Here is a 144,179-nt window from a genome sequence, read left to right as displayed (position 1 = left end):
TTTAGAATGCAATTTTTATCAAATCTTGAAATAGACACTTAAAATGGATTACGTGTATCCCCCTACAGTGCCTTTTTCTCTCTCTTAATTGCTAAGGAGGTGAGATCATTAAGTCACTAGGGAGCCTGTTCCAAGGTGATTAGGACAGATGACAAACCCCAAATCTGTTGTTAATCTCACGTTTCTGTAACTTCATAGAAGGCTGAGGTAATTAAAGTCAATGGATAATGATGAATGAATGGCTGCTCCAGATCTACATGCTTTTCAGAGTGTAGTTTATGTATCAAAGGCAGGAATCCAACAGTTTTTCCCACTAACCAGACCCATGGTCTGTCTGGGGCACTCTGCTGCTGAGTCTGGGAGCAGCAAAAGGTACAAGAAATTCTACAGGCGGAAATTATGGTCAAGGACATCAAATCTTCTGATACACTGGTCTGTTTCTGTCCATTTTCACTTTTGCGAAGGGAGGATGGGGTTTGGTAGAGCTGCAGAGAAACGAAACTGAAATGTTCTCTTCTGGGGATCAGAACACATCAGCTATGTCTGGGGTTTTCTTTTTGATGTAATGCTTGGAATGGGTTTTTCTTAGGAGATAATCAGGAATGGGTCATTATTGTACTGAAATAATTACACAGAATGAGCTATGACAATGGCGTGTATATTCCTAGTAGGACACTGAAAAACTCTCTGTAGGTGTCTTATTTGGCAGGCCTGAGCTCATAACACAACAGTCCAGAAGGCCCAGGCAGAGTAGCCACATGCAGTGGTCCCACAGAGCCTCTTCTCAGCACTGAGCACCTTCTCTTGCCTTGCACTGCTTCTCCCCATGGCTCAGAGTACTGCTGTCCCCACTGCCACTTCTGAGTGTGAAAATCAGGCACCCCCAGTCTCTGCAGCTGCGCGCTACACGTTAGCAGCAGCTCTGCTATCTCGTCCTCATTCGGTACATCCAGCAAGTGCAGTGCAGTAGGTGACTGCTGTTTGGGCACAGTGACAGTCTGCTCATCGGGAGGGTGGTCCTGCAGGAGGGCACAACAGTGTTTCACACACCAGGATTTTGAAAAGCTGAGCAGCCTACGGACGGGTTCAGACACATAGAAACTTTTAACTTTCGACACACTGAGGAAATGTGGCATGGTGCCAAGTTTCACAAGACAAGTAGTCAAGCTAATGAAAATGATCTGGCTGTTCCCACCAAGCATTGTGTTTTCCAGAGTATCATCCATCATATGCTGTGACAGCGGGATTTTATTGCCAGAGGCTTGAGTGGAATCTTCAGTGAGGTTTCAGTTTTGTTTCTGGGGAATGAGCTTTCCGGGGCTGGGGGCTAGGAAATTTGGCAGGATTACCCTCAAAGTTTGTGGGAATCATTGTTGAGGCTGAAGGGATGTTCATGGACTGAAGATGTACCTCTTCATTGAGCCAAGGACCCAGAGGAGAGAGGCACACCACTGCTGCAGGGCCAGAGTGTCTCAGTGGTGAACATCTGCTTTTGCAGCAGAAAAAGGAAAGTCCGTCCCTGGGCTTCCTGGCAGTAGCTGCAGTTGTCATAAGCACTAGAGACCACACATCCCCGTGGAAAGCTGCTGTGAAGAGAGAGCAGTGAGTGGCACAGTGTTGTGGTTTAACCCCAGACAGCAACTAAGAACCAGGCAGCCTCTCCCTCACACTCCTCGCCCAGAGGGATGAGGGGAGAATCAGAACAAAAGTAAAACTCATGGGTTCAGATAGCAACACTTTAATAACTAAAATAAAAGATATTATAATATTATATATTATTATACATTATATATATGAATAATTGTAATGAAAAGTAATATACTTTAAAAAGAGAGATATTTTAAAAGAAGGAAAAACTCCCAAGTGATGCCCAATGCAATTCATAGAATCATAGAATGGCAGGGATTGGAAGGGACCTTTAGAGATCATCTAGTCCAACCCCCTTGCTAAAGCAGGTCCACCTAGATCAGGTTGCATAGGAACATGTCCAGGTGGGGCTTGAAGACCTCCAAGGAAGGAGGACTCCACAACCCCTCTGGGCAGCCTGTGCCAGGGCTCCATCACCCTCACACTGAAATAGTTTTTTCTTATGCTTAAGTGGAACTTTTTGTGTTCCAGCTTCATCCCATTACCCCTTGTCCTGTTACTAGCTACAATAGAAAAAAAGGGATGTCCCAACCTCCTGAAACCCACCCTTTAGATATTTATAACTGTTAATAAGATCTCCCATTTTAAATGTTAATAAGATCTCCAATTGCTCACCATCTGAGCAATCCACCCTTCCCTGCCAGGTCCCTCCAGTTTATATTCTGGGTTTGAGTTCTACAGTATGGAATAGCCCTGTGGCTAGTTGGGGTCAGCTGTCCTGGCCATGCATTGCCTGCAAGGGTGTAACCTTCCATGTGCCACTGTGCTGCCATCTGTGCTGGGTGCTGAGGCTCGGGCTCATCTCACACGCCAGTCTGAAAATAGCTGAACCTGAAGAGAGTTGTGTGTTGCAGATTAAACTTCTGGCATTTTTCCACCCATCTCTCTCACATCAGTTAACAGAAAAAATTTACTTTTCCACCAATTCTTCTCTGTCAACACTTTTTGGAAACAAAAGTGGTTTTGGTAGTGATATTACCCCATTCACTTTTTCTCTAAAAACAACACAGAATCCCAAATTAATGAAATGATAATCAGCATTACAAAAAATGATGGTGGGTTTGCTAAACTCTCGCTGTGTAATTAGGCATGACGAGTCTTTTGTGTTGCTTATCTGTCTTCCACTGGAAAAGAAGCACCATGGTAGGAAGCAGTGAGACAGGGAGTTGATCAAGTTTCCCATCTGCTGGATTTGCAGAGGTAGTTTTTTCAAGGGGTGACTTGAACACCCTCAAAGAGTGCAGACACTCTGCCTGACACACGGAAGTGAGAGACGGCAAGGAAAGGGTTGGTGGTGATTTAGCACCACCGAGTGGACAAAAAAGAGGGGGGGAAAAAAGTTCATTTTTGAAATTGGATGTGTGAACATCCTGGGCAGACCCCAGACAGGCAATGGTCTCACCACGAGGCTGGAGCCCTGAGCACTGTCCTACCTCACCCATGTCCTTCTCACTAATATGTATCTAACCAGCTTTCATACACCTTGTCACCAACTCAGGCTCTTTTGTTACAGCTGGTCCCACAGTCTGGAAAGTCACTACAGAAAACATTAGGTCTGAAAATACAAACATAATATTTGTAATAAATATAACTATCATAAAACCAAACAAAATCTGTGATTCATAATACACCATTTCAGTTGTCTCAGATATAACTCACCTTTCTCAGTATTTTCTGCCAGTTCTGTGCCTCCTTTGATATCAGTCCCCTGTTAGGTGTATGAGTGGGTTGTTCCCTAAATCACAGGATAAAAAAAACCCCAACAAACCTTAATGTAATGTTTCAAAGCATTTCTTATACCCCAGCTGTTCTGTGGGGCTTTTGGACAGTAGCTCTTGTGGGTGGCTGGCTTCGGATGTCTTTTAATGCTCTTCACAGAGGATATCTATCTGAAGACATGTAGCAGATGTAGCTACGTAAGAACTGCTTTTCCCTGGCACTAGATAAGATAGTTTGTTGAATTAGATAAAAATGCACTCACCCTGCCCCCATATTCTCTATTCTTTACTGGCACACTTCTGTCTAAATCCTTGGCCAGCTCTGTCTCCTGTCTGTTCTTGGTATTACGCTATGGATTCAGGCTGTCTCTTTACTGAAGTACTTACTGTTGGCTGAGATAAGCCAGGGAGAGAATGAAAGCACTGGCCACTTTGGCTTTCTCAGCAGCTTGGCAGCAGGACTGCCACGATGGCTGTGCTATGGAAAGAGTCTCAGTGTCCTCCTGCACCGAGCTGCTGGAAAGCAGGCAGAGATGGCTCCTTGCCAAGAGGGCATCTGCGTGCTGGTGTGGGAGATAAGGAGAGGCAACACTCCTGAAGCTCAATTCTTGTGAAAGGTTAAGGCTTGGCGGGCTGGTGAGTGTCCTTTGGGATACCTGCCCGCACTGCTGCCCGCAGAGCTCTCCTGGAGCCAGCACAGGGCAGCCATGCACCCTTTCTGCAGTTCCCACAGTTAGCAGTACGCTTGCTGCTTGCTAGTCACACACAGTGTGCTTCCCCTAGAAGCATCTGAGAGACAGCTGACATCTCGTGTCCTCTCAGCTTTGATTGAAGCAGAAAAAAAGAAATCTCCTTCAGGCATTCAAAGGCTACAAACTCCAGCTATTGCTAACCTTTGTCATGTACCTTTATCCCACTCATGCACCTCTGAAGGCTGAGGGAAACTTAGAGCCAGGTCTGGCAGTAGATTTCTCAGGCGTTTGTGAGACATCAGAGCACCTAAGTCCAAAACAATGCAGCCAAAGACAACTAATCATGGGCCTAAAGAAACCAAGAAGGAGCCTGACTGCTGTTTTGCTTGTTAAGCTGTTTTGAATGAGGAAAATCCACCTCTTACCTACCTAATGTGCCACTCTCTCACACTGGAGAAGGCACTCACGTCTCTAGCCTCATCACTTTATACTCCTTGACTGCTTGATAGTCCCAGCATTTACAGCAAGATCGACAAATTGTGGTGTTATTCCGAGTTATAGGTAATTCAGACGTGTTGGTTGTAGTCATTTAACCCTTCATAGCAAGGAGGGAATTCACAACAGGGCCTCCATATTCTGGGCATATGAGCTGTGCAGTAGGCTGCTAGATGAAATGGGCCAGATGCCTGGGCTGCGTCACTTTCTTCAGCTAATGTCATTGATCTGCAGTCACAAGAACTTCTTGCTTGCTCATGAGCACTGTGCGACTCATGGCCCTGGAGACCTGAACACATGAGGATACAGAAATTACTCAAAATCAGCAGGGATATGGGATGAATGTGTTAGATTTCATGCAACATGCCCTGTCATGACAAGCTCAACCACCTTCTCTCTTCTATAATACGCTTGAGCCTTTCTTCTGGGAAGGAAATGAATTGCAAAGACAGCTGAGCTCAAGGGGAGCCTCTGAGCTATGGATCCTAAGTAAAGCAAGGCAATGAAAGCCCTGAAAGGCAAAATTTTAGTCTGCACTTGTCCCTAGAACTTCCTGATAGTTCATTCCAAGTAACTTCCCATGAAACAGATTAGTATCAGGTGGCTGTTGCTCTACATCTTGGTATTTTGGGTCCCTTTGAGATCGTCTGAGTCTTCCTAAATATAAGTATGGAGGGAAGGTGGGTGTTTAATGCAGGGTCCAGCTTCCATTTCACATGGGAAGCACCTTAGAGTCCAGCTTTGCAGCATTCAATTTGTAAGCACATAAATCACCTTTTACGTCTGGTTCTCAACATCTGGGAGATCTATTACTGAGCTTGTTTAGAATGTATATCTGATCTCAGTTCTGGTTGGAGCAGAGCATCTGCATTTTGTCTCTCCTCGTGCTGCATTGCCCAGCTGTTTGCCTACCAGCTTTCTGAGTAAACAAACCTTCTCCTGCCCAACTCATTCAGCAGTTTCACAAGCCAGCATCAGTGACCTTGCAATTCCCAGGCCTCCCTTGGAACAAGGCTGATTAAAGGAGAGCCTGTACTACCCCACAGCTGTCCCGGTATCTCACAGTAATGGCAAAAGGGATACAGAAACCTAGGGCCACGTATGCATTTGAATACAATGAAGATATTGTTCCAGCTCTCTCAGCCATGTCAATGACATTAAGGAAACCAGAGAGCCTGTGCTCTGACTTTCACAGTAGGAGTACAAAGGCTTTAGGAGCACAGATGCAGTATGTTGCTGTGGTCCCTCTTGTGGTCCCACAGGGCTAGCTCAAGCCCCTTGGCTATCTTACCTACTGCAGCACTTGTCAGAGGTGTAGCCATGTGGTTTATTTCCCAGATGGACTTCGATGGAAATGCAGCTCAGAGAGCTAAACTCAGCCAGCCCAGCACCACACACCATTTCCCTGCCCCTTCCCTGCCTCTGGGGACCCTGACCCCTCCTGACCCCCTCTGGGCTCTGATCCTCCCCAGGAGACACCAAAGAGCAATTCTCCTCCTGAACTTGTTTCTCACAAGCACCATTCAATGATAGAGTAACAGAAAACAGACGTGGAAAGGCACCAGGACGAGGCCCAGCTGACAGCTGCCCACGCCACATGGGCCCCACATCACCCTTCCACACCACAGCACTCTAATCCGTGGTGCCAGCTACCACACCACCTGCTTACACACACCTTCAGAAGACATTGAATGAAGAAACCACAAACATAAAGCATATAAAGAGAGTTTTGAATCATAAACGTCATCAATAAAGAAAACTGAATTTCCTGCCATTCTGATCATTCTGTCTTAGTCACCTTTCCAATGGCATCTGCACCCAGAGTGGGATCCAACAGCTGTGCAAAGGCAACCTCCTCCTCAATGCAGGATGCTCCCTTTGCTCCAAGTTAGTGGTAAAACAGATTTCACTAACAGAAAACCTAGATAATTGCGTCAATTAGTAGACTGCAAACTAGTTTAACAGCACTTTATGTAAATGAGCCTGCTATTGAAATCTAATAGATTATTTTAAAAACAACTGTTCCTTTTTAACACCTTCAGCTGGTTGAACAGTTCTCATCCCAGAGAGAAGCTTTCCTGTTGGGTAACAGAGAAGTCTATTAGTATGAATAGTGATTAAACTGTTGGTGTTACCTAGCAGTTGGGTAACTCCACATGACAGGGATTCATCACCATTAAGAAGGTTCCAGGAACTTAGGTGCTCACAAGTTACACCCATAGTTAACCTGAAAGCATTACAGATGCAAAACTTGGGGGCCCCTAGCTGGGAGAGCGGTGTGCAAAGTACCTAGAGCTACCATGAAATTGTGCCTGGGTATTGCTTTTTCAAGAAGATTGTGGTCTGATTGAGTAAACATCAACCCAGGGAAGTCCCACAGCCTGTGTTATGCAAGACATCTGATTAGATAACAAACTGGGATTTACAGCTGTGAAACCACTGAATCCTTCCAACAACTGACTGGGCAGAATTTTAACCCAGTGTGAATCCAAGCAAGAGCTGACTGAGCAAGTTACTGTGTGGTTGGTGAGCAAGACACTCTCCAAAGTATGCCACTTGTATCTACTAGCTTATTTTTAAACTTATATCTGAAGGGTGTATAAATGGCATTCAAACAGTGTCCCCACATGACGGTTATAGACTATCAGCTTTTTTTAATTGGCTTTATCTGAAGCTCATTCCTATGCTAAATTGATAGTTAATAGTTCTGGGCTTGCTTCTCATATGGAGATTTTTTGCAACATCAGCAGTTTTAAAAAATCATTAAAAAATAGGCAGTGAGTGAAATTAATCACAGAATCACAGAATCTTAAGGGCTGGAAGGGACCTTGAAAAATCATCCAGTCCAACCCCGCTGCCAGAGCAAGACCACCTCGAGTAGGTCACACAGGAACTCATCCAGGTGGGTTTTGCATCTATTCATATTTCAGATTTGGAGAACAGACAAGATATTACTAAAGGTATCTTTTTAAGATGGGGCTAAACTAATGTGAGATGTTCATGGCTTTTCACTCCTGATTTTTTGCTTTCTTTTAGTTTAAATAGTGTTTCCTAATCAGAAAATAGTTTTACACAAATTGCCCAGTGGAAGTCAGTGTCACAAATGCTTATGTATTCAGGATCACATATATTTGTAGATTTGTTTCCTTTTTAAAGCAAACCCCAAATATTCTCAGCTGAGTTGAGCAAAACCACTTCAGAGATGAACATGAGCAGAACAAGGAGAAAAGGAAGAGCAAAAGACAAGGGTAGTACTTATGTACTACCAGATATGTACTTAACTGAAAGCTGACATTAGAGACATGAAAGAAGAATATGAAAATGCTGTTCCAAGTGGCAGAGGAGGAAGAATATGACTGTAAGAAGTAATGAAGGGCATCACAGAATCACAGAATGGTTTCACCTAGAAAAGACCTTTAAAATCATAAGAGTCCAACCACTAACCTCACACTGCCAAGCCCATCACTAAATCATGTTCCTCAGCACCTCAGCTACATGTTTTTTAAATATCTCCAGGGATGGTGGCTCCATCATGTCCCTGGGCAGCCTGTGCCAGTGTCTAACAACCCTCTCAGTAAAAAAGTTCTTCCTAATGTTCTATCTAAATCACAACTTGAGGCCATTTCCCCTTGCCCTATCATTCATTACTTCTGAGAAGAGACCAATGCTCATCTAGCTACAATCTCCTTTCAGGCAGTTGTAGAGTGATGATGTCTCCCCTCAGGCTCCTCTTCTCCCAGATAAACTGGTCCCTCAGCTGCTCCTCATCAGACTTGTGCTCCAGACCCTTCACCAGCTTTGTTGCCCATATCTGGACATGCTCCAGCACTTCAATGTCTTTCTTGTACTGAGGGGCCCAGAACTGAACACAGCACTTGAGGTGTGGCCTCAACAGTGCCAAAGCTACAAAGTACGATGAGAAATAGACACTCCAAGGTATGCATCCAATTCTTCAGGTTACATAAAATTACCTTTACCATTTATGCACTTCCCTCCTCTTCTGGGTGATGTACATTGCAGATAGAGTTGGCAGCATTGATTGTAATCGTCACCGCTTGACAATTCTCATTATAAGCTCCTGCTTTCAGTCCATGGTAAGTTTGTTACATGTTACTCATACAGGTTGAAATGTCTTTTGCCAAGACTCTGCCTCAGGCTGATTCTTTTCACCTCCATTTTCTTTTAGGAGGAGGAAAGGGGAGGGTAGTTTCAGTAAAAATGGTCCTGTGGTTTTCTGGGCAAGATTAGGCAAACATTTTTATTTGAGCAAGAGCTTGAAATTTGGCAAAAAAGTGGGGAGGTCACCCTGATGTCAGAAGACATAGCCAAGTAGTAAATGTGCTTTTTAAAAGTCTCAGCTCACATATTTTAGCAGAGGCTTGTCAACTTGGCAGATGAATGTGCAGAGGATTGTGTCAGCATGGGGCATTCTGTGCCCCCTGCCAGCTTCCAGGCTCTGTCAGGGCTGTCCCCGCAGGCCGGCGAGCTGGCTGCTGCCTGCACCCAGTGTGGCCACCGCCTGAGCAGAGGTGGACGCTGGCCTCTGGGCACCCTGGGGCTGTGCTGGGTGGCTGGAGGCCGAGGGTGGGTGTGAGCAGAGGCTGAGGCATCAAGGTAAAAGGGCACAATTACAAACCAGTGAGAATAAAACTGTGGTGACTTAAGGAACTGTAAGTACTATCGCTCCAGCCTAGCAAGAGCCCAGGAGCTGAAGAGGTGTGACTGATGGGATGAGAGGAGCAGAGTGGTCAGGAGGAGGAGGAAAGAGAACAGAAGGGAGCAGGAAGAAAAAAATCTTGGTAATATTTACCATGTCCTTTCCAAGAGGCCAGTGCAGAGCTCAGGTCACCTCCTTCCACTTTTAACAGCAGAAATCCAGAAATCTACTGGCACATGTGATTTTTCCTGATGTCATCTTGAACATCTTCTCCAGGTGCCTCCTCCTTTCCACGTGAGGGGAGTTGCACACAGAGACCGTATCAGTGAAGAAACACAATGCTTTCTTGTCTTTTCTAGATACAGTAGACCCAGTCCCAAGGGTTGAGGTTCCTCCCAGCTGACCTTAGACACCTGCATCCAGCCAAGTGAGTGTCAGTTTCTTCTTCAGCGAATGGAGATAACTGGACGCTTTTAGGGCACTGTTGATATGCTTTAGATATATTTATATATCTAAATATATATAATTTAGATATTTTTCTATTACTTATACAACATATAGTTATAAATATATAATTTTATGTATCACTTATATAATTTAGATATAATTTAGACATTTCCTCTGCCCCAAAACCAATGTTATCTCTGTAATCATTGTAAGTGGAGAAAAGGATTAGCTCAGTTTACATATGCCCCTTGTTGACTTACAAATGTTGTTGTGATGATTGTACCGCAAACAACGTTGCATATTTGTCCTTATTTCTTTATTCATACCCAGTAATGATCTTTATTTTCCTTCAAACCAGCATTTCAGGTTTCCAAGGGAGTGTCCTGTGTCATGAGCTTGCCCAGTGAGAGGTGGCTCGGCAGCAGCAGCCTTGGCTGGTTGCTGCCATCAGCATACAACAATGCCGTGCCGTGCTGTGCCATACCACACCACATCACGGCATGGAAATGCATGGTGTAGAAAAGGGTGAACAGGGTGGTGTTATTGAAAAGGAGGAATAAGGGAAAGATCCCTTCCATCCTTGTTCCTAGAACAAGAAATGGATCCACTTCCATCCTTGTTCCTAGAAAACTCTATTCTCAGCTAGGCATTGTTTAGAATATATTTAAGTGATAACTTTTGTAAGGTCAGTATGTTCCAGTGCGATCAGCATGACCAGAATGGATTGAAAGTTATAGAGACTGGAGAATGGAAGAGATACCAACATCATACACTGGAGAAATCCAGAGCAGGCTCATGTCTGGAAATCTCTGGGTAGTTTTTGTTATTGAAATTGATAGTGTAGATATGGAAAAGACCCAAGAAGGGCTACAGGGGCATGGAGGTTTGAGACCAATTTCACACAAGGAGTACTTAAGCTACAGTTTTTCATCTCAAAAGCGGGAGAAAAAGATTAAATATAAATAGGAAGTGAACAGGAAACTACTCTTCAATAGTTTCTTCTGTTACAAAAATCAGATGACATCAAATGAAATCAGCAGGGACCAGGTTCAAGACAAGATGCAATAGCCATTTGCACAACAGTTAATTAGGCAAAGAACACTGTAGCTCTTTCTCACATGATGTAATAAGTACTGAAATGCTTACCATCTGTCAAAAGAGCATTCAGGGCTCTATACCACACTCACAGAATGCAGTCTGTGACATATCTCTGTACTCTGGACTTCAAACGGAGGCATATACATGTGTGTCTTCCTGGGCTTCTGGCCTCTCTGTTGCTGGCTAATGGCTGGCAGTGAGGCACATGCCTTGGCAGAGTTTTGCTCTAGGAAGTGGAGATGTTCCTAGGGGGAAAAAAAAAAGTTTTAAAATATGAAACCAAGTTCAGAAAGAAAACCACAGTGTGCAAAGATACAGATAAACATATGGAAGATCTTTTTTTCCAGTTGATCTTGAACAGTTGTTTTTGAAGTTTTACAACAGAAAAACTAAAAATGATTCTTTTTAATTGTGCACTGACACAAAAAGCAGCAGCATCTTTTAAAAATTCATCCTGGCTCCAAGCTGCCCTCACATAGTATATGCTGGTTGCACAGTCACTGAATATTTTCATTATGTGCTTCTGTAGGGAAGATCACTTGTAGCCATATTTGTTTGAAGACTATATTACAACGAATAAGCATAAATAATGTATATTAGAAGGCAGGGTAGGATTGCCTGGCAGCCTTCAATCTGTCATTCCCCTGACTGCTAACTTGGCAATTTTAACACAGCTCTTTGTGTGGGAAAATTATAAACTAAACAATCCTGAGGTAAGGCTTTCATTGCCTGTATGGTGCTGAATGTATTTATTTTTCAATTCCATTCAGGTCCCAAGTGCTGTCAGAGTGCCAAGGTTTCAGTCAATATGATTTTTCGTACTGTAAACTTTGTTTAGTTTAAAATGGAGCTGTCACATCTCTTGTGATGACTGAGGCAATGGTTTTTACAAAGACACCAAAAGCTTTTGAAACTGTTCAAGGTCTTCTGAAAATTTCCACAGGGAGACGAGGCAGTTGAGGTGCACCGAGTCCCAACAGCAGCTGCCTCGCTGGAGGCTGACACAGGACGTTATCATCTCCCGAGCCTTTTTCTTGCCGTCTGATTGTTTCATAGGTGACATGGTGCCCAACAAGGCCTGCAACAATCATGTCTCAGAGCCAAGAGCCTGAAGGCTCCTGGGCAAAAGCAAGGGCTCTGTAGGTTCCCCTTGGAATTCACCTTCAAGCATCATCAAGTATGGTAACCATTTATGCCGTGTTGGCATCAGCTCATTCTAAGGGAGGAATATTACTCCTTAATGCACATTATCCACCTTCCAAGGTGCTTTCCAAGGCTTTTCCCCCCCTTTGTATATGGGCAGGCTGAGTTGGGAAGGGAGCTGTAAATGCTCTCCATCAGTTCATTCCTTCCTTTTTCTTCATATTCAAGTGAATAGGGGGAGCGAAGAGGGAAACTGAGCTCACTTCTGGGGATACTGCAGTTGAAGATCCAGTTTAAGCTGCCAGAATGATTTCTTCTTTGATTGGATATTAGAAAAAGGATATCTCCACTGAGAGGATTGTTAAGCATTGGAATGGGCTGCCCAGGGAGGTGGTGGGGTCTCTATCCTTGGAGATATTTAAAAGACACGTAGATGAGGTGCTGAGGGACACAGTTTAGTGATGGGCTTGGCAGTGTGAGGTTAGTGGTTGGACTCGATGATCTTAAAAGTCTTTTCCAACCAAACAATCCTATGATTCTATACTACTGCAGAGCAAGACACAATTACCAAGGATCTGGATAATCTATCATTTAAAAAGATCATTGATTAACCTAGAAGGCTGATGCTTTTCTTTATGTCACTACAAATGATGCATACTTTTGCTGCCTCAACATTGGTGGCTTGAAAGTTCTAATACATAGAAAAAATAAAGCTAAAGTAACTACATAATATTTATAAATATGCTCCAGGAACAAAATAAAAATAGCTTAAGATGCTAGAATTGTTCCAAAGCAAACACAACCTAAAAATAATTTAGCTAAATTTAAATTTAACAGAAATAAAATATATTAAGATCCAAGAAATGTTAAGCTAAAATAATTGCACTTTGCTCTGATTCTTTAAAAAGTTATTTCAGGATCATAAACATTATTCACATTCATACATGAGCTGGGATCTATTTGATGCCTTATGTATATATTTTATTCTGTTTGAGATTCTGGCCTTCACAAATGTTTGACACTGGGCATTTGTGACACAATTAAACACTTCTAAATGGACATTCCCAATTGACTGCTATGGCTAGATTATTTTTTAGGAGACAAAGGATTGAGGACAAAGGAAATTCTTCAGTTTAAGACATAATCAGTTCAAAAGTTGAGCACTGATCTGTGTAAGCGAATTTTGCTTGAATAATGATTTGTTAAAACAAAACCAAGAAACATATACTGTTATTTATGCCACACTTGGTAAAAAAAAATCTTTCAAGCACGCAGTTAAATGAAATCCTTGGTGAGAATCTGTTTTTCAAATATTTCAAGAAAATATTCAGGTTGTATATTTTGGGTCTATACTAAGGCATTACCTTTTCAGAACTGGTTGCTATCAACGCTCCTCTGAAAAGCCTCGAAGCTTCTGAATTGTTGTTGAGGTCATCCTATTCACCTGAGGGTCCATGGTTTGGTGGATGCATTAGCTAACATTGCTATGTATGATGCATTTCCTTTTTCTCTTTGATATGAGAGCTGGTGGAAGCTCCTTCTCTTTAAAAATCGGTTGTCACATATTTTCTCCTTTCCCAGGAGACAGTTGTTATTTATCACACTTTTACATAATGGTGGGTTGAGGGAGACACTCTCCTTGGAAGAAGAGGGAAGATTGCTGTTTCAGATAGGACTGGCTGCATCCATTTCAAATTACTTTGGTTTGGGAAAAGTAACAGAGTTGAGTCAGAAGAAAAAATGGAAAGGGGAAAAAAGTACCCCAAAAAACCACCCCAAACCAAAAAAAACTGGTTACAGTTTGTGTACTTTTATTTATTAGGAAGGAGAATAAAAGATGAAGTCCTGGCTTTTTCTGTCCATCAGTGAGTAACTGAGGTTATCCCCGCTGGTAATGCAGCAAAATTCACCCCGAGTCTGGTGTTTATGAACTCTCTGCCCCAGACAGCCGTGAACTTAAAAGCTGCTGTTTAAACAATGCCACAAAATAACAAAAATCAGCTTTAGCTGGAGAGCAGCTGCCCTCAGCTCCTCTCACCAGCACTGGGGTCTTAAGGACCCTCTTACCAGCAGGAGTTAGTTGGTTCCAAACCTGTCAAGACAAATCTCCCAGAACACACTTCTTTCCAGATCTTCTGGAAGTTATATGGGTATATTTTTTTTAAAAAGTCTCTTGTCCAGATAGAGCACTGTCACAACAGATCAGCCTTTTGGGAGGATGCCTGTTGTTAATGGGTTGACTGGGTTAATCATACTGGCACAGGATCTTTCAGAGGAGTGGGTTTCTGAGGTCTTTCTTAGGCAAGGATGCTGGGGCAGGAGATCACAGGCTTCTCCCCTATGTTTTGGATGTCTCTGCTGAGAGGAGTACAATGCACAGAGAGCTGTTTGGAGGGCCTGGCACCCTGGCAGGAGCATGGATGATTCAAAGCAGATCAATGTTGTAGCATTAGAGTTTCTTTTCAGTTCCTCCCAGATCTTTTCCCCCTACAATCCTATAATTCTGTCATCTTTTCATGCAAAGGTGGAATTTATACTGCAAAGGGAAGGTTATAAACATGGAAGCATTCATCAAGCAAAACTGGATTCAGTTTGTTGGAGGTCCCATACGCAGATCTGTGATTTACTTTAGGCTGAAAGCAACGTTTAGAGTTCCCTGTCATGGCTCTTAATTATGTTGTGCAGAGCTCCAAGCTTATTTGAAATTGTCGTAGGCAAGTATAATTTGTGTGTTTAGGATCAGGGTGATTCACACAGCCACACAGCAACCCGTGGCCTGCACTGGCAGGGGGACAACTGGAGGTCTGCTGAGAGGGAGCTCTGCTGGTATCAACTTCAGCTATTCTTTTACATTATGTAAAGCCAAAAGCAGGGAGCAATTTGAAAGTAATAGATGTAAATGAGTTACTGTTAAAAATCAGGGGAAAATCATTCAGCTAGGTGGAGAAACCCCTTTTAGAGGATGCACCTCAGCTGTGCTTCAAAAAAAAAGTACTTTTTTTTTCCCAATACAAAAATAGAATAGGATCTAAACCAAAAATTGCATTACCAATTCGCAATTTGTGGCATGGCAACAGATATCCAAAAGGACCCTGGATTAGCTGGCTCTATGTTTGCTTTTATCTATTCACATTTTGGAAGGATGCACTTAATCCACTGTTCCTGAAGTTTTAGCTATGGCCATGAACAGTTGACAATTGAACTGCACACTGGGAATGGGATTTACATACATTTCTGGCCATCACACCATGCACTAAGGAATCATGGCAAAGGCAACATCATGATTTTTTTTTCATAAGTGATGTAGAGACTCCACATAACACTGAATGGATGAATCAAGCAACTTTCAGCAAAAACCTTTAAGGTACCTTTACAGGACTAGTAATGTTCATGGGAAGTAACAGACGAATGACTGTGCTCTCACTGAAATAATTGTACAGGGCACAACTGCATGCTTACTTACACCAGCAGCAGGCCAAGTGCACCCTGACTCCCAGGGAAGTCTTTCTGTGACAGGTTTTTGCAGTTTCAGGAAGTATTTGGGTAGTTCTTAGCCCTAGGGGTTTTTGTGGATGCCTTTCAAGAATGTTAGCTTGCAAAGGGAAAGAAACTTGGAAATTAGGTTTTGAGCAAGTTATCTTCATCGTGGTGAATTAACCAAACCCATTTCCCAGGTGAGGTATGTGAAGGGAGGAGCTTTGCCAGAGCTCTGTGCTCTGTTACAACTCAGGGTTTGGCTTGGGGTACCCCCACCCATCCACTCACAAGTGACTACTTCACCAGTCAGAAGTATCCAATTACTGGGTTTGCTATGTTGCTTTTCCACACAAAGCAAACTAGAAAAGCCTGCTTGTATAAAATTACTAATATTTTTAATCTCTTGTTTGCCATATCAAGGAATCAAGAGAATCAGTGCATTTTGCAGACCAGGCATCTTGACTGCTGGCATCAGGTGCAGGCTGGGTATCACACAGTTAATGACCTCAGCAAGACGTGTGTTGTCTTTTGTGCAAGACGGAAGCACACACAGGCGTGCTAAGGAGTTCATGCTAACTGGACTCAAATACTACTGGAAGGGAACAATGTGTTCCCATCCTTTTATCCAAAAATAGAAGAGAGACAATACTTCTTCAGGCATTTGCCAAAACGATAAGGGAGCTGAAGAGAAACCACTCCCAGCTCCAAAGCTCGAGGTTAAGCTCACCGAAACACTGCTTCACTTACTCCAGTGCTGACACTGCTGATTCCAAACTCCTGAAAGTCCCATCCCTTCGATGCAGGGCAGAGGAAAGCAGTAATACAACCTTATCTGCATTTTAAAAGAAAATCATTTGAAGGGGGGAAAAAATTGTTAGTGAACTTCTGAGGGAAATGACAAACTCTTTGATGGTATCACCCAAACTGGCATGCCCGGGCTTGAAACCCCACCTCTCGCATGTTGTGTGCTGTACATTTGATTCACTACAGTACATCTTCAGGGAGGGGCTGCCTCCCAAAAGCTTCAAGCTGCATTGCTTCCTGTCTCCTTAATCAGCTGTGCAACAGGGTAAATTTAGAAACGAAAGGCAGCGCAGCAGTGCTAGCAAATGGGTTTAGTGCACATTAAAACCTGTTTTGGAAAAGTCAGAACTGGTTGTGCACGTCTGCAGCTCAGGGAGAACTGGCAGGCTCTGAGCAAAATAATAAATGACTTGCATACATTGAGCACCTTTCATCCTGACAGAGCCTGAAGTATTTTACATAACAGGAGTTATCACCGACCCACCCTGAAACGGGCACCTGCGGAGGGCACAGGCGTTTTAAAGAGGCAAACAACAACCATCTCCTCGATTCAAACACATTGAAGGAATTTAGGTGGGCATATGAATTAGCCAGGTTGGAACTTAGCCAGGAAAACAGTGTATGAAATAGTGCTGGCTTGGCAATATATACAGTGAATTATTTGATGACCCTGAGCCAAACACAGAGCATTTCATCCTGATTTACTGAAATGGCTCCAGAGTCCCAAACAGGTTTATATTCCAAAGAAGCATCATGAAGCTTATTTATTTAAGGGTAGAATTGCAAACAGCAGAAAGTCAACTACAAGGAAGACCTTCCTCAGTAGGAAAAAGAAAGAAAAAGATATTGTAAAGAGAAAGTTTTGAGGTGAAGGGGGTGGAAAATATGCCATTCCCTTAAGGGAAATATATACCGGTAAACAAATGATGTATAAGTCTGCAGGCCATCATTTTTACCACACTGCTCTGCATCAGAGAATGTGCAAAAGATTGTTCCATTAAAAAAAGACCACACACTTCTGCTGGATTTCTTCCCTCTCTTACCCAGTTTGATGCTTTTGTTTTTGCCAAGACTGGTATCTGGGCTTAGCTTCAAGCTCATCAGCAGTTCCCTTGGAGTTTCAGCCAAAAATACATCTTTTCCACAAAGGCTGGATGATTTTCAGGATGATTTTACTTCTCCGCAGGAGGTTTTTCTCCTACTAAGTAGGAGCTGTGCTCAATCTATTGTATCTTGGCCACACTCAAACTCAATGAGCTGGGTTAATTCACAGACAAATTAAACACATGCATTACATTTAGTAAGAAGACAGATAGCACTAAAGTGCCCTTTGCCACAGTGGAAACATTTTGTCCAGTTTATTAAAGCAGTTGAGCTTATTTAAAGCATGTAAATATTTTCAACAGGTGAAAAGAGCAGGTACTAAGGGACTTTTTAATCAGAGAAAGAAGCAATGTTTGCAAACCAAGACTGGACAAAGGTACACAGTAAATTAGGTTTTTCTCCATTTTTCCACTGTCAGTGTGACTGCCCATTGCAAGGAATTGCCAGACAAAGCAGTAGAGTCAAAACTGCACCTGAGGTGCTTACCTCAGCTGACAACAAATTACAGGAGCAAGAGGGGTTGCTAGATGAACCAAATATGGAAAGGGACTGCTAATCTGAAAGTCTAAAGAACCTGCATTTTCTAACCTACCGTGTGTACTCTAGAAGAGGCCCCAGTTCTTTGAGATGAGGCCCAGGAGTGGACCTAAGAGGTCAGCTAGACCTCCATGTCACCCCAGGGCTGGGTCAGCTCTGTCCTGTTTCTGAGATGCTTGGCTAACTTGTTCTTTGAATCCTCCCATGACAGAGCTACTACAGGGTCTTCAGGCATCCCAACTAGGCACCTAGAAGAATAAAAGGTTTCCTAACCTTGTTTACCCTCACTGCAACATAAGGTGAGACTTCTCCTCCTGTGCTCCATGGATAATAGATTCATAGTAGCAGCTGCTTTTTACTTTAAGATCACTTTTAACTATTTAATTAGCTTTCCTCTAGATAAACGGCCTGACTACTGTAATCTTCCTCTTTCACATTTGCCTCATCATCACTCCCTTCCTCTGGACTATCTTCACGTCTTTCATCAAGTGTTGTTCCCAAAGGGCTATCCAACACTTGAGCTGCTCACTGATACAAACTGGCACAGAACTGCCTTATGTCTGTCATATGTGCATTTGTGCATCTCCCGAGAGCACACACATTTATCTAACAGCAAAAAAACCCTGACAGATAAATCCATTGTGATGTTCTCCTGAGTCACAAAAGCAATTTTATCTACTGAGTTACCAGGTCCTAATCTTCAATTCCTGTAGCTGATTACTTCTGAGAACATACTTGTGCATCTGTCTTTATGGGTTTGCCTCCATTTTTCTCCAAACACTTCACTATCTGATCTCACAGCACACCCAGAGCCCCTCCACATTTTGTGTGAGTATTTCTAAATACAAAATTTCTACACACAGAAATAAATGCAAATGTTTTAATACATAAAAATACATAAAATGCAACTGTCCCTGCTGAGATCTGAGTATTTGAATAACGAGGAAAGCATATTGTACTTTTTTACAGATGACACAATGGAAAAAGGGGAAAAAAAAAAGCAAAGCCTAAGCAAGTGGCCACTGGAGTCAGTGCTAGAAGCAGAGCACTCACTTTGCCTATTAAGGGATATAAAAATCTCCTCTTTGTTCCAGTAGCAGACTAGGTCCTATGCAAGCACAGCACGTGGTCCAAAAGGCCGATTCAAAACCTAAGGTCAAAGTCTTCTGACTTCAAAAGCACCCTGAATCAGCCTCAAATGCCTGGACGTCAGCTTGTCATCTTGTATTCCAGTGCTACTGTTCTCCCAAAGAAATACCTAGCAACAAAAGCCATAGCACAGAAATAGTTACACTCAAGTGCAGAATAAATCCACATGTTGATACATTTTAAAACAGTCTAGGCCCACCCACGGAGGCAGCTTAAATCTTCAAAAACAAAAGAAACCCCAGCAACAGTCATGGGATCTTGGGGATGGGGAAATAATCCCAAAACATCTTAATCTCTATTTAAAAAGAATAACTCCAGCAAGTAGCATGGTATATGCTGTATGAGTGGAACGTAGCACTCAGTTGTATTTAGCATGCATCGGAGGTTTAATCCCTGCCACAAGTAAACATTTTGCTCCATAACATACCAGTTCTCTCTCCTCTTAGACACACATACATGTCTTTCTCTGTGTATGCACAGACATGACTCTAAGTACAGCATGTGGCATATACCAAGACACACGGTGTGGATTATGCATTAAACTTGAAGGCAAAATTCAGTGTAAACAAATCTCACCTGAAGCCAAGTTCCCTTCTGCCCCAGTTTACAAGCAACAGATGCATTCTCACAGGGGACTAGGTAACCCAGCCTCTCCTAGCCCACCTCTTTGGTTTTGGAGGATTGGGTTTTTTTGTGTTCACAGTGCCTTTAATTCCCCAAAAGCTAAACTTACATATGGCGTGTTACGACTACTCAGGACTGGTTCCTTGAGAGGCAGCGCAGCTGAATAACATGTCCATGCACATTCTCTCTCATCATTCATCTTGGTTTCCTGATTTAAATGCTCCTATATCACACCTAAAAACCTGAAGATTTAAAACCAAGTAACTACCACACAGACTTTATAACTGTGATGGCACTTTTATTGGGTTTTTTTTCCTTGTGAGCCTAGAACAAGTATAATGCTCATGAGAATCTGAGTTGTCTTTCGGCAGGAAATCAGTGTTTATATATAGTTCGTCTATATATAGACATGCACAGATGCATGCAGCATTACTCTATGTGTATGTATGTACAATGACACAAGATTTTTCCCCCATCAGACATTAATCAGTGTATTTTTACACCTAAAAGACTATGTTGGCTTCCCAGAAAGGCCAGATAAAGCTCAACAGAAAAGCTGTACCTAAAATTTAGCTAAAAACCTAAGGACTTAGGCACAGAAGTGTTCAGAGAAGGAAGAAATAGTACACATTAATCTGTCAGCGCTAACTGTGCATTTTTGTTTTCCACCAAACACAACAAAATTAGAGTGGTTAGCAGCAGCTCATCCTTCTTAATGAGTGTCCACACGCCAGCAAAAACTATCATGTGATATGCACTAACACATGACCTTTCTGTATCACAACTGTGGGTTTAAGATAGTAGAATCAGACTCATACTTTACACTACATTGCCTATATTCATTGCCACATGGTACCACTCATTAAAAGACCCTCAGAACAGTATGGTTTGAGAATGAATAAGTAGGAAGCACTTCACGCTTCACCCTCAAAGCCTTTTGCAAGCCTTAACATTTTAGTGCTCCCAGGACACAAGTAAAACCACGGCACACCGCTTTGCTGGGAAATGGTAAAATGCCTGGCATAAGGGCTAAACAGAAAGTCTGATGTGCCACTAACAGGAGGGAGTTCTCTCTATCCTGAGCAACGTGTACCCAGGAGTCCTGTATCTGACTGTGCTTCAAAAAATCCCTCTCTCCTTTGTTTCAGTTGTCACCAATGCACTCACTTCAATAATGTGGTCATCTGGTAGGCGTTAGTGACATTACAAATGAAATACACGTGAATGTGAAGGCAGTTGCCACAAAGAGACAAGCCCATCAGATGTCTGTACTTTGTCAGAAGTGAGACACTTCCAAGAGCAGCTCAGGAACCCTGGCCTCGTGCAGCAGCACAGGTCTGCTTCCTTTCTGTTTCCACGGACCTCACCAGACTTTGCTACTTTGTTTTCAAGTAAATCCCACAAATCAACACAGAAAACTTCACCAGCAGAGATCACAGGCGAAAAGCACGTGAGCCTTCCTGCAGTCACGGATTTTCGTGTCAAAGCAGCTTCTCTTCTGAGCCACGGCTAGTGCAGAGATGAAAGGAGCTTGGATACCAGTATTACTGTTTGGGTGACAGATTTTCTACCGTTCTTGCCAATAAGCTGCAAAGAGAAGTTTCCATTTCTCAGTGATGTACTGCTGCTTATCAGATTAACTCTCAGAGGGATCTATATCCATATAAAGACTATCAGATCCTGTTTACAGGAACTAAGACCTTTAAGAGGAGAGTCATGTCCACTGAAATACAAAACTTAGGAATTAAAGGTGGTGCATATAAACCTAAAATCCAGGCTTTAAAGCAGTTGTTTAAAGCCCCTGTGGGCAGAGATGAAGGTGGTGGCAGTGGGGAGTAGTAAGTCCACCAGTTGCCACTTCTTGTGGCACTGACAACCTTCTCAGCAGCAGCCCGAATCTCTCTTGTATGGGAAGCACAGGGCTGCCTTGCAGGCTTTACTATTGCTACCAGCCAGGAGGCCTTTCACCGTTACTGCCATTTGTTGTGAGATGCCACCACCCAAATCATCCAAGATCCCAGGAGCAGAGGTCTGGGATTTTGTTACACACACACATAACCAGTCTCTCTTTTCAGCTGTAGTCTTTGAAAGTCCAGAATTACAGCTGAACCTCCGAGAGGCCTCCTCAGCACCCTTTAGCAGCGGCTGATGGGTATGAAAGGATTATATCGCTTGGTGAAGTCTGAAAAGGGTTCCTTGTCAGTCAGGAGAGCTGAAACAATTGTATTTGCATAACTAACAATGAAACTATGAGCGGAAGGCTGAATAAAACTGTCAGCTTTAAAAAGATCAGTTGGCACCAGGCTGAGGTGCTGGTTAGGAGTCCTCCAGCAGGCACAGTGGCACTGGCATGGGGAAGACTCCATGCCCTTGCTGGCTGCAGAAATCCAATTAATGAAACAGGAAAGCTGAACTTATCCAGTGTCTGGGAAGTCAAACCAAAGCAGGAACTCACTATCATTCAAAAAACTCATGCTTGCCCTGTAACAGGAGTTGGGCAGCATGTTTGGAGTCAGACTGCAATTCCTGTGTAATATGACAGACTTTGAAAGGGCTGACAGCTAAATTCTGGCACTCCTTTGGAGACACACAGCACCTAGCACTACAGTCCCAGTCTTCAGGGGTTAGGCAAGTAAAATTTGCAAATGGTAAATATGAGAAATAGTTTCAAACATGCTAGAGTAGCTCAGAAATAATGTGTATGAGAGAAGGAGAAAGAGCATTTCAGGTGACACCTAAAACTTTGACGGACTTCTATTTTATTGTTGTGTAACATCAAAGAAAAAGCCTCTTGGGGTTCCCCTTGCCATTTAAAAAAAAAAATCACTTGCTAACAAAACAGGAAAATTCAATGAAGCTCCTTTGCCTCTCATGTTCTCATACAAGCCAGTTTAATACAGAAAGTACCATAATCAGAGTGACCAACTTCTTTCTCATACAGAGAAAATAATATCAGTAACAGCCCACATTCAGTTACATCAGCATTCAGTTACAATCTCTGCATTAAAGAGAGGAGCATGTCAGGAAAAGTAAAATTCATGACTTTTCCACAAAAAACATCAGGCAGCTTTGTCAGATGGGTTGTTATTTATTTGTTTCTTACTCAACATGCTCCAACCTTTCTTCTTTAGAGGAAAAGCATCCTGGCTTTTTTGCTTAAGAGACATGAAGTACCGGACAGGCAGTCAGTACAAAGCTCTGCCCCACAGCCTGAAGACAACGTGGTTCTTTGGTCAGCATTGGTTTTATCATTTCATGGCACCCAAGGTTTCTGATGCTGTACAGACATCTCCCTATTTTGATAATGTCTGAATTTAGTGGGCGCCAATAACTATTGCTAGCAATAGTGAATTGTGACGACAAGGGGAAAGAAGCACATCTCTCCCCGTCAACAGGAGTCTCTAAACCATGGATGCTGACACTGTAATTAAAATTGATGGCCCCACTTCTGTCCAAATGAACCTCCAGAACAGGAGGTGCTACAGAGATCATAGTCCCATCTCAAATAATTCTTTTGCTAACAATTCTAGCTGATAAATAGCCTTTTTTTTTTTGTTGACAACTTGCACATTAGCATAGGGAGGACTCAAAGCTTCCTGGGAAGCATACTATTCCTGGCTTACTGAAACCAATACTTTTTATTTTTAACCAAGTGTTTAAAATATATCAAAACCAATTGCCAAGCAAGCCTGAAACACTTGGACCAGATATCCTGCTTTGCTATAATACAGTCTATTTAGGGCTGTCTCGGAAAGTCACTCATCCTTCAACTGATGTATGTCACCACCTTATAAATGGGAGACAGTGATATCAACAAATAAAATTGGAGCCTTGTCACACCTGCAACTCGCTTTCTCCTCCCAGGTGTGGTGTGATGTTAGGTTTAAATATAAAGGATCTCAGCAACTAAACCTAGCTGTGGACTCATGAGTAGAAGACAAACTCATGCAACAATTGAGCACTGCGTCTTTAACCACAAAAACACACAACTGCACTGAAATTCACATGGTTGAGGCACTTCAGTGCTGAACAGTGGTAACTCCGGAACTACTAAAATGAAAATAGTGTGTGCCTTCAGCCATCACGAATTGCATTCCATCAGAAGAACAACTTTCAGAATAAAGTAAGGTCTTCAGGCACTTTCAAAGTATGCCATTACACATTTCACAATTCACAAGTCAAAACTTGGAAATGAAAGTAGTGTGTCTTTATTGATAGTCTGCCACAAATTATGGTATAAACTTAGAGTTAGCCGAAAATGTACCTGCTATATGGGAAGATCCTGAACATTGTAAGTGTATCTGCAAAAAGTAGATGCTTTCTTACAGTTACTAACAGATGTTCTGCTACCATCTCTCACTCCAGTGCCATATGCAATTAAAGTATTGTACACAAACCGCATGAGGCTCAGCAGAGTCACTGTCTCTTCATCATTGCAAACACACAGAGATGCACACGTTAACGTTAGCCTTTACTGACTTCAACAGGACTCCTTTGTCTCTCGGGTGAGCTTGTACACAGTGTTTGCAGGACTCGAGTTTGTGACTACAAAAGCAGTGACAAGGGGGATGAGAACAGACATACTACAATAGGAATTCCAACAATTCAATGCATCCATCTTACTGAAGGAAATCAGTATCTTTACATACTATTGAATGTTAAAAACAAACAGAGATGTTTAAGCACAAAGTATATATTTATACCAAATAAAACAACTGAAAAAGTATTACATAAAGAAAAATAATGTAACAGAACGTACTTAAGTACCTAACTTACAGTCATGCTCATATCTAAAAGTAACATTGGTAACTAATATATATAATTTTTGACAAGGGTGCATTTAAGAGTTCTCTAACATACAACATTCTAAATGTGGAGAGTATTTTTGCCAAGATACAGAAAACAAATTATTTTACACAGGCACACCTGTTAATTTGTATAAAAACATGCTTGTAAGTGAAAAGGTCACTTTAGTACTAATTTACCAGAGGTGTGAAAGCTATGTAGTGTTAACCATGCTGAAACCGCCTCTTCTCCTTTTGCATTGGTGAGCGCCAACACTGACTGGTACAAGGTTTGATCCGTGTGGTTTACTGACACTGCAGCCTGTGCCCAGGCAGTGGCCCTGCTGGGGCCTTCAGCAGCACAGTCTGTACAGCCCCATCTGCCTGCATGTAGTGTATTCAGAACCAAAAGCTATTACAATTATTACAATGATTTCTGTTTCAATATATACATCAGTATAAAATACTACCCAAAACACTTGCGCATTTCAAACAATTTTAACCACTTCATCAAACATTTGCAAGTTCATGTTGATTGCCAACAGTATAGCATCTCTATGGTATGTTTCCTACTAAATGAGAGAACGGAAATGTATTAAAATCAATTAAGTATCACAAAACATAATCCATGTTAGAGCAGTTCAAGGATTCCCAGTTTGTCAGTATCTACCCTAAGCAGTGCTACTCAAACACAGAATAAGCCATTTAGTGTTTCTACAATGAGAAGGAAACATTCAAATATTAAAGCTGTAACAAACACACAAAAGCAAGGAAAGAAAATTTGTTCTGTACTCATCCCTGTTGTAGTGAGGCACAGCGTGTCAGGAGCCTGCACCCAGTGCATCCCGTGTGCATACCTGGCTACAACTGTGGAAGAAACTGAAATGGAATCAACTCTGGATTTCCTTGCTGTTGTGGTTTTATGTCACACCATTCAAGTTATAACAACTTAGTGTCTTTTTTTTTTTTTTTCCCCTGAAGGGAAGAAGAGAGGAGAATTCATAATGAAACTGTAAAAATGCTACTAAAATCCCTACCTTGGACACAATATACTGCTTTAGGAGCTACTGTGTCATTGCACAATATAAGTGGCCTATTAATCGCTGAATTATTGGTGTAGCAGAATATATCTGTCATTGTGGATATGTTTGGGAAATTGGTGCTTTCAAACCTGCCTGTATCCCATAACAAGCCACAAACAATTTAATGTATTCCAAACACTAACAGCCTTGCCTAAAGTAGTAAATGTACATTTATAGTGGCAAATTTCAAATCTCTGCCTCTGCTGCTTCAGTTTTTACAATTAGACTTGGTTCACAGTTTTCCTTCTTTATGTTATCCTAAAACAGGACAATTTCTGAAGCATAAAAGAATCCAAATGACGATAATAATATGGGTGTTTGTTTTGTTTCGCTGATTAATTTCCAGCTTGAAAGATAATCAATGTCCTTAAAAACCCCCAAACAAAACAAAACAAAAAAACCCAACCCAAAATGTCTCTCCCCAGGAGAAGTCTCCGCTCGCTGAGATTTTTTTTCAAAACTGAGTTTCATGCCTACAGTATCTTTATAGTCATGTTATACACCCATGGAAATAAAGGCTCACGTTGAGAATGGTGACAGGCCCTTAATTATAGAGGTGTTAACTGGTGACACTACTTTTCATCATAAAAAAACCCCAAACCCCCACAGAACTTCATAGCTTATACTGAAAGTTTGATTCATGCTCGTTTTGTTCATTTAAAAATACTCTTTGGAAACTGTGTCAACTCCTGCAAACAACTTAAGTGATACATCTTTTCCCATTAAAATAAAGATAATTCATATTCACCTCTACCCCATGCTAAGCTCTACTACTAATATACACTTCATTACCTGCTCATGTCACCATCTAACACATATCTTTACATTCTTCTACATATAGTGTCCAGGGCTTATTTTTCACCAAGCAGAATTTGATACCTATTCCACTTAAAGAGTTTTTCGTAAGGATTTGGTTTTTTTTGGTGTTCTAGTCTTTTCATTGCAACTCGAGAGCAACAGTAATAGATCGGACTTTTTTCGTGGTAACGTAAGAGTTTTTTTCCCATTAAGAATTTTAAAATCTAAACTCACTTAGATATCAAAACTGAAAACCAGAAGAGAGATTACATGCAACTGTCATTTTAAAATGGTTTCTGCTACTTTACACCACATTTAGAAATCATACGTATGACCCTTGGGAGTTTAACTTTTACATTGCTGCAATCAGATTCTAATTTAAAAAAATCTTGCAAATAAACATGAAAAATAAGCCACTGGTCATGAATTCTAATGATTACATTCAAAGCTAGCCTTTAAAAAAAATAAAAAAGTTACAGGCTAAACGTACTGGTTTATGTACTCACTAGCTTATCAGGCTACAATAGGCATGTTTTAAGTATAAAAAAGCAGACAATTCAGATTTAAATAAGACTATGTGAAATCAGAAAAAACCCCTTAGATTTCACTATTAAAAAAAAAAAACAAGAACACCTATAATTACTTCCCATCCTACAGCTACAGTTAAACCAACTAACAAAAATAATCAAACTATTTTTGACAAACAACAGTAAGGCTAGAATATGTGGCAACAATCAAAAGTTCATATACGTTTCTATGTAAAATGACTCATGATTTACTATAACATAAAATATGAACAAGAGCACTTTGTGACTACTGAATGCCACTTAATGCCAAAAAGTCTTCAGCCCTCCTTTAAGTCGTATCTCCAAATCAGTATTGATTTCTTTTGACCAGATACATCATTTTCGGCTTGTCACCCCAGTATGTCATGTTTTACCACTTGCCACAGGCAGCAGGAGACAACTAGCTGAGCAAACTACAAGCAGTGACATGCAGAAATTAACTCTCAAATCTGAGTACTTAGATAAAATGATATGCAAGCGCACACTAGGACAAAAGGAATGGCATTCGTCATCCAAATAGGCTCATCATCCCTCCCCACCCCCCTCAAACAGTAGTTGCAACAGCAATAGAAAAAGATCAAGAAGATGTCTGTTCTTCAGAGTCAACTGTGGAAAAAAGTCAGCAATATATAACAGCAGCGATGGACAAGGAAGAGCAAAATGAAAGATTCTTGTTGAATATTTGTTCATTTACTTTTTCTGAACATTAGCCCAAGTGTGCAACACTGGCTTGTTCTGAACTTCAGATACAGATGTCTTAATCTCCTTAGATCCTTCACAGATTTAGAATTCAGTCTCCCTGAGGCCCCTATAACCAAGTAAGAAAACTCTCTTTATCTAGCTTGGTGGCTGCCAAGACAGATTCCATGTCATTAAGGATGTCAGAGCTCAAAGCCTCTTGCAGACTTGGCATCAGTTCTTCTCCTTCTATATTCATCCCATCTCCTTCCAGTGTCCCAAGGTCCACATTTGTCCCTGGAATGGCTTCAAGGTAGTCTGGGAAACGGTTCTGATGGGATGGTATGTTACTTTGGCTGATACTGTCACCTGGTTAGAACACAAAGCAAGATGGATATTAAATACACTGGAAGTACCAAACCGAGAGTTTATCAGGACAACTGGTTACAGGTTAATCCTGTATCTCTTGCATCACACAAGCAACATGATTCATAGAAATCCATCACAAAACTCGAAGATGACTGACTGCATGCAGACGTACAGACGATATGCCCTGGCCTCAACCTCTTCACCTACTGACCCAAATCTCTACAGATCTTTGATGTCATTTAGCATATTTTAATTCTTATGCTTAAAGGAAAAAAAGACAATGTTGAGTCAAGTGTTGTTTTGGAGCACTATTAGCAACACTGAATGAGGTACTATTCTTAGTTCTCAGTAAACAATATTACTTAAAAAAGCCAATGGACACTCAAATTCCATATAACAGGAATGATACTATTCGTGAGATAATCCTTCATCCTTCCAACAGAGATGATTACACTTAATTGTATTACAGAAATAGAAGGTGGTAGAAAAACAATGCAAAAAGTATCACAGCTTCTCAGCTCCTTGTTTTCACTGCAAACAGACACAAGTATATTTGGAAGACGTGCATTAAAGATGTAGACAAAACCAGACCTGTATCCATCTCATCAACACTGTTCAGGAAGTCGTCGGGGGTTCTGGGTACACTATAACTGCTCATGCTCAGTCCACTGTCTGTGCTTTCATCTCTGGAGTGATATGTCCCACTGTAACAGAAGGGAGCAAAAAAGAAGAATGAGGGTAGAGGACTGAAAAAAATAAAATAAATGCTTTTGAACCAATTTGAGGGCTTTGAAAGCATTGCTGTCACAAGAAATACTCTATTCTAATCAATAACTGAAACCTTTGTCTGTGTCAGGCACCTGGCTTTTATTTTATGCAGACTTATTCTAATTAAAACCATATTATTTAGATTCATTTTAACTTGATGAGAGCTTATTTAAGCAGCTTTAAAAAGCTGCCTACCTGTGTTGTGCATAGTTTTAAACTTTTCCCACCCACTCACAGCTAAAAACCATTGGAAGCACATCACAGATAGTGATTATAGAAATAATAATGGTGTACCATTTCACACTCCCGTAAGGATTAAAAAAATATTTCTAACTACTAATATCCTCATGCTGTTACAAAATTGGAACTCCTTTAGCCATTCTTCAATCGCTTCCCACTGTTGCATTACTACTAGTTCAGTCATACGTGTTGCAGCAAGCGAGGGCCCCAATATAAACCAAATACTGGTACAGACACTATCCTGCAAGCAAACCTCCTTCAGAATGGTCTTGATGACAGAACATTTAATAAAGCAGTGATGGCACAGGGCCTTACGTGCACTTGCTTTCTTACTGCCACCTTGCTGCCAGGGGAATGAGCAAGGCCAAGAGACAGGCAGGGTGGGAAGAAAGCATGTTAAGTGTATGGAGTTTACCTATCAAGAGTTTCATAGTGGGGGGCCTGCAAGGGTAGCCTCTGTGAGAAGACCCCAGGAGCTGACTCTGTCTGATACAGCTGGTTCCAGCTGACTCAAAAATGGTTCTGCTGTGGCTGACAGCTGAGCCCATCAGTGACAGTGGTGGTACCTTTGTGCTAATGTATTTAAGAAAAGAGAAAAACCACTGAGTAGCAGCTGAGAGAGAGTGAGAATATGTGAGAGAAACAGCCCTGTAGACACCCAGGTCAGTGTTGAAGTAGATGAGGAAGGTGCTCCAGGCACCACAGCAGAGGTTCCCCTGCAGCCTGTGGTACAGCCCGTGGCGAGGCCCTTCCTCTGCAGCCACAGAGGCCACAGGGGAGAAGAGACCCATCTGCAGTCTAGGGAGGACCATGTCAGAGCAGATATCCACCTGCAGCCCGTGGAGAACTTCATGGATATACCCTAAAAGAAACTACAGCCCACAGAGAGCCTGGGAGGGAGCAGGCTCCTGGAAGGAACTGAAGCCTGCATAAGCATCTGTAGAAATATACCACTACCTCCTTCGCCCTACATCTCCTAATATCTGAGCTTCACAAAATATTTTCAAAATGTGTATTCTTTCAGGGTGTGGTAGCATTCACTGAGAATTCTTACTGATTTTCCAGCTTGAATATTAAATGATCAACTTGACTTACTGTTCAAATTATCATTTGAAGACATATTGAACTTCATAATGTCCTCATGAAATAAATAGTGTATGCCTTTTTCTTAAGTATGAAGAACCAAGCAGATGATGGTTCAACGGCTACTCAACATCAGATGAAAGTAGAATGCCATCAGTCATGAATATATATCTATATATATATATATATATATTAGATTCCACAATGACATGTTTTTACATACAAGAAAGAAACATAACATTTCTTTAGAGTTAAATCATAAATATTTCTCCTTTTTTAGACTGAATCAAAAATAGTATCACCACACGCTTGACAACAATCTTAGTAATTAAGCTATTTAAGACTTCTGTGAAAAAAATGCTGGTTTACTTTGTGGGAGAAAATATTGAAACCAGAACTGAGACTACACTGAACTAAATCATTTTAGTTAAGAAGGCTTTTTGGCTGCTGCTCTCACACTTGGAATGTCCAGCCGTTCTCTTCAGATCACTCCTTAATACACATTTCCTCTTTCTTCAATAAGGATTTCTTCATTTAGTCACCACACCACCCAAAATCACGGTATGCAACTGAATTGCATTACCCAAAATAGAGTGGATGCTTCTTCAACTAATACTTGTTAAAATATGTGTATACGAAAGAAGAAATCCCAATTTAGGAGTTAAACAGAGAATTACTGTCACTGGTAATATAAATCTAACCGACAAAAATATATAAACAGAGTTGCAAGCGAAGAGGTGAAACAGTCTAATGAAGACTGCTTTGCTGGATATCCCATTCAGAAAATCAAAAATACCACAATGACAGTAAGAGCTGAAGACAGCAGGCAGAAGACTATGTAAATGAAAACAATACTGTACATTTTCTCAAACTGCTTCAATCTAGCAATTATTTTCTGAGGTTTTTTGGATGTTCTGCTTAGGCAGGCAATGGAAAGTATTAAAATTATCTCTATTTTGGATAACCAACTTTGGTACTTTAACATTAGGTGGATTACTTCACCAGAAACTTTACACAGCCATTTCTTAAACATAAAGGGTACGAAGGTGTTCTTTAGGGTGAAACTATTGGACCGCTGTACCTAACTCTGAGGTAGCAACGCATCCATAAATGTCCTTTTTAAAGGACACTTCCCTCACCCATACACTAGAATTAAGTGCAGTGATGTATTAAAAAAAAATCACAGAAGGGGACAGTGCTTAAACCAAAATGGAAAATTAACAAATTCTGAACTCAAATAAGATACAGATTTTCAATATTTTGCTTGGCATAAGGATTTAAAAAGCCAAGACAAACATATTTGCAACAAGGCAAGTAGTATCTTTTTGAATTTTACAGTAAAAAGTCCTTCCAAATCTTCAACCTGCCCCCAAAAAATTCAAGCAACATGAATTAGTCCTTGCTAGCTTTTTTCTGCTTCTAAGTAATGGTAAGGATCCATCATTTTATATTTCATATGTATAGACTCACAACAGATAAATAGCATTAGTCTATTGCCACAGTCTTTTGAAACTTGAAGATGATTTCTTTGAGGTCAGAAAAAAAGGTTTTGTAGATGTGAAGATTCTATATAATTTAAGAACAAATTTCAAAATACACCTGGACTCACTCAAGCTACTATATTACTATAACACATCAGGTCATCATCTACCTACAGAGGCCTCTCCTAGGAGAGCAGGTCAGTTTTCAGATTTCTTGTTGTTTTTATTCCTTGGGACAACCTGACAGCTCTCTATGAGAGTAGAACTGGCTGGCTAGATGAGGGGAGAGCAGTAGATCTTATCTACCTTGACTTCAGGAAGGCTTTTGACACCATCCTCATTTACATCCTCATCAAAAAGCTCAGGCAGTGACAGGACTAGGGATAATGGACAAAAGCTGGAACACAAAAAGTTCCTCCTAAACTAAAGAAAAACTTCTTTCCTGTGAGGGTGAGGAAGCCCTGTCACAGGCTGCCCAGGAAGGTTGTGGAGTCTCCTTCTCTGGAGGTTTTAAAAAGCCACCTGGATGAGTTCCTGTATGACCTACTCTAGGTGGTCCTGCTCTGGCATCATGGTTGGACTAGATAATCTTTAGAAATCTTTTCCAACCACTGCCATTCTATGATTCTATGACAAGGCCAGCACAGTTAAGGCTCACAGTAGATCCCAGAAGCGATTTAATGGAGGAAGATCCCTTCTGGTAACAGAAAATGAAGTTTTCTAATGAAATTTGTCCGTGTAGGAAATAAATCTTCCTGAAATCTACCCAAAACCTGGAAATACCACCTGTGTCCTTAGTGAGTTTAATAATGAAACAGTACTACTTTCTTCTCCATGTGCAAGGCTTTTCCAACCCCCACCCCCTGACCTTGGTTTTCTCCAATACTTACTAAGCAGTGTGTATTTGGAGACAAACTTTTCTCCCTGCTTTCATAGTAGCACACTCAACATGAGCACTCACAACACTTCACACAGTAGGAGAAAAAGCTTAGGAGCATATGAATGACAACAGACTCCACTGGCAAGATGGAAGGTATGTTCTTGCACCATCTCCACTGAGTTTTACTAATTCTGAGAATTACAGGGAGGGTGGAGTATATGAAATACTGAAGAATCTAAGTGTGAGATACCAACAATGTTCAGTTATTCAAAAGAAGGGACTTATACCTGCAACATAAGTTTACAAGGATTTTAACAGTTTTCAATATCTGAAATTACAGTATGTACTGAAGATCACCCTATTCCAAAATCATGCCAGCTCTAACGTGACATGTGCTTCTTACCTTACAAGCAGGTTTGAAACTGTATTGGTGGCAAAAGGCACGGAAGTTAAGATTTATATTGAAAGAATCAAGATTAATTTTATGGGTTTTTCCAAGAGTATGATAACAGACTATTAAAGAAAAGGATAAGCATGTTGTTACACTTCATGAGCACTTAACAGTAAGCATCCTAACATTACGCTAAAATTTCAAGGTGATGCAGGTAAGCAGTGAAGAACTCTGACAGAATACATAATTCTTCTATGGTAGAGGGTGCTGAGTTGATAGCAGTTTAGAACACTGACAAAATATAGTCCAATGAAGGACTACAAAATTAACTACTTCAGCTTAAGATCAACTACTTTATGCTGCTGAAATGATAGTAAAAATATAACCTCTGTTATAAAAGTTTATGTGGCCTGGAGATTTGACTGTTTCACCATTTTAATCTTTTCTTTCCAGCACGCTAAGTAACACAGATATGACTTATCTCAAGCTGAAGCTGTTTCTCCAAAGCTGTAATGGTTAGTATGAAGTTTTGCAAGCCATAATTAGAAGAGTATTTCCAACAAAACAAACACTGCAACTCAGAGGAATTAAGGAAAAAGTTATATGAAAAAAGTCTAGTCTACACTGTAAAAATTCTAAATCTTGAATTAAAAGACTCATTTCAAAACAATACAGTATTTAAAATTAAACATGCCACTATTTGCAGACCTAACATTAACAGAGTAAAAATACTGCTAAATTAAATACCTGAAGTAGATGGGAGGGGTGAATGGAGAAATCTTAAAATGAGCCTTGAGGTGTAGGCATAAATGTGCCTCACAGTTCATTTGATCTCACAGCAAGCTATTCACAAATTTTTCTGAGTCAGTAATTTGAAATGACTGTTAGTCAACAGATTATGCAGAGGCAAACATGTTATGACTTTGAATAAAAAAACCTTCCTACAAGTCTGAACAGACTACTTCCTCCCACAGGAGACAGCTTTTAATCCTCAACTTTTACTAGACTTGCCATTTAAGGAAAGATTCATTTACAGCTGTGGCTTTTGGCACAGACAGATGTTCAAAATAAACTATTACATGTACCAAACAGAATTTTAAATCCATTTTTCCCCCTGTAGTAGCTACTCCAACAAACCTGTTAAGAAAGGGATCAGAACTATTTGTAGTCATTGTTCTCAGTTCCTGAGACATTCCAGGAGATGACACAGGATTTTGAGATCCACCGTCTTGTTCCATTGTTGGAAGCTGGCTACGGAGAGCCAATTCCTATAATAGGGAAGAGGGAGAAAGAAAGATCACGTTAGGCACTTGAATGCACTTTTCAGATACACAAACACATGTCATTACAGGTGATTGATGCGTTTCCTGTTTCCAGTTAAAAGATTTAAATGAAATTAGGATTCTGAAGACAAGGCAAGATTTTTTACTGGCTTCAATGATAATGAAAGTTCCACCAGTCAGGCTCAGTATTGCAGAGACTTCACTGTAAAAAGAACTGTTAACACCCTCTGAGCCCTCCTAGCTCTGCTGATGATCACTTTACCCATTTCTTTTATTAAATTCTGATTTAGTTCCCAGTTTCCTTTTTACCTTGCTTGTTTCATTCAGCAAATCTTGAAGTCCTTCCTTAGAAGTTCCCATTCACTCCTCTGGCTTGAAGCACGCGTTTTGAAATTTCTGACTGATCCAGTCAGTGATTTGCCCCATACATAAATCTTAAAGCTCTCCAAATCCCTAGCAATTTCTAAATAAAAAACTGAGACACTGAGCTTCTGAAGTTACCTACCGAGATTACAAATCTATTTTTATGCATCTGATTGTGCACCAGCTTAAATCAATCCATCCATAAAACTTGTAATTACTATTTAAGGAAAATAAGTTTTAACATAAAATACATAAAATTAAAGGCAGACAGAGATAATCAGCATTTCATGTACTTTGCAGTGCCCCTTCTCTCACTTTTTAAACACATAATCCATGAGTTGCACATGAGAAAAATACAATAATTTTATTCAAGCAACTCTCCTAAAACATCACCAATGGCTCATTAAGTCTGTGCTTTGTTAATGCAGAGACTGGTAAAGAAATCTATTTACTATCTTCTTACCATTATTAGCATGTTATTTCCAGGCTGTGCCTGGGAAGCTAATCTCGGGAAAATCAGACTTGTCATTCTTGACAATACTCACTGTTTCTCATTTGTAAAATGAGAAGTCTTAATCCATTATCAATTATGAGCCTCAGGAATACTGTAGACTTTTAATATATAAAAATAACCTTTATCCAATTCTTCTTCAAAGTGATTTCTTTTTTTTAAATATCCAAAGTGATTTTATTTTCCAGAAGATTGCACCAAATATTGAATGCTTCCTTACCACCAGTTTCTTTCCTAGTGTGCATATGCTTCACTCCCATTCTTGTGGGTTATTTTTCTACATATTCCTTTAACACCAAGTTTTATGACTTCTACTAAGTTTTCTTACTCCAGTTGATTAGACCTTTGCACAAAGTGTTCAAACATATAATTTTGTGTGCTTATCATATGCACTTACCTACTCTAAGGAAATCCAGCCCTCCACTTACCACCTCTTACTTGGCCACTGTTTCAATAAACAGCAATAATACTCCTCCTCCTCATTTTCAATCACAGGATGGTAGCCACCCTTTTAATCATTTCTATAGGCTTATTCATATCCATCCACCTCCTTATGGGATAAAACCAAGTGCAAAGACTATACAGTGAGGTTTTAACTTCACAGAAAAGTTTTCAAACTTCTGTCCGTCACATCAGCCTTGATACAAAAAGGTTGATACAACCCACTAAAACAAAACCGAAAAAGGGTTTCTCAAATGGTGATCTGAAGAAGGTGGGTGACCAGCCATCCCAGAGATGGTTTAAGATCAGTTGGCTCAGATCACAGTCTTTAAGCCCTTCCTCTTGAGACTAGAATTCTTCCAAATGTGGCCTGAACCTTCCCTTCTCTGAGAAGCTGCCTTCATGTGATGTAGCTACATTTAACTAATTCTGTCTTTGTATTTGTCCAATGAAGGTGGAAGGGGGGAAAAAAAAAAATCACTTGATTTTGGATTTTGCACCACTACTTGTATAATCTTTTCAGCCTTGGGTCCACACCTGGAATACAGCACACCTTCCTTGCCACTCTGACAGCAGAGCTGTCTCTATCAGGAAGCGCTACAACCACCTGGCTGTGGTGCCAGCAGCTAAATTACACACCACTGCCCCAAAAAGTGATGTCAAAGTTAAACCAACACTGAGCCATTTCTGTATATAAAGCCCTAAAGTGACATTATATCTCGCTGTGTGGTAAGTCTGGTCTTTCCAATCATCACTACCTCCTGATGGGATAGTTCAAACAATTTTTTGGTTTTTTTTAAAATAAAAATAGAGATAAGAAAAATCCATACAGGTCCCCTTTTCAAGAACTACTGACACCAGGAAAGGAAAAAATACCAATTTCTCTTCTGCACCTTAAGAAAAAAAGTCAGGACAAAGGAATAAGCAATTTGGAAAAATGGGAAAGTTACTTTTGTATTTTCTAAATCCTTAGAGGAAAGGTGAGACTGAAGTTTCATCAATATATGAACTTAAATATTATAGTAAAAATAAATGTAGCTCAGATACTAGCCAGCTAAAAAAAGAAGAATCATAGAATCATAGAATGGTAGGGTTGGAAGGGACCTTTAGAGATCATCTAGTCCAACCCCCCTGCAGAAGCAAGTTCACCTAGATTTCACTGAAGGCCTACTAAGAAGAGATGTATTAAACCAGGGGAGAGAGCTGTATTTTGTCTATTCTTTGGCACATATAGTAAAATAATTATTTTTAATATTAGCACTACTTTTATCCTTGTTCAAACAATATTACTAAAACTGCAAAACTGCAACTACTTTTAACTACTTGCAAGTAGCATTGCTGCCTGCCACTTATTCAGGAGGCAAAATTACAGCACTTCCCTCTAGAAAGAATGTTATTCCATTACTCATTCAAGTAATAAATTTATGTCAATCTGGGACTCTGAAACCAAAAAAGACGAGCTAGTCAGAAACAAATACAGAACAATTTTTAATCATTCCAAAAGATAAGCAAAGTTTTCTTGCAAGCCTTAAAGAGCATATAAAGACTGTTCTAAGAGGTGCATGTAATGGAAGCTAAGGCTGTGCTGCTTAAAGAACAGTCCCTTCAAAACTGATTTCCAGTTAAAAAAATGGTTGTTTCCTGTACTTGGAAAAAAAAAAGTATGGGAGTGTACAAGCCTCTCCCAGCTCCAACCAGAGCAATGTGAACTCTAGGCTTTTAGTTCATGCTTTAAAATATAGCCTTTATTAGAAGTATTTAAAGTCTGGAGGCAAAAATAAAGCCATGACAAAATCCTGGCTTAGATTTCTTTAACGTGATCTCATCCTATTTTTGTAAGTATGTCAAACTTTTTTTTTAAGTACCTCTGGGAAAATAAGAGCTTAACATTCCTATTGTTAACACAGAAGCTGAATTTTTGTTACTACATAAAGACAAGAATGATCCATCATCTTCTTACGCAAAGTAATTCTAAAGGTCAGCACTAATTTATCTGTCTGACCTTACCTATCTGTTTTTTAAATGGCATACAGATTAAGTTTTGTGTGAACTTTCAGGTCATTCACGCCATGTCCAAATAAATTTTATAAAGTTATTCTTTGCAGAGCATTTTTATTTTTACCTTCATTGCTCTTCTCAGGAAAGGTAAAAGTCTCTCCTGTGAAATTAATGTATCATATTCTTACTGTATGAAACATATGATATGCTACACAAATTGATATATCCTTACAATTGGGTGTGGGGTTTTTGTAAGTTGACTTCATTAGTGCCAATTGAAACATTTCTTCCCTCAAACACTGCTCAACTACTGAATGATACACAGGCTTTACTGGGATGGGAGAGAAGTGTTAAGGGAAAGAGAAGACCACACACTTATGGGCAGACTTACAACAGCAGTTACTTCTTCAGATCAGGTATTTACGTTCTTGTTTGAGGGCCACAAAGTTACAGCATATGTACAAAAGAAACAGGGAAAACATATGGACAAATGAAGACAAATGAATTCAACAATGAGGAGTTATGCAATTAGTGAAAAGTAAATGTGAAACATAAATCATTCAATGTTGCCATCATGAAAACCAGTAAAATTAATTTAAGAGGTGATATTGATAAAGTGATAATTAATTGAATTGTATACTCTTGGCAAAGAACTCAGGGCCACGCAGAGTGCTGCAAAGGCAGATAAGGCAGCGTAAATTGTACTAGACATTAGCAAATAAAAGTCTGGCTTCTTGTCTGGTGCTGCAGTTCTCCTTTGCTGTGCCATTGCTTCGTACTCCTCTTGCTATCTGCCTGCCCACAGCTGCAGTGCTGCACCCATCCCGCTGAGGTGTCTCAGAGCACCAGGAAGGCAGGTATGTCAGCAGGAGTCAGCAATCACAAAGGCCTTGCAGAGCTGGATGGCCATCCTCTAACAATTTTTGAATGCTTCTAGCAAAAACTGTTATTTATGGCCATCTTCTACTCAGGTCAACATGATTCATATTTTCTGCTGACCAACTGCTTTAGCAGTACTTCTGTGATTAAGTCTTGCAACTCCAAGGCCACACCTGTGACTCCAGGAAATCCACCTTAGTGAGCTACAACTCCAGAACAGACACAATGTTTTCTGAAGCTATTAGAGGCATAAAAACCAGACAAAGACGGTGAATGCCAATCTAATTTACTCTATAGACTTTTAGATTAGGTGTTTATCCGTAAAGATCTACATTCACAAGCGAGCAGTAGTACTATTTTGTTAATCTGTAAATCTTAGGTGCTGCAGGTGAAATTAGAGCTTCTGAATTTTCAGGTTACTCATATAATACAAGTATCATTCTTACTGTTTGAAATCCTGGCTACCCATACTCAGCACTTCCCACTTAAACTAACAAACAGAGTGTGAATTCTACAGCTCTTGCCACGCAAACGAACAAAGTTTCACTTAGATCTATGGTTTTCAATAAGGAATGATACTAGATCACTTCAGCAGCTGAAGAAATTTTAGAACTCTTAATTCCCAAGATGTCTGAACAGCAGCAATGTTCCTTTTGCAGTAAAAGTAGTTGAATACCACATTTTGTATATTTTTATGACAGCCAACATACCCTCCCCTAGTCCAGCCACACAGGACTCTCTTTCAATAGCATTTGCCTATTTATGTCCAATCATGCTTGCATTTTCTAGGAAGTCTTTAAAGTAGTACCTTAGCAAGCTGCTCATCAGAAATACCAAAGACTTAAACAATAATTTGGTCAAGGAACATCTCCATAATTTCTACAGGACATTGGATCATAAGTTGAAAGTTCTGATCCTTTGACAAACTCTCTTTTGTATTGAAGAGCAGAATTTGTTGGTTTGGGCAGAGGAAGATGTATGCTTTCAGCTCTTAATCACTATGGGTCACAACCCAGGGGCAACTGCAAAGTGATTTTTTACTGATAGTTACAGATGGACTTTGATTGCATATTCTTACTGTCTCTTTCATCTGGAACTAGCATTTGTATGGCCATACATTAAGAAAACATACAGTCAGAAAATCAACCTATCTGAAAAAGAGTTTTTCTGATAGATCAGGTGTCTGAACTGTCTTGCAGTGTAGCCACAACAATGCTTCAGCTACTAGATTACCAAAAAAACAGTATTAGACACATCCTGTTCTGCTGCCTTATTATTAAGGCAACCTCTGGCAGACAGATGAGTTTAACGTCTTAAACTGCTACAGTTCAGTTTGCCAGAACGTGTCTACCAGACCTCTCAGTCAGAAGTCATTTTATTAAGAAGTAAATATTTTACTTTAAAAATAACACACAACTGGGCAGCTGCAGTCTTCAGACCCAGTTTAGGATGGCTCTAGACAGCTAGTTAAGTCTTCTGAGTCGTGGCCCTGCATAGGCACTCTGCCTTACCTGTAAGTCTCATTGTACTCTATAAAAAAAAGCTCTGTGCAACTGAAAGATTATCCAAACTAAGCATTAGCTACCAAAGATACAAATGCTTTCCTAGAAATAGATGCCTGTAATAAATAAAGGCAACATGCTAAGATTTGTTATTACATGCTGAATGTACTAATCCAGAGTAAAGAAGACAGTTCATTAATTAGATCTTTTGAAGGTAATCTTGTCAATAACAACAGGCTATTACTTAATAAAGTAAAATATTTCTGCTAACAGTAATGTATCAACAGCTCAATGGAAACTGAGATAAATGCATACAAAATTGATTTCTGCCTACTTGTAATCTTCAAGTACAATCTAGTACATGGCACTCAGCTCCCTCATCTGCATGGCAGTTCTCCAGTAATATTTTGTTATTGCATTTGGAGAGTAAGAAATCAGTAACAATTTCATTCATTGTGCAAACCAATCATCTAAGAGAAAACTTTAATCGGGAGGAGGTTGGACTAGATGATCTCTAAAGGTCCCTTCCAACTCTACCATTCTATGATTCCATTCTATGAGGGACAAAGCAAAAATTAGTATTCGCAAAACGAGTCATCAAGCGAGTAAAACACAACAAAAGAAGGGATACAATATTTACTTTCACTGAAATGATAAACTTCAGGTATTACTTGTGACTATTGGTTTAAAAAAAGTGCAATCAGAAGCAAAAATTTTAGATGAGGAAAATAATTTTGATGGAAAGACTCTTCACTGCAACTAGCCCTCCTTAAGACTTGTCACATAATGGATCTCTTCAGAATAAGACATATCACACTCCATTTTCTTATCTAATATCAAGCAATAAGGCAAATTAAAGCTGAGGGACAGAATACAGCTATGAATTCGCTGCATTTATTTTCTTCCTGCATCTTGTAAACATAATTTTCAATTTTTTTTCCATATACCAGTGGTAATTTCTTCATTGTCCAAAAAAACCATGTTCTAAGACCAAATAGCAGGCTTCAGTACCTTACCTTTTTTAAAACAACAACTAAACAAAAAAAACAACCAAAACCCAACACCAATCTTGCCTCAGTACAAACACACTTGATGAAACCAAGACAAGTAATTTATCTTGTCAGTCTAGGTCAGCCTGAAATAACACACAGTGGGACAAGGAAACGAGAGATTCAAGGGACAACACTGCTCATAATTCACTGAGGCTAAAATAATACTTTCCTACCATTTCCACTATGATTTGACACATTCATATCCTGTTATTTAAAGACATATTATACAACCTAATCCTCAGTAAAACATTAAGCCTCACTAACAGCATGGAACTTCAAGAGTACTGAATTCCAGACTGTACTTGTTTCTAAAAATGCCCTCCATACTCTCTAGAAAACGTCACAAATCTGACAGTAACACAGCTTTGTCCTGGTGTACACGCAAAGTGACTGAAAAACCCCTTTTATTGAAAAATAGTAATGGTGTTCTAGGAAATTAGCACTTTCTTGAAACACTGGAACTCTTATTGACTAAGTTGACGAATCTGTCAAACACCAATGAAGTTGAACTTTAAAAAAAATGAATCATAGGAAACAAATTTCAAACCCAGCAACTATTTTGTACTGTAAGTGCATAAATTTTATTGAATAAAGTCAGCAATATGCCCTCATGGCCAAGAAGGCCAATGGCATCCTGGGATGCATCAAGAAGAGTGTGGCCAGCAGGTCGAGGGAGGTTCTGCTCCCCCTCTACTCTGTCATGGTGAGGCCTCATCTGGAGTCCTGTGTCCAGTTCTGGGCTCCTCAGCTCAAGAGGGACAGGGAAGTGCTGGAGAAAGTCCAGTGCAGGGCCACCAAGATGATCAGGGGACTGGAGCATCTTCCTTATGAGGAAAGGTTGCGGGAACTGGGGCTGTTTAGTCTGGAGAAGAGGAGACTGAGTAGGGTTCTTATTAATATTTACAAATATCTAAATGGTGGGTGTCAGGAGGTTGGGACATCCCTTTTTTCTATGGTATCTAGCAACAGGACAAGGGGTAATGGGATGAAGCTGCAACCCAAAAAGTTCCATTTAGACATAAGAAAAAAAATATTTCACTGTTCAGGTGAGGGCACCGTGGCACAGGCTGCCCAGGGAGGGTGTGGAGTCTCCCTCCTTGGAGATCTTCAAGATCTGTCTGGACACCTTCCTGTGCGACCTGATCTAGGTGACCCTGCTTCTGCAGGGGGGTTGGACTAGATGATCCCTAAAGGTCCCTTCCAACCCCTACCATTCTATGATTCTATGAAATATAAAGAAAAAACAAAACAAAACCAAGTGATTCATCAAACAGTGACAGACTGGCCATATGTCTTTGCAGATTCTTCATTGAGTTGGGGAATCTCCAGAACATCACTCAAATGTTTGATAAGAAATAAGTCCAGGCCTATAGGACAGGGAATATGAGAGGTACTTCATTAAATATATAGGACAGCAGAATGAAGACAATGAACAGCATGCACATTCCAAGTATGAAGAACTACAGAAAGGGAAGTTGGGAAGCACAGCTGAGCAGAGCAGCAAGGAAGCAGGGCTGTATCTTGTTCTCAGACAGAGATCTCCACTCAGTACCAGAAACAAGCAGCAGATACAGAATGAGAGGGGGAACCTATCATGTAAACAGCTATGTTCGATGCTGATCTTACCAATATTAATTAGCAGTAAACAAATAAGAAATATTCCAGTCTTAGCACTGGAAAATCTGCACAACATCCAAGAATAATCCCATCAGTACCTTAGTATTATTTGCCTCTATCTCTTCCCACTGTATACTGGAAGGCAAGAAATCTGTTACCCTAAGATCTAGCCAATTTTATGATTTATATTTAAGTTGACTGACATCTGTTTAAGATGAGAAACTGCTGACAACTGGATGCTAACTGCAGGAAAATAGAGGGAGAACTATTAGGGATGGAGAGAAAGTCAAGTCACTCAATCTCTTAACTAAGACAGGTGGACATCTTTAAGAAAAGTGATGATTAAGAGCCTAAGTAAGGGCACAGATGCCTGGTGTTTTCAAATTCCCTGCATGTACCAGCAGCTGTTGTTTGCACACAGTAAACATGGAAGTTGTAATCTTTCCTTCAAACGCCTTTGACTTGGCCATTTTTAGACTTATAATAAAATACACCCTCACTCAAACAAGAAGAGTTTTTCACAGTACTTGCTACAAAAAAATGAAGCTGAGCAATTGTGTAATCTTTCCAGGAGGTATTTAAGTGCTGTGGCCCCTATACAGAACACTGAGTTTTAGTGTCACAAGATAGTACAGTCTCATGGCAGAGACATAAAAACTGGCAAGGACATAATGCTCATGCAGCACCAAAAAAAAAAACCCACTAAAAAATATATTAATACAACCATGGCACTGTTTCCAGTTGACATGGACAAAAATGTCAAGAAGGAATAGGAGGTTGGGCTGGACGCAGGATGTTGGACTACATGACCTCCAGCAGTTCTTTCTGACCTATTTGATTCTGTGATTAAGAAAAGCTCAGAGATCCAGTTAAAAGTTAAGGAATGTTTCTCCATTTTTTTAAATCCATACAAAAGAGATACTTCATCAGAAGCAAGCTTCAAGAATGCTGATGTCATGTATTTTCTTTACAAACGGAAGATCTTGACAATCCCTCTCTAAAATACATTTAAGTCTTCCCTAAATTAAGAGCATTGAAGGTATGAAGATTTTATTTTCAGTATTCCTTAAAAGAACATGTAAAATTTGGCAAGAGAAGCTATTATTCTTCCCCCAAGCACAGATTTACCACGGTGAATGCAGATAATTCCTCTAAACTTCATTAATGTTACTCACAAAGAAAAGACCTGACAAAAAGTAGAAGCTGATCAAAGAAATGTTTGTTCTTTATACCAATTTTTCACAGATTCACAGATGTCAGCTATGACCTGATAGGACTGTACAGATTGCGACTTCAATAATATTATCATTGGATAAGACAGACAACATTTGCGTCCTTAGTACAAGGCCTCAAGAAGCATTTATAGAACAATTTCCAGAAGCGGTTGTCTAAGCATCTTCTTCTACATGTGGTTGCTCACTAAATTATTGAAGTAAAACCACAAAAAACCACATTTAGATGTCATAATGTGAATAATCTTGTATTATAGAACACTTAAGATGGCACGATTGCCTGTTTTTCTACCCACCAGGTCACTCAAACACAGCTTGACTAATTAGCAAGTGCAGACTAGTAAAACTGACCCCAAGTAGGTCAGCATACAGGTGAGCCTTATGTGAAGCAAGTTTACATGTAACTAGAATCGTGATTTTTGCACAGATCCTTTTATCAGGTCCCACCCTAAACAACTGACTACTATGTACACATTTAATGAATTACCAGCAAGGTCCCTTTGATGTTTTATAGCTTTTTAGAATTTAAGCCAGAATTTTAAGAAGTTCCAAAAATCTCATCTTAAGTTCTCCATTTGCTGCATATTTCTGAGTTGGCAACAGGAAGAAGTTATGAGCAACTGTGTGACAGGGCTTCAGGCATACAAGAAAACATAGAAGACAATAATGGCATTCAGTAAGAAAAACACTCCTGGATGACCTAACTGTTGTAGAAGATAAGGTGCTTTCCAATCAGAGTGGAGGAGTGTGCTTTGCTCTTCTTTTTTCCTTCATAACAGGTCCTAATATTGATCAACTAGATCATTATGTGATTAATGCTCTGTATATGAATTCAATTATTACCTCTCAATTAAAATGTTTCAGTTTTAGAGCTGCACGGATATCACCAAACAAGAAATCATTCTTTCCAAGGTGTCGGTACTGTTTCTAAGGTCTGAAGTTTCTATTTTGAAGATGATCTTCTCAGGACAACTACCCATGGCTTCCAAACATGGGGTCTTTTCTGTTATTCCGGTTTTTTTTTGCCTAGTGCATATACTCTTTTTTCTTAGAAAAACAAAGTACAATACAAGCCAATATAAATTTGTCCTAAGAAACAGCAGATTAAGAATACTATTAGCAATAGCAAGCAAGCAGCTCTCTGAATACATAACATATATTAATCCATAAATCCACTCTGTTTCAGAGACTTATTCCGTATTCAGCTTCTTAAGACCCTAAAAAAAGTCTGCATTAAACTGTTTGTCATGCTTCACATTTTGACCAATTTTCTTTTGGCCTGTGAGGCTTTCCAGAATTGTTGTTTCCTATAAAGAAAATATATCTGTTCAGGAGGCTGTTACATGTTAAAACAGAATAATTACATATTTTATCTTCATAGCAATCATTTAGTAAGGCTAATTGATTAAATAATTCTGTTACACCATACACGCTTAAAAATCACAAATATTTCAAGTGCCTTCTTATTAACTGATTACAGATATCCTCCTTTAAGATCATACCTGTTTGAACAGATTTACGATAAGAACATTCATATGAACAGTACTTAAAAGTCAAAAACTACTACCTTAGATAGAGGTTTGCTTTAAATACACATCTTGATGACATCAGGACTGGAACAGTAGTATCCTCAAGAATGCTAAACAAGAAGTTTGTTTTCAATGCAGAAAAATGTGCAATGAATTCCTCATTTGCTTTTAAATATTGATACAAAGTTGTGGCAATGCAGCTTTCTTAAAAACCAATACCAGGGCCATGACCAGAAAAGTGGTTCAAAAATGTGTATGGTAGATCTTAGGGGGTTTTTTTATTTTTTTAGAGTGCTCTCATGTAGCAAAAAAACTGCCTTGCTACCCTAATTTACTGTTTTGTCTAATTATGCTAAAACATCAGTTAAGAGCCTACCTGATGTTTTGGAGAATTTGCTGTGCTGGGATTGATATTCCGCAATGCCTAAGAGTAAAAATAAGATGGATAAAAATTACTTTAGCTGCACAGTTTGCCTATGCAGGCTGTCTTATAAACACTATCTTGTAGTATGAAGCCCCCAAGACAGGCCAGATGAAGAGAGGATGAGGGAGTTAAGACACTATGAAAACCAAGACACAGCAAAACAAAAACTCACAGGTTTAGGAAGGATGCGTATTGGACAGATAAGCTGAATGACCAGGGAAAACAACACAAAGGGAACCGGTTTTCACCTGATCCAAAGTTAGTGAGGTTCTCAATGACAATTGAGGCAAGAAGACAATTAGAAGGCCTACCTAGAAGCATGCTAGCACAGGATATAATGTTTGTTGGTGGATTAATTACAAAGCAGTAACAGCAGAAGCCCAGGTGCTTAAGCAGAGAGAAAGTCCTGATGCCACCTTTGCAATGTGTTCTTACCTAGAGTACTATAAAAAGTAACGGCTGTAAAGATGACCCATCTTACACCAAGAGATGATGAAGATTCCTACAAAACAGGCCCTTGACTACAAAGGGGATAACCGGAGTCCAGAACAGAATTCCAGGACAGAATACTGCAGGTGATGAAGAAAGAGAAAAGCTGTCTTTGAGGACATTAAGATATTATCCTCTCCTGATACAAGGCCCATCACCCAAAGTGAAAAGGGAACAGGATAAGATTTTAGAAAGTTTTCCTCAAAGAAAAGATTAGTGCTTTCTCTGGCAATGTCAAAAAACCAAAGAATATCCTAAGTATCTACCACAGATGGTAGTAACTCTTAAAACACTCAAATGGAAACATCGAAGCAGAAGGCTCAGAGTCAAAAGGAAGACAAGGTTGAGTTCAAACTGTGATATTCATACAGCTGAAAAATACTGAAAGGAATAGTTTACAGCCTAATTATGAAGTTTGAAATTCTTCAGCATAGGAAAACCACAGGTTCAAAATGCAGCACAAGTGATTCAGTTATTCCATGCTCCACTTCACTAACAGGTAAGATTTTAGCAACAAGGTGTCTCCTCCATGTACCTTATATAAACCTGAAAAGTACTTTGAAATCCTACAGATTGCGAGAGGTTCCAAAAGGGAAAGACTTTCCTCCACTTAAAAGAGAGAACTAAAGCAGCTGTGGCAAGCAACTCCTTGCCTTTTTGCATGACTTGGATCTCAATGAATACGAAATATATTCTGAAGAGGTATGTCCATTCAGATCAACAGTCCGTGATATCATCCTAACAGTAAAGAAGCCTATTTCGGAGCGTTTTGCTAAAGAGCAGAATGAAGGAGGAAAGCAAAATCCTTCAGTTTGGTAAATCAGCTGCTTTTACTACCCAGCTGGTATCAGTAGCAGAATTAATTCAGACTTTTTTAGATCTCAAAGCTTTTTGTACAATCACTGGTCTTTAAGACTCACTGAAACGACAACATAACCAAAACGTAACATACAAAAGAAATAGTGGAAGTAGGTGTCTAACCTGTGGCCTCACCTGCCGAAGCAGTTCTTGATGCTTCAGTCTCAGCCTTTCCTTCTCCATCTGTAGCTGCTGAAGTCTCATCTGCTGTTGCTGATTGGAGCTACTCCCACCCATGACACCACCCTGGGGACTCTGAGGAGCCAGAGGAGGTGGCTGTTTCACTGGAGCACTTTGGCTGATTCGCTGATTCATGGCTAAAGAATCAAAACAAACATTTTTAAATAACATTCAAACAAATACATGCAAGGAAATTATTATCCTTAGAAGGCATATGTTAAAAACTTTATAAAATGCTAGCCATGACAGTACAAAACATGCAGCTACACTTATGTTCAGTATGAGATATATGCTCACGTGTTATTCCTGTAAAACTGATGCAATAGGCTCATGTTTAACAGTATATACACGTTTTAAAAGCTTCTGGAAACAGTTAAACATGTGAGTTGAAAAATATGAAAGTGGTAGAAAAATACTTTAAGTTTAATTAGAAGTATATCTTTCTCTTCCTCCTAAAAAACTCTTCTCAATTTAGGCACTAATAATACAAAATTACTTCTCTTATTCATGTGAAATATTCAGACTCATTAGACTTGAGAATATGTAGAATGATAAAACAGATGATCTTACATCAAACTGCATTAGGTTAAAGGGTACCATTCTTCCCAGTGTGGTGCTGCTCATGCAACACTCACATCTTTTACATCAAGTTTTGAGTGTTACAGACTCCATTTTAGAGCATCTTGACATGCAAAATTAGAGCTGTTACAGAAATTGCAGATGAATTATACAACCAAAAATACTGCCATCAACATAGGAAACATTTTGATAGTGCTTTATTTTCTTCCACTCCACAGAAGTATGTGTGGAGTAGAAAAAGTATTGTCTTGTACACCTAATGCATCATCTTATCTTCTCTCATGAAAGCAAGACCTAAGACAATTTTATTTTAGAAAACAATGCATGGCTGGGCTGCCTCTAGTTGACAGATCCGATTTTTCCCCTACACAAGACCAGTATGGTTAAACTCAAGAGGCCCTGGAGTTCCTATAGTGAAACAGAGGGCTGGGAAAGGCTGAATATATCACACAGGCACTATTTTCAGGGTCTTTCAGTTCTGGAATTAGCTCTCCATCTTGTCTGAAACAGCTTTAATTTGTTAACATTCACAATATGCTGCAGAATGCATTTGCAGTGATGGAACAGTGGTAGGTTGCTGGGTGTTTGGTTTTTTTCCTGGGAATGAGGAGCATGGTTTATGGGAATCAAGAAGAAAAAAGGGAGTGAACTTCTTTTAGGATGACAGGCTGATTTGGTGCAAAGAAAACCATCTGTTGTATTAGCTGAATTAATGTTTTCATCATATATAGAGGATTCCTAGAATACTAACAGTTCTAACTGTTGTAAGACAGGAAAATTATCTCAAAGAATCTGTATCATTTTTTCTCAGAGAAGCCCTGCAGTTTCCACTGTCTTTTGAGTGTTCAACTTAAGGTACAATAGTGATTTTCTTCTGTTCCAAGAAAAAAACCCCAACTTCTTATAATAGCAGTAAAAATGTCTGTTGCTTCACAGCCTTGTTCTCTTTTCCCCTTGCCAAAGCTCATCTTTTTATTGAGAGGTAAACACATGAAGAAGAAATGTCATATCCTCACTACAGTGAGAATAAAAAACGAAAAAAAAGTTACAGACTCAGCTCTGTAGTCTACCTTTTGAACTATTCCATAGATCCAGCACAGAATCAATTGTCTAATGGGTAGACGAACCACATTCTCATGACTCAAGGCAAAATAAAATCAAATAGCTTGAAATAATCAGAAATAATCTTTTATGTAGTTACTTGTGAGAGAGCTTCATAGCTATGATCACAATCAATATGAAACTTCCTGTAAAGGTAAGTAAACAGGTGAAGCAGGAATAGAAACCAAATCCCAGTACCAAGTAGGAACAATAGAGTGAATACAAAGAGCTGGAGGTTGAACTCCAACCACAGGTCCCATCCTGACTCAGCAGGAAAAAAAACAGCGAGAAGATGATCATGCTGTGGATTAAAGCTTAAAATCAAGCAGCTGCTCTTATGAGACACCACTTCACCATCAAAACTAAACTTCAGGACAGGATGGGCCAATCAACCTGCTTTGCAACATAAGCCTGGTCCCTAGTCCAGTAACAGCAAGAGGCAGGACAGCTTGTCCCTCTCCTGAATAGACACAGAAGGGTCATATGCTCTAAGACAAGTTTCAACTGCACCAAGAGCTGTCCTGCAAGGACATGAACAGTGAACTGTAATTAGAAGCTTCAGGACCTCCACTGGGCAACCTCTGCTGGAAGATGGACTGCAATTTACCAAATTAGGGAGAAGTTGAAGATAGAGAGAGCAATGCAAAAAGAAAGGCAGCCTAGCAGTTCTAGACAAGCTAGACATGAAACTGATGGAGTGAAGAACATACCTCCTCCTTTCTTTCTTTTTTACACAGAAACCTATCAAGTCTGGAAACCAAGACCATGCCTTTTGCGTTTTATCAAAGATTATGATAGAATCATTTATGTCTTACTCTCTTTCACCTTTAAAGCAGACTATGAAGGGGTTAATAAGGGACAGCAGAAAACAACAGCCTTCCCTTGCTGTTAGCTAATTCTGCAACTCTAGCACAAGTCTGTACTACCCTTCAGAAGTTCCAGGATTCAAACCCTGTTATTAAACAACACGGAAGGTCAATCACAGCAGAAAATAGAGAGGGACAAAGGTTAGAAAACTACAGTCACCTGAAAGAAGCACATCTAAGTTAAAAGCATACAACCTAGCTTGTAAAAATTAAGTAGTCAAAGCTGAAGAATGTAAATGTTCGTTTGGTTAGAAAGGATGCCTTTATGGTCTACTCTCCAATTAAATAATCATGGTTTTGGCGTCCCTGCCTCATGTAGTTCACAGCCAAGTATTGTCACAGATAACCTCACAAAAATTCAACAGTTTCTAACCTCGGTTAAACACTTAAGCACAGTATCACTAACATCCCATCAACATGTTACGGATTTGTTTTTCTTGCATGCACCACACAAGTACTACTTGCCTACGCTTCTTTTCCACTAATATGCAGCTTTGGAAATAATTTCCTTCTCATGCCAAACTCTTCAATTTTATACACTTGCATTTTACTGACAGCTGCTTATAGCATTTCTCTCTGATTATAGTGTGGTCCATTCTTCCCATCTACTGTCTTTGCAATTAAAACTGTGAGAAAGAAACCACATTCATCTGATGTTTCTCATTTTATTCTCTTATCCTAGATCTATGACATGTCTTCCAATGTCCATTTTGAAACTAACAAAACAATCTAAAACAGGAATATCATGAGATACTGAGATTTCAGTGTATACTTATTATTCATCAATAAATCTTAGGGAAAATTTAATTACATGATATGGTAATTCTGAACCTAAAAACCTAGTTTCTAAATTCCTGTTCTGGCATCCATTAAAAGGATATTTTATTATTTCACAAACACAAGTGTAAAAGATTTCAAATTGACAAGACTTTAAACTGTCCTCAGAACAGACCATGGAGGAGGGAACTATTTTCAACTCTGAAATTAAACAAAAAGTTTGAACTCTAAAAGAAGATAGTGCTACCAATTTTACTGACATAAAAAACCCCACAATAGTAGCACTGATTTTTCAGCCATCTTGGTCAGTTACGTAAGTCTGCTGCCTTCCAGGGAAACAGAAGTTTTTTTTAATTTCCACCACATTATTTAATGAAAAGAGAGAAAATACATCTTGTTTCAACAGATAGTTTTGCAGGTTTTTTTGTTGGTGGTTTGGGCTGTTTGTTTTGGTTTTTTTTTAATTATCAATTTTCCATTACCTACTGAGGACAGGACTGAAGAAATCTGCACTCTAAAATATATGCTTATCAACATGATCTCAGATAAGCCCATTTTATGTTTTCTACACCTCATCCGTTTGTGATGATCCTGACATAAGCAACTCTTTTGAAGTACTTTGAATTCATCATCATTTATCTATTAGAGTTGGGACTTAACATTTCTGATGCATCCTGTTCCTTACCTTGCATGGCTATGGAAAGCACTTAAACAAGGGGCTTTGCACCCACACAGCAGAGACTGCAAAGACCTCACAGGCAGAGCAAGAATAATCGAGTCTTTGTTTCTAGAAGAGGGTGAATTGAGGGAGGAGGAGGGGCACACAAGTTAAAAAACATTGGGCAACTTAAGACAATAAAAAAGATTTTCCCATCCTATAATATGCCTTGGCTTCACAGTCTGCAGAATACAGTTGACTGTAATAGCTGCAATATGTTTTTGAGAATAGAGAATCGGTGGTCTTCAAATGTTACAAGTGAAAATATTCTACATTCAAATTCAACAGCAAAACGTCTCTTCTGTACTGTAGCATATAATACTTGATAGTTGTTGAAAAAAGTTTAGACTACATCCTTAATAGAAAATAAAAAGGGGAAAAAAAATCCAAACAAAAACAAACCCGAAGAGAGAAACAATTACCAGTCACTGGTGCTAGAGAAAAAAGGCCAGTAGATTGTTAACAACTCAAACATAAAAGGTTAATTCGCTCCCAAGACCCTATGCCAATTTAAATCACTTGTCCCAGGGCACTGACAGTGTGCAGTAACACAGTACCTCTCCCCTATGCAGAATTACAAGCAGAGAGTGCTGTAGCACTCTTAATGATTAAAAAACACAGATGAACGTTGGATGGGTTTTATTTCCTATTTATCATTGCATCATTCAAAACTGAAACTAATTTTAATCTGAAAACTTAAAGATATTTATTTGAACAAACAACAATAACAAAATCCCTCAGGATCTGAGAATACTATAACTTACTGTTCTTATTAAGAATCAATCTTTTCATTGAGCAAACTGAAAAAGAGTACTTGGCCCCTTCAGCTTCATTTGGAAACTAGACAGGTTTTGTGCATCATTTTTGGCTGTGGCTAGGTTTTTGAATGGTGCTAGTTTGCAGCACTGCAACAAAGGCAAAAATCCTCTTTGATTAAATTGAAAAGAGCTGTGAAGAAAAAAAAAATTACCAGCAGGATTTAAAAGAATGAGCATCGGAAGTAATAAAAACTTGTTCCAAGTGGCTTTTTTAGAGAGACTTGGTACAACAATTTGTTGTTTAATCAGGATACAAGTCATGTTTCTGGACTGCATTCTTTATAATGCATTACTATATCACTTTAAGGAAATACCAGTTGCAGTTTCATAATGCTGTTGTTATAAACAACCTAAAAATTAGCACAATAAAATATTCAATTGTTTTTGGGTCTCTGATTAATCTGAAAAATCTGCGCTTAGAGTAAGGGAGAAACCTGAAACAGACTGTTTTCTTGCCTCCTTTTGTTTTTTTAAATTTAGATGCACTAACAAATCTTTGTGTCTTAGGAAAAAAAACCCAAATATTCTCACACTCCTGAGCTGGACTCTTAGTTCAAACGAGATATATTCAATGAAAATACCACCTATTACAGAAGCATATCCAAACTACAGATTGATTACTCAATAATTTACCAATTATTTGTATTTCAAATGACATTAATATTTTTCTTTTTGTTGTTCTATCACTACAGCTCTTGCTGATTAAAATAATACATATTAAACAGTTCCTTCCTTGTTTCTTTGAAAAAGCTGATGCTGTATCCTAAAACGCAGAGGTGCAACACCTGAAGTGACTGATCGCCACTAAGACCCTATAGCATGCAAAGAAAGACTTTTATTGTGCTGGAAACTTACACTGGAGTAAAATGCTGTTTCAGTTGTTCATGGATGTAATCTTTTTCCCCATGGAAGTCAACAGCAGTACTTACAAAGCACTTTCACTCAGTGTATGTCAGTTTCAGACAAACTGAAATATTCTGGCCAGACAGAAATGCAAATATAAATAGGATTCAGTAGTAACTGAAAGCTATAAGAAACTTCTGCTCTGTGTGTGCATATAAACCAAAACATTTCCCATTCTTTAAAAATAAATACATTTTAATTTTGGAAGTCTAAGCAATTTTAAAAATATTTTACTTTATTTTTAAATCTTCAGACAGACTGGAACTGACAGTGTGTTAATACTACAAGAGAATTCTGTAGGAGACACCACATAGGACAGATTATGAGAAGAAACCTCAACTAACGTTATCTAAGTTTAAACTTAGATATATATAAAACTCTGAAGGCTACACAAAGTAGAGGACTCTGAACTTGTCAAGCCCCCACTCTGTCCACTGAATATCTGGCAAAATGTCTTTAATCAAAGCTAGTCCACATTTTAGACCAAGGTTTAATCAGCAAAGGGTCTACACATGAGCATTAGTTGCAAATGGTTTCTCTGCTTAATACATAATTCTTCCTGGGTTAATTAGTCCAAAGAAACAAGCTTCTGTGGATTTTTAAATAAAAAAATATATTTTTAAAAGAACCTCTTTCCTTGAATTTATTTTGGGGAACAAACGCTGTATATTTGCATGTGCACATCTGCACTTTTTTTCTAATCTCTAAGCCGATTAGAAATCATTAAATAGGAATTACAAAATCCAGTGAAAATTACTGTAATAATAATAAAAGGACCCAACAGTATACTGTAGAGAAATGGAGCAGAACTGTTTTCTGTATACAAGGAACTAAAATTGTGTTTCAACATGATTAAATTCAAGGAGGAAAAAAGCTGACGCTTCTTTGAATTTTAGATTATATATGATTAGAGTATATAATTATTGTGTGTAGATAAAATATATTTAGATTATAGATAATGAATGATGTGTTCAAAATGATGCACCTTCAATTTTTAATGCAGCACGCTAATTATCAGAGACGTGCAAACTGTGGTGTTCGAAGGATACAGTGGAAAAAATGGCCCCAGAAAGAGTGCCATTTTCTTTCACTGCCACAGCTGTTCTAGAACAACACTGAAGTATGCATTATTTTTACTGGCACAAAGACACTATTACCAACAAATCTCCTTTTCAAATAGGATTAAATTATTCTGAAAACAACAAAAAAAGGCCAAAACAGGTATAAACTTACATAAGCCTACTGCCCTGACAAATCCTTAATGAAGTGGGAGTTTCTCCTTCTGTTTTATTAATATGTAAATATTACACATAAAGTAGATAACTGCATCTTTACACAATCCTTGTAGACAGATTTAATGATTTCTTCAGTAAGGAGGTCTGAATATAAACTGGTTTTGAACAAAAAAAGATTTCACTTTCTGATACAATGACGAACAACTAAAACATATTTACTGTTGCTGCCGTAAGAGCAGCATCCCTTATTTACCTTTAAAGGGATGCTTTTATCTGCCTCTGCAGATTTGCAACAAGTTCATTTTGACAGAAGTCACTAGTTCACTGAAAACTGATGCTGCTCCATCTGTACATATTTTCTGATACACGTACCAAAATACTGAAGTCTTTTTCCTGTCCTAAGTGACCTCCTGAAACTATTCTTCTGGAAAAACAGAGACGGAGAAGTGAAAAATCTAATACCAACAGACCTTTCAGGTACGTCAAATGTTTCAGAAAGCATGTAAAGAGGATACGTCATTGCATTTGCTCATTCTCTGCTTTTGTGCAAAAATGGAAGGCAAATCTCGAACTGAAAAACTTTGAAACATCACTATGGCCAGACATAAGGTCTAGGCTTTTTTTTTTTGACCAGACAAAGGCCGAAAAAAAGTTTTCCAGTAAAGTGTTCTAGTTCTATCTTGTCCACAAATCTGCCTCTGGCAAAGCTCCTGCAAACAAGTTTGAAGAAACGTTTTAAACACAGTGCTAGGGATAAGAAAGCAACACCATGGCATACTTCCTTTTAACTTCCAATACTTGAAAATTCCCAGATGCTTTTAAGTGCACTTCAACTTTGTTGTCTGGTTGGGGTTTTTTTGTTTTGTTTTGTTTGTTTGGATTTTTTTTTTGTTCTAAATGGAAATGATAAATCCATGTTTCTGTGAAATCTATAGGTGCATTTTACTTCAGTATTTCTGAACAAGTCCGTTTCATTGTTTCAATGTAGTGCTGTTCTAGAATAAAAAAGGAAGCAGAAAATCCTGATGTGCATTCTCTATATTCCTATTGTCACTTTTATTCCTTTTCCTACTTGTGTAGTTTGAACAGCTACTGTACACAGAGCTTCTATGGCACTTTCTGTAATGATATTAAACACTGTCTTGCCTTGCCTTCCTGATCACCCAAAATTCATACAGAACTTAAAAAACCCCTCCAATTAACAATCTCTAAGTGGGAATAGTATGAATAAAGTCATGGCGATTATTTCAATCTGACATCACATCTTCTGCTTCACACCCCATATGGCAACTTCAACACTTGGAAAGAATAGAAGGAAAATGACTGGGCATAACACTCATATGGTCACTAGTAACAAACCTATAAAATCAAAGTCTGGAGTTTTACTCCAACTCCTGCAGACATACTTTGACTACTTTCATGGACTACTATTGTCTAAACACCAGACTTAGATTAACTCAAGAGACACAAAAATCAAGTGCCAATTTCCATTATTTTCCTACTTCAAGTTCACCATCTCATCTTCGAATTTATTTGTTTTCGAAAGGTGAGTTATTTTAAGTTGCATTTCAAAACCGAGTCCTATCATCTGCAAACTTAATAAGGTAAACCCCTTTAACAGTATTTGATACAAAAGCCAATTCTTGGAAGCTTGTAGCAATAAAGCTGAATGATTCCAAACTTCAACTCGCTCTAGGAAAAAAAGCAGATGTGCTTCTACTTCACCAACTCCAGCCCCTCAGAACGCACAGCTGACCTACTTCCTACCCAGACCTTCTTTGACTATCAAAAAAACATACTAACTTATCTGGAAGGCTTAAGAAAAACAGTAGAATCTGTGAAGAATGACCAATGGACAACAGCAGAAAAATTAACACAACAGTCCAAACCACAAGCTTGACCTGACAGTCCTATTATGTTAAAGAAATAACCTCCTTAAGAAAAAAAGAGACTGAGAAGGTAGGACAGCATGTTTTTAACAGATGCTCCAATGGACACAAATCCTAAGGACAAGAGACACAGGTCTAAGGACCCACTCTCCTATCCCCATTCCTTTGATCCCACGTTAACCTTGTTTGCCTGTGTTAGGCACTAGAAGACCCTCCTTTCATACTTAGTTCCTTCCTAGATTTTCAAGTTTGTGAATACTCCTAAGGCTAGATTGTTCTGAAGTAAAATATGTAGATTTGGAGGATCAACATCAGAGCCACAACAAGACTTCACTGCCATTTAAGTGGTGTAGCTAAAGACCTCAATCCTACTTCAAAGATGTTAGATCTGACTCTTGGAATACTCAGGTTTTAGACCCAGCCTACTCCACAGTCAGTATCCTGACGGGGACTCTGAGCTGATGCATTAGTCTTAAGAGCCTGCTCCAAGAAAGAATCCATATTAACTGCACCCTTTCATTTTCTGTTTAAAAGCTTTAATACAATACCCAAATTGCTCTTACTAAGGAAGGTTGTAGGTGTGTCCACCTAAAACAATTTCTTAAAACTTATCTTCCTTCTGTTCTCTTTTCTAGCCACATTAATGGAAAATTCCTAGCAATACTTAAAAAAAAAAAAAGTGGGAGTATATACACACCTACCAGAAAAAATAAAGATGAATGCAAACCTTATATCTGATGGGGAGCACAGAGACAGAATGCCTGTCTCCCTGGAAGCAGGGAATTCAGAAACAATACGGGCAAAGACACTTCAAATCTCCTGATTCTGAATACTGGGAACAGAAGAGTATGTTTGCACATACCGTTCAATGGCTTTGTTGTTTTCAGTAGTTCATCATATTGGTGAAAGTGGCAGTATCAAAGAAGTTAGTTTCTCCTTCATTTTCAACCAACATTAGTATCACTATAATAATCAAAAGCTTCAATGTTACAAAGATGACTTCTCTTAGGATTGCTTTTGAAAGTGTTAGTAGTGGAAAAAAAATAGTGAAAATCAAGCCCTTATATTAAAATACACTGATACAAGAGTATGGTGATCCTGAGGGGGGCAAAACCCCAAGAGGATTTTCAACCTATATTAAGCGCAGAAAGGTACACTTCTGAGTCATTCACATGCTATTTAGGGTCACAGCACACATATTTGTTGAGGATGTCCACATGATAAATAAATAAACGCAAGGCTCAGTAAGTTAGCTCTGTCAAACAGATTTTCTCCTTCTTTATTGCAGTGACTTAACGAGATCACAAGTGAGAAAGCAACGGGAATAAGATTTTGTGTTTTCCTGGCTCAAATGACAAAAACATAAACCACACTACAATGCGTACAACTTAAGGTTTCAAGGAAAACTCCTTCAAGCTAAACAGCAGCTAGCAGCTTGTCTCTATTTGCCATCACTCTAGATCAGAAGAGCCTACATGTTTTTTTTTCTTTCCTGCCCCTTTCAGTTACACTTGAGCTCTTTGACTGAAAAGGTCTGGAACAGATTAAAAGTCCAACCACAAAATAAAGAGCCTTGGCATGTACTCAAGCCTGTCTGGGATACACATACGCAGTGGGCCCAAAAAGGGAAGCTATGCAGTAAGAAAACCTTATGCAGTCTTTTGGACATTTCTAACTTCTTTCAGTTTAACTGCACGGCCTTAACATTTGATGGAGTTTCCGTATGCACAAGAGAAGCAGCTTTCACTTTTACAGTTAGACCACGCTATTTACAGGAGTACAAAATAGTTCTGAGAAACAAGATTTATCTCTCTCATGACCTCTGTCAATTAAAGTCTTTTCCACACTCCTTTTTAATTCCAGCTCATCATTGGAAACTATAAAGTAACACAAAGAAAACAAAAATACATACCCTGTAAGATTACTTAAGCAAATATAATTGACCTGCCTCTTTCAACTCCAAAAGGCAACACTGATTTTCAAAATAACTGCTTCCTTTTCAGCCTTACTCACATATTAAGTAATTGTGAGTTGCAAATTACCCACACACTCCTCCTCTTGCAACACACAAACAGGTCTGCAACCCTGGCTGGTGTTAAAGCCAGTATGGACATTTGCCAAAGCTGACAACCTTCCATATACACCCCACCTTTGGGCTCAAGTTGCATAGTGGTTCAACCTGTCTACAAACCTATGAGCAGTTTATAAACAAAGTGTGACAAATGTGTTCTCCATAAGAGCAAAGGGATGTTTAAAGTAAGCACTCAAGCCTACAAAACAAAAACACTGACATTTCTAACAGCCATTTCAGAAAAAGCCAAAACATAACAGCGACTGTTGAGTTCTGCAGCTCTGTGTTTATATGGCATTCATGGAGTTAATGCCTCTCCCAAAAGGGGCCCACAGTTGTTGTTAGGTCAACCCCTGTAAAGCTTCAAAGGCTTTGTATCCCCTCAGCCTGACCTACTCAGTGATCTGCACACTGTTTTCATTTAGTTGCACTGAGTACAAAACTAAAGCCTGAAAACCACAATGATCTCGTCTCTCTCTCTTTTTTTTTTTTTTTTTTTTTAACCTCCACTGTTTTTTCCATGGCTCTGGAAAAATAACTAAAATCCATAGGAGTTGAAAATAGTAAGCTATCATTGGGAAAACAAATCGGGGGCAAATTAATACAACTAATAAAGTTTACACACAAAGGTCATGGCTTTAATCAAAATCTGAAGCTGTAATATCACTTCAAAAGCAACAGAAGAATCACTTTGGCAATCTAAGAAACTAGTTTAGAGAGTCTTAATATTACACACTATTGCTATTTATAGTCATCAGTGCCAATATTGTATTGAAATGTTTGTGGCTCTGCTCTTCATATAGATTAAAACATTACAGAAAATGAAATCACTTCTGTTTTGTTAAATTTTTACATCTAGACCTTGTGATCCCTAATTTCAGTTACTATTTTTAAACAGTCTTCACCCCACAAAAAGAATACTGAAGTAGAAACAACAAAATTAAGCATTTCTCTCCATATTGTTTAAAACAAGTAGTTTTGTCAAGATCATCACTGTGACATGCTGGAATTATAAGCTGGTGTATGCTTCAACTGTATTTGAACAGCTTAAATTATTATTTGAAAATGCCCTCTAAGATATTGCAAAGGAAAGTACAGATTCATTTGGGAAATGAAAAGATTCTTCTGTGATAAAATTTTGCAGTTTTAAAGGGAAGAGTGCGCTTGGCTGAAACTGTCTCTAGGTCAGCAATTTCTGAATGCCATCAATTGCGGAAATTGTATGGATCATACGGAAAAATACCAACACCTAGCATTGGTGACATACTCCCACAGGATAAATGCTAATCCTTTTTGCTTTCTAATTTTTTTAAAGTAATGATTTAAATAAGGTCTCTATGATTCAAATTAAAATATATTTTAATGGTACTATAAAAAGTTTTCAAAATATGCCTGCAAAATTAAAGCTGAGTGAACTGAAGTGAATCAAAAACTCTGAAGCGAGATGAACTTTTACCAAAGCGTGGGTCAAGCCTTGGGTCTAGCCAAGATGTGGTCTTGTTCTTATGGTTTATGTAGTAAATTTCTCCATCCTGGGTCATAGCTTGTTCCCATCCATCGGGGAGTGGGCCTGCAATATAGAAGGAAGGAGTTGATGGCGGGCTCTTGTTTGCTCCGGCTGAAATTGTTCTAAAAAAAAATTCCAACATTTTACATATATAACAGTACATGAAACAGAGTTTCAAGCTCATGTCTAACGTGTCTGGGATAAGGGCAAAGATGTGGCGGGTGGGAAATCCAAGAACAGAAAACACTTCTATCATTTGATTTAGGATTTGGAGTTTAATTTGGTAACTTGTTTGCATCTTTTCATAAGCTTTTGACATTCCCTTTTGCTACAGCATTATAGTAGAAAACCAGCAATAAGTCAAGCCTGTCAGAATGAAACCAGCATGAACACCACGAAAAAGAACAAGCATAGAGATATTCTCTCTCTCATGGGAAAGTTCACCTAGTGATTGAGGTCCAGCAGCAGCAGCAACGTAACACTGATGAGATCCTGAAATATTCCTTTATCTTTCACAAACAATTAAAAAGGTGACAAAACTCATTTTCCCTTTACTTCATATCATAACTTTCTACGAAAGCATTAAAGCCTTAAGCAAGCAAAAACACAAACCTAAGAACAGGAGGCAAACAAGCGATGAAAAAGCAAAGGTAAGAAAACATCAGAAGCAGACATTGAGACACACTGCTACAATTAGTAGTGCTACGCCTCTATGAGCAGGAAGACACAGGTAGGAAAACCTACATTTAGGAAAACGAAGGTAGTTAAAAGGGAGGTAGCTGATGGTGTACTGGAGTCCACAGCTAATGCCTGAACATGGAGTTTTGAAGTGTGTTTCCCTTATGTTCCAAATAGCAGCTTTTGAGAAAATCACCTTTCATCACTCTTACAGTTCATAAACCACTCATTCCCACCTCTATATGATCATGTACGTTCATCTGTATTTTGTATTATTAGACTGAAAACTATTCTTAAAATGACACTCATCTCATCTGGCAGGTACTTAAAAAATCTATGGCTTTGAATTCTTATACTCACATAGAGATGGACTTCTAAAAATATCTAAATTAGATACAGGAAGGTCTTGCCTATATTTCTTTAGATGTAAGTACAATCCTAAAATGATACAGCAAAAGATCCACTACAAGTGTTAAGAATGTAAAGACTGAGACTAAGAGACCATTCTGTATAAGATACATTAAGTGTGAAATTATTATGTTTGCACATACATGAGACTGATGTACATACAAAATTATATGTCTAGCTCTGATAAATGCCTTAAGTATCTACTATATTCATGTTAAAACTGCATTAGCTCTTTGCCTGTCATTTTGTCCTAAAGTCATGTTCCTGCCGAAGAATTCATTGTCTAAAGCTGGGGAGGGGAGAGGGGAGGAAGGACAAATTTGTTTGTTGAATCTCAAAACATGTTCTTGGAGAAATGTCAAAAAGAGTAAAATAATAATTCAACTGCATTCCATTAACATCTCAAGGCATAACCAGGACAAGAATTACTTACCGGGATCTTTGAAGATCCCCCGCAAACTCCATTTCTAATTCAAACTCTTTCATTGTGGCTCAGAAAACTATGCCTTTCTCTAGCAACCTCACTACTCCACCAGAGCTATGGGTTTTCAAGCGAGGAAAAACAGTGATCTAACCATTGGGTATTTTGTTCCCATCCTTAATGCTCAGAAGCTTTAAATTCCACACACAAGTACCAAGAGTAGCCCAGCTTTTACAAGAGGCTAGTGAAAAGAACAGGCAAGAAGGAGTGACAACACTGCAGAATGTTTGTAAATCCTAACATATTCACAATACAACAGGACTTTAAGGCAGAACTGAAAGCTCACTGTACTTTGTTACCCTACCCAAAGATCAGCCAGCTACAGCAAGATGCTATTTTATAAAACTGGGGCACAAGAACACAGCAACATGCTCCACGTCACCTCAGTGTAGAACCCAATGAAGAACCAAGGATCTTCCTTGACTCTATGCCAATATACCAGCCATGTGGGCAGACCTTCTCACTACCATTCTCCTCAGAGTCCTTCTAAGCCACACATCCCTTCAAGATGAAACTTGGCAAAAAATTCTCTTTTGAACTGCAAAGCCAAAAACCCCAGCTGGCTCCAGGAAAAACAAAACTAGCCTTGAGGTATCAGTCTTGCTGAACACTGAGTAAAGTGTATACTGGCCCAGCATGTTCCTTTGTAGTAAATAAGGAACAAAATGCTTTTGAAGCAGGATGCCAGAAGCTGATCAGTCCACCTACCTGGTGGAACAATACTGCTTTGAGATGCAATGATCTGAGGAGTACTAGCTTACTAGAGACAAATGTGGGCAAGGTTCTCTCTCTAAATAAAATGCACAGCTGTGGTCAGGAAAGGAAAGGTCTGTGCTCACCTGGTTGTCACAGCAGCATGCCTTCCTTGCTAAGCGCCATCAATAGCTACAGTGGCAGAACTTTTCTTTCTAGAAACTTGTGGCATTAACCATGATGTTGCTTTCTTCCTTGGCCAGTAAACTGCTCTCGTGTTTCTGCTGTCCTCCCAACATGTTGAAATGGTAGTTAAAATATTGATTAGTAGTACTTTCTGTAATTCCTATTTGGTTTTGTGAGCAGTTCTGAAACTAAAAGATGGTGAAGTCTGATTTTGTGACTGTCTGACAAACTCTGTATTACTGGCAAGTAACAAGAGGCAAAATGGAAAATCATGGTGAAGAATAGCCTACATGTTCACTCAGAGCATCAAGGGAAATTCCTGTGCAATTATACGTCCCTTTTCCCCCCAAAAGCTCAGCATCTGCTTATATTTTTAAGCTAAGTTATATAAGCTCTACACTGCTGCTCTTCAGACATACTCATGAAAATTTCCATAGTTACTGTAGCCCACATAGTACAAAACCAGCCATGCTGAGTCTAACCAAAAGTCCATTTACCCCAGGCACCTTGTCTGTTGAAGGCAGCCCTAGTGACTGTAACACTCTAAAAAACTTTTAAATAAAGCATCGAATACACATATAGACCCAAAAAGTATAGTGGTTATGAATAGTCACTTGGCCTCCAGTACTTAAGGTGATGTCTTGATCCAGATCAAGAAACTTAATAGGTGACAAAGGACCTCTCATTCAAGTACTTTTTACAGTCTCCCCTTGAACCTTTGTAAACATTTAGTACCAACAATATCCCTGTGGCACGATCTCCTACTACTTCTGTTTAATGGTCTGTGTGCGCATCTGTTTGGTGCGTGTTCTCTTTACTCCTAATTTTTTACTTTCTCAATATACCTTTCTTGAGATGAAATGCAGAGTCTTGAATGCAAAGCAGAGCTCACTGCTGGCAGACAGATGACAGAATAAAAGCAAAAATGTAGCAGATTCAAGCTATGCTGAGATACAAAATAAATCTTCCAAGTCTCTACAGTTTCTGGTATTTAACTGAAAAATAAATGTAAATAAAGTTGTATTTTATCAAAAGGTTAATGCATCTTAGAAGGCATCTGCATCTGAAATGTTTTTCTTCAATCACAGTCACTGTGATTCCAAAACTTTTAAAAATTATATCAAAGTCTACAAAATTCACCTAAAGTCCACCTTACTCTGTCAATTCAGTAAAACTTACAAAAAGACACCATTAAGAAAGGCACATTTTCTGCAGATGAAGAAAGAAACGAACATCTGTCATGCAGATACTTCGAAATCAGATTTTCACAACAGATCATATGTAGTGTAGACTGTACACAAAGCAGCATTTGTAGTACAACCAGTTACATAGAAAAGAAATCTGCAACTGAAGTAAACAAGAATCTAACTATAACTTGGTTTAGTTACTGGCATATTTCCTCCCTACCCCACAAGGGAGAAAAACCCTTCAAAGGTTATGAATTTTAACATTTTTCTACCAAATTTTAATATGGCACTGCAGCCTTACCCTAACAAAAGAGGATAAAGAGAAGCAATCTGATCCAAAGCTAATTATCTAATGTCTATGTGCAAGAAGAAGGTGCTAAAGTAATCAGTGCCATCAAGCATGATTCAGGAAGTAAAACTATCTTAAGAATGGAAGTGTATGAACACTTTTACTCTCCCATCTCTATTATATCAACTATAATTGAATAAGAAATATGCATTTTTTACTTTCAAATTTACATTTTTACCTCAATGAGAAATGTTACAGGAGAGGTTCCTCAGAAAAACAACATACCTTTTTTTTTTAAAAAAAAAAAAAAAATCAAGACAAGAACACAGTTTCTCCTGTAATGCCTTTAGGAGTAAAATAGTTAGAAAGCAATCAGAATAATCAAGACTAGTTTTTATATACATGTTGCACATTTAGAAGTAACAGGCTTGTTTTCTTTCCATTATTGACGTGAAGATTCAATCCTATTTCACAGAAGATTAGCCAACAAATGCCATCTAAAAGGGCACTGTGTCTCTCTGCATACATGTGGCTTAAGCCATTTCAATGGACTACATGGAGTGAGCTAAGTTCAGCAGGACTGAGACAAAAGAAATATTAAGGAACCAAAACAAGTAGGGAAAAAAATTTCTCACTTTTCACATATGGATGCCCTCCTGTTAAGCATGTACGGTAACTTATACTCATAAAAACAGATCTTTCACAAAACCATGTCAGGAATATGAATCTGGTTCAAATGCCTATTAATTTCCTTAGAGAAACATAACTTGCAACAAGATAGCTGGGTTCTTATCCAGTCTCTGCTGCTTCAAGAGGTAGGATTTCTTAAGAAAAGCAAGCTAAATATTTCAACCTCATACTAAACTAGATCTTCCCTGTCTTCCCTGTTTTCATTTGGAGCACTCATTTGACTTGACTTCACCCTTACCTTACTTTTTCTTTCTTCCCATTTATCCTATTTATCCAGAAAAAAAACCCCAACAGGGTTGCAGACAGCAGCTTCTCAAATTCTGTCCTCTTTCCCTCTTCAATTTGTTTTCCTGTTCTTAATTCTAGCTAATAGCTAGAATTCTAATTCTGTCTAAATGTCTAAAGCTTCTAATGGCTTTCAAGACAGCTCCTTAAAGTCTTCTCTCTTATGTTTTACCACAGCAACTTTACTCACAAGCTCCTACGGCAGTCTCTAATTAAATACACTAAAACTTGGACAGTAACTTCTGATTAAGGGCTACAATTAATGAGCGCTGTGCAAGGATGAACCATACAGAAAGGAAAACAATCTCCCTTGTGGCATTTCAGACTTTTTTTTTGCTAGTCAGTGACCTCCAGCTGTGACAATACTTGAACTTGGTTTTTACTAATATTTTTCATGAAAGGCTCTCAAAGCACTAGGGTATGTTTTACTGCAAGTAATATTTGAGAACAGAAAACTTCTGTCTTAATGGTCTCAACTTTATTTCCCAGTGCGTGAGGATGATTATCCAAATTAGAACATTAGATATTCTTACATCTATGTTAACACTCAGATTTAAGCTCCAATGTGCTGAAGCGGTACACAGTTACTTGATGATTCCAGTTCTCTTTAAGATTCTTTACAAGACCACCAAAGAAGCTAAAGTTATCACTAATTCAGTACTAAAAACTAACAGAATCAGATATAAGTGACTTTAGTAAAAACTAATATACAGTCATAAATTAAAGTTAGTACATAAAGATTTGTCGAATCAGATATCAGAAACAGAATAATATCCCATAAATGCAGGTTCAGTATTATTTAATTCAAAACTGACGTCAGTTAAATGCAAGTAAGTCAAGAGTAAGCAGATGCATCTTGAAGAGCCAGTTCTGAGTCATACTACCTTAACTGTTTTAAGCTTAAGAAAAGCAATGCCATGTAAACACATAACAATATACAAGTTCTGATTTCTTCATGTACTTTATCAAATTCAGTGCACTGGAAAAAATCCCCAACTTTTAAAAGACTTTACTTTTTTGCTAAGGGCTCTTCAGTATCTTTTCTAAATACATAAAGTGAATCCTACTTCACTATCAATATGTTTTCCTGTTAATTCTTAGTACAACAGAAGGTTTATGTAAGCATTCAAAGAGCAAGCATCTAATTTTAGCACAAATAAGTCAAAAGGCAAGACAGACCAAAGGCATCGTTTCCTTTCTCCTATTCTCTTCTTTCTCAGAAGTGTCCCTGCAAAAATATGTCATCTCTATTGCTCTAAGTTTCCTGGGAAATACTTACAGTAAAAAAAAAAAAAATCCCAGATATTACATTTCACATCAGAGTCTGAGACCTTAATTGCTCTGAATCATGATTTCCTGAACTTGAACAGGACTCTCATCTGTTTTAGCCAGCAAAAGTTTGATTCACTTCCCCGATAATACTCCCTCATGAAGAGCACCGTTTGGTCACATCTTTTAATCTTTTGGTATTGTCCCCAGCTTAAGAATTGCAGCAGGAAACAAAGTTATCTAAACAAACAACAAAAAGCAGCACCAGACAATAACCTTTGTGAAATATAAGACCAGCAGACATACACAAAATACAATCAGACTGTGAGATAAACAAAACATGAACCTCAACAACAAACAGAAAGTGACAAAGCATAGGGAAGAGTGCAGCGGTTAAACTAGCACAGCACCAAATTTATCTGCTTGCTCTCTGCATTAACAGGCCAAGAGAGCTCTGAAAACTTACATCACATTGTATAGCAAGAACAAGAATGCTTTACTGCTGTTTAGTGACACACACCCCATACCTCCCCAATCAGCTGCAAAACAATTCTATTTTCCAGGAAAATATATCAGACTTCCTCAGCTAGAGGAATAACCACCATGATACAGGATTTTGGAAATGGTAGGAAAATCAGAGGAAAACCAAAACAGCTCTGCTTCTAAACAAGATTTTCCAGGTGTTTTCTTTCTTCATTTAGGGAAGACACGTAAAAACGAGATGCTCACAACATGTAGGAAATGTAGATGAATGGGAGTATAACAAGTCTGGTAAGTGAGCAAGGGGAGGCAGGGGAAGCAGAAGAACACTCCAGAAGCACAGTAGCTTTAATGTAAATTGACACTAACTGAAATTCTGGTCTTCATCAATTTGAAAGCATTTTCTGTCAGAAGAAATTGGATAAAAATGCTGCTTCTTTTAACGTTTTAATCATTTATTTGAAAAAATAAAAACATAAATCAAAGAACTAGAGTATACTTTCTGTATCTGTATATGATATAAATTCTCTTACCTCAAGTATCAGACTCTTGCTTGGTGCATCAGCCATCAACAAATTTAAAGTTCAAAATGAGAATAACTAGAAGGACAATTGTGAGATTTGTACTCTCTCCCTGCCAATTAAAATAACTAATGCTTCTTCTTTGTATGATATTTTTCATAAATACCAATTCAGCTTACCTGATGCCGAGTTCATGATGTTCTGCTGCACAGAAGGGCTGGTGGGAGCTGTAACATTCATCTGGGAAAGCATGGCCTTCCTAGGATCTTGCCATGTTGTTGTTTGATCAATGTGACTAAGATAAAACAAAGTCAGAATTAGGACAGTCATGTATTCACAACAATGACCTGCTAGCACAGAAAGTTTAATAAAAAAGGCTAAGCCTGCCAACAGCAGCCACATTCAAAACCAAGCCAGAACTGTTTGCCCTCCTTCCAAGCATCACGGTAAGTCAGATTCTCAAACCCTTACTGTGGCTACCACCACTTTCCGAACAGCTGTAGTGATCAGAGCAATGGTGAGATAAGACTCAACATGAGTATTGTAATCTAGACTGTTGTACCATAAATAGATGTCGTACCTGTGAATTCAACATTCTGTCTTTTTCTCATTGATTAGTTAGTTGTCAATTCAAATTGTGACTTCAGAGTCTTTCAAACCAAGCCAATCATGTCTGGAATCCCAAGCACAGCCTAGTACTTGGCATCACAAGTTAATATTTAGTGTCTAGGGAGTCACGATGAACTGGCTAGTGAGTTTTCCCCAACTTTCTGTGCACGGACAACATCCTCAGATAACTTGATAGACTACTCCTCTCAACACTGATAGCTGAACAACTTCTTTGTGGTAATTTAAGTAACCAGTCACACTACAGTAACAGTATGAGGGTGACGGAGCCTTGGCACAGACTGCCCAGAGGGGTTGTGGAGTCTCCTTCCTTGGAGGTCTTCAAGACCCATCTTGACATGTTCCTATGCGACCTGATCTAGGTGACCCTGCTTCTGCAGGGGGGTTGGACTAGATGATCTCTAAAGGTCCCTTCCAACCCCTATCATTCTATGACTCTATGTGCAACTGCCTTTTAACTTCATACGAGAAGATGAGGACAACTGGACTGTCACGTAATCCAACTGGCCCTCTGCAGAACCTAATTACAAAACTTTGGGATCTTAGATCTATCCCAAATAAATCTAAATCTGGAAAGTACACTCGGTGCTGCCATTCACATAAGTATTCAATTCAATGAAGACACAAAATTGTAATGAATGATTATTTCAACTTTTGGTATGTGATTAGCATGTTTTGCTAATGAATAACAAATGCAGGCTATTCATAACAAGCATCAATGTTATCTTGATGCCACTGAACATTTCTGCTCCAGGAAGTACATAAGGACAAAAATAAAACTTCTAATACACACTGAGTGTTGATAACATAATTTGGTTTTCATTCACTTAGAACTGGTATCAATTAAAACTCATCTTCAAATAGTGTTATCAATTATTAGAACACATCATTAACTTGGTATCATTCCTTCCTTACATTAATTCAAGTTATTTTTCTTTCTGTATTACATAGAATGTCCATTTTCAGTTACTTCATTAAAATCACGTGATCCAAATTCAAAACTAACTACCCCAACTCATATCTCTGCTTTGTAGCTATTGTGTTTTGTATACAAATATAGCCATTGTGTTTCGTACACAAACTGGTGGATCAATGTGTATTTGTACTGAACTATCAATCAGGTTATAAATTTTTCATCTTTTTCTTGGGATTAAATAATAATTATGCAACAACTGTTCACAATTTCTTATTTTAAAGCATATTCAAGTTTAGAAGCTGGCACTTTAGACATTCTAAAGGGATCAATATTTCAAATCTATTATCCCAACATTAGCATCTTTGTGAACATTGACATCTGACCATATAATTCTGCTCTCTACCAACGAGAAAGGAACCTACATAAGCACTGCTAGGAGGTAATTCATTTGAGCAATTGAAAGAACATACTTAAGGTGAATCAGGCCTGTTTTCTCCTTCAAGAAAGGAACCTAAGTTAACTAGGTCAAATACAGTGACATTAGAAGTGATGAATCTCAAACTTTGTTTATGTATTTGCCTGACCACAACATACAAGAGCTCTGGTCATAAATTAAGATCTCATCTTACGTCAAACTGGATGAACAAAACAATATTATTTTCTACCTGCCTCAAGCAACTAATTGCTATGCCTAGAAACTTACTAATAAAAATCTTGATTCTAATTAATAAAAATGTGCTCCACTGAATTCCTAAAGGTTTTAACACGTTCTTTGATGTTCAAAAGTTGGTATTTGCCCCCAAAATACTAGATTTTGTAACTACTTCAATCATTTCAAGTAAGTGAGAATGAATAAAAACACACTCACAAGATTGTAAAATGGTGTAGCAGTCACCAAAATAACCACATAAAATTATTTATCACATTCTAATCATTGATGGGACTTTCTGTTACAAGGTAGAAGGCATCATAAAGTGGCTTTTAAAAAAGCTTTGTTTCAAGACATGTATGTTTTACCCTCTCTAAACACGCACATAAACAATCCAGGTCAAACAGCTACAGACACTACAGCAGGGTCGCAATATAGGCAGGAATATTACTTATACAAAAATGTAACAATAAACAAAGCTCTACTTTGTCTGCACGTAGCAACTACTGACAGTTTTCCCTTGTGTACAGGAATCTCCCCATTATTACAGCGCTAATTAAAATGGTGTCACCGTCATGTTAGTTTCCACAATGCAGCTCATTTAGTACAGCTACTGTTGAGCACACAGTATCTTTGGTTGCATATGTTTTCCAGTATTCAGCTCCACTGAGAAACATGCCATGTGCAGCAAAACTTCTTTATTTCCTTTTTAGCCTATTTATTTATAAAGCAAGGCACAACATAGTAAAGACTACTGCACACATACATAAACCTTCATACTGGAAAAGATTTTTTTTCATTTCACTGCTCGCCTATTTTCAAAGCAATGAAAGCAGTTAAAGATAATACAGATGTAAAAACACTGCACAGCAATGCTTCACAGACTATGTGTTTAAATTACAGTACCAGAATGTGCTACTCCTCCTCTCCATTTCTGATTTGTTATCTTTGCTCAACTCAGCTTTGGGAACAGTGGAAACTGGGAAAACTCCACACTGAACCCATGATAACATATTAGTTTATTTTCATTTAACTCCTATAAAAATCCGTGTAACTCCATGAAGTCATAAAATGTCTATGTAGGGTACATGTTTTATAGCCTTCAGATTTATATGCTATTTGAGTGTAGAGTGAGAAACAGAAGGAAAAAGGTCTCACTGCTTTACAGAACCACTTTTGCAGTTAACTACAGGACCACACTGAAACAACATTCATCAGTTTTTCAAAACATATCTGGATATGGGATAGACGAATGGATTGTGAAAGAAACCATTTTAAAAGCACCTCCAATCTTGAGCACAAGGGCAACATTATTGATTCTCCAAGACTGCTTAAGCAAACCACAAAAATTATAGTTAATGTTTCTATGGAGTTGTGTGGAGCTGTTAACACAGATAGCTATTTTAGGCTGCATCAGCTTCCAAATTTTTCCCAGTTAAGTATCACTTGAGAAAAGTCTGCATGTTCCTTACTTGACCAAATAAACTCTGACCAGTAGTCTTCTTAGAGCAAAGAGCCACAGAAGAAAAGTCTCAAAGTAAGCAAGCTGATTACATTAAAATCATACTAATCATAATGCTGGTTCAGTAAGGCAAATTCCTTGTTCCCTCCTACTCGGCTGTGTGTCTCTTGACTTGCATATCCATTTCCCCCACATCTTCCCTCAAAACCTTTCTCTTCAGCCTCCATCAAACCCCAGTCCTTATCTTACCTGCTCGATATCCTAAGGTTTTGAATGCTATATACTAAGAAACTACCCAAAACATCACAACAGATCAGTTCTTTTCCACGACTTCCAGATGATGCTCATCAACTTCTGGAACACAAAGCAGGCAAATCCCTACTCATATGGATGAAATGTTTAAATAAGCCCTAGTACTACAGGAAAAAATATAGGTCTTCATTTTGTTCAATATCTACAGCATGTGCACCAGAGTAACTTACTATAAACGCTATGTACTCCTCATAGGTATAGACCTTTACCTCTGTTTTGAAGAGTAGCATAGAAAAAGTTGAAATGGACACAAGAACTTTGACATCAGCACTATATTATCTTTCCTTGCAGTAAACATTTTTTTTCTGAGGTAGCTGTCCCAATCCTTATATTCCCTATCTGCTAATTTAGATGACCTGAATGCTATCTTAATAAAGTACTACTGTCAAATTCAAAAGATAAATTAAAAAACACAGGCAAATGATATCAAATCAATGAAACCTGTATATCAGCCATTACATTTAGTACTGTTACTATCAAGCTAAATTCAAATTCAACCACTCATGAACTACAATCACAGCTCTACACTGTATACACAAAACAAAAACAGTAAATATTCCTGGAATTAGAATCAATGTCTCTAGAACGATCAAGGAACACAAGACATTATACATCACAGATTAAATTACCAAACCCAATAGCTAGCTATCTGATAGATCTGTTATTGTTCATTTAAGTCTAGGTGAAGCAAATTCTTGTTAAATTGGACAAATGCTGTGTAACACGGGGGCTGGACTAGATGATCTCTAAAAGTCCCTTCCAACCCTACCATTCTATGATTCGATGACTCTATAAACTAAGGTTTATATCGTAAATGTGTGTGTATGGTAACAGACCTTAGAAAAACAAAGCTAAAACATCCAAAACGTGCAAAACATTTGTTAGTAAACTTATATCAATTCTTATATCGAAGAAGAGTGACTGTTCCAAGTCACACTACTCCCCACCAAAAGGCCTTGTCAAAGAGCTGTGCACTATGAAATGAATCAAGATGCCTCTCCCCACCCATCCTCAAGTTTTACAGTCATATAAAAATTACTTACGTGTTGACAAGAACAATTTCAAAGAAAATAAAAATGGTCTTAATTTATGCATACAAAAAGCATTTCTGCACTTTGTAAAAATAGGAATTTCTAACGGAACAAAATCTTTACTGGCATTAAACACTACCACAGGCCTGAAGATTCATTAGATTCAATTTCTACCCTAATTTTAAAGACATCATGGTTTGGGCTTTTTTTGTTTTGTGAATTTGGGGTGGGGTTTTTTGTTTGTTTGGGGTTTTTTTTTTTGCTTTTTGTTGGCTTTAAAACTACAATAAAAAAGAAGCAGGGGATCCAGAGACCAAAAATAAAATATCATGTTTGTTACTTTTTACTGAAAATAACCTTTAGATTACAACAAACTAATAAAACAAAGCCATTCCTAAAACCAGAGAATTGATCTGCCTTTGCACAGTCTGATACACCTTCACATTTGTACTCTGGTTGCTGAACTGAAAACACATGAACTATTCTATTGAAAGATGTGTCAGAAATGAAGTAATACACAAAAGACACTAAAAAAAAATCACTTAAATCCTTCAAGAAAGGCTTATCTAAGTTTTGATATTTTGTAGTATTTATTGGAACTACCACAGCACTGTTGGTAGATACACTTTAAGATATGTTGAGGACTTCTGTGTAACAGAATTCTCAGTCTTTACAAAACCGTAATATTCTTCCTCTTTTTTGTCTTTATTAGCAGATCAGCAAAAGTCATCTTACAAATTGCACGTTTGCTATGTCATTTGTAGTGAGAACTTTCACAAGAAAGGATCTTCTCAGAAAAGGTACGTATCATTAATATAAGCAGGTCAGAAATCATCAGAATATCTTAATAAAATGTATAACAGAAATGCGGCTAATGCAGTGAACATGTATTTTAATTTTAGGTACCACATAAACATACTATATGAAATCTCTGCAACACCAAAACAACTGAAGAGATCTGATCTACACATAAAAGAATGTGAGAATGGGTTACGGGTGAGAATTAAGAGGCAGGGTAGTGTGGGTGATAATATTGTGGGAGTTTATTATAGGCCACTTGATCAGGCAGAAGAAGTGGATGAGGCCTTTTACAAACAGCTGAAAGCTGCCTCACGATCACAATCCATGGTTCTCATGCGGGACTTCAACCTCCCTGATTATTTGCTGGCAAAGCCACACAGCCAAGCACATGCAGTACAGGAGGTTCCTACATAATGTTGATAACTTCCTCTCATAAATCATCAAGGAGCTAACGAGTTGGGGTGTGCTGCTGGACACTGTGCTAGCAAATAAACAAGGTCTGGTTGTTGATGTGAAGGTTGGAGGTAACAATGGCTGCAGTGACCATGCGATGGAGGAGCTCAAGATCCTGTGTGGAAGAAGCAGGACACAAAGACAGGTTGCAACCCTGGACTTCAGGCAAACTGGCCTCTTCAAAGAGCTGCTTGGAATAATCTAATGGTAGAAGTGCCCAAGAAAGCTTGGTTGATCTTCAAGTGCCACTTCCTCGAAACCCAAGATCAGTGTGTCTTCACAAGTAGAAAACAGGAAAAATAAGCAAGAGGCCTACATGGATAAAAGACAGAATTACAATATCTATTCAAGGAGAAGAAAGAAATTTATGTAAGGTGAAAAAAGGGCCTGATTGCTTGGGATGAGTATAGGAACATCACCAGAGTACGCAGAGACAAAACCTGGAAAGTCAAAGCCCTTTTGGAAATAAAACCTGGCAAAGGAAGTTAATAAAAAAAAAGAAAAACCAAAAACCACAAGAAGGGCTTTTTCAACTATATCAGCAGCAAAAGGAAGATTAGGGAGATGTGAATCCACTGATGAACAAGGAGCGTGTCCTGGTGACAGAGGACGCAGAGAAGACTATCAAATGCCTTCTTTGCCTCGGTCTTTATTGTCCAGGCTGGACCTTGGGAAGCCCAGTTCCTGGAAGACTGTAGAATAATCTGGAGAACCCACAAGTGCTGAGGGAGCTGGCTAATGTAATTGCTAAGCCTCTCTCCATCATTTTCAAAAGATCATGAAGGGCTGGCAAAGTGTGTGAGGACTGGAGAAAGGCCAATGTCATGTCAGTCTTCAAAAAGGGTAGGAAGGATGACTCAGGAAACTACAGGTCGGTCAGCCTCATCTCCATCCCTGGAAAGGTGATGGAACAACTCATCCTGGATGCCATCTCAATATACATGAAGGAAAAGATGATTATCAGGGGGAGTCAACAAAGATTCAACAAGGAGAAATCCTGTTTGACCAACCTGATAACCTATGAATGCATAACCAGCTGGCTAGATGAGGGGAGAGCAGTGGATGTCATCTACCTTGACTTCAGCAAGGGATTGGTTCTGAGGCCAGTCTTGTTCAACATCTTCATCAACAACCTGGATGAGGGGACAGAGTGTACCCTCAGCAAGTTGGATGATGACACCAAACTGGGAGGACTGGCTGATTCCCCAGAAGGCTGTGCTGCCATTCAGCAGCATCACGACCAGCTTGACAGTTGAACAGAGAGGAACCTCATGAGGTTCAATAAGGACAAGTGCAGAGTCCTGCATCTGGGAAGGAACAACCCCATGCACCAGTACAGGCTGGGAATTGATCTGCTGGAGAGCAGCTCTGAAGAGAGACCTGGGAGTGTTGGTTGATAATAAACTGAACATGAGCCAGCAATGTGCCCTCATGGCCCAGGAGGCCAATGACAGCCTGGGATGCATCAAGAAGAGCGTGGGCAGCAGGTCGAGGGAGGTTTTGCTCCCCCTCTCCTCTGCCCTGGTGAGGCCTCATCTGGAGTCCTGTGTCCAGTTCTGAGCTCCCCAGCTCAAGATGGACAGAGAACTTCTGGAGAGAGTCCAGCACAGGGCCACCAAGATGATCAGGGGACTAGAGAAAAGGCTGCGGGACCTGGTGCTGTTCAGCCTGGAGAAGAAGAGACTGAGCAGAGACCTCATTAATACTTACAAGTATTTCAAAGGTGTATGTGAGGAGGACAGGGTAACACTTCTGTTTCTGTAGTGTCCAGTGATAGGACAAGGGGTAACAGACAAAAGCTGGAATACAAAAGTTTCCCTTACGGAAAAATATGGGTGAGAAAGCCCTGACACAGGCTGCCCAGGGAAAGTGTGGAGTCTCTTTCTTGGGAGGTCTTCAAAATCCACCTGGATGCTTTCCTGAGTGACCAGATCTAGGTGGACCTGCTTCTACAGGAGGTTGGACTAGATAATCTCTAAAAGTCTCTTCCAACCCCTACCATTCTATGATTCTATGAAGAAGAGAAACAAGGCAGAATAAATCATCTGTTGCTTATCTTTGTGTTTGGACATGATTCTTCATAACAGTATATTTTTAAAACTAGTTAGAAACTCTCAGAAAGTTTTTCTTCTGTAGAAAAGTATCACCATGAAAATCTACATGAGCATTTGAATAAAGTAATGCTTGTGCTTTACAGTACAGACAAGATTTCTATTTTGTGTCTGTGAGAAAATTAGTTCCAGTCTCTTGTGACACTGAGATGAATAACTTGGATTTTCATTTTCAGATTTTTGGAACCATTTTAGGAATTCCTGGAAATCCTATTTTATTAAAAGCAAAACACAAACACACACCACTAACCACATCATGACAGACCTATCAAAACTGTTGACTTGGCATTGTGTACTTTTTGTATTGAGGATGGATGTGAAACACAAAGCAAGTGCACAAATGAAGCTAAACATAATTATTTTTCTAATCCTGGCATGAAATTGCAACTTTTCATTATATCCCAAAAGCAAACTGCTCCATCAACAAGCATGCCACATCCAACTGTTTTACTTCAAATGACCGAGCTATAGATTCTTTCATGTTTTTCTCCTTTGCCTTCGTAACCAGCTGGTTTCATCCATCCAGGACTTTCTGAAAAGTCTTACCTTTTTTTCTTTTCATCTACAAACTTTAGATTATATAAATCATGAAGAGAGTGTTTCCTCATAAACATCATACTAAATTATTTTGAAGTTACCATCAGTACATTTTAGTACATCAGGACTTGATATATATACTGAGTTAGTTCTTGCAGTGACTCCAGAAGAAACTGAGTATTTCAGGTCTTGAAACTACCATATATAGCCTCAAAAAAAAAAACCCAAACAACAAACCCAAACAAAAAAACCCCAAACAAACAACAAAAATCTTTTTGCCAAATCTTTGTCAAAAGTCATTTGCCAAATCTTATACAAACTTGTGCTGTGCATAGATAGTGCGGACTACCTACAAGTTACCCACTTATCTATCATTCTAGCAGGCAGAGAAGAAAACAGAGTATCTCCTTCTGCAGAAGCCTAACCTCTACATGAGAAACACAGATGTGGTGGCCTGACTGTAGAACAGTTGTGGAAGTGACCGGATCTACTAATTCAAGAACAGAGCAGAGCTGGTTGCAGATTCCCAATAAGGGTGGCAACAACTAGAAGGCCAAGATCAGTCTGACACGGCAGATAGGCTAGGGGAACCTATGGGTGAATTCTCCACAGTTTGATTTAGAAATTACATGAAAGAAGAAGTCAAGAGTAGAAATAGCCTTGGCATGAACTGCTCTGATTACCATTCTCAAAAACTAGTGTAGCATGTAGAGATTTCTGGGTTATGGATCACAGAATGGTAGAGTTGGAAGGGACCTTTAGAGATCATCTAGTCCAATCCCCCTGCAGAAGCAGGTCCACCTAGATCAGGTCGCATAGGAACATGTCCAGATGGGTCTTGAAGACCTCCGAGGAAGAAGACTCCAATGGATGGATGATGATGCTCTTAGGATATTACACACAGTGGTGTGGATTCAGCTTTGCTTAAGGGTAGGAGCTATGACATTTTTTGTATACTTTTTTCCTATCTTGTTCAGGGAATTTCAAGAATTAGTTTCATGTTTTAATCTTCTCCAAGTCTTCAGCTATATGGTCTCTTAATTACTCTTAATTAGGTGTGGCTACTTCAAAAGTGAAGTACATTTCTTTGCAAACAATGTAACTATACATTAAGTAATATTAATATATTGTGTGAGATGACACAAATTTCAATTCCAAGCAGCAACAGTAAAGAGAAAAGTCTAACCTCTACCCCCAATTCCGTCCTCCATGAACACTTCTCTAAATCTGCACCACTACTAGACAAGGAGACACGCTTAAAAGTGGCACAAAATCCCTTAGGGACTTTGCAACTGCCTTTGTAAATAACAAATCCAACAAAAGGAGAAACTGTTGGTCATAAAGCAATGAAAACGACTTCTACTGAGAGATAATATTCCATCCATTGCTTGGAAAAGCACTGTGTTTCCACTTACACTGTCCACATTAACTTATAATAGTACCCTAGGTTTCAGGATTATTACAGTCTACTATATATAAAAGTACAAAGCAGTAAAATTAATCTTGATTTGTTTTCCCCAAATGTCAGGAAAAGAAATCCTAGAATTCACAACACAGTTTTTCTCTTAAGGACCACAACGTCTCCAGGCATGGCCTAATTGCCTCAAAGAAAGAAAAACATACAATAAAAACATTTGAATATAGATGTGCTGCAATATAGTACACGGCTGTGGTTTTTAATTTTCCATATTCTTTCTGCTGCTTGACAGGTCTTTATGCATTAACTAAGCAAAGCTTGCGTTGAGACTACTCTACCTGTGCTACCGATGATGTCCTCACCAAACCGTGTCATCAGCATACAATGACAGAGCATACCGGTGATATGACAGCTCTATCCTAATTTGAGCTTGCAAAAGCATACTTTAAAATCAATGTGTAGTTCAGTGTGCAATCATGTGTTGTGCCACAGCTGTGATGTCATTCACTTTGAGATGGTACACAAACTGAGAATGGTGGGCACAAATATTCTGTTCAGAAGGTGGGAAGAAAGCCTGTCAAAGATCCAGCCCCTGAATCGAAGTATGAAACAGAACCATATATGCTGTCCTACATAATGACAGTCTCAGGCAGCACAAATTCATTCAGCAAATTAATGGCTTGTATCTAAACTAGAACAGAGGAATAAGGACAGCTTAATGTCTTAAATGTCTCTGGCAAAAGTGTAATTGGTACAGAAATAGATATTGTACACAGCCACTAAGAGTCAAGCAAGTTCTTTTGCAAAACCCTTTGTAATTTACTCTGAAAGTGGTTGCAGCTTGCAAGATCCCAGGCGCTACCAGAAATTTCTGAAAGCAGAGCCCCTAAAGCCGTGGACACCGACACATAAAGTAAGTTTTACAGATACACAAAATACAGTATTTAACATTAAGATATTCAAAGGCAGCCTTCCTTAACACTGGCCTGCATGCAGATAGTGGACAGTACACCAAGGACTAAGCTTACTGATCTGACTATAAACATCCTGCTGTTTTGAAGTTGCAGAACAGCATTGCCCTTCTTAGGAAAGATCCCACAGAAAGGGTCTCACTTCAGAGTGTGTGATGCTAAAATGGATGGTGGGCAGTAGGCAGGCTAACCATGATGTTTGAAGGTGCCAAGGTAGCATTCACTTTTATTATAATGTACTCTTCAAACAATTACCATTTGCCAAAGCAAAAATGGAAGCAATAACATGCTTATTTTGCATTTATTGTTCCTTTTCCTCCTGTCCCTCTTCCTGCCCTGCAATCAAAGACCTCGTCTAGAAAAAAAGGGCTAGTATCACAATGCTTAGAAGTATTTTAAATTGATTATCAAAAATACGATTCTTGAACTCTTCTGTGGATTTCCCAAATAAAATAAGATTATTTACTGAGTTTCAGAAAAAAAACCAAAAAACAGGAGTATGAGGGCGTTTTCATTTCCATTACTCTGAAAAGTGCAAGGAACAGTAGTATAACAGAGACTGAGAAGAAAAGTCCTTGTTCTTACATCAGTTCAGTCCTTTCCAAAACTGCATAAAGGACTAAATCCTGTGATTACATTCTATCTCACCAGTCTTATTTAATTTTAAATTTTCCCACTCATACTTTAGGAAAAGGTTATATTTAACAAAAACCTCCTTTTTCTCTCCATCCTGCCTGGAAGTTAAGAAGTTTGTTTCCTGTGGCAAAGTCACAGAATTCAGCTTTCTCTCTCCTTAATTTCAAATGAAAGAGATAAAGCGATATCACCAAGGAGGACAAATCTAAAGGAATTTAGAGTGCTGCTATTTGAAGTGAAATTACTGGATTATTTCAACTTTATAGATATCCTCCTATGCTCCTGTTTAGCAAAACACAGAGAAGGCTTTCTCAAGATGTTCTTTTTTAACACTAAAGACAAGTTTACACAAACACTAACTTTCACATTACTGAGGGAAGGGCAGATGATTTTCAGAAGTGATGGGCCATAGAATCCTTTATCACCTTCTCATCCTTTTATCTTTGAGATTCTATCTCATTTCTCTCTCAGAGTTAGCTCTTAAAAGGAGACAAAGGAAGCAAGAGGGAAATCAAAATGCCTCTTTGCATGAACAGGAGCCAGGTAATTTTACTCCCCTTTCTACATACTCTGTTTTTGGTTGCCTGAAGGTTTTCAAGTTAGAGAGGCTTGCCTAAGCATGCTGCAATAAAAGCTGCCTTAGTGTCTAAAGGGGGTTCCTAGCAATCCTGTTGAATAGCCCTGAGGCTAACCACCACCACGGAAAACAAAATATTAAGATAAAAAGATTCTTTAGGTTGTTTCCTTATTGCTCTAAGTAGGAAGTCTCAGGACAATTCAAACTGGTTGCTTGAGTGTTCAGACAATGATCACTCCCAGATGGCGTCTAATAGAATGAGCTGACTCTGAGAAACTATTAAGTAGGACCTATTGGAAATAAATGCATAAGCTCTCTTCTACAAATGATAAGTAAATCTGTTTTTCTTGACATAAAAATCATGAATGATGACAACTAATGTAGGCTTCAGAACTGACACTTCACACCTTAAATCTATCAGCTGTTTAGATGTTCTTAGTTTGAGCCACCAAACAGTCTTATGGACTATCCTTTCTCTCGTGTGAGACTGTAGCTTTAGCAAAAAAACAATTCCTCAATTTCCTTTCTCTGTACTTACATCAGGTTTGTGTGTGTTTGTTCATTTTTTTTTTCCCCATTTTCAATTCCACTTCCTGTATTACAGATGTTTTTTTTCATCCCTTCTTGACTCCTCCTTATGACCATGTCTCAGGGAGAGCTTTACACTTTTACAACTAAGACAAACAATACCTGCTCCTGAGGTTGGAGGCAATTATTCTTGTCCCTGAAGACTTTGCAGATTGCCATGTAAAACAAAGAAGAAAATCTTCCAACAGCATGTTGCTGCCTGAATCAGTACTTGTGAGCTACCTGCTCAGCCAACTCTAGGCAATCTTGCATACTGAAATTATTCTTTTTCATCCCCCACGCTTCAGCCCCCTGGAGACAGATTTCCTAAGCTGCAATGCACCAGAAGCAAGAGATTTCTTGGCGTCCCAATCCAACACGTTGTCTAAAGGCTATGCTTTGAAAAGTTACTTTTATTTACCCATTTAACCTAGACTGGCAAAGACAATACAGAGTAAAAGCATGAGAAGAAATTTAGCTACTTAGATTATATAATTTAAAATTATTGCTATAATAATGAAATACATAGTATATTTAAATGCAATAGCTATTATATGTATTTTTTTCCAAGTGACCTAAAAATGTTTTCAATCTGAGAATTTAAGTTCCAGGTTCCACACTACCCTTCATCAGTCACAAGGTGTTTTAAAAGTATTTCAAAACCCGTTGTTAAATAATGTTAAGTAAAACTAATTTTGAACTTATTGCAAGTTTCAGAGTTATGAAATGGTAACTTTTATTTCTATTTTATTACTAAGAATTTGGGCAAGTAACAAAGAAACTTAAAAGTTTGACAGTAAAGAAAGCAAAAATAAAGATCCATGTATTCTTTAAAAGAAGTCTTAAGTTTTAACTTATTCCATTAAATCAACATCATAAATACAATTACCTCAGTTTTTATGCATTTGATTCACAGGAATTTGATTTGCTGAATATCTTTTGGTATAGAAGGAATTAAAATTATAGAATGTGTTAAGTAAAGAAATTTATTTAAAGCACAACTTGAATTACTAACAGTTTTTAAAGTATACATTTCATTTAGAGATATGTAACAGTTTGATAGTTGCTAATTTTTGCAAAGACTATGATTTATCAATAAACATAGTGAAGCACTTACTTAGAAAGTGTTAGACCCTATCCTTAGACACAAAACAAATCAGAAGACAAAAATCATAGCTCTCCCAACTTTCACTAAATCTGACTGGAACTTAGAAGTAAGAGTTGAAGTTCCCAACAAATCCAAAATAACTTAAACTTATCATCTTAACTTAGCATAAATTAATTACTAATTTAGAATCTCTGCAATCTTTTCCTACTAGTTATGAAAAGTCAGCATTCAATCATTGTGGGGGTGAGGGGAATGTGCTGATGCAGTAGGAAAAAGCGGGGAAATATATTTACCTATTGGCACACATTTTTAATAAAAATGTCCTCTGTCTAGGATTTAAAATCATGCTTAATAGTAATAGGTCTAATATAATAAAGATATGAATACATGTCACCCACATAAGAGATCAGAATACAAGTCATAACGAAGTTAGTTGTGTGTTTAAAAGCTAAGAACATGACTTTAAATCAAGCTCTTCTTCCAGGATAGTCCCCTCCCCATTTTCTAACAGTCCAGCAAAGACACTTTCCCAACCCAAACTTTATGTCTTTATAGTATGGGGTTCATTTTTTGTTTTAGGAAGTGAGGCTAGCTCTTAATACAAAGCTCCCTCTCAGTGTTTGCTTACCATGAGTCAGCATTTCCCTATGACCAATCCCTTTCCCTTTCCTCTACTCCCCTTCAGTTCTAATTGCTACCATTATCAACTTCCATCTTTTCCTTTATTTGGCTGTAAAATTTACAAACTATTTTAGAAATTTCCTTGATGGCAAGTAAGTTTTTTGTCAACCAGTACTGAGTCACTTTCAACTCTTGGATAGACTTCAGTTTCTTTAACTTCTTCTATAAGATAGGTTTTCTATAGCCAAAAGTCTTATTACCACTCTACAAGGCTAGTTTTGCACATCAACCAGGCAGCCTAAATTGTTTTAGATGCTTCAATTCAAACAAAATTTTAAGTACAAACTTTGAAGGTTGTTTAGTTTTTGTCTGTTTGCTTGGGTCTGGCTCATTCAGTAGCCAGCACATCAAATTCTGGAGACAAAATGTATTTATTCACAACCTGTATATGGAAAATATCCTGCTAGCAATCTCAGAAGTACCAATAATATCACACATCAGCAATTTCAACAGCTGAGTAACAGGACACAATTTCTCCAAATGTTAAGTGGTAAATTAGAGAAAACAGTTACTGGAACAATATTCATCCCATGATCCACGATTAACCTGCTGAAACCTAACTCTGACCTAATATAATCCTTTTTATCTGCCCTGCTCCAGTAATTTTCAATATTGTTATGTCTGACGTGTATTTAGTGATCTGAATCAACTGCTTCTAGCCATCACATATTGAAAGCTTTTTAAAACAGATGTCACTTTCTCACATCAACTTCATATTCAGAACTATGGCAGAATGAAAAAAACCCAACGCTTTGATTTTCATCTCCTAGTTTCTTAACTTTTGAATTGAGAGGCTTGAATAAATCAAAACCAGTGAACATTCACTTGGCTAATGCTTTCTGAGATGTGGTTTAACACGCTATAGCTCCAGGTATTTACCTAGCAACTTCCTTCTAGAATTTATCACTCAAAGTTCAGAAGCAAATATGCACTTTTTAGTGTTATCTTCAAAATTTACTCTGTAATCACTTTTTGTCACTACACAGGTCAGAATTTTAAACCTTTAAAAAGTAAACTATATATTAAAAAGAAATAAATCTATTTCTAGATACCTTAACTCTAGCTGTACACATTGGCACACCTTCTAGTCACTCTCCTCTTGTAACTTCTTATCCTTTAAATACATTTTCAGAAATCTATTTATTCATAAAATTAGAATCACAGAATTATTATGGTTGGAAAAGACCTTTAAGATCCTCAAGTCCAATCACTAATCTAACACTGACAGGCCCATCACTAAACTAAACCATATACCTCAGCATCTCATCTATGTGTCTTTCAAGTATCTCCAGCAATGGTGACTCCATCACCTCCCTGGGCAGCCTGTTCCAATGCTTAATAACCCTCCCAGTGAAAAAGTTCTTCCTAATGTCCAATCTAAACCTCCTCTGGTGCAACTTGAACCCATTTCTTCAAGTCCTATCATTCATTACTGGAGAGAAGACATTGACCCACACCTCATTACAATTCCTTGAAAGCATGATCATGTCTCTTCTCAGCCTCCTCTAGGCTAAACATTCCCAGTTCCCTCAGTCTCTCCTCATAAGATTTATTCTACGCACCTTCACCAGCTTTGTTGCCTGTCTCTGGACACATTCCAGCACCTCAGTGCCCTTGTAGTGAGAGGCCGAGAACTGAACACAGTATTCAAGGTGCAGCCTCACCAGCCGTGATTACAGAGAGACAATCACTTCCTTGGCCCTGCTGGATGCAATAGTTCTGATACAGGTCACAATACCATTGGCCTTCTTTGTCACCTGGGCACACTGCTGGCTAATGTTGAGCCAGCTGTAAATTGTTAAAATTGTTACAAAAATTGTAAAATTGTTACAAAATATTTATGTTCAAATGATGAACAAAATGACTGTTACAGATTTGCCAATATCATGTTCTTCTCTAGAAGAAACCTACTTGCATTTCCATGTATATAAAGAACAAAATTTAACAGCATAAAAAGGGCAAAGAATATGCTGCAGAAGACAGACAAAATAGTCACTATAAAACTGATACAGGAGACAAGGTCAAGGAGTTAAGTGGCTCTATTTCAGAGTCCACATTTCTCTGTTCTCCATTTCTCCTCATCTCTGACATGATTACTTATACTCTGAGCTCTTCGGGATTCTTACTTGACTGACAAATTGGACCTTGGTTTTTATCTAGCAGCCAGTCTGGTAATTCACCTAGTCTACTACAGGAACAGCTGCTTGGACAGCAAGCATCATCCAAGCAGCCAAATACCACCTTCTGTGCTAGAGCATGCACAGAGCTGGCTAGAAGCTGTTGCTGCCAACCAACCCTGCTTCCACAAAAGGGAGGGGAAGGGCCTGGAGGCATACTCCTGCTCACAGAGCAGGCCTGGAACTGCTCTTTGCTGATTTTGTCAATATAATCAACGGGGGAGGCAGTAGGCAGATGTTGGATTTGTCCCTTAAATATAGTAACTGCAGTGAGATCATAACACACAATCATTACACAGAAGACAAACGAATCTGCTGATAAGAGTCACTCTGCTACAAGTCACTTAAAAGTTCATTGGTGATGAGAGGCAAATCAATTTTCTGGATATCTTCATCGGATGCTCAGTATTTTATCTGAAAATCTCCATATATGTTGAAGTAATAGATGTCACGCAGGTGAAAGTTGCTGAAGAACAGTTTGCACAAAAATTAATGAAGCCCGTGGAAACTGTGTGAGAATCTAATAATCTGTTTAATTACAGAAAACCTGCACCTATTTTGTGAGACAGTGACACTAAATTTCTGCAACTTCATAAAACTGAAGGGCACTACACTCCAAAACAGTCAGATTTGAAAACATGGTTTAGGTGGCTCCTTAACTGTGGAGCTGATAATTTCATTTCAGTCATGTAAGAAAGAAGAAAATCACTGTGAACCACTTCAACACAGTACTATGGGTGATTAATGAGGGAGTGGCAGAGGAAAGGATGAAACATCAAAAGACAGTGAACAGTGGAAGTCTAAAAGAAGAAATATGACTTGCAGGGGAATTTGGCAATCTGGTAATATCAACATCTCCTAAGGAGCTAAAGCTGAAGTAGTCAGGGAAGAAGGTTGAAATCTGCAAGTTTACAAACCACAGGAAGAATTCTTGCTAAGACTGAACGAACTGTTGAGTTCTCCAGACAGAAATATATTGGTCTGTGAGATGATTAAAACTGGGAGTACTTCCATCCAAATGAATAAAAAACATTATGAACCTTCTGCCCTCAAGTAGAGGAAGAATACAGAGCATTTCAGCTCAGGTGGAAGAATGGAGTCAATCTGTTGAGCAGAGAACTATGAGAGAGGAAGAATACAACTTAACAGAGACACTAGCAACTGTAACAGAAGGACACAGTTGCATTTCAAGATCAGCAGCTGAAGAACAGTATGAAGAACATAACAAAGGAGATAGGAAGCTAAAAGCTGATAGATTTTTTTCCAGTGTAAGAAGAGATTTTGTTTGGGTTTAAGTCTGTACAAGTCACAGTAAAACTTAATATACTTGCAAAGCAAAAGCACTATTCCCTCTATTAAGCATCTGAAATGCACCATAAATGCCAACTGAGAAATAGAAAAATATCATCAGAAGCTGCAAAGTAATAAGTTTTCCAGTAAAATATACATGCAAGTTGCATAGAAGAAATGTCCACTTCTCAATGCTAAAATTACCTTTAAGTGCTCCTTCTTCTCTTTTGAAAATCTTGCCTCAAAAGAAAAAGTTCTCTCACTCTCAGACTGCAATTAGATTAAACATTTAAACTTCACCCTACCTGGTAACAAGTAAGATTTTCCTTCAGTTTTGACAGAAGGATTTTCCAAAACTACACAAAAAAGTGTCCCGAGACCCTACAGAAATGTGCATGTATTTTACATAAGGTGGCAATGCTGTTCTCAGCACAGAGAAAGCCAGCACTGACTTAGCAGTTTTGTGCACAAAGCTGCCCATTTGCTCCTTGCTCTCCTTGTTTTTGCTTTGCTGATCAAAGGAGTTGCCAAGTTTTTTCTTTACCATTACGAGGCAGGAAAAATGGCTCTCCTCAGAGAGGCCCCTTGTGAAGGTCACAAAGGTTAGCTCCACAAGCCCTGGAGTCTGCTCTGATGCTGGAGTGATTGGCTGGCTTCCCTGCAGTTACCCTGCATTTCCCCTCCTTCACAATAGTGTGCTGGTTATGGAAACTAAATATGAAAGAGCATGGTGGGGGAGGAAAGAACCTCTATGGAGACACAGTTGAAAACACTCAGCAGTCCTATTTTTTCGAGCAGCCTGAAATTCTAAAATCTTTCAATTTTTTATGGAAAACTCAAGATAAAAATTTCAGCATGCTCTCCCCACAAAAAAAAATCATGAGAAAAACAAAAAGATTGCATTCTCTTAGAATACAAACAAATGCATGCTGGTTTGTCTCGGTTTCGAAAAAGTTGCTTCTTAAGATGTTTACTTGCCTCATCCCTGAACTTAATGAACTGGAACCCACAGGTCACACCCTCTTAATGAAGACTGAAATGAAGTCAGCTAACCAGGTTTCAGATTTGTAGCATCTTCCAGCTCCAGAGCAGCATCACTCCAGAGACATTTAAAAAAATCTTACAGAAGATATGATGGCTTATTTATAGGCATCAGACCTAACTACTTTCAGGTCCTAAAGTTAAGTAATAAAGGCATCTTCGAATATCCTGCAAAACAATCATTATAATTTGGATGTTTGATTAAACACACTCCCCGTTTTCTATAAATTTAACCTACTAATCCACAGGCAGCCATACCTATTGAGGTTTTTCTTAAATGTAAAAATTTTAACCTGTAATGTACACACTGAAAGCTCTAGCCACTTCAAAGCAACTACTCCTAGGAAACAGATTCAATGTTGGTCTAAGCAGGGAAAATCAGCATAAACTTTGTATAATGAAGGAGCTATTTGAGGATTCATATTTTGGGGGCACAATTTCACATCACTTTACAAATAAAACTTTGATTCTCAGCATTGCTCAAAAAGCTTGCTTACCACCCTGCAAGTCAAGCCAGGCTCTTTCTTCTCTATACAACTGTAGGTGTCAAGTTCTGCCTCCAGTGCTGTTGCTAGTCTGTTTGGACAGGTGAAGCCAATTAGAACTCAGCCATCAGTGTGTTTGATGCTGAACCCACCTCTGCAGCTGTTTTGAGTTCATAATGTTACTAGGAGTCAAAAGTACCTCCAGAAGTAGTCAAGTTGTACAGCCCCACTAACTAGGTATTTCAATCTGTTTAAGTACTCTCAAGGTTCAACAATATCCAGTGACAGAGAGGCTCATACTACAACTTTTTCTTCCTGGAAGGAATCAGACTTACTCCTTTTAGCCAGTCACTTCACAAAACATCTAGGAAAACAAATCCTCTGTATTTGGAGATAGCAATAAATGACTGATAGTGAAAAAATCTTAAGGAAATTAAGCTGAAAACAATACATCATTAAAGAAGAAGGAATATCATAGTTCATATAAAAACATAGAAGTTCAAGTGAGATTTTGACTCACTTACTTTGATCTATTCACCTGTACATAGCAAAAAAAGTACGGACACATCAAAGGGTCTCCAGAAAAGCTTCACCTGCAAGTCCAGACTCAAATGCAGAAGCATCAGGAGAGCGGGGAGAAAGCCGTGCAACTGCCATACTGTAACAAAAAACCCAAAAAGGACACATAGGAAAGAGCTGCACCTTACCAAACTTCCCAAGCCTCTTTGGCAGTGGCTACAAAGGCCAGCATGCCTAGCCCTTACCAAATCCAAGCCCTCCTCAGCTCCCATAACAAATGCTGGGTGCACAGTATTTCACCAGACTACTCAAAACGTGTACAATGCTAGCAGATTGCTTCTTCCAAACTTGCCATGACAATAAAACCCAAGAGTCAAGAGTAAATAGCATATTGTGTTTTGCCAGTAGGCACATCTTTGACAACCTCAGGATGGGATAAAAGTTCTTATCTTTCTGGCTGATGTTGCTATATGTAGGCAAAAAGTCTACCATGATATATGCTGTGCCATGTATCTTCTGGCCCTGCCTTTGTTACTCAGATGATACAAGGACAAAGCAAAATACTTCCTTTTGCCATCACCTATTGTATCCAAATGTCATGGTTTGACATGGAGCCATTTCTGGTAAGAGGAAAGGGGCAGTACAGATGGCTCCTGTAAGAAATTGCCCAAAACTCTCCCTGGCTCTGAGCCAGACCCACTTCTGGGGCTGAGTCAATTAGATGCCTCCACAATCACTTCTTAAGAAGAAGCCGGAGGAGGGGAGTTCTTCCTGTTTCCTCCTTCTTCCGTCCCTTCTTCTCCGGCTGGTGGTGGTGCAAGGAGTTGGAAGAGAGAGAAAAGTGATAATGCAACTCCAAGGTCAGTGAGGAAAGAGAGGAGGAGGTGTGCTGGAGCAGAGACTCCCCTGCATCCTACATAGAGAAGTAGTGAAGCAGAGATTTGTTTGCATTTCATTAAAGATCCCATGCCAGGGGCAGCAACTATGCCCAGAGGCAGCCGTGTTCCATATGAAAGACTCCATGTTCACAGAAGCTGTAGCAACTGGGAAGAACCCACACTAGAGAAAGTGTCATTAAGGACTGTGTCCCAGGGGAGGGAACCAGCATCAGAGCAGGAGAAGAATGCAAGGAGTCTCCCTCCTCTGAGAAGGGAGAAGCAGCAGAGCCCATCTGTGAGGGACTGACTACATCCCCCATTCCCTGTCCCCGTGAGCCATTGAGGGGGGAGGAGGTAGAGATATCCGGAGCAGTGAGCTGGGCCCGGGAAGAAAGGAGGGATGGGGGAGGGAGATCTTAAAGTGCTGGTTGTAATTTTCTCAATCATCCTACTTCCTTTTTGCTTTTGTTCTGTTCTGTTTCTTGTAGGTAGTAGAATAAACTTTCCTACTTAGCTCTCTAAGTCAAGTACTGGAGTCTGTTTTGCGTGGAACCATAACTGGCAGTTAGTCCTCCCTGCCCTTGTCTCAATCCACAACATTCCTGGTTATCTTTTTTCCTCCCATCTCTCTGGAGCCTCCGCTGTCCTAACAAGGGTGGGCATGGATGGGGGCAGTGAGCAAGCAATTGTGGTGCTTCATTGCTGGTTGGGCAAAACCACAACACTATTATATCTGCTGATATAATCACGCTCTGACTGGTACATTCACCCATGTCAATCTAAGAAATCAAATTTAGTATCTAGAAAAGGTGGAGCAACACCACCTTACCACAGCTCCTGTGTTCTTACAGACACCACAGGTATGAGGAAGGAAAAAATAAATTAAAAAATAGCTAAAATATCCAGGGTATCAAAACCAACAGAGGACACTAATAAATGAACAAAAAACCTTCCATAAGCAGCATGACCACCCAAACCTGTAACATGGAAGAAGGCTAAAGTTTACGACAATAGTTTTATAAGTTTTTGTGTTAAAAGGTTCAGATTGCTGTAATTCTTTTAACAATAACACAACTGGGCCAAGGAACAGACACAGTGTAACCAGCCTCTGCTTTATGCTGTGTGTAATGCAGGAAGAACTTACAAGACAGCTTTGGAGAGCAATTCCCTTCAAAAGAAACATTTTAAGAAAGTGCTGAGTTATTCCCTGATACAAGACTCAAGCCATACAAGAAACCCTCAAGTGCATGTAGTACTAAGTGCCCTACATCAATCCTGAAACTGTACAGAAGAAATATATCCAGAGCTACTGCCTCCTTTTTTGAGCAAGTTAAAATTACAAGAAAGTAACTAAAACCAGTGTGAACACCTACCTTTCTCAAAATCTGAATGAGTTTCATGTATGGTAAGAAGTTTAAACACTTCATTAAGTACCTCAGATTCTTTTATGACTTAGTATGTAACTAACAGGTCAACAAGCTCATAATTTCTAAATTAACAAAGAAATACAAATAAATTCATCACTCAGAACATGTTTGGAGGAAAACAAGGACGTAGATCAAAATCTGCTACTTTCACACTTTCAGCAGTATCAATGGTTCAAGCCACCAAATACTACATCTGACCTCCAAAGTTCTGGTTTTAGCTTATACTATGACAGATTTTGTTTTGGTTTTTTTTGGTTTTTTTTTTTTTTTTTTTTTTTTGCTATGTGGCTTAGAAACACTAGTAAACCTAACATTATGTTATTTAAAAGTGGCCAGTATTTCTTGGAAATTTTGGTCCTGCCATAATATAAAAATACTACTCCATTTTTTTCACACCAGAACAACTGAATCAAGGCGATCTTACCACAATTTCATTATTCACACCAGATAATCTCATGTACATCCATGGAGGTAAGCTTGATCAGCTAAAAACTGAACTGCAAAATGTTTTGTTCTCAATGTTTTAATTATGAAATTATAGAAGAATACAGAGGTTTTCCAACAGGAAACAGGACAAAAAAAACCCACAAATGCCAAAATGCTTGCCATGATCTCTAAACTTCTTTTTTTATCCTCTGTAAAAAACTTTTGAGCACAGCCGCCCAATGTATGTATACTTATAAATGATATACATGTACTACGTATTATGTACATTATAAAACATACACAAAAATAGGATGTAAAAAAGGCTGAGCTAAAGATGAACTAAACACCTCATCATTTTATTTATCAACAGTACAAAATACAACTTCTTCCCACACCCCAATGGACTGTCTTGCACACCACTTGGGATGCACACAGCCCACGTTGGAGATCACTGGCTTAGACTGTCTAAAAGGTGAATGTCATCCTTCTGAAATGCATTCAATTTCACAATTTGGAATAAGTTTTCCCCTAAAGTATCCAAAAATACAATTCAATTCTTTTTAAAGTAAATTTTGCTGGCTGACCACACTGTTCTTACATGTTTATTGTACAACTACAACTTTAAATCAAAGCTAAAACCATACATGTGTTGTTTGTAACAAACTTTCAGTTTTAAGAGAGATCATACTTCTTACATTCCATCAGAAGTTCCCAAGACTTCTACTAGAGGTGTAGGGAGGAGGCAAGGCAAAGCTGGCAGTATTTCACATTGAAAAATATTACTTTACAAGAGATTACAGGGTTTCATCCCTCGATTTGGGAAATCCATTTAGGCACATTACAAATACTACCTGAAATTATGAATCTCACACTGAAAGCAACCGCAAATTTCTGTTGCCTTTTTACTTCCATAAATGCATAAATCTGACCTGGAGTTCATGCTGAAGGCAATCCACTCCTAGTAGTTCTCCATCAAATACAACAGGATTTGGAGAGGGAGTGAAAGAAGATTAAAAAAAAAGTTGTTCCAGTATAAAAACAAGTCCAAATCCAGAAGACAAAATAAAATCATAGCCAGCAATGAAGCCAGGCCTGACATAAAAGGCACAAGCTATTACCGAGACAAGGTTTCCTCCATTCACTGCTTGCTGCAGAGGAGGAGTCCTTTCATTTGACACAATTTTGTCACCACCAGCTCACATCTAAAAGGCAGCTGGCTAGTCATTGGTCACCTTTTCAAAACTGCACCTCAGAGCATGATGACTTTAGCTTGAAGGATGCTCTATGAAAGGAAACAGAGCTGTGACAATCTACACAGGTATTTATTTCTTCTAGATTTTATTCCTTTTTGTTAGATTAAGCAAAGGTATTCAGAATGGATTTAAGCTAATGAGAAGTGGGACAGGTTGGAGATAGAGCACTTCTTTGAAGGACTTTTGAGTCACTGGGCCACAAAGTTTCATTTCTACATATGGATAAAGAAAAAAACCACATGCCCAGGAAATCAAGACAATAGCCAACACTTTGAGCACCTTAGCCTTATTTCAACCCAACACTCCCCAAGCACAGAGTAATAGCACCACAAGAAGTTATCAGAAAGATTCAAATTCTTCATCACTACAGTTAAATCAAAAAAAACCTCTGGTGAAGTGGCAGGGGAAATTAGGTCCCACTTACTAAGCCTACATTTGTTATGTGAGATTGCTATTTACAATGTCACATGCTGAAACTTGTTCCCAAGCTAGCTAAACCTACATGCTTAATTGACTCAATAGACAACGCTGCATTGTCAAGACTAATCTTTTCCTACAGGCTACGGTTTCTAAGCTATGAAAGCTTTCATACATTTTCATTCTCTTAGCAGTCCAGAAATCAGAAAACTTCAAAATACACATGTGCATATACACACACAAGGTTATGTACTTGGGTAGCTAATATATCAACTAACACTAAAATTCACATATCCGTATGCAAACTAAGTCATCAGAAAGTCTCAGCATTTCAAAGACCATGGGAGCCAGCAGGTTCTTTAAGTTCCTATTTCAGATATCTAAGACAAGAAGTGACTAAGGAAGAAAAAGCCTGGAAACAGATTCAGGTCACCAACATACACCATGGAGCACACTAGATTTTTACTAGGTCATTTTATACAGTATTTGTTTCAAGTTACTTCCCAAGAGTAAGGTTTTGGGAAGAAAGAAATCACTCCTAATTAGTTTACCATCTGAGAGGTTGTTAATTGTAAACTAATTTAAACATATATTACCCTGAATGCTTCAAACAGACTGGAGCGCCAACTCATGTGGACTTACAGTCATACTGATGGAAAATGCTTTCAGGAAAAAAAAGCATGTTTAGGAAAAAATAATCAGAAGATACTAAGTTTTGCACAGTACAGTTTTATGTAGGAATTAAACAGTGAAATGAGAATTAAGTTTTTCAACATCTGTATACCAACTACCAAAATAACTGCTGAATTTTAGGAATGAAAGTGATTCAATTACTATTTATTTAAAAGAGCAAACTGGTTCAATCTCTTCTGTAATCAGCTTCAGAAAGATAAAGTTCAATATCTTAAGATTCACCAAGGAATTCTGGTTTTTTAAATATTCTATCTCCCTCAAAACTGATGAAAAGAAACACCTTACAAAACAGTGCTACTAAATGTCACAAGCTCTTTAGCAGTTTTAGGAAAAGACAACTAGCAGAACTGAAATCAAAATATCAATGTATCAGGCTGAGCTCTCAAAAAGATTTGTTCAAGTACATGCAACATTTCATGAATGACATTGCTGAGCATGTTGCACCCAGCACACTGATGATAAAACTTGGTTAAGACAGTCTGCCATATCCCACGCTTCATTAACTGAAGTTAAAAACCATCTTCTAAACCACAGAAGAGTTAAACTAACAACCATCACATCTTTCCTTTACAATGCATCACCTTCTAATTTTCCATCAGGTTTATACTGTAAGAGAATAAAAAAGCTTTGCTGAAACAATATATTATTCTCTTTAACAATATGCTGAAGGGCATCTGGTCCCATCTGTTTTACCTTTTTCTGATCTTCACAAAAACACCATTATTCAACCTGACTACAATCATTAAAAGAAAAAGTTACAGATAGAAAACTGCTGAATTACTTAAAGCATAAAAAATGGACTCCAAAAAGCCAAGTCATCTTGGAAAGATGTTCTTTCAATTGCCACAGGGTCTAATGATATTTTGACAAGACTGCAATTATGCTTCTGTTACAAGAACAGATCTTGTTCTCCACGTCTTGCCAGGACAATACTGCTTTTAATTAATGCTTTTGTTGTGAAGTGTATCCTCAGGCAGTAATAAGTTTTATAATAATTTCAGTATGTTGCATGTATTTCCCCACACTTTTTGTTCAAAATTTCTCATCATTCAGCCTCAAAGATAATGTCCAAGTCCTTACTTCCCAGAATTCTTCAAAGCATGGCTAAACACTTTTGTGCCAAGCAAGACACTGTTAAAACATGTCTTTGTATGATTGTTTTCCTCTGCTTCCCTCAGGAAGAAAGGAACATTATGTGCCTATCAGACTGGTACAAGAATAACAGAAAGAAATTTTGTTTTAAACATCAGTCCCAGTGTTACTGTCAGGAATCAGCACACACATCTATCTTCTTTCCAAATAGTTTATTGTAAGTATTGTAGTAAATTTTATATAGCTATAACTATTGCTAAAGTGTTATAAAGCTGTTGATCTTCAATTACATTTTCTGATGACTAAATCTGGGTTAAAAAAACTCCAAATGCAGCTTTTACTCTTACCATCCATTGTATAACCCACCTCTCAAATTTGGAAAGTTGTGCTGAAGGAAGTGACAAACCAGAGCTTCAGCAAACAAACGGGCAATTACCGAAGCCACAGAAATCTAGACACATATTTATCCAAAGCCTGAGACAAGTAACTACTGTGTGGGAAATGTTATGAAATCCTTGTCAAGAAAACTAGGCCTCAAATTTAATCCACTGCCTCTCTGTCACAAACAGCTGTGAAGTAACTAACTTTTGCTTTAACTTATTAATTAATAAAACATGATTGTCTAATTAACTCCACAAAAAGGTGGGAAGTTTCAAGCCAATTCTTATATGCCAATTAAAATTGACTTCACAATGTGTTTGGATAGATTGCATTGACTTTGAAAAAGAAAATCAATATTTAGGCTGGTGCCTTTACACACTGTAGGGATACATTTTTATCTGTCACATTTTCTCTAACCATATCAAAGAAAAGAAATGTAAATTTTAAACTTCATTTTCATTGGAGTTATCAAGTTTTTTGGTGGGGTTTTTTTTTGTAATTAGTGTCTACATTTTAGTAGACTCAGTTCTCTACAATGTTCAAGCACTGAAAGCAATAAGTTTATACCTTCAACAGAGAGAGGAGTTAACTTTAAGCATTATTTCAATTTATTTTCCATTACTCTAATAAAACAAATCCAACATTCTGCCTGATATCTCATAAGAGAAACTAATTTCAGAATCCTATTCCCATTTCATGCAGAAACTATCTTCAGTGTGGTCTTTGCATGACTACACTGAAAGTAAACATTTAAACAGAACGCTACTTGGTAAGGCTAAACATATGTATTGCCAACAACAGAATTTATGGATTACATTATTTGTCCTTTATCGAGAAGGTCAAACTACATGACAGCTATCTCTACTGTTTCCAAGTTGTCTTGCTGTTGCTGGGAAGTACATGTGTCTATAAGGACACCACTTGAATTTTTTAGTCAAGTTGCACTTGTCCATGCAGCCTAAAATCTGATAACTAGTAAAAACAATAGCAGGTTGAACTCCAAGCTGTGTAATTTTGATATGCAAAAGTAACCTGTAGAGGAGTTCTAAGGCTTGCAACACATCACAGAAAATTTTTTAGTATGAACTCTTATTTAAATAGCTTAACAGCCATGGGACCACTCACACATAGATACAAACAATGGAACTGTGTACATGTAATTATTTTTAGAATCAAATCCACCACAACTTCAAGCTTTTGCAATCTTAACTCACAGCTTCTTCTATGCCACTGACATATTTGCGCAGCAGGTGACTACTGACGGACTTAATCAGACAGGTCAAAGGCAAACCAAAAATTAAGATGTTAAGTGCACAGACTTTCCTTACAAGAAGTGCTTTAATTGCAACAGTCAACAGAAATCCACAGGTTGTCTCGGAACAGCGTGCTATAAGCATCGATTAAATAAACTATCCTTTTGACCTCTTTCCTTTCAAGAAGAATGGAAATAGATTCATCAGAATAAGCAGACTGAATAAGGAGTTAAAATACTAGATTTCTGGTAATCAATCAATACTATTAATACAAAATCATTCATTAAAGGAGGAAGTATTACATCTCTAAAACGCTGTAAATTGGTTTCAATTAGGTGTACCATCAAAAACATTGTATCTCGATACAAAGCAGCATTTAAAGAAAGAGATTAAAATCACTGATTTTTACCCTCTCCCATTATTACTGGGTGACATTACCACCAATGGCCTATCTAGTGCCACTAGAATGAAAAAACAGGTCACAATCCAGAGGATAAAAAAACATATGTAACTCATAATGAAGATTTCTTCCCTCTCTTTAAGATTTTTGTCACATTGGCTAAACTACATAAAGTTACTCTGTAAAGACTAATAAACACATTAAATAACTTCAAATACAAAAATTTTCAGAATATAACTAGAACTTTTAGACAATTTCTACTTTGAAAGAACAGAAATCTCATGCTGTACAAAGTCTTTGCCTGGATTTACACTAAATAACTTTTCATTCCAAGGATGTGTCAACCATTGAAATTCTGTGCTGAACACTGAGAATTTTAATAGCATTTATTTCTTAAAACTTATTTGTCTAATTCTGACTTCTGAGTAAAATAAAACCACATACTTTTTGATTTATGCATCTGATAGCATACATATAGGCAAAGAAAATGCCCACAGATGAGTTGAGTACATCCTTCTCTAATGAACACATACGCTAAAACTATTTGCTCTATCATCATAGAGTAGGAAAGTTAATTAAAGTACTCAAAGTTTACTTTAGTTTTATACAGCACAGCAGTTAAACCAAGCTGGTCAACTGGAAGAACAAGTCCTAAATCAAAAAGAAGTTACATGTAGCAAGGAATAACTCCTTTTTTTATTCTAGTGTTTGAGACGAACCACAGCTGCAGTAAGTATTTACATAAGGAACAGAAGAGATTTTTAAAAAGTATTGAGCTTTGGAAAATTAACAAAATACTAATATTTATGCACATTTTCAAGTGTCTAGTACAGTATCTGAAGACAGATAATGGTATGGGCTTGAGTTCTTTGTTAGTGTTAGTTCCTCCAAGAATAAACCATGACAAATTCCTTTACTAGCAGACTTGCACCTACATGTTTCTTGTTTTCCTGTTTTCCCACATCAATACCTATTGGTTAGACACTCAAGTATTCATCATCCTGCTTTGCTTGTGGCAAACAAAACAGCCACCTGTATTTCCTGGCCAAAAAACACTGCACAAACCAAGACTATCCCTCTCCTCTTAAGCTTCTATAACAAACCTAACTTGACTATAGGTAATAAGGCAGTAGTTTGCTAGCTTTGTCACTGAAAAATGTAATACATTGGTTGATATAGGCATGCAGTTATCAATTGAAACTGCTATTACTACTTAAAACTAAGCTTGATCACTACCTATTTTATTGGTTTTGTGGAAAAATTGATTCAACACAAGGGAGAAATGAAGAAATGCCGTTATTTTTCAGTTCCTATTTCAGCCTCCCCGTAAGTCCTCCTTCACAACACCTGCTGTTTGAAATTCTTGGTGACAGTTCTGTTTAATATCTTTATCAATAATCTAGACCCTTGGCAAGTTTGCAGATGACACCAAGTTGCACAGCAGCATAGACCTGCTTGAGGACAGGAACACGGAATTTATCAATGTGCCAAGGCCAGTTGTATGAAGCTTAATGAGGCAAAGTGCCAGGTCCTGCACTTGGGCCACAACAACCTCAGGCAACAATACAGGTTTGGGGAGAGGTAGCTGAAAAACTGTCCAGAGGAAAAGGACCCAGGAGGGTTGATCAGCAGTGACTGAACATGAGCCAGCAGTGTACCCAGATGGCCAAAAAGGCCAATGGTATCCTTCCTGGCTTGTATCTGAAACACGGTGACCAGCAGGACTAGGGAAGTGATTGTCCCCCTGCACTTAGCACTGGTGTGGCTGCACCTTAAATACTGTGTTCAGTCAATACAAGAAGGACACTGAGATGCTGAAATGTGTCCAGAGACAGGCAATAAAGCTGGTAAAGAGTCTAGAGCACAAATCTGATGAGAAGCAGGTGAGCGAATTCAGGTTGTTTTGTCTGGAAGAGACAGAGATCTTTCTCTCTACAACTACCTGAATGGAGTTTGTAGCAAGGTGGGGGTCAGTCTCTTCTCCTAAGTAGCAAGTGATAGGAAAAGAGGAAATGGCCTCAAGTCGTGCCAGAGAAGTTTTAGACTTCTTTTAAAACTTTAGAAGTTTTAGTACTTAACAACCTTTTCGGTTCCTATTTCAGTTGTTTTCGGTTTCCTTTTCAGTTGTTAAGTACTGCAACAGGCTGGCAAGGAAGGTGGGGGAGTCACCATCCCTGGAGATATTTAAAAGACATTCAGATGCTGCACTAAAGAAATATAGTTTAGCGATGGCCAAGATGGCACTGGGTTAACAGTTGGACGTGATCTTTAAGGTACTTTCCAACCTAATGATTCTATGATTAAAAGTCACTTGTAGGTCAGTCAAATAGTTAATCTCAACATATTTTTCTAACAGCAACTTTTCAATACCAAGTGTACAAGACTTACACTATCAATAAACTACAATTACTACTCCAAACCCTAATTAGTAATCGACACTAATATGTTGATTTTGTGCAGATTTTAAACCCTGTTACAGGCCTGAACAAGTGGAAACTCTGTTGCATGCTTGGTGGCTTAAAAAATTAAAACATTTATATGCTGTGAGAAAAATCCAGGCTGTTGTCCTCTAAATATCTTTCCCAACACCCATAGTACTTCAGAACTTCTAGTTTAGATAGACAATTTTTGCTGTGATAAATTACAAAGAAAAGAAAAAAAAATATTCTATAACAAGGCAAGAAACCTTGGTTTCAAAATAGCTTTATTAACATACCATCCATGACAGCACAACAATCATACTGGCTAACCTCTCAATTCCAATGCCCAAGAGTGTTTTTTAATTAACAAAAAAACTCACCCAACAGCCTATCCTCAAAATCCAACCACACAAACATCACTCACACCTTGCTAACTTCAGTTCACATGTTGAAACTAACTGCAGCAAAGCCAAGTTTACACATTGTTATAATAAAATCAAGGTCAGACCTGGAAGTATCAGCTACAGAATTTATACCAGACCACAGTCCAGCATTATACTTATCCAGTATTAAAGTAGGTCTTTTTTCTGTTTTTCCTTAATTGTCAATTCTAAGTAACTAAGATGTATATTGGTGGGATTGGAAGAACCTTTATGTCACTGTAGTTCAGTTTCTGTGCAACAGGAAGGTGTTAACTATATACAGATGTATGCAATAAAACTTCTTCAATTTCAGTTTACAAGCTAGACAAGCACCAATGCTTTTTAATTTTTTTCTTGCATGGCTCATTAAAAATGGGTTTTCTCCATTATTTTATTTGCTGTTTTTGAAGTTCATATTAATCTACATATTAATGTATGGGTTTATTTCATAAAAAGCAAACAAAAAACCCTAAAACCACCTCACTCCCTAAAAATCCCATCCAACCAACAATTTGTTACATCAACTTCCATTATCTCCCACTGACGTTCATAGCAGAAGTCTGACATTTTCTGTTAAATACACTGAAACAAACCATCTTACACCATGCTTCAAATTACTCCATTTAAAGAAATGTGTGCTTCTATAAACAGCACGGGAATGAAAATTCCACAACAGAGGAAGATGCTGATCACATATCTACAGGAGCTGAAACACTAGTGTTCTGTCTTGTTTTTTAACCAAATATCTCAAAAGGCAATTTTAAGAGTGAAATTTTTTAGACTTTTAAGGCTAACATTCTCAAGGATTGCAGTGAAATAGCTCTCAGTGAATTTTAGATTAAGCATAGTTAGCTTTGTTGAGCATCATCATAGCTGCTGGAATGTGGGTAGAGTAACTGAAAAACCAAAAGGACTTCTTTTCTGGAATCTGGATTTAAGGAAGGCAGGAATAATTATTATGCCTTACCTTAGTCTTGGAACAACTGTGTTTAATATTCACAATGAATTTGCAACTAGTCACAGAATAATACTGCTTAGAAACGTGAGTCAAGAATTCAAAAGTAACATTTCAATAAAGCTTTTAAAAATATTTACATTATCTCTCCTATAAATATAGTTTTAGCATTCAACTCAATCATTTTAAAGTTGGTCAAAATATTACTTAGCCACAGGGTAAAACAGTAAAACCAGTCTCCAGATAAATTTAAAATATATTTATTACAGATAATACAAATGGAATAAATCCTGTCTGAAGCTGTTCAAATGACATCTACAAACAGAGCTTGTTTTCACTCTTCAATCCAATCTATCCTAACATAGGAATATCTCTGCTGTCTTCCATGAGTTTCCTTATTCCTATGCTCTGTGCCACGAGAAGTTCTCCAACAATTGACTTGTTGGGAAAAACTAAGAGTAATTTTAGCAATTATGAACAAAGGGACAGGACCCAAAATAGAAGAAATATCACTGCTGATGAAACAACCATGTTTGTGTAGAAATGTGGCTATCTTGCATTAAACGTTCATTATTGGAATCAGCTGTGAAGTTAGTGTTGCAAGACTTCTTTCAAAAATCAGACTACATTAAAAGTAAAACCCATACTTTCCCAATGGAAATATTTTTTCCTCTGTTCTATCTAGTTCTCTGTTCCCTGTGCTGCCTGTCTTGTTCAGAAACCCATAATTGCATAACACCAACAGTACAAATATGGAGGATGATTTGAGAGACAAGCAGCAATTTCTTTTATTTTGAACAGGATTCCTTGTTATTATGACTAGGAAGGCCATGGATGAATGTGGTGGGTTTGTGTGATCAGGTTTTGGTAGTGGGGGCTACAGGGGTGGCTTCTTTGAAAAGTTGCTGGAAGCTTCCCCTGTATCTGAGGGGGGCAGGGCCAGTTGGCTCTTGAGACCCACCACTGACCATGGCCAAGCCAACTAGTGATGTAGGTAACACCTCTGTGATTAACATACTTGAGAAGAGGAAGAAGCTGCTGAACTAGAGCAGAAGGGAGTGAGAACAACATTTCCACAGACAGCAAGGTCCGTGGAGAAAGACACAGAGAGGATGCCCAGGCACCAGAGCAGAGATTCCCATGTGACCTGTGGTGCAGCCCACGGTGAGGACCTGCCCCTGCAGTCCATGGAGGCCACAGGAGAGCAGAGATCCATCTGCAGCCCCACACCAGAGCAGTGGGATGCCTGAAGGAGGCTGTGACCCCATGGGAAACCCATGTTGGAGCAAGTTCCTGGCAGGACCTGGGAACCTGTGGAGAGAGAGGAGTCCACACTGTACCAGGTTTGCTGACAGGACGTGTGACCCTGTGGGGGACACAGTCTAGAGCAGTTCATTCCTGAAGGAATGTTTGCCCTGTGGATGAGATCCATACTGGGTAGTTTGCAAAGAACCACAGCCCATGGGAAGGACCCAAGTTTGAGAAGATCTTGGAGGACTATTTACTGTGGGAGGGACCACACACTGTAACAGTGGGAAGTGTGAAGACTCCTCCCCTTGAGAGGAAGCACTGGCAAAGACCATCTGTGAAGAACTGACCATAGCTCCCATTCCCTGTCCCCCTGCACCACTGGTGGGCAAGGAGGGACAAGTCCTGAGACAAAGGAGGGGTGGAAGGAGGTGCTTCAAGATTCAGTTTTTATTTCTCATTTCCCTGTTCCATTTTGATTGCTCATTGATAAATCACATAATTTCTCCCCGAGTCTGTTTTGCCCCTGACATTAACTGCTGAATTATCTCCCTGTCCTTATATGGACTTTCATTATGCTTCTCTCTCCTCCGTCCAGTTTAGCAGGGGAAGTAACAGAACGACTTGGTGGGCAACTGGCACCCAGCCAGGGCTAAACCACAACAGTCAACTACTGAACACATCAAGACTCTAGATTACAGCACAGTCATTTGGACAACTTAGTCAATGCAAGATGGGACACAGGATGTCAACACAAATTACTATCTTGACTTATCCATACAAAACAAACTGAGCAAGTGGTGGGTTGACTCTGGTTGGATGCCAAAGCCCAACAAAAACTGCTCTATCTCTCCCCCTCCTTAACTGGACAGGGGAGAGAAAAAATACAATGAAAGGCTCATGGGTTGAGATAAAGACAGGGAGAGATCACTTACCAGTTACCATCATGGGCAAAGCTGGCAGCTGGCTAGAGCTGTTTGTCTCACATATTCTCACCTCAGCTACTGTTGCTGTTGCACAGTAACTTTTTCCCCCTTCTCAAATCTGTTATCCTAGAGGTGTTAACACCATCACTGACGGGCTTAGCCTTGGCTTAGACTTGGAGCCGGTTGCCATTGGCTCTATCAGACATGAGGGAGGCTTCCAGTAGCTTTTCACAGAAGTCATCCGTGTTGCCTCCCTGCTACCAAAACGTTGCCACACAAACCCAATACAGTAAGTTTCTTAGTTGCTCTTTTTTCTTTCCAATTCTACAAAAATACCACCTAAAGCATGACATTTCATTCTTTGGCTAGTAAAGAAACTACAGGTGATTTCAAAAGTCATTAGGTATGAGCTGTCCATCAGGAGCTACATGTTTTGTTTTTATGCAGAGAACCGTTTTCCAGAGGAGTACATTAACAGCATGAAGAGAGGCTGTGTGATCTCCATCATTGGAAGTTTTCCAGACTTGGGCAAACAGTCACTTCTGACCTGATTTAGCTTTGGCAACATTTGTGAAGGAGGCAGAAGGCTGGATGAATGACTAACCTTCATGGTTGTGTTTGTGAATTGTGAAAAGACAAAAAAAACCAAAAACATCACAACTAAAAAATTCAAACCAACAAAAATATGCCTGGTAAATCCATGGTTCCTTGGATCTTCCAGTCAATGTAAAATCCTAACAATCCTGAAGCTCCTGTGCAGAATTAAACAACTTTTACTGTTGGGAGAAGAAAGTTTCCATTAGAACTATTGAGGGCTTTTTTTTAGACTCATATAATTGTTCCTTATTTTGTGATTATTTATCAATTGCAACATTGGAACAACATATTCAACATCACAAACTATTACAGATGGTTGACAACTGTAAACTTACAAAATTGGAAAGTAAAATACTTTTATTTTGGTTACTGAACTATCAAGATATGTACACATACTGCATGACAGAAAAATATGGTGTAAGCATCTGGTACTGAGATACTAGGAAGTAAGGCATGGTATTGACAGAAGCTATTTTGTAAATAAACTTAAAAGTAGAATATGAAATTAAATTCAAGTTACAAAGTGAAGTTGGAGACTGACATTCTTTCAGCATTGATGGGACTGAGTATACGAAGAAACACAACCTGTCTTCCAAATATCCTCTCATTGCTTACTTCTCTAATGACATATCAATAAAATATACATTCACATGTAGCACCAGCCACAAGACAAGGTATTTTATCTTAGAAATGAATCTCACTTGGGATTTTTTTTTAATGACATACATAACTTCTATCATTTTATCACAGTAGCTACCTCCGTTTTGTTGCAGCAGCTCCCACACAGAAGCTGGATGTAAGTGCAGATGACCTTTCCCTTTCAAGGTGAATACACCAACAGAAATAGTTGCATCCCAAAGTTCATACAGAAGACTCAACTTCAGCAATCATAGCAGGCATTAAGTTCCAGAAACCAGTGCCAAGTTAGAAACAGCAAGTGTCATGGGGTTCTTTTCGTTTTGTTTTAAAAGAATATGTCCTGACAGGAGATGAACAGACAGTTACCAGTATGAAATTTTAAAAAAACAAAACATCACACAAAAACAAAACAGGAAAAAAACCCAAAAAACCACACAACAAACAGGAGTGAGAAACCATCGGCTTTTGTACCACAATAGGCCTCTGGTCAACTTCAACAGCAGCCTATACACCAGAATGTGTATGTGCTAGGCAAGAAAAAAAAGGCATTAGTATCACAAAGTTTCTCAGTGATACAAATTTACTCTTGGTCAACCTCTAATTGCAAAGAACTCAAAACCAAAAAAAAAAAAACAAACCAAAAAACACCCAAAAAAAAGAGTGAAAAAACAAGTAGCAGAAGTAATAAACTGATATGTGGGTTTTTTAGATGAAAGGCTCAGAATGGTGAATTTTTTTAAATGCATTCTTAACCTTTCAGCTGAAAAAGAAACCCAAAATTGGAAAATTATTGTAGAAGGGCTGCTAGGATTGCTGAAAAAGGCTTCTATCTCAGGAAGACCCAGTAGGTTAGGACTCTTCAAGTTTCAAAGAGAGGTAATTTCCAGAAAAGACATCAATTTTGAGCAGTACAAATATGCATCAGCTGTTCATTGTCACTTCCAAAATAAGAAGTGGGCACCAATGAATGAAGCTGATGGGTGCCAAACTTAAAACAGAGTGAAGCACTTCTTCATGCAGTAGACAGACAACCAGTGAGACTTCCTTGCCAAAGCAACAGATGCTACAAGTTCAGATGGCCTTAGGAGGAGACAGGGTAAGTCTTGGAGGATAGCTGGAAGCTGGGAGAGTTCTCAGAGCCAGTTTTCACATTTGCTTGCCCCATTCTTTGTCTTTCCAAGAAGTTTGTTCTTGACCACTACTGACAACAAGATACTGCTCTGGACACTTGGCTTGAGTCAATATGAATAGTTTAAAGATGCCACCATCTATTAAGAGCGAAGGTGTCAAGGTCCAGCAGTTGCCAGGTTTTAAAACTGAACATCTTACCAAGAATACTTAGGGAAGCCAGGCAGTATAGCTACTTCTACTGCCTACCTACTGACAGTATTCCTATTTTTTGCCTCCACTTTGGCCACACATCATCCTCTGAATTTTTCCTTCACCTAATCATTGTCAGTAAATCTTACATATCTTAAATAAAAAGACACCTATACGAAACATCATAACATTATAATCTGATTCTGCAGTTTAGCCTTGCTACTTCCATCAAAAGCCAAAAACTGACTCTGTAGGATCCTCCAGAGGGATAACACTTAAGAAATTCTCAGCTGACCTAAAACATTGGGCAGATGCATGAGCTAAACAGCCTAATAGCTGTGATCAATATATGTTTTAATTTAGCGGAAATATTGTCTCAAAGCATATGTGACATACTAATTTAAACAAAAAGCTACTAGCTGGATGTGCAAATGTAAAAGACTGTTTTATGAAACACAATGTGACAGCACCAGTTGCCATTACCCTGCAGTCTGTGTACCATTTAATTTTTTTTTTGGACTCATCAGTTTGATAAATTAAATGCTTACAAGAATGAGCATCTTGTTTATTCTTCTGCAGCTTGCAAAACAGATAAAAGATTTTTAGCTGGAAGTGAAGAACTGAATATGAAATTAAATCTGCACAGAAGGTGCATCATGTAGTTCAATATGATGGTTCTACATACGGTAAGTGGGGCTAGAATATTCTTATCAACAGTAGGAAGGTAACTAAACAGTATTCTAAGCCCTCACACCTTCATATCACAACTGTAGGTAAGGGCAATAAGAATAAAATATCATTATCTATAGAAATTGGATAGAAGATAGTTATTTCAGTCAGCTATGAAGCAAAAGCATCATACATTAGCAAAAATGTAAGCTTGCTTTTATCTTTCATATAAAGAATTTTACAAAGTTATAGGGTCATTATGCACAGATCCTAGCAAAGCAAGAAGCAGTAACATCACAATTGCCTGCATTTCAAATGCATTCTATACAAACTTATTTCACATACACAAAATAAGAGCTCAATGGCTTCTTTTGAGGACAAGAGACCTCTTCCCATAAATCTATTTACGTAGAATTTATCCATTACAGAAGACAGCACTTTTCACCTTACTGCAGCTCCCATAACTATTTGGTAAGTTAGCTGTTACCTTGACTTAGAAAGCATTTTAAATCCTCTCCCTTTGGTTTCACGGAGCAAGCATTTGAGACCGTTTTCAAAGGGCAAAACTTGGCACAGACCAGGGTCTACACTCCTACTCCAACAGAACTGCAGAGTGGAGGAATCAATTAAAGTTTACACGCAACCTCCAAGTTGCTCACCATCACAGCATAAACAGGATTCAAACTGTAGCCCTAAGCAAAAGCCACACAAATAGTTGCACCAGAAGAAAAAAGTCTCTCTTCGGCTTCCCCCCTCCCTATTCTAATGCAATCTTAAAAGCAGAACTTGGAAAATGAGTATCACAACTATGAAACTGAACTAAGATTCCTTTTTCCTCAAGACATTAACACATACAACTGACATTTAATTCATTAGGAAAAGATTGAACTCTCCAAGTTTCTCCATAGATCTCTATAATACAAAGATGACCATGTCAAGAGCCATGTAACAGAATAACAAATTGAAGCACAAATTTGAATTGTGAAATATTTTTTAAAAGAATATAATTAAAACTTCCTTTGACCTTGTTAACAGAAATTCTAAAACGCTAATTCTTAACTAACTGCTTTATCTATGGTCTGTTTCACATTTTCTCTTCTTAGCCAGTGACCAAATTATCAGGATATTGTGAAATGTACAATAGATATTTTTCCATTATAGTAAAAAAAAGGGAAGAAACCAAACCAAAAAATCCACAAGCATACAAATTATAAGAGTTCTCCTAATACTACAAATCTGAAAGTTCCTTTCCCGTGTTACTTGATAATTACTCAGTCCCTGTATCTAAGGTCTGCTTTAGAATAGTCTCAGACTTAAGTTAGTTCCTGTAAAATCTGAAAACTCAAAAGACAGTTACACAGTTATGAGAGGGAACATTTCCTTCAGTCCAAATGTTAAACTCACTAGCCAGAAGAGTGACATTCACAGATAGAAATTAAGTGTGAATGCATTCAAGGACGGAAGGTAGGGAAATGAAACACAGCTCTGCACTGATGATAACATACATATAATTACGTCAACAGCATTAATAAAAAGCTCTCAAAAATCTATTCATACCCAAAATACAGCATGGGCAATTTAGTGATGTTCATGTATACGAAGCCCTGGAACCATGGAATGGGCTATTAACTGTTTCCACTGAAGACTGGAAGTATTTGAAACTTCTTGTTACAAACAAATATCATTAATTCATCCAAAGACCCAGCACAGAAGTCAGTGGACACCTAAACGCTAGTTGAAGCACAGTATTACTTGATTTTTCTACAAAAATATTTTTCATATATATATACACAAAATTGGCCTGTAAAGTTGGGCACAGAATATCCTTCCAAGTTTTTCCATCTTTTCTTTATAACAGCCTTTTAAATGTCAGATTGCACTTTTTAAAGTATTTCTTATTTCATATCCTTCACTCATGCAAAGCTGGTTTCTCCAAGAACAGCAAAGGTTCTATAAATTAAAAAATAAGAATCATCACTGAACTATGAATACATTGGATATTTAGCTCTACCAACTATATTAACTATACCATCAGCACAGTTGGTAAATATGCAATGAAATTTCTCTTTTCCCATTTCTCATCATTCTAAAGAAACTATATAAATGTTGAGATGAAAGTAACTGCAGCAGTTGTCCAAACAGAAACAAATAAAAACAATAATTTGAAAAGTGAGATCCTATAGGAAAACACACCCATCTTGCAGCTCTTTACCTTAATAATTCAGTTTTGCCTACACCATCTATGCTTGTTTGCTTTCAGATAACATTGTATTATGTCACAAATGTTTAATTTTACAACATATCTAAAAAAGGTAAAAAGATTATTTAGTATTTCAGTTACTACAGGTAATCAGAAAGGGAAAGGCATCCTCAAAGCAGCAACACTATTTAAATGAAACTGCAGTGCAGGCAAAACAGACAAATCTCTCCATAAATCAGAACTAAACATTAGAGGTAAACTAGCAACAGTTTACTTGATTGTCTCACAAAATAGTTCAGCAAAATATTTTAGAAAAAAAGTCTTCATAGCCTCAGTATAATAATCAATAGCTAAACTTAACCACCAACACTGTTTAAGTTACCAAACAACGGAAGAGAAACTCTGCAAAAAGGACCTGGTCTTTCACTCTGACACAGCAAAGTCTCATTAGTGAAATTAAAGCAAAGTCCAAGACTGTTTTCAAGACAGCTTTGTTCCCTTAGCAACTGACATGACTGACAGGCAGTATACTGGTAAAAGTCTTACTTTACAAGGCAGCTTTATATTATTATCTTGACTTAACCAGCAATTTAGAAAACTTAGCCATACTCGCCTGAAACACAGCCTGAAGTAACTTAATTAAAAGCCAAATGAAATATCAGCAGAGTGAATCCCAGAAAGTAGACTCCGAGAAGCACTTCAGGAGACCGTGAAACAGCAACACAGCTTAGTCATACCTTTCAAAAACTCCAGTTCTACAAACAGAACTCCAGTTTTATTTACCAAAAAATAGTCTTTAGGTACCATTTTCATAATAAAGACAATTTTCACCGTGCCCCAGATTCCCCTTCAAGTGCTTAACAACAAAAATCATTTACTTGGTAATTTCCCAATATAGCCTTACATCAAAATGTGGTTTAGGAAAGCTGTTTGTGAGAGTATGTCCTGCCTTAACATGGCATGTATCTATTAACACTCCAGTACACAGCCTGCTCCCAAGAATTTTGTTTCACATTATGCTAACCCCCAGGCTAATTTCCCCTACAGATGATTCTGACTTTCTCCTGGGCCAACTACTTGGTATCCTGACCATTTCCTAGGGTCAAATGCCAGAGGACTGCTGCTCACAGAAATCTCCTGTACATTTCCTGCATTCAGCTAAGTGAAAATTTCTTTAGAATTTACAATAGATACCAAGCAATTTAAATATCAGTGTTTACATAATCATGCACAGGTGGGGAGGAGGGAAGAAAAAAAAAAAAAGAAAGAAAAAAACACCCCTTAGAAAAGTGAACAGCATTTACACAAATAGCGAAAGACAGAGTTCCACTATTAATGAACTTTACTGCATATGCACGTTTGGATTGTTTGGAGCAGTAAATGCAAATATGTTGGAATTTATAAAAATACAAAGACACAAAAATAACAGGAGAACTGAGTAGCTATCAGTTTCAAAAGGTTAAACTAAATTCAATTACATCACCTGAATTTGTTGCCAGCTATGAAGATAAACACATGCAGTGGTCTGGCCACATAGAAAAAGAAGATATCTCTAGTTTTGTCTGACAGCTCTCTATAGCTTTTTATTCCATTTTTTGTTTTGTTGTTTGTTTTTTTTTTCCTTTGGTTGGTTGCAGGGGGAATGTGTCTAATCTTAACTAAGAGCCTGAAATAAATTGCTTATAGTTAATATCACACTAGTTTTAACAGTTCATCTCATATCTCAACCCTGAGTAACACATTTTGTTCTCCTGGGCATCATCCAGTAACTGTTTATGTTCGACAGGTGAAAATGCTTCTCTGGGAGCAAACTAAGAACTTTGCTTTAATTTTACATGTGACCCAATTTATAGGTCCTGCAGTTAAATATTTCAGCATTCCTACTGCAAGTTATTTCCTCTGGAAATCTACTGTAAAAATAGATAAACTGAATTTTAAAAAAATCCACTTTTGCTGTGTCAGCTTTTAAAAATCTACAGCTGTTGTGCCACAATTACAAAGGGAAACTGAGCAAACTATAAATAGATGTTTTATATTTTGTATTTTAAAGATATTGATTTTATTTATTTCCAGAAGAGGAAAGATAAGAGAGTAAGAGACAAATCTTGTAAAAGCAGATACAAACTTATCTACGTATGCCACTGATCAGTTCAATTGCATTTACCCATTGGAAGTAATTGTTGAAAAAATTGGTGGGGTAGCGCCTGTCTTAATTTCATGGGAACTTTCAAATTAACATCCTCTTATTACTTTACTGCCTTCTATCAAGTAGAAATTTCCATGATGTGACTGATGGGTCACAGATTACTCTATGCTACAAACCAGATGACTACTAAAAAAACACAACCATAATTCTTTGTCATCTTCAACATACAAAAGAAGAAAAGCAAAAGGGTAAGAGAGTCCAGAAGATACTAGTCTTGATTTATATAAAATTGTTTGTCTTTAGAAGAGGTCAAGACCTGAGAATACAGAATTGGTTCCACAGTGGTGTACTTGCTTCCACAGAGCTTGATGCTACTGCTTTTAACCAAACATAACCTGACAAAATTCTTTAATAAGCAGAATTGTAGAAGAATCTTTTTTAAACATGACATTTTGATTAAACCTCTATCAGAAGCCTCCTCTTACGACTGATCAGAGAGACGCTAAGATTTCTCCTTATCAAAGACTAGTTGATAAAGATTTCAGTCACAATTATAGCTTTCAACATACTACATAGCTTTCAGATCACAGTAAGATAAAAATGATCTCAAATTTTATTCAGGAGATAGGAAAGCATTGCTATAATAACACTATTAGGCACTTAAAGCACGTAACCAAAACTACCCCAGAGTTCTCAACAGTGAATGGTTCAGTTTTCTACTGGAAATATCTGTATTTTTCCTCCTTAATGAACACTGCATTAACACAGTCTTTCAGAGTATGCCATTGCTTTCTCCCTCCACTTATTTAGATTAGCAGGAATTATATTTACAGTATATTTTCTACAGCTTGTGAATGCTCTCCTACAGTATTAGAAGCTCTCAGTAGAGGTTTCATCCAGGGCTTTTTAGAGTTTGTGGAAATAGTCACCCAATCAGACACTATAAAGCATAAAGATTATTCTAATGGGAGATATACTGAAAGGCAAGATCTGTGGGAGAAAAGAAAGGTAGGGATTAACAGCTGATTAAAAAAACCCACAAAAACAATGAAACCACAAACAAAAAAATCCTCAGAGATAATTTAACTATTCAAGTACAACTAACTGCCACAGACCCCTTATTTTTCCTCAGTTTATTTTCTTCTGAAGATACTAAATGCTGATACACTTACAAATAAAAGGAAAACACATTAGTGAAAATCACTGCATGTTTTTTTACTTTACCTGAAATCACATCTCTCAAACTGTTTACCGAACTGCACAAAATGCTCTAGTATATGTAGCAGGGTATTGAATGTCTGGATATCATCATTTGCAATTTTCCTTAAGCAAAACAAAACCAACACAAGAAAAGCATCCCATGTCACTGGTTTCACTGATGCCCACCCACTAAGCTGGTTGCAAATTCTCTCAATTCAGAGGGCTGAAGATGTACTTCCAACCTCCTCCCAGATCAGTCTCGGTGCTAATACAGAGGAATTTTGCCCTTACTCTTCCTCTGCCCTTCAAAGATAGAACTGCAAATTCAAAATAGTTTGTATTCTTGTTCCTTTACAGTACTCTTCAAGAGGCAGAAGGAAACATATACACTTAGTAGTACTGTGACTGTCTTCCAAGACAAAAAAACTCTAACTAAGTTGGCAAAAGTATACCACAGCACGTTTTACTTTAAAAGTCTTTTAACTAATACTTCTTTCCTCCGGATATGTTCTGAAACTGACAGTGCCCATTTCCACCTGCACAAATTTCACGGCTTTTTTTTTTGGTATATCAATCTTATGAATATTTTCACAAACAGTGGGAAGTCACCAATATGAAAATTAAACTTATTTACTATGTTACAAATTAAATTTAGCAAATGAAAAAATATTTGGTTTTTAGTATAAAAAGCTTGAAAAAGTGGACAAACCCATCAAAAGCAATGGTTGCAGTTTTGCTTTGCAAGAGCCCTTTTAATAACAAAAGAGTCTTAACTAAAGAGCCATAAACAGAACTCACATTAACTGATGACCTGAATATGCATTTCCCCGGTAAATTAAAGTGTTCAACAAAATACACAACTGTGGAAGTAGTTTTTTCCAATAAACTAAGATTACTTTGTCAGGGTGGGGAGGAGAGGAGGAGGAGGGGAGCAGATGATATTGGTGTAGTGGGTGGTTCCAATCAGGGGCTAAATAGGATGCGAGAGAAATTTAACAGCACTGCTGGATATTTTTCATGTGTGATAGAAGAGAAAAAAAAAACCCAAACATGGCCACAGACTTCCCTGTTACCTTAAAATGATTGTGTTTTGTAACATCCAAAGCCATACCACTGTATAGAGCACATATGAAATGTGTAACAGCAATCTATTTTTAAGGTTTCTGCCAGATGGGTAAACACCTCTAACACACCCACTGATACTAATGAAAACCACCTTGGCCTCCTTCAGGAAGTCATTCAACACTTCACAGAAAAAAAATAGGAAGTTGTTGATAAACTGCTTGCAAGAACTACTTCCTGTAGGAAAAATAATTACAAGACTTGTTTGCTGGACAATCAGTTAACTTTTCCTCACATTACAAAATGTGGAGAGGTATTACACAAGCTCTGTAAGAATTAAATGCATGACAGTAAGTTAATACAAGAGTAATTCTAAAATTGAGTTAAACGTTATTTTTTTTTCTTTCTGGAAGTTGTCTGCTACTCCCATGGCATATTATCTTTTGCCTAGAGAGCCCTCTCCTATCTTTCTCTGTAGTTCACCGAAATGTCAACCAGCAGCTGGCTAACAGGAAGCGGTTAAAAAGCAATGCAATTGACATCACCACACAAACCAAGCACGTCCTTTTCACTGCAGCTTAAGAATGGGCTGAAGCAAACTGCACAGCTAGGCTGAGATGACTCAGACGTGACCACTTACTAACCAGGCAAGTTCTAACTCCCAAGTTCTATTTAAGTATCAGTTTCAGTAAAAAATAGTATTAGTTTTACCAGCTGCGTGTCTTAACTCACTGGCCAAAATCATTTTCACTAACGGAAAATTATACTCGAGAGTCCTACTCATAACAGCAAGATGAATGCTAATGAGTGGAATTTTGGCAAATCATATGTTGGGCATTCATACATAAAGGGGTCTATTTATCTAGATGACAGACTGATTTACAAGAGTTATTCTGGTTCAGACCTACACTACCATTCTAACTCTCTTTTAATATGTATGGATATATGTGCAGTGTGTATATAAAATATCTGGCCAAACAACTCTGTGCATGTACCTATGAGAGAATAGTATTTTCTGTCCCATACACACTACTTTCGTTTCTTTGTGCAAATTCCTATGCTTGCAGCGCTCGACCCACCGATTAGTGGAAGTGACTATATTCCAAACTGCATTAAGTATAGTACTCAATTTTCTATTACTCTGTTTGCTCTGTAGTATATTGTGGTAACTATAACCATAAGGCTTACTGACATCTGGAAAAAATCTAATACTGTTACCTATTTTGCAAAGATCTTTCTCAAGCCTGATTACCAGACTGTTCATAGAGTAGCTACAGAACAGAGCAAATGGAAACAAAGAGCATTGCAGCCAATCCAACAAAAAAGATGAATACTTGGAAGAGACACCCAAAATCTGCACATGGTAGAAGGAACCACTTTCAATGTGTTCAGCATCACGAATTTCAGTAATCACGGCTTTAGCTAATGTTTAAGGTGTAAACAGACAAGATTCAAGTTTTAATGGCCTCAGAGGTATGAGAGAACTTATCACTCAACACTGAAAAAACCTTCTGAAATACAAACTTGCTACTTCAAAATAATTCTTACATTTCCTTGGATTTCCTAAACATACAAAGCAAGTATTTTACTAGCACTTGAAATGTTTTTTTTACAAATCTTCATGAACTTCAATGAAGTTGGTGGATCTCACCTGTACACAGTATTAAACAACATTTTAGGAACAATAAATGTCTCTCAAGTGTGAACAGAGCCTTCAGAACTGTCCTCATTAGACTCTCCCATACCACAGCATCACCCAAGGAAAGCCAAAAGAAAACAGCCCATTAAGCTGTTTAAAATCTCCCAAGGTCAGCATGTGACCCAGCAGGGAGAGGTTCAAAAAGTACAGCCTTTATTTTTCTTCCTAACAACCTGGTTTGTTTCCACTCCTTTCCCCTTCAAGACACATCCTTCACAGCTAGCAGCTCTTTCAATCATTTACTTTGGATGTCTGCTTGAGAACAAACGATCTTGCTCATGCAGATGAGTTTGCCAGACTTGTGTGTACTTTCCAGTCTCAGGCTCTTTATTGTTCTTGCTGAAACCTGACCCTTTGAAATGGATACCAGGACACCAAGAAAGGATAAAAAAACTTTCAGAGAAAAAAAAAAAAAAAGGAAAAGATCTTTTGTGGTAATAATAAAATTGCAGAAAAAAATTCCAAGAACAAATTTTTCACTGACTTCCCCCCCGAATGGGCATAACTTGAAAAACTGCCTATAATAACAAGAAGCTATTTTGCAGCTCTTAAACTGTTCTATTTTCTTTAAAATTGACAGCATTAACAACTAAAAAAACCCCACCAAACCCACTTGTGACAGTAAAGCTTAAAAAACAAATATCTTTTTTTCCATGCCTCATAAGCTGCACTCCAAGAGCTCTCACTAGTACAGTCAAAATAAAGTTTTCTTTTCATTTCAAAACTCTGTGCTTTCCTCAAGGTGCAATGAGCTACAGTTCTCAAATGGCATAAACTTATACAGTTCCAAAAAAAAAAAATTTGTGCTCACCGAAGAGCTCACGTTCTACAATACTCTGATTTGTTAAACTTACGCCAAAGAAAATATCACACCTTCAAGATCTATAGTTAATGCTCATTCTCACATTCCTAATACAGAATACAGGCCGAAATAACATCAGGCAACTGCTGTAACCTCTTTTTCAGTTAAAAAGTGTTGCTAACTTCTCTATGTGGAAACACCATTGCTACAGGACCAAGAAACAGTTTTAAGAAGTTGTGAAAGTTCTATTTCCATTGTAGGCACTGTAAATATATTTTTGAAGCTACAAACTCAACTACTTCAGTCAAATGCACAGATTAATGACAATGTTTTAGCAAGAAAGGTAGGGATAAAGATGTTTTTCTTGGCTGAAGGAAGTTTTACATAAATAACACACAGCGCTGCCGCTCCCCTCTCCCAGCACTGAAAATTACATATAATGGGTTATTTAGAGACTTGTAGTTAAATAAAATGTTCAAAATATAGTCAAATTATTTGAGGGACAATTATATGTCATGGTCAGCACACTTTCAGAAAGAAGGACAAGCTCCTGCTGTTCTAGAAAACTACACTGCATAAAAGAAAATGCTCCCTGACGGATTAGGTGTCAGATGGCTGGCATGTGTAACCTCTCTTCAGTTATAGAAAAGGTGATACTAATTTCACCGTGTGAAAAAGCTACAGCTGTAAGAACAAGAAACAATGTTAGGAGTTCTGCAATTTCCCTTTCACCGCAGGGAATGTAGATGAGTTAAGTGTTACAGACCAAAATACTTCAAACACGTACATTAATTTCCTTATGAGTAGAGAGTAGGTAAAAATATGTTGATTGCACACTTACACAGTTGTCCTTATTCAAAAAAAATAAGAAGCCCTGATAGTCTCATTAGAGTAATTTCTGAAGTTACTCTATATTTTTACAACTGTATCACAAACATGAGGTAAAACGTATTTTGCACGAGAACTGTGGCAAGATTCAGCAAACCAAAAAGTCTCATTGGTTAAAAATCACTATGTGCATTTAACTGTTTTTTAGTATTCCATACGATGGATAACGTTCTTCAGCTAACACTAAGATAGGATAAATATTCACAGAGTATCATATAGTTTACAGAAACAGCAGAGAGTTGATATGAGAGAAATACTGAAGTGGTAGGATCTCCTACTTAAAACTAGGAACATGGTTTTAATTTATATATTTTGAACATAAGCATATATTAAGCACAGCGAAATTTACTAAAATTCAAAGAATGTAAACAAAAAATTTTAAAAAAAACCAAAAACAATAAAAGCCACCAAAGACAAAGTTAACTGAAAACAAGTTTTACTTACTTAAGAAAGTATCTCTGTCCAGATGGTGTCTTAGCCATCTCCCAACCCGGTGGCAAAGGTACATCATCAGGGATCTCAAATGAAGACTGGCGGAGATGTTGAGATGATGAGGCTCCAGGACCAGTCACTACTCCAGAGGGTGTAAGTGTCCCTGGAGAAACAGCTCCCAGCTGCAGCGATGCTGGAGAGGAATGAGCTCGGACATGCTGTGGGGTCAGGGCTCCTGCTGTCCCTGCATCAGTGCTGGCCTGCCAGGAGTGAAATTATTCCCATTAAGACTTTTACATTTCATCAGAAATGCATCTGTCAGAAGACATTTCACTTTAAATGGACCTTTCAAAAATAAATTATTAAGCTAGTAATTCTAAAGTTGGGTTTTTTTCAGTTTGCCAGTTGTTGCTGCTTAAGTGGGCCACCAAGTAGGCTGGTTAATTAGCATCACAAATGCTCTTGTTTAAGTCAAGAAATATTAACTATAAATATGTGCCAAATGCCTTTAGTTTTATTTTGAAAATCAAGATTCTTACTCCTTGGTGCAGGGTTAGGAAAAACTCTGCTTGCAGTCAGCAGACCTCACACAGCACATTGTAGATACTTCATTTACCAGACTGCACTCACTCATTACCATTGCACTCACTTTCTGCTGAAGGAGTTAATTTGACACTTCTTTTGAAATGGGGGTGTGGGAGAGCAAGGACACCCACACATACACCCTCTGCAGGGGTTTAAAAGATTACATAAGGGAAAATGAAATAAAGAAATGTCGACTGGACTGACAGCAATGACTGTCAATGGAAGAGGGACTTCTGAACTCAATCACCAGAAAAAAAACCCTATACAAGAAGGCTGAACCCAAAATTTCCTAACTAGCACACAAATCACATCTTTAAGGGTATTGGGAGCTTATAAAGAGTCTGCCCGTGCCTTTACCCAAAGCAAAGCTTCACTAAACTGTTTAACCAGTCAATCAGAAATGACTCACAAAATCATTCAGAGTTACCATTCATAAGTACACAGAACTTCCTTGCCAGTAGTAAATGTGTATCCATTGTGAAACTGAAAAAGCAGCTCTGAAAACTGCAATAAAGTAATACTGACTACTAAAACTATACAGTTGCCAATTAATCATTTTTAGCAGATACACTAGATCATGGACACCTATAATAAGATGTGCTAGCCCTTGCCCCACATCTCTAAACATGGTATTGCACCACACGAGGCCCCACTCAGAGACTCACAGAGACTGACAATTCTGTTTCACTACATCTGTATGCAACTATATGCTAAGTTTCATATATTAAATTGGAAACAAATTAGTGTGCATTTAAACAAAACATGCAAGTTGCAAATGAACTGGATTTGAGGCATTTTAATTCTTGAGAAATGGGGAAGAACTACAGAAACTTAAAAATTACAGAAACTTAACCCTTTTCTGTTGAACAGATTTTTTTTTTCTTTTTCTGGCACAACTAAACAAAAAGCAAAAACTACACCAGTCCTATTTTAAAAGGCAGTCCACAATAAAGCAAAAGATTCTCTGGCTTTAGCTGGATTTCAACCTTATGTTTTAGGAACCACCAATTGGTAAAAGGAACAGTGACGCAACTAAATACCCATTATAGATGAAGAGTGACAAAGACAAGCAAGATAAGGCTAAGCTTAAAAGTACAAGTTGTATGAATGCCACACAGGTTAAGTACGTTTCAAAAGTGATAGCTATTTAACTACGGCTACTGTATTTAACAGCCCCAAGCACTAGCTTGAATGTATACCAGTTCACATTTATGCACAATGGAACTGAGATAACGCTTGCATAGCTTAGAAAAAAAAAACCCTGTATGTAATAACCTACCCCTCGATGGGTTTCAGTGTATTATTAAAGGTCTGCAACTCAGAAGCAAGCAAAACTACAGAAGCAACTCAGCCCCTCCCCTTTCTATTTTCTTTTCAGTCTTGCAATATGAAGGCCAGGCTGATTTTTGGAGTGTTTGGAAAATGAATTAACTCCTAGGCTGAGAGAGTATGTGCCAAGGTTCAGCCTGGAGTGAACTTCTGAAGCCAAGTTATAAATCCTTCAAATCAGAAGTTTAATAATGGAAATGTTGACAGACCCTTAACAACAAGAGTACCAGGCACCAGTACACAGAGCAAGTTTCACTCCTACTGGCTACACAGATAATACAGTTAACAATAGCCAATAATAAAACCTACTTTATAGCTTAGCAACAAAGTTCATTACTTAATAAAACAGTCGAGTAGGCAACAGCCTCCTTCCAAAAAGTCAGTAACAGCAGCCTAAACATTAACTTCCAATCGTACTCGCACCAGCACTGAGGTCTTGGCACAAGTCACTCGCTTAAAGGACCAAACTTCCCGGCGGCCGAGAGCCGGCGCTGCCCGCGCCCCCGGCCCCTCCCCCGGCCATGCCCAGCACTCCCCCCCGGGCCGGCACCGCCGAGGCCCCGGCAGCCCCCGGCCCTGCCCCGTGTTCCCCTGGGCCGGCACGGCTGAGAGCCCAGTACGGCCCCCGGCTCTGTCCCGGCCCCAGGACTACCCCTCCCAAAGCGCCCCTGCGCAGGGTGCGGGGCGGTGAACGCGGCGGACCCTCGACGCCGTCAGACCTAAGGGCGGCTCAGAAATTCATTTATTAAGTAAATGCGTGTGTGTGTGTGGAGAGGGGGCGTTCAATCCGACTCGACCCAGCACCGCGATGAAATGGTGGATGAGCTACATCCACATTGTTTGGTGGAGTGAGGGGCAGTTCAGCACTTCATTATCCCCCCTCAAGAGACAGACAGGAGGATTAGACGCGGCCGGGAAATCCTCCCTGTCTCCGGAAAAAGAGTGTTTTCCCGTCAGTTTTAGGGACTCCCGAAGCAGTTTTAGGGGCTCCCGCCGCGGCGAGGTCGAGAAAGCGGCCGCAGGTCTCGCCAGGGAGCGGATGTGGAGTCCGAGGACCCGCCGGAGACAGGGTCGGGGCTACGGGCCGCCCTCCCGCCGCGGCGCCGACTCCCGTCAGCGCCCTGAGGCGGGCGAGGAGAGGGGCTGCGCGGCACCCCCGCCCCGGGGAACAGCAAATAACGGGGGGCGGGTGAGGAGGGCGAGGGCGGCCTCCCCCGCCTCACAGAGCAGGACGAAAGGTGGCGAGCGCCCCGGCAGCCCCAGACGGGCGCCCCCCGCTTCAGCTCCGCGGAGGGCGGATTCCCGCCCCGGCCCCCTCCCCCACACACCTCCCTCGGGAGGAGCCCGGCGGCGGGGAGGGAGAGAGAACGCACGGCCGGGCCATCCCCCGCCTCCCTCCCTCCCTCCCTCCATCCCGCCCGCGACGCGGCCGCCCCCTCCCCCTCACCTGGCGGGAGTGGGCCTTGGGCTCGGGCGGCTTGAAGAAGGAGTCGGGCAGCTTCCGCAGCCGCATGGGCAGCGTGTGCGGCACATTGGCGCCCTTGGGGTTCATCACGGCGTTGAACAGCGCCTCCAAGTCGGTCTCCGAATCGCCCCGCACATGGACGATCTGGTGCCCCGCCGGAGGGGGCCCCGCGCCCGGGGGCTGCGCCGCGCCGGCCGGGGCCCCCGACACCGCGCTCGGGGGCTGCGGTGGCGGCTGCTGCGAGGCCGGGGGCTGCGCTGCCTGCGGCGGTTGCTGCGGTTGAGGCTGCCCAGGATCCATGGCGCTCCGTCGGAACCCCCCGGCGCTTCCCTGGCGGGGCTCGGCGGCTCAGAGCCCGGATTCCCAGCCCTGCATGCCCCGCTCCCCGGGCCGTGGCTCGTCCTGTTCGTCGCCCGGTGCTCCTCACCCCTCGGCAGAGGAAACCGACCCGGCCGCAGCAACTGGCAAAACAACTCTTGCCCGTGCGGCGCTTCCCTGAGCCCGGCCCAGCCCGGCCGGCGCCTCTGTCCCGGCGGCGGAAACTAACTCACACAACACACCAAACAAAAGTTCGGAGTTACGCCCGCCCGAATCACTCTCCACCACCGAGCTCCGCCCCTCCTGAGCCCGCCCGCACCGTATCTGACCGCGGCAGCCTGTGCCGCGCAGTCCTCCTGTGCGCGCCCGCCCGTACCGTCTCTTGCTCCGGGGGGGGGACGGCCGCCGGGGGCCACTGCCCGCCCGCCCCTAGACCCCCAACGGCGCGTGGCCCGCTGCCGCCTCACGCTCGGGCTCGCCCGCAACCCACCGCCCCTCCTTGCCGGGCCTGCCCGCACCTCTGCCGGCTGTCGCCCGCCCGCTCGCCGCTGCCACGGAACGTTGCCGCCAACCAGAACTTTTTTTCCTTCCCGAACTTCTATCCCAACTTCCAGGCGGCCGCTCCGTGAGGCGGTGGGGAGGGGCAGCCGCGCTCCGCTCCCCTCCCCCGCCGGCCCCCGCCCGCCGGGGAGCCGCCGCTGCGCTGGGGGTGCGCCCCAGGCGCGACTCGCCCGCGGGCCGAGAGGGGCAACTCGGCCGGCGTGTCTCGGCCCGTCGCAGCGAGGCGGCGCGGGGACCTGGCCCTTCTTGGCGTGAGGAGCGGGCAGGGCCCGGCCTGTCGGCCCTCTGCCTCCGCCTCACCTGGCGGCCGCGCCCCGGGCGCCACCGGCCTGCCGGGGCTACTGCCGCGCGGACCGAAGCGGGAGTGGGGGTGTGGGCAGCGGGGAGGTGAGGAAGAGAGGTCGGCACGGGCCGGGCTGTCTGACGCACTTTCTGCCCATTCTGCAGACATTTCAGTGACTTCAGAGCCTCCCCTGCATTTAAGCGTCGTGGAACTACCGTTCACAGAGACAGGACATCTAGGGATACCTCTTTTATTTGATAAAACGTGGGAGGAAAGGCAGGACAAAAGTGCCAAGAAAACAGCTTCAAGATGTATGCCTTTTAAAATACGGAAAAGCTTTTGTCACTAACCACATAGTAACATGAACACGTGGCCATCCAGAATGTGTAATCAAGGAGCACATCTCTCCTCACAAGAAAAACAGGCAATTTCTACCTGAATTCACACAGAGAGCAGGCCACTGCCATCATCAAACTGGAGGAGGGCCAGGCTTATAACTAGTTAGTAAATGAGCTTCCACCAAAACAGTGATACAGAACGTGCACATGTCGCTTGCAGGGATCCACAACCAAGTAGGCAAAAGTCTGTTCGTGGCTTAAGCTTGATGGGTAACACAGTCCGTTGTCATCCTTAGAGAAAGTAAAAAAATAAGTGTTAGCAACAACATGGATACCTATGAGAGAATTCATGGCATCTGAATGAAATGTATTGTTTTGTTCCAACTGTATCAGTTTATTTCATGGCAAAATAGACTAAACACACCATAGTTTCTTAAAGCAGCATTATGTCTCCATGATGATCCCAGCACTACAAAATGCACATTAATTGTGTCTGAATAGTTCAAATAACCTTGACATAATATTAATGTGAAATGTAAAATCAAACATGCAAGTATGTGTTTACACAATTAGAGCCTAAAATACAGATGATTAAACATACAATGTTCCAATCGCATTTCCTTTGCAACAGAAAAAAAAAGCCTTAGGGGCTCTATATTAATACATAAAGCTGTCCTATCAGCGATTCTTTTTTCTCTTGGCATTTGCTAATGCATCTGTTTGGTTTAAAATAATTTGAATTTAAGGAAAGCTCTCACTATGGCTCCAATTAACAACTTTCAACTGTTACTGTAAACATTTTGTGTGCCAGTCCTCAGAGGATGAAGGGAATCTATGCACCTAGCTTCAAAATCCCCAGTTTGAAAAAAACACCTTCAGCTGACAACACAGGAACTGGGCTCTTTGATTTAACATCCTACATCTGCCTATGTCAATAAAAGCTTTAGCCTTGACAGGGCAGGACACCTTGTCATGTACTTCAAACCCCATAAAGTTCCAGAGCTAGATTTTTGGAGGGTTGACTTTTTTTAATTCATTCAGTCTGATAATTGAACATAAAAAGGTCAACAAACATGCAGCTGACACCTCCTTTCTTTTAACTGTTTCCTCCTGCTCCCCAATATCTATACTACAGCTGAAGAGATGCAGGTTCTCTTTCACTTTTTTCGTCTGAAGGAAATTGCAATATTGCACATATTGTCCATTTTCTCCAGGAAAACATTAAACTCCCGGACTGCAGACTATTTCACATTAGAGGCACATCTCCTGCATTCTTTTGTTGAAACTGTCTTCCTTTGCATAAAATAATTCCTCCTTTTTTCAACCAAAGAAATATGAAAATTGTAACCTCTCTTAGTGGTTAAGGCAGTCAGCTTAGAAGGGAATGGTCTTGGGTTCCAATTTCTGCTCCAGTTTCTGTGAATTTTATCCACCAGCTGTTACTGGCACCACCTTTTCTCTCCTGTTATTTCAAAGCGGATGAATCCCCTACTATATGTTCTGATGTCTTCCTTTGGGGGATTATTCAAGACCATAAATCTTACATGAAGATAAGCAACACCATAAAAGCAGTGTTTAAGACAGGTAGAGATTTGGTAATGTTTATTCACAGCATCTTCTGATGGGAGTCAAATGCTGCAAGCTAAAAATAGCATTCTATTTTTAAGCAATGCAGAACACAAGCTCTATAGCTCCAATATTAAGATGCGTAGCTCTCTTCAGGTGTTTTTTAGGGATATATGTGTATCAAACACTGGATTCTCAACTGCAGTCAGGAGAACAAGCATTGAGATTTTACAGTACACATCATCACAATGCGTTTGGAGTTTGATCAAAAAATAATCTAAGCTCATGCATGAAACAAAAAGTGAAAGAAGACCCACATGAAGACATGATTACTAATTCAACTTTTTTCCCATCACTACTCAAGATCTCACTTCTGCAGTCCTTTGGAATCAATAGTCGGCAGTTCAGGTTTTGACTGTTTAAAGGCAGTATAGCACACTAAAAGTCTGTTCAACAACACAAGAGCAAAACTGACTTAAGTTCTGGGGATGAGGCATTTCAAGAAACTTCAGAATATACCAAACCTGCTATAAAGAAAATAACAAATACAATCTAATTAAATGAAAAGCGTTCTTATTTTAATTGGTAGAAGAGGTCATAAACCCCCTATAATACTGGAGGAATACTGGAATTTTCACGGTCTTATCTGTTTGCAAGAGGGTGCATGTACACAGATTAAGAATCATACCAATTCCATCTGCAGTGTAGACTTTGGTTGAGACATGCAGGGGGTGTAATAATTGATTCACTGATGCTAAGAGTAGGATCCTTTATTTTTTCCTTTGTAGGAACACAGATATTGAGCTGATGATCTGATGATTTGCATAGCAAAATGCACAGCATAACTCAGAAATATGCTGCTGAACATCTCAAAACTGCACCATTTAGTCAACATGTTTTTAAAAAATACTTTCTGCATAAACTCTGCACTACACTGATTTCCAACACTGACATAGTTCAGGGTCAGGTAAAGAAAGTTTAAAATACCAGTTGGCGTCCAAATACTTGAGCTGTGACAACATTTCATTATATGCAAGCCCCAAAGCTCTCAAGGGTGTTTGGAGTTCAACAGAATACTTGGGCACACAATTTAAAATTATTATCAAGTTTCAATGCTCAACAGATCTACAGACATTTATAAGTACACTTTAGTACCTTGAAATATTTACATCTCTAACACTGTGCTTTTTTAGATATTGTTTCCAAAACAAGGGCTTCTTAACCACAGCTTAAAAAAATTAAAAAGGAAGAGATGGTGTCAGGATGGTGTTACATAAAGTTATTAATTCCTTATTCTATTTGTACTTACGCAAATATACAAGTATATTTATTTGTCCATTTATTAATCTAGCTTACAATAATGTATGTTCTTCTAGCCTCTCAGCTGCTATTCATTTCACTTCTACCAGAACAGCATTTTTTAGTTTATATCAGATTAAGAGGGTATGTCCAATTCTTTCAGATAAAAGCCAAGAATACGTGGCCTAAAAATCATAAGCTTAGCATTAAGATTATGAGAACTGACTCTACTGTTTTTTACCAAATGAACTCAGAAACAAAATCACTGAAGAAATGTAGTTATCTCCTTGAAAGGAACTTTTCACCACAAACAGAAGATATTTGTGCCCCAGGACATGCCCTTCCTGTAATTTCCAAGTAGAGTTTAAAGAGTTTTGACCCACAGAGCCATCAAACTCTCTAGACATAGCCACTTAAGCCTTTCTCTGTTCCGGGAGAAAATTCTTCAGGATATTCTGTAATGGAAAACAGAATTTCAGAATTCTCCTTCACCTCACAAATATTCCAATGGTAACGCGGTAAAGCCCAGTTTCCACTTGTTTGTTTTCAAAATGTTGCCAAAGCTCTTTTCTTTTCCTTTTCTTTTCTCTTTTCTTTTCTTTTCTTTTCTTTTCTTTTCTTTTCTTTTCTTTTCTTTTCTTTTCTTTTCTTTTCTTTTCTTTTCTTTTCTTTTCTTTTCTTTTCTTTTCTTTTCTTTTCTTTTCTTTTCTTTTCTTTTCTTTTCTTTTCTTTTTTCTCTTTTCTTTTTCTTCTCTTCTCTTCTCTTCTCTTCTCTTCTCTTCTCTTCTCTCTTCTCTTCTCTTCTCTTCTCTTCTCTTCTCTTCTCTTCTCTTCTCTTCTCTTCTCTTCTCTTCTCTTCTCTTCTCTTCTCTTCTCTTCTCTTTTCCCCTTCCCTTCCCTTCCCTTCCCTTCCCTTCCCTTCCCTTCCCTTCCCTTCCCTTCCCTTCCCTTCCCTTCCCTTCCCTTCCCTTCCCTTCCCTTCCCTTCCCTTCCCTTCCCTTCCCTTCCCTTCCCTTCCCTTCCCTTCCCTTCCCTTCCCTTCCCTTCCCTTCCCTTCCCTTCCCTTCCTTTCCTTTCCTTTCCTTTCCTTTCCTTTCCTTTCCTTTCCTTTCCTTTCCTTTCCTTTCCATTTTCCTTTCATTTTCCCTTCCCTTCCCTTCCCTTCCCTTCCCTTCCCTTCCCTTCCCTTCCCTTCCCTTCCCTTCCCTTCCCTTCCCTTCCCTTCCCTTCCCCTTTTTCTTTTCTTAAATAATCATAGTATTCCATGTATGGCAAAGACATCAGGGGATCTCTTAAATATCATGCACCAAGCTAACTGTAGAAATCTGCAAAGTTCACATCAATGCATTTGATTCAGAGATGGGAAGGAAACAGTAATAATAGCAGAACATAAACTTATCAGGGTACAGTAATAATAGAAGAACTTAAGGTTTTGCTGTTTTATTTTTACTATAGTCTGCAGCCTAGTAAAAAGGAAATTTTTGATACATCCATAAAAGGTGTCAAAGCTTTAAAAATGCCTTTCAAAAGCTTTTTACACATAGTGCTCAAAAGATGATGACCTACAGATGAACAACTGGACTACTGGCAACTTACAGGGAAGTTTGTGTAGCCTGGAATGACATCAGTTGGTTCTTTTGAAAGCGGGTACATTATCTGACATTTAATTACTACATATTCTGGTTACTCAAGAAGAATTTGGAGTAGTCCATCCCACTCTATTAAATGACAGATATGCTGAATCTAGTAAACATGCAGCCAGTTCTCAAACTTATCTTGATGGTAAATGTATGATATTGCAAGAGAAACAGATAGGAATGAGACTTGACAAGGGAGGGGAAAAGAGGTGAGGTGACTGCCAAGTCACCTCACCCTCTCAACCTTTTTCTGTAGTACATTTCCTCACACTCTTCACAAAAACAGATGTGATAAAAACTATTCAGAAAGCTCTAGCAACATTTCCAGATATAGAACTAGACAAAAGCAAAAGGGGATTCTTAATCATTACTGCTATCTCACCAGATCTGAAATCAAAATTACTCAGACTTAAAGATAATTACTCAGACTTTTTTTTTCATAAACTAGTTTCTGGATGACTATTCTGACTTGAAGTGTAATCCAATAATCTGTGAGCTGAAAAATAAAACTTTAGTTGGTGGTTATTGCTGAAGAGTTAGTCAAGAGGACAAGGAGGCAGGATGAGATCAGAGAAGGAGTTCAAGAATAAAAAAATAGCAACTGTGGAAAAAAAAACCTGTTTAAATGGAATCATAGAATGGTAGGGGTTGGAAGGGACCTTTAGAGATCATCTAGTCCAACCCCCTCCCCTGCAGAAGCAGGTTCACCTAGATCAGGTCGCATAGGAACATGTCCAGGCGGGTCTTGAAGACCTCCAAGGAAGGAGACCCCACAGCCCCTCTGGGCAGCCTGTGCCAGGGCTTCATCACCCTCACACTGAAATAGTTTTTTCTTATGTTTAAGTGGAACTTTTTGTGTTCCAGCTTCATCCCATTACCCCTTGTCCTGTTACTATCTACTATAGAAAAGAGGGATGTCCCAACCTCCTGACATCCACCCTTTAGATATTTGTAAATGTTAATAAGATCTCTCCTCAATCTCTTCCAGACTAAACAGCCCCAGTTCCCGCAGTCTTTCCTCATATGAAAGATGTTTCAGTCCCCTGATCATCATGGTGGCCCTGTGCTGCACTCTCTCCAGCACTTCCTTGTCCCTCTTGAGCTGAGGAGCCCAGAACTGGACACAATACTCCAGATGAGGCCTCACCAGGGCAGAGGAGAGGGGGAGAACCTCCCACGACCTGCTGGCCACACTCTTCTTGATGCATCCCAGGATGCCATGGGCCTTCTTGGCTATGAGGGCACATTGCTGGCTCATGGTTAGTTTATTATCAATCAGGACTCCCAGGTCTCTCTCTGCAGAGCTGCTCTTCAGCAGTTCGACCCCCAGCCTGTACTAGTGCAGGGGGTTGTTCCTTCCCAGATGCAGAACTCTGCACTTGTCCTTGTTGAACCTCATGAGATTCCTCTCTGCCCAACTCTCAAGCTAGTCAAGATCCTGATGAATGGCTGCACAGCCTTCTGGGGAATCAGCCAGTCCTCCCAGTTTGGTGTCATCAGGGAACTTGCTGAGGGTACACTCTGTCCCCTCATCCAGGTCATTGATGAAGATGTTGAACAAGACTGGCTCCAGAATCGATCCCTGTGGAACTCCACTGGCCACAGGCCTCCAACTCGACTCTGTGCCATTGATCACCACCCTCTGGGCTCTGTCATTCAGCCAGCTCTCAATCCACCTCGCTATCCACTCATCCAAGCCCCACTGCCTGAGCTTTCTGATGAGGATGTTATGGGAGACAGTGTCAAAAGCCTTGTTGAAGTCAAGGTAGATGACATCTGCTGCTCTCCCCTCATCTAGCCAGCCGGTTATGCACTGATAGAAGGATATCAGCTTGGTCAAACAGGATTTCCCCTTGGTGAAGCCACGTTGTTTCTTTGTATAAATGTTAATTCATTATGTTATGCATGTTACTTCTAGTAAAATCCTGTAGCAAAAATTATTAATACTTACATATGCAGACACTCTGAAGACTGTAGAAATAATACATATTTCTTTTGTGTCAGGATTCCTTTGAACACTGAAATACAGGGGAATAATATAACTTAATATCTCCAGTAAGCACCGATTATTAGAATCCTTCATTTTTAACATGTCCACTGTGTTCTCACTCAAATTTGATCAAGTTCAAACTAATAGTTAAAATTCAACTAAGGTCACACTATCTATGAAAAGATATCTTGACCATTGTTAGATAATGTGGATATTATGATATTTTACTTAAAAATATTGAATGCATCCAGTCATGCAAGTTGGTTTCAGTGTTTTCGGCTACTAAATCACAACACTATTACCCAGGCCTAGATGTCTCCAATATAAAGTTTGCATTTTGATAGCTATGAGGAATTATTCAGCTAAACACTTTGTAAAAATATTTTCACATATCCTCTGAGAAAAAAAAACCTGTAAAGTGAACTGCATTTTATTAGAGACTGCAAGAAGTAGCAGCAGTACTGGTGAAGAAATGCAGACTTTAACTCATTTCTAATTGATATATTGGGTGTCAGGGAGTTGGGGCGCATCACTCTTTTTCTATTGTGTCCAGTGACAGGACAAGGGGTAGTGGAAGGAAGCTGGAACAGAAAAACTTCTATTTAAATGGAAGGAGAAAATATTTTACTGTTGAGGTGGGGGAGCCCTGGCACAGGCTGCCCACGGAGGGTGTGGAGGCTCCTTTTCTGGAGGTTTCAAAACCCACCTGGACATGTTCCTGTATGACCTGATCTAGGTGGAGCTGCTTGAGCAGGAGGGTTGGGCTAGATGATCTCTAAAGGTCCCTTCCAACCCTACCATTCTATGATTCTGGGATAACTTAGGTTAATTTTTCCTCCTTTGGAATGTTGTATATATAGACACTTATGCATCTTAGGATGGTATTAGTTCTGAATTTTTATATTTCTGTATTTGTTGGGAAGCCTGCCATTTCTTCAGTCACAATTACTAGTAACAGTAAGATGGTATTCCAAAGCATCCAGGTATCTCAACATATTTTAAACGGTAGTATTTTTTAATGTATCATTTTTTCCTCAGATCTGCTTTAACTGATGCTTACATTTCTTCATAAATTAGATCATGTAACATCTAATCATTTATCTAATTTTGTAGGTTCTTATTTATATGAGCTCACTGTGGAGCAGTGGAGCCACATAAATTTCATAGTTTCAAGAACTGCACAGCTCAAAACCTGCCTGCCATAAACTGGGAAAGGTCCGAAAACACCCAATCTGCTGGAGGACATGTGTGAAACCCAGCCCAGTTGTACACTGCTGGCTGTGACAGCAGTCCCCTTACCCCTGCTTTCACAAAGCTGCTTTTTCTAAGAACAAACCCCAAATCAGCCAATATCATCTTTGTTGATTCAATCTCTCCAACCAATAAAAGAAACTGGCTTTCTGATTAACTGATTTTGTCTGTATAGTAATGACACGGTCATGTATGAATTAAGCCTGTAACTGTGAAGTTGATCTTTCCTGTGGTGAGTCAGTAACAAGGCTTTCTCAGAATGTTTTATTGCGACTGATAGGTTGATGTACTCAACAGTGGATGAAGATGGCATTGCTGAAACTGGTACTTGCCCCAGCTGTCTGTCCTACCACTCCTCTACTGCTTCCCTAGCAGTAGGATGACTCAGCTGGTTCATGACTCAGCTTCTGAACCACTGCAGTTTACAAAACAGCATATTAAGGTAAACTGACATGGCTGTAAGTTTATGTTGATGTACCTGGCTGTAAATTGCAGCACTTCAGAAACTGTTCAACCATCTCTGATGGAAGGGTGACAAGATTCAAAACAAGGTACAAATGCTTAGTAGGGTAGGAATTTTTCTACCATATATCACCGCACTTAAGAAATGTTCCCCTTGTGGTTATCTTCTTGTAAGTCATTTTTAGAGTGTTTATTTCTAGCACTTTGGTTATTTTTTCAGGTGAAAGAATATATCTTCCAAAATCAGGTAAGATTCTTCCCTTGCCGACTTGAGAGAAACCAGGAAGTTGCCTTTGACAAGCTCATTTGCTGTAGTTTTGGGTTTTTTTTCCAAAAAGGTTATAAATAAAAGTACCTTGTCTTCTTGAAGAGGATAGTATTTCCTTTAAAATATTCTTAATACCCCTTTTTGTTCCTTCAAATTGTTAAATTCTAAACTACTCATTGAACATAGTAGTCACTTCATCATTTTAATGTGCATCTGTTCTTTTTTTTTATGAAGAGCAAATTTCCTTATCAATTCACTTTGGATTCTATTTCCATTCTAGTCTTACTGGCAATATTTTATTAGGCTTTCCAAACATCAAAGAAACAACTCAATGCTTTCATTTATTATGGGAGAAAAGGTATGGAGATGGTACAGAAGGAAGGAGTAAAGAACAATTACAAGGCACTACAGCAGTTGTCACATTGTTAGAAAAATCAGTGGTTAAGTATAGAAGACAAGATTTATCATCAACAGAGATTCACAGAACACATTTTAATTAACAAGTTTTTGTTGTGTAAATGTATTCTTTAAGTAAACAAAAAATACTATAACAAGGATTTAAAAATAACTTAGGTTATACAGGGCTCAACATTTAACATTTTAGGTGGATTTGACTGGTCACAGACTAATTACTACTGGATTAGTAACAGATGACAAGTTGTGCATTAATTCCTTAGGAAGTAATTATTACTCTTTTTACAAAGGAGAAAATGTCTGCCATTTAATAGTTGTATTTGGAAGTCCTTAGCTGTGCTTGTTAAATGTCTAGAGAGGTTAATTCCAAAATACTATTGCATTATCTCATAATAAAGCAAAACACATAGAAATGCTTTTCTAAAATGAAATCTCAAACCTCTTGACATGATTTTGAATGCTAGTGCCTTGGATTTAGAACTCACACCAGAAGAAAAGCTGTAAGAAAGAGAAGTACGGAGAAGCTTGTAATAGGTTTGCCACTCCCAGCACTAAAGACTCTTTTGTGGAGGTCTTCATGCCTGTAGTGCCAAGGTTCTTTTTTCATGGCAAAAACTGTTTCAGGACCAAAGAGTGGTGGTTTATACCTCTATAAAGCATATCATCAGACTAAGTTCATCTGTGGGGGACAATTTTTCAATGCACATGAACTAGCAGCTAATAATTATTGTACTGTTAATTTGTTTCTCTCCAAGACTTCTGAGCCCCCAAGACATAACAAACAAAGCTGAAGAGAGTACAGTTTACACAACTTTTTAATACCACAAAAAGTTTTTAATATCCCTTCACAAAGAGTAGAAAGTATCCAATGTGACTGTAATCCAAGATGAAAATAAACCAGAGGACAGCAGTCTAGAAAAGAAGAATACCAGCAATAGCTGGTATCCAACAGGAATTCAAAGGTGACCTGTTTGGTAAACGGAATTTCAGTGACCACTACTCTCATTAGCAATTGTTTACTGAAAATAAGAGGCCACAATAAAGTTATAGTCATTGCTTTATTTTCTAGTGTAATTTGTGCAAAAATGAAGTAAGTAAAACTGTGCAAAGCAGGGACTAGAAAAGAGAAATTAAGTCAAGACTGTGGCATGAGTGACCCTCTTCAGAGCTTCATTGCTTATCCTTTCACTGCCTTTTTCTCCCTTAAGATGGTAGTAACAAAATAGCAACATCATTTTGGATAAACTGGGGGTAGGGGGAAATGAGACAAAGCAGGAGACAACCATGGTTGTGGAGAGGGAGGGAAAGCCTGAAATGTTCAGATCAAAAGCTTTTCTCATGGGGCTGACAGAGAACTTTGTATGAAAGGAGCAAGATAAAAGATTTAGTTAAATTGTGAATTTCTTTTTAAACTGCTAGTCAATGTTAAAACCAGCTCCACTGGCAGTGGGAAAACAGCAGACATTTATAGGCACAGAAATGGAAGGACACATTGTTGATAAATATTGAAGATCAGTTGTGCCACCTGAGCTGAGTAGATGTATGCCAAAGCTTTGGAGGATAGAAAGCAAAGTGCCCATTGGAAAAAAAAACCTAACCCAAACAGAAAAAAAACCCCAAAGGTTCTTGAAAGGTTTTCTCGTGGTATTGTGTAAAGGACAGAAGGACCACCCAAGAGAAGAATCACAAAAATATATACAAGGCCAACAGGGAAAATGTTGAAGGTACAGACGATAACAAGAACTACTTGACATACTTATTGAATTTTACTGCAGAAAAGGAAAAAGAAGGGGAAAAGTTTTAAGGAAGCTAAAGAATAGGAGTGGCTTAGAAAAAAATTTGAACACGTTTAGGAGAAAACAACAGCAAAGAGAGGCAATAAAGTGAAGGAACTGATTGGATTTGTGCTTTGTCCTGGGTCAATTCAACACCACAAGAGAAGAAACAGCTTTAGTCAATGCAGAGTCAACTAAGGGCAAGGAGTACAGTTTGTTTCAAGAACAGAGTGAACAGTTTAAAAGAAAATGAAGGGCAGAGCTGCAACACTGATGGATCCTTTTGTCATATTGTGTATTTCTGAAGAGCTCATTTGATTTCTATTGATGTCTTATTTGAAAATACAAAAAAATAAGTACACTAATAGGAAAGCTCTGGTGACTAATTGTATTAAAATTAATACATGCAGCAATCTAAATTCATTACTTCTAACAAATCTTCTTGGAATATTGCTAATGCTCAATTTCTCTGTTTCACTGATATCTCTAAAAGTATCAACTGTACTACTGATCCTTTAATCATTTATTTCAGATGGTCTTGGAAACAGGAAAGTAAAAGAAGTAAAAGAAAAAGTAAAAGAACTGTTCAGGTGACTAATAATCACTATGCCTAATGCTTGCACTGTATCATTGTTCAGACATATAAATTCTACCCTTAAGTTTATCCAAAGACATTTTAAGAACAGATTGAATTATGGAAAAGTCTTAAATTATTTTTTCTTAATATGCTTGGATATAATCCTGAAATAGGAAACAAAATAACAATTGATCATCACACCATTCTAAATAGAGCTGAGAAGGAAGAAAAATATCAATTCCTACTTCAAGCAACTTGAAGCCTTTGTAGTGTATGTTGTAGTGCATTACATAGAATCTTATCAGAGCTCTTGTACTATCTCTTATTTCAGAGGATTGCAATTGTTTTTCATTGTTCAGGTCAATATTGTTCTTTATGCTATCCCACAAATCCTTATTATGAATGGCAAAGTATAATATAACATAACAGGTTAGTAATATGATTTATGATCTTGATTTCCCACTAGCTTAGTGAGGAATGAGTCTTTGCATAACTGATAACTACATTCCATTTCTGAATAATAAGGAAATAAGACATTTTTATCAATTGGAGAAGTCAGTATATAGATATATTGAAATGGGGCAAAAAATTGCCTTTTCTGAGTGTGAACCTCTGATCAATCACCTCGAATATAAAGAAAAAAAACCCCAAACCCTCACATAAAAGTCCAAACAATTCCATACACTAGACCTGGCTAAAAACGTGTGTTAGTACATTGGGTCATATTAACAGCCAGATTCTGTCACTCTTAGTTTTACACTGCAAGAAGCATCTTTGTGGAATTCAGAATTACAAAATTCAACTGTATTTAAAAATACTAATAATAATCAGTTGGAATAAAAAATATAAAGAACTTAAAATTTCAATTAAAGTATTTCAATTTTTAAATCCTAAGCCAAAAGCAGCATGAAAGCAGTCCTAAGACTATACATCCAAGACTTCATTGTTGATATTTTATCTATGACAGTGGGAACACAATCTGGTTCCAGTCCCATGCCATGTTTTCAGTAAACAATTACAGAAACAAAAATGTTTAAAATGAGAGTGAATTCTAAAGCATCAATGTCCATATATGTAATATAAAAAAAAGTTTTATGTGGGATAGATGTCACTAAGATTGCATCTATTTTGCCATTGAACTACTGCCACTCTTATGTGGTATTTTGATAGTTGAAGATAAAGAAGAGCACAGATTGATTAAATAACAGCCACATTTTTGACACAGCAATGCACGATCAATTTACAGAAAAGGACACAAAGTACCTATACACTTACCTTACCAAGTCTTTATATAAAGCTTTTGTGGTTTCTAAGTATGGGCCAATTACATCTTCAAACTGGCAAAGTGTTCCTCCAATGCAAAGATGCTTAAAAAGACAGAACAGAAATTCCTTGCGATCCAATTGACTGAATAAGTCATAATAGTCTGAATCTTCCAGAAGCAAGACCTTGTGGACCAAGAAAATACAAAGTCAAACTTATCTGAGATTAAGTTTATATACCACGTAACTACTTTGCTGTATGTCACACAGAGTTTACATCCATTAAAAATATAAGAGCTAGGGATGGAAATAAAGAAATACTTCTCTCTAAATCCTTCTTTCGATTACGCAATTACGTTCAAAATTTATAGATGGAAAGAGAAAGCAGAATCTGTCAGATTTGTGCCTATAAGACGTAAGGGAAGATTTTTCAAGAGTCATGTTATTCCCTGGTTAATTGCTCATCGGGGTAATGAAACAATCAATAATCGGAGAATAGTTATAGTTGGTATATCAGTCACAGACAATTAATTTGTCTTTGGTAACTTTGCCTACGTTTGCTTTTTTACTCCAAATTTACACTTATCTCACATTTCTAAAGGAATTCTAAGGATTTCTCAGAGGAGATCACTCAAACTCACATCCCTGTTTACTGCAAACTCTAGTGAGCTTTTATCTGTAGCCTGGAAAAAACCGACATGTTATCCAGCTGCCTCCATGTATCATGCCTGCCTTTTGCTGCATTAGTATGTGAACACAGAGGACTTGCAATATTCATCCCCACACTGTGCTCTATAAGGGTGGACAGGAATTGTAAGTCTGTATGGCTACAAGACGTTTGAGTCACATCAACTGCAGATGCCAACCCAGGCAAACTGGTCAAAGCCAGACATGAGCTTACCACTCTGGGGCCTTCTTTGTAACATCACTACACAAGCTGAATAAAAAGGGATTAGGGCAGCAAGTGTTGTTGTTGGCTACCTCATATATATCCCAACCCCCTTCTTGGTTGAAGCAAGAGAAGATGTGGCAGGTAGGAAGGAAACATGGAGGTTTGCAGCTGAGGGTCATTCTCTGAGGCCAGGAGGTAGACAGCTTGCTGCCCTCTACAGTCTGCTGTCCCAGGGCACTGATTAATTTATTCTGAAGTTTTGATATTGTTCCTGGAAGATTTTGACTCTTAATTAAACCTTCTTAGGTCTTATGAGTAGGAATCATGTTCATTTCAAACAAATGTGAATCCTTGACCTTGCAAATGCAGACACACACATCCTTCCAAGGGAAGGAAAATGGAAAGAGAATGAAACGTCAATGATTTCTTATTTTAAATGTTGCCTCAAACTTTCCTATATCCAATGTACTTAATTTTCAGAAAAAAAATGCACATGTACCCAACTTATAAATAGATACATAGTATTTTGAACTGCTAGGCTACAAACCACATCTGAAATTCAAACATGAGCTTGAGTTCTCTCCTTTTCCCAGAACTTTACAGGACAGACCAGTATTTCAGGCCAAGTGCAAATGAGTGCAACTCTATAATTATTAAGTACTTATGTTGATTATATACACAAGGAAGAGCAAAATCCTGTTCTCCCACACTATGTTTTGCTAATGCTACACAAACTTTAAGTTAAAAAAAAAAAAGGTTTAGCTTATGAAGTCAAAAGAAACACTTACAAGGAAGACATACATTGATTAAGATGGTGCCACTGTTAGAGAGATTGTTTTTCAGAATAATCTACTCCCTGACATCTCCACTGGAGTATAACAAATAATTTTTACCTTGCAGACCTTTCGGGAGTTATATTTAGTCCTTTTCCAGTGTTACTGGACTACTGACTACCTGAGACAAGGGTGGGTAGGAGGTAGTCTCACATAAAAAGGAGAGAGAGCCCACTTGAAAAACAGCCATTGCTTTCACACATTCAAGCACTGCAGTGCCTCAGTCATTTCTGTCACATGACTATCGATGAACATTTTTATTATTAAAAGGATGTATTGTCAGAAAATATGTGTCCTTATGGTAGCTAATAGAGTATGAAAAGTGGTAAGAAATTTTTCATTGCTATACTGACCTTCCTTAACTCATCAGAGATGAGAATATCGTCGTAATAGTCATCATAACATTTCACAATATCTCCAGTTTCTCTAATGACTCCTTCAGAGTACAGCCGATCAAAAAACGACATGGAAATCTGTGTACATGGTACCACTGTAGCTTCAACTTTCGTCACTTTGGAGCCTGGAATACATAGAAAGGCTTTACTCCAAGTCTCTTGCAATAAAGAAAAAGGAGAACTTCCATATAGTAATTCATAATTCTATACAGTGGGGAAATAATCAACTTCTCCAAATAGTTATGAGTGATATACTCTTTAAAAAATAAATAAATCATAGTATAACTCAATCACACAGTCTGTCAAACCCAAAGAAAGCTAAGAAAGAAACAAACATAAAGGGATCATTAAATTCATCTGTACACTGCCTTCCACTACAGCTCATGTGGTAGCAATACTAGCAAACAAAACAAGTAGCAGGTGAAACATCATGCAAACTCCACATCACATGAGATTACACCCTTAGAAAATCATATTCCACAGCTTAACCCATAGAAAACCTGAGGACAAACACCAAATTTGTTGTGATGAGGTTCAAAAGTCAATAGTTGGTAACAGCATCCCACAAAGTGAAAACCAAAATGAACACAGCCCTGATGAACCTTTGGTTTGTTAAGTATCAGAATCATAGAATGGTAGGGGTTGGAAGAGACCTTTAGAGATCATCTAGTCCAACCGTATCTGAACTTTCTGAAAAAATATTTGGTAGCTACGTAAGCTTTACTACTACTAGAGTGTTAGATCTACACATTTGTATGCATGGTGTTGGATAAATTATGGCATCTCAAACTGCATTAGACTTAAGGTATAAGGAGCTTTGGACTTGGTCTACTTCCATCTGCTCTCTACAGTCCAAGTGTTCAGATCAAATGTTAGAACATATTCTTCACTTTTCTCCAAATCTTCCTGAACACCCTTTAAAGTGCTTCAGAACAGGAGAGGGGAGGAGACCACAGGGAAGCATAAGCACAAGGAAGCATATTCATAGCATCTCAGCTTTCCATGAGTTTACTCTCATCTTTCCTCCTCTGTAGGTTCCTTTGATGGGAGACTGGTCAACAACATCACAATATCAAAAGGCTTTTGACTATACAATTAAAGATAAAATTAAGTGGTATCTTGACAAACTGACCTGAAGGACCACTAAAGATTTAGGAAATATCCAAATTTCACTCTAGATGACAGTATTTCATGAAGAGAAACAGGCCTAAAAGAGATGTATGAACCATCACGCTTCCAAGAGCACCTATCATTTAATTCTGATCCTGATCTTTCCTAGCATAGCATAACCTAAAATTTCTCTTGACCCTATGCTTCCAAAAAGCCTTGGGATTTTGCCCATAGATTATTACATGTAGATTATTTACTGATAGGTTAAGTAGGATTGGCATTTTGGTATCCACACCCAGGTAAGCTGTACCAACTACTTGATCAATACTAAGAAAGGAATTGGAGAGAAGTTACAAGCTGATGGCTTGAAAATATGTCTACTTAAGCTAAAAACATTGGCATGAAATTCTAGCAATATTTTAATGGGCCAATGTGATGTAAAGAAAATCATCTATACAGAAATGCTTTGCCTTTATTGCTTGGCTTCACATCCACATATGGTTATGAAAAAGAGTACATTTTATTAAAGGGAAAAAAGGTTTATGGCGTTCTCATTATGACCTGTTCATACAGTGACTATAAAAAAAAACCCAAAAAACCAAAATCAAATTAGGTAACCAAAATCACAAGTCAGAAAAAACCATGACTTATGATCTAAGGAAAACAGAAACTATTTATTTATTTAGTTAGTTAGTTCTCTATTTATTCACTTGATTGTGCAGACTCCTCTAAGTTCCAGTTCTCCATCTTCCTTTCCCAGGGATAGATTTTTTTTTTATTTATAAGTTTTAATGAGAGCTAAATCAGTTTCCAACATAGAAATCATTTTGTAAAGACCTGTGAATCAAAAACTGAGTCAAGACTAATAAAAATCAGATGTTAAGACTGGAGAAAAAAGATACATCTTATATTTTCCCAGTTATTGAGCTCAAATTGTAAAAGATTAAGCTATTTATAGGCCGTCAAACTGTCAGTATGTCATTGGGGGCGGGGAAGCAAAGGAGGCATACTTCTGCTCTGAAACAACTTTCATGAAAACTTTCATTAGGAAAAAAAGAATCAAGAGCTTTGTAATCTATTCAGTAGTTCAGAAAACCAAACTATAAATGGAAAAGCTTAAATACACTGGAAGTTCCTACTCTTCATTTGAGAGGTGAGATTTGAAATTGGAGATTCAGAATTTCCTGGAAAGGAGTGACTAGTTTTAATAATACTGTAAAAGTAAGCAGTAAAATAGGAAGAAGAAATGCCTCAACAACTCTGCAATTGGAAAACAAAGAGCTGAGAAGTACTGAAGCAGATTATGCTTCTTGTAACAGTTAGCTCTGGAATATCTATAAAGTCATAGAATCATAGAATGGTAGGGGTTGGAAGGGACCTTTAGAGATTATCTAGTCCAACCCCCCTGCAGAAGCAGGTTCACCTAGATCAGGTCGCACAATATACATTTAAATGAAGACTTTACATATCTAGTATAGAGCAAACAAAGCCTAGATTAGGTATATTTAGAATTCCTCCAAAGTTTAAGAAAATATTTTTACCTCAGTGAAACATCTTGCAACTTATTCTTTATAAAAGTTTATATAGAACATGCATAACGCAAGTTCTGTGCTCTGTACTAAAAAGATGGTGTTTCACAAGTGAAAAGGGCAGGCTGATGATTTACAGGTTCAAATAACATATATTTTTTTGTTTTGCAAATGATAATCTATAGCAGTAATCTAAAAAATTGCTAATTTAAGATTATCTTCCAGATTTTAAAACCCCATTCCAAACATAGCAGTTGTCAGAGCTTCAAGTTCAAATGACAATTCAAGGATCTCTTAGGCAAATACTCATTTTTATATACACAAAAAGACAGTAACCCTATCCCTTTGAAGATAACTTTTCAAGTGGTAATTGAGCTTAAGCAGATACAGTCCTGCCTCCTCAAGACAGCTGACAGGTGCAAGGCCAGAAATGTGTCCAATGAAAAACTACTATTGACTTTTCATTTCAGCTACGTAAAAATAAAATACTCAAGTTAGTATGCATCAAATTTGCTTGGTTTGCTGCTTCTATTTCAAAAATATAAGAGTAACAGATGAAGCGAAGAGCTTAAAACATATGATGGAACTATCAGGTACTCTGCCATGCAGCCAGGAAGAGAGGAAAAAATATTGCTACTACAATGGGCAAAAAAGCGTGGTCTGAGAACAGGTAATATATAATGTCTGACCAGGTGGAGCAGTCTAGAGAATATCCTTGTGTATTGTTTACTTAAAATATTATATTTCATGTAATGTTAAAGCCAGAGACAATGTACTACCAGGAACCCCAACATGTGGAGAAGCTGAGAAGTACATGTTGCATTCCTTGGGGACCCCATGTTTTATGCCACCTTGTGATCTAACAAATGGAGACTGAGCATACTACTATCTGATAACATTGAGGTGAGGATGAAAAGCAATCAAGACAAATAAAAAATCAGACACAGAACAAAAAAAAAAAACAAAATAAAGAACTTTTAGAATGGACGGTAGGAAAAGGAGATAGATGGGTAACAGAGAAGTGGTAGAGAGAAATATGAAAGGGAGACCACACCCTCTGAATTGAAAATAAATACTTAGTAAGAAGGCAAAAAGGACCACAGCCTAGAAAAAGCCAGGAGAATTATGAACAAAAACCCCAACCCTGTCATAAAGTAATACTATATACATTATGTAATGTTGACATCTTTCTGTGGGTTGATAAATACTTTCTGCCCAAGCACACGGCAGGGGGGAGGAGGGAGGTTGCTGAGAACTGATCTAAAGACCACTTATATTATGAATTCAAAATACCTTCCCTTTGCAAAAAAAAACCCTAACATTTTTGTTTGCAAGAATACCTCAAAAAGTATTTCAATCAACCTAGACTATGTAATTTTCTTCACTTTGATCAAAAGCAAAATAAACCCATTTCTAGTATTTTCTCTCAAGAATAGGAACTTGTTTTGGAAGAGTTACTCCACAATGATAAGTAAATGGTATATTTGGATTAATGTAGAGGCATGTCTGAAGAAGAAAACACTAGAAGATGACTTTTTACCTCCTCCCACTCCTCCCATCTAATTCTTACTATATTTTCAAAAAATGCACATGAAGACTAAGCCTAGAAAAATGTGCCAACATTCCTCACCAAAAATAGGCAAAGAATGGGAAGATGAAATTTTAAGAGCGAATGGGGTATACCAGCTGTTCAGGATTTAGAAGGGGACCCCTTCTAGTCCTCAGAACCAAATGCATTACTTCTGTGCTGAGGAAGACTGAGCAGAATCAGGAGTTAGGCTGGGATACTTGGCAAATGACTCTCTGCTCATAATATGAGGTATGTAACCTACTGACCTTCACTTCAGGGACTGGCAAGTCACAGGCTAGACAGCCTAAAAAAATTCTTGCCTAAAGCAGGCAAAGGTTTACCCATGGTTTGAAATATATTTATTTTCTTTCTGCTTGCCAGAGTCAAAAGGAAGAACCTGAAGGGGAACTTGAGATATTTTTTTCCATCTTCTACACTTCAATTGTTTTAACGGCTGGATAGTGTTTGGAAAATGGATTTCGCTGACAAAAAGGTGGCAAAGCCTACTGTCATTTGGTATAGTGGGGAAAACCTCTGTCAGTTCCAGAGAGCTGAAATGAAAAAATTAGAAAATTCCCAAAGCTCCATTAAATATTTACACACAGTAAAGTGTTTGCAGACAAACCAAAAGAACCGAGGACTTCTCATTACCCCCTTGTAAAATATTCCTGTTAAGGAAAATCACTTTGGTGATCTCAGAGTTCACCTTATAAATAAAATCCCATTACATTATCACATGCAATTTCCATTAAGTTTTGTGTGTCATTTACATAATCAAAAAACCAATTTCAAAGTGGTGCCATAAAATCATATGCTACTTGCTTTTGGTCTTTCTCCTTTACTGTCTCATCTCCATCTACAGATATAATGAAGTGTTCTCAGTAGCTAATGATATAGCAACAAATGGAGTGTCAAACTTCTGCCCTGACTGCAACTAGAGCAAGCTGTCACACAGATCACTTCTGTTGTGCAGACAGTGTATTTACACAAGCTTGGGGCTGCTCTATCTAATCTTCTGCTCTTTCAACTTTAATTTGTAACAGTAATAATCTCTGACCCTCCTAAACAAGGTGGTTGCATCTATAGATGAGTGTCTTTCTAAAAGTATTATCCGAATAAGGTGGCAGTATAATTTCACAACGAATTAAGTTGATTATGTCTAGATACATGATCAGGTTGATTGGATGTATGCCACAGCCCATTTAGAAACATTTCTAGTAGACTGATTTGTGGATTGATGCAGGGGTCAAGTTAAAAAAAAAAAAGTGTAAAATGTGACAATTTAGTAAGAAATTAGGTAAGAATCTTTGGTTATTATTTAATAAAAGAAGTAATTTTCTTAAGGTGAAGAGACACATATACAAACTGCCATTATAACAAAATGTTAAATTAGAGGAAAATAGTTACAACACAGGCTTCTTAAGATTAATTTATTCTAAATTTACCCAATGTAGTCCATTGTCCTGAAGCTGAGAGCAGCTTTAAACTGGAGCTCACATTTTGATCACTAAAAAATGCCTATAATACTCAAATAAGAGATTACAAGTTAATAAAACAAAACATAAAATCACCATTTATATTGCCCTGGATACTTTCAAAGAAAACTATAAGGATCTAATTAGTAAGTAGATTCTGAATGATCTTTCAGTTTGGATACTAACATCAACCATGAAATACATAGTTTTGTAACTTTGTGCAGCCACTGTCTTTTATGTTCCAGATATTTTCATATACACATTTAAACACGCAATATTAAGGTTTTACAGTAAAGTGCTTTTAGTCTAAGGACATGCAAAAGGTTGTAAGAAAGCCTTGGAGGTACAGAAAATAAAAAGAAAAAAAGATTAAACAATTCTATCTCTGCATTCTATGTCACTGAAATAAAAATAGAAATGATATGTGTGACTGTAAAATTTACACTTTGTAAATAGATTCACAGCTTGGAGAAGTATAGAGACACGTAAAATTAATTAAACAAATACAGAAGAAATCCTTAAGTTACTGAAGGGATAGAGAAGATGTTCCACAGTAAGATTTGAAATAATCAATCAATTTAATTTATCAATTAAAAAAGGAGACATGCATAGTAATGTTGATAGCTGACAAGTGTAAATGATGGGTAAGCAAATTAAGAAAAATCATACATGTATATACACAGCAGCAGAGTGAATAAACATTGAAGAAGTTTCTAAGAAAAGGATGGAGTTTTCAGTTTCTGCATCACCAAACCTTTTTACCACCTCTCAGGAACACAGAGAGATCAGACTATATAATGTAATGTAAAAGTCTCTTTGTTCTCAATCAATTCACAACAACTCAGAGCTCATAATTTCATAGTGATATTCTTGCATTTTTAATTCAAAAGAGACAAGCATTGAGGAGGTAAATGCATATTTTGTAAATTTCAGTCATGTAAAGTGTTCATCAGTGGAAGATAAAATATTGGTGTATTTCTGCATGAATTTCTTTAAAAAACACAGAGGATGAATTCTCTATCCAGGATAACAATATAAAGTAGACAAACAACAAATCAAAGAGTTATTTTTAAAACAACAGATGTAAAAACCACAGTTTTTAAATCCAAAGATTTTTTTTATTCTTATTATCTGCAAACAGATGAACAGATTTGATTTTGCAAGAAAAGAAAACTGGAGGGCAGAAAATCAGGAAGAGACTCGAGTCTCAAAAAGCTGAGACTCCAAATTTGCTCTATAAAGCAATGGTATCCATTAAATTTAAAATCTTGTATTTTCAGATATATGGTGCATATACATGTCTAACTGCACTGTGTATTTACTGTGACAAAGCAGTAATAGCTGTGAGCAAGAGTACCAACTACATCTATACTGTTTACAGTTTCCCCCTGGGTGGACTTCCCAACATTAAATGTGGTGGTTAAGATCAGCGTCCAGTTCAGATTCCCATCTGTTCTTGGGAATCTTGAATGACTAAATTGTTCTCTCTTAAAATGGAGTAACACTAGTAGAGACTAAAATATTTTTACTGGACAATACAGTTAATCCACAGAGTAACACTTGAGCACCACACCTAAATCACCTACTTTGAAGGAGACAGTGGGATGTTGAATAGCATGTTAACACTTCTACAGCGTTTATCATTATGCAATTTTCCAATTTCCAGTTTCATGGAAAAAAAAGTCAACTTAAAATAGAAAGGACTTAGAACTACCATAACAAATTCATCCTTTTGATAAGGCTTAAATGGCTGGTCAAAACTGAATGCCTGTGCTGTGATCCTGCCTTGCATGGACCTGAAATGAAAAAATAAGATTAAACATTCTTCAGACATACTAGGTACTTATTCATTCTTTTTGGTGTAGGTACACATAAAGCCCTATTCTGACCAATAATTACACTTTGTTCTTCTTTTCCATTCTCACTTAGAGCCGCCTTGGAGGGGTGGGGGAAGCACAACCGCTGCTCAAGCAGCATCAGAGCAACGCTGGGAAGCTGAAACACACCTTGGCTAACTCTGGAACAAGGACAAACGTCATAAGAAGCATTTTACGTGCCCGAAAAATACTGAGACTTCTAACCAGGACAGGGGCAGAGGGGGCGGACCATGGACCCGCCGCCTCTCCAGAGGGAGAGCCCCGAGGGCGCGGTGACGACCCCGGCCCTCAGCACTGCCCGCCACTTCCCCACTCGCCCCCCGTAGCGAGACGACCCTGGCAGCGGGCGTTCCTCTCCCACCATTTGAGGAGTCGGTCCCGGATGTCCCTGTCCTCCAGGCAGGGGAAAGCCTTGTGGGGCAGGGCGCGGAAGGCGAAACCGCCCGCGTGGGGCCGATCCCCGGCAGCCATCTTCCAGCGTCCGCGGGCACGCGGCGGTTGCCGTGGAGACGGCGGCGCGCGGGCAGTGCTGCGGCGGCGCGTTCCCGCCACGGGGCGCGCCGCGCGAGCGTTCCGGAGCTCGGCCGTGCCTGCGAAGGCCGCAGGCCGCGCCCTGCTGGCAGGCAGGTGGTTTCTAAAGCCTGTGACACCCCCGAATTAAGCATCACCCTCCCGCCCCCTCACTTCTGCCCTTGTCTGTGCATGAGGAAAACACAGGTTTGCCCAAGGGGCGGCTAGCAGGCTGGCACGCAAAGGAGACTACCAGCACTGCCATCGCTGGCTTGGTCAGTGCCACTTACAACCACGTCATGCTGAAACGAATTAGAAAGAGTGCAAAGTTGTGGATTATGAAGCTACAGTGAATCAGCACTGCTGCTTGCTTCCCAGGACGCTGAGCCATGTGGGAATAGTGAAGCCATGTTTTCAGGTCCTCCCCAGTGGAAAATTTAAAGAAAGTACGTAGTTACTTAAGGAAGTTCTGTCTAAAAGCCAGTAAAGCAAGAGATACCTTGCATAACGTGGGGAATGTGCTGCCCTTTGCAGGGAAAACAGAGTTAAATGTTGCTGCACATTTCATGTTCTTCTGCGATCCACCCCCTCGAAAACCAGCTCTTAAAAAAAGCAAATCACATTTGATTTGAATAGAAAAAAGAAAAAGGTTCAGCATGCGACAATGGTGGGGAACAAAGCGGAGACTGCCGACATGCACTCCGTTGTCTCATTGGCCTCTGAAAGATGTCCTACACATTAAAATTCTAAGACATGTTGATCAACTAGGCTTGAATCAAAGGAATCCAGAACAAATAGATATCATGACCCTGTTAAGAAACCTTGTTTTAACATAGTTAAATTAATTGTTCACTACATACTTACTAAATTTTGTAAATGTGCTTACACCAGCAGTTCTGCAGACCAAGTTGTGTAGCAGCTATGTGACATTTAAGGAGCCATTCCCCTGTATCTTCTCCATTCTGTTTTCTCCAAGTGTGCTCCCATATGCGTCTATTTTTCTTTTTTGTTTTTTTTTAATTGCTTACATAAAAACAATGATAGAAAATTAAGCTACACTGTACTTCAAGGTGTTTAAATAGTAGAGACAGCTCAAGAAGGGATAAAGAAGAAATATGCCTTTCTTCTTACTATTTAAGTACCATCTAAAAAGGAGGCACCTGAAACAAATTATTGTAACCTTATTCTCGACATGTCTCCACCTACTCCAGCACTACCCCGTCTGTTAAATTCCTCTTGCCACTAATTTTACTAGCCAGAGATCAACTAGCCAAAGTGAATGAACTGGTTTGGGCAGGGACTGATGAATAGCAATGACTACCAGACACATAAATTCTCAATTTTGAGCTGTGCAGACTCAAAGACAGGATTAAAAGAAAATGAGTGAAACTTTAGGTCTTCTGGGGCAAAAATTCCTTCTGTCTTTAGTGAGGATTTTCTCTGATTAAAGCGTTCAATCAACAAGCATGTGCTTAAATCCCAGTGAAATTTGGAGTGCTTTGATGAATCAGGAGTAAGGAAATGAGTAAGGACTTCAGGACTCGGTCAGGAGGATAAGGACAGGAAGCTCTACACTATGGAATTAGTTTCTTTAATGCTGTGCCACCTATCTGTTGTAGTTTTATAATTCAACGTTTCCACTTTTAAGCAGGTTAAAATATTAAAAGTTAAACTGAGACTTTCAGTTAAAACAG

General features: G+C 38.8%; 2 protein-coding genes across 9 annotated transcripts; both read right to left on the bottom strand.

Moving 5' to 3' along the window:
• Positions 1–23,777: 23,777 nt before the first annotated feature.
• Positions 23,778–118,889, bottom strand: YAP1 (Yes1 associated transcriptional regulator). Of its 8 annotated transcripts, none has more exons than XM_061991686.1 (9): positions 118,276–118,887; positions 114,927–115,174; positions 66,881–66,996; positions 59,484–59,597; positions 47,014–47,207; positions 45,496–45,543; positions 33,850–33,980; positions 28,461–28,573; positions 23,778–27,869 (listed from the first exon to the last, which is right to left on the bottom strand). In XM_061991686.1, the coding sequence occupies exons 1-9, from the start codon at positions 118,591–118,593 to the stop codon at positions 27,631–27,633; spliced, it is 1,521 nt and encodes a 506-aa protein (XP_061847670.1). In that variant the 5' UTR covers positions 118,594–118,887; the 3' UTR covers positions 23,778–27,630. The 8 variants fall into 8 exon arrangements, with proteins under 8 accessions (XP_061847670.1, XP_061847671.1, XP_061847688.1 ...); XM_061991687.1 differs by having other exon boundaries at positions 47,026–47,207; XM_061991704.1 differs by lacking the exon at positions 59,484–59,597 and having other exon boundaries at positions 118,276–118,889.
• Positions 118,890–119,952: 1,063 nt separating this feature from the next.
• CFAP300 (cilia and flagella associated protein 300) lies at positions 119,953–141,932 on the bottom strand. Its single transcript, XM_062020433.1, has 6 exons — positions 141,813–141,932; positions 140,069–140,141; positions 134,373–134,539; positions 132,308–132,480; positions 126,247–126,313; positions 119,953–120,084 (listed from the first exon to the last, which is right to left on the bottom strand). Exons 1-6 carry the CDS (start codon positions 141,930–141,932, stop codon positions 119,953–119,955), a joined length of 732 nt encoding a protein of 243 aa, XP_061876417.1.
• Positions 141,933–144,179: the final 2,247 nt, after the last annotated feature.

Source organism: Colius striatus, chromosome 1 (genome assembly GCF_028858725.1).
Source record: "Colius striatus isolate bColStr4 chromosome 1, bColStr4.1.hap1, whole genome shotgun sequence".
Lineage (NCBI taxonomy): Eukaryota > Metazoa > Chordata > Aves > Coliiformes > Coliidae > Colius > Colius striatus.
The sequence above is the reverse complement of the archived record's forward strand: the minus strand, read 5'-3'. Positions and strand labels throughout refer to the sequence as shown.

What these genes read in the sequence shown, in the direction of transcription:
- YAP1 (XM_061991686.1), bottom strand. Translation starts at nt 118,593, where the DNA reads ATGGATCCTGGGCAGCCTCAACCGCAGCAACCGCCGCAGGCAGCGCAG. An exon ending in TTCGGCAGGTGAGGCCACAG is followed by an intron (nt 45,544 to 47,013) that starts GTTAGACACCTA and finishes TTTTACTCTTAG; the next exon opens with GCATTGCGGAATATCAATCC. An exon ending in CAAATTCTCCAAAACATCAG is followed by an intron (nt 33,981 to 45,495) that starts GTAGGCTCTTAA and finishes TCCCTATTATAG; the next exon opens with GAATTGGCTCTCCGTAGCCA.
- CFAP300 (XM_062020433.1), bottom strand. Translation starts at nt 141,932, where the DNA reads ATGTCTGAAGAATGTTTAATCTTATTTTTTCATTTCAGGTCCATGCAA. An exon ending in AGGACAATGGACTACATTGG is followed by an intron (nt 134,540 to 140,068) that starts GTAAATTTAGAA and finishes TATGTATTCCAG; the next exon opens with GCTCCAAAGTGACGAAAGTT. An exon ending in TCTCTGATGAGTTAAGGAAG is followed by an intron (nt 132,481 to 134,372) that starts GTCAGTATAGCA and finishes TTGGTCCACAAG; the next exon opens with GTCTTGCTTCTGGAAGATTC.